Below are 142657 nucleotides of genomic sequence, written 5' to 3'. Positions count from 1 at the left end.
GTCTGCTTTGATGGTGTGTCACTGAGACGCCAAGCGGAATGCATTTCGGTGTTATTTGCACATATTTAATTAGAGTACCGTAATTCCCCAAATATAAGCCGCACCTGTGTGTAAGACGAACCCTTAATTTTGGGGTCAAATTATGGTATTTTCTGTTACCGTGTATAAGAGGCACCAACACTTTGGCTACAAAGTAAAAACTGTAGCAAAACAGAAAAAAAATGTATGTTTTTGTAAACTCTTCATATTTTCTTGTGTTCACATCCGTAAGTTATATATTTGTTGCTGGTTAAATTAAATGTCTTTCAGATTTCCCACATTGTGAGCGGTCAGTGAACACAGCGCCAGTGTAGCGTTGAATGCGCTTGAAGCAGCTGTTTATCCTTCTCCTCGCGACGCAGCTCGAGTTCATTTTACCATAAATACCCGACAATGCACAGTATCCGTGTTTACCCGAGTTTATGATTGTGTGCATATGCCTAAAGACCGCAAATAATAAACGAGTCATGGAATACCTTTCTGTGTTCTCTAACCAGAGCACTCTGCAGCATACTTTGCCACTCTCATTTGAAACAACTGGAGACGTCATAACTACAGCTATTGTTATCTGCAAAGCTAACTGACGTCCCCCTCTACCTTGTGTCACGGTAATTATTGTAAATAAGAATACGGCCGATACAAAATTGTACATCTGTATGTTAAAACTCGGCTTATGTGACTGACAGATCAATCTTCCTCGAATGGTGTTGAATAAAAAATAATACGTTACCGTTTATAGGACACACTCAGACGTTGTCCTTCATTTTGGGGGAAAAGAAGTGTATCTTATATTTTTGGAATTACCGTAATATGCATATATTGTGTGGAAAGGTTGCTCTCTATGCAAATAGGCCTCATTGAAAAACAACGCATCTACTATGGGTGCAAAAGTCAACACTACACATACAGTAGTTTAAGTGAAGAAAATAACACCTGTTGAAAGCTAATGTGCTAAATGCGTTCTTTGAAAAAAAAAAAAAAAAAGCGTATGACCAGTTAATGTCAGAAAGTGATGGCCAATTTTGATGAAAGTTCCCAAGCACATCTCTACACGTGGTCACATCGACCTCTGAAAATACCAAAATAATCACATTGATAATTAAGATTTTATGCACCTGAAGTAAATGAATGAATGAATGAATATAATGATGAATATATCAGCTTTCTTTTCCCAAAAGTGCTCACTTAACTGTATGTCAATCAACAAGGAACACTCTTATAAAATCCAAAAGTTGAGATTTGTTTGCATAAGCATTCAATGATAATCTGAATTTTGGAGCAATTGATAACAGCTTTCTGAGGGCACCATTCCCACTTCCTCAGTCTTGCATTCTGACAATTTCAGCTTTCAATATTAATAATAACAACAATGAGAATAATGCATTTTATATAAAGGTTCGTATCGTGGCACTCAAGAACACTGTATAATGTATCCATTTTTTTCCCAAAGCTGCCTACCTATCCCAGCTGACGTCGGGCAGTAGGTGGGCGACACCCTGAACTGGTCGACAGCCAATTGTAGGGCACAGGGAGACAAACAACCATACACACACCCAATCACACCTAGGAACTATTTAGTATGTCCACTTTTTCTTCCATGCACATTTTTGGAGTGGACATGGAAGCCGGAGTGTCCGGAGAGAGCCCACGCGGGCTCGGGGAGAACATGCAAACTCCACACAGGAAGGCTGGAGGCAGGTGGATCTGAACGCGAGTCCTTGAACTGTGAGGAGAACATGGTAACGACTACCCACCGAGCCACGACACTGTTCCATATACAGTATAAGTTAAACAAAACAACAATAAAAGAAAGTGTAAATAAATACATATATATACATACATAAAAAAAAAAACTTTAGATTGAGTAGGCAGTTTTAAACATGTGCGTTAAGTGAATCTCTTCCTAACTGCCACTGGGTTTCCTAACTCCCATTGTTTTTTTTTTCTTTGCGTTGTGTAACATTAAGGGGAGAACTGGTACACTTAAGTCGTCAAAGTGTGTGAGCGTGTTTGCGCTGCTACGTATGTGATTAGCGGAATAGGATGTTGTGACAAAGCAAATTGCCGGTGCAAATGAAGTGCTAATAAAGGTGCTGTTAGCATCCAAAGTATAGTGTATTCTTTGTGTATTCAGCCCTCAGCATATTGTATTGTACTGTTGTGAAAGTGTGAAAGCTGCTCATCTTCTGCTGCTGAGCTTTATTTAGCTTTGACTCTTACAGTAGCTGCTGGTAGCTGGACTTTGCCTTTAAAGCTCCTAAACCTTGCACACTTTAATATGAACACAATCAAACTGCACCCTTGCTTTGCTTTTCCATAATCCTTTTATGATTTTCGCTTCTCTCTGGGATAAACTCTACCAACTTCAAGGTTGTAAGCTCTTTTATGACAGTCATAAAAATAAACTAAGTCATGAAACGCATTTTTCATAGTTCCCTCTTTTGTATCCTTTGTGATTCATTCCAATTCAATTTTGGTTCTTCTCTTCCCTTCTGTGGGAATCTCAGCTTCATCCTCACATTTAAGGGATGCCCACACAATACTGTAAGGTTGTAGTGTTGAAACCAAAACAAAGAGATGCCGCTTCATCCTGCATTGCTGTGTATTGCTTATACTTGAGCTGGAGAAGAAAATCGCAGACAAAGTAGCAGCTTTATATATTGTGGGGTTATCTCTGGGTCTTTAACTTTGAGACGTTTCATTATATTATTTTCGGTCTTAAATTCACCATCACGTCCCAGCCAAGTTCTGAATGAATGGAGATAGTGCCAGTCCGAAAAGCAGCGGTCGGGCTTTTTCTTTTCCAACGGGTGTGGAAACAGCTATGCAATGAATTTAAAGTGTTAAATTCTCCTTGGGAAGTGGCTATAAATGTGTCAAAAGAAATTGGACCGATAATTCAATAGGCAACTAAAGTGCAAGCTATGAGTGTTTTAAGCATATTGACTGTAGGTAATATTTTATAAGATTAAAACTTGTTTGAAAAACTTAGTGCCAAAATGATAACATTCCACTCCGGCAGGGCCGGTGATAACTTTCATTGTAAAAACAAGTGCAAATTACAGCATACAACAAAGTCTTTCAATCACAGCCACTTCATCATCGATCGCTGTATTGTACTGATATTTATCAGCCACATAATTGATGAGTTGCCTTGACAACTTCATCACGTTATAGTTGAGAATTAAAAACCTCCAGTTGTTCAACCCTAATTTATTGTTTTACATGCTGGCCTTTTTTAGCCAGATCGAAATGATTTGAGGCAAGCCAATGAACTCACCTCCATGCACATAATCATGTAGTGTGCAGTCAGAAGGACCCACCAGATGGATCAGACTGGACTGGCTGAAGCCAACTGTGTGCTTTTCTGCAATACAAAAGAACAATTCATTAGAAATTAATGTATGCATCCTCACCACATATCAAATGCTACAGCTGCAAAACGTGCTTGAATGACCATATTAATTTAAGGAGTACTCAAAGGATATGTGTTATGGAAAACCTTAACTTCAAAAAAATATTTTTTTTAATATTCCTTCGATGCGAGTTCGTTACCTGGCTTTGGTGGGGGTGGCACAATTTCATCAACCATTTCTTTGGTTTTCAGCCTTGCCGCCTTCTGAGTCTCATAACGCTTTCGACCTGCCTCCTCTTGCGCTGCGTCAAACTACACAAACATTTGTAATGGAAAATTTGTTACGTGATGTTTTTCATTACTACATTGTCATCTAATGGAAAATGTTTCCACTTGCTCTTCACATGTGAAACTAGAACTCCTTTATCTTGCATGTGGTGTGTACAGTTTATCTTGTGTCATGATCACAAAGTGCTCAGGAGGGGGGTCTGACTGTGTTTTTGAGAATAATATGCAGTAGATGTGTGTGACCCTTTTTTGCCTCATGATCTATTTTTCCAGCAGCCAACCTCCAGCAATGTATTTTTTATAAGGCACGTAAAAAAAGTGTACGAAATGTACACTCCCCCCACCCCATTCATTGCATTGCAACTGTTCAGGGCAAACCTTAGTCTATGATGTCACTGTTCTATCTGCCCCTACCCCACTCCCTTCCCACAGCTCGTCACAACTAAAATCTCACAGCCTTAAGAGGCGTGTAGCGTTCTTGCCAAAATGCCCAAAGTGATGAAAAATAAAAAAAAATAAAAAAACGCCAAACACTGAGGCCGCAAAAAGTGGAGCGTGAAGTGGCGAGGGAACTCTGTATAGTGAGAGCAACATTAACATCTTAGCTTGGCCAAATCAAGTACGAGAACAGAGGCACCCACTCGTAGCATGACATCACCACGCAATTGACCCCCACATCTCACACACCTGTTCTCCCCTTATGAATGTACAGCTATAATTAATGAAGAAAATTGTATTCTTAGACCAAATAATTGAAAACCTTTGGGTAAAATGAATAGGATACTATATATCACCTGTTATCTAGGTGCATCTGCAATTAGCTTTGGGCCCCGTTGCTTGCATCCGTGTTTGTTTTTCAGCATGTCACGCGATGTTATGTGATTCACCAATACCGTCTTTGTGATCGACTGCTCGACCGCAATCGACGCGTTGAGCACCCTTGATTTACAGTATGCGTCGCATTTTGCTTTTTGGTATCTTGATGAGGGAGGGGATTTATTGTGTGTCAGGAGACTGTTTTGTGAAGTCAATCGTAATGAGGGCGATAGATGTCTCTGTGCACTGTGATAACCTGTGATAATCTTTCTGTTCTACACCACTTATTCCTGCTTTGGTTGCAGGTGAGCTGGAATCCATCCCAGCACATTTTGGGCAAGGGGCTGGATACACCCTGGATAGTTCTCTCTGAGTAGACAGATAAGACATCTTCCTAACGCTCTAGAAATCAGATACATTATTTCCTCGTTGCACGTAGGTAAACCAAAAATTCAAAAACCCATTTGTTCCATAGAAGGAACATAAGCCTGGCATACAAAAGCCCTACAATACTGGGTTGAGGCCCAATAACTAGGATTTCACAAAATGGCATTCAGGAAAGATGAGTAAAGTGGGCCTTTCAAACGCAGCAAGATTATTACTTGATTAGTTGGCCTCCCTCCGTGACAAAAGGGAGTCTGGTGAAATGCCAAACTTTGGTTGATTAAGGTTATGGCGGCTGAGGTTTCTTGCGTACCTTGATGGGCGGCACCTCCATGATCTTGTCGACATTCTGCAAAGAGCAGGGGACATACCAAAGTACAGCCCTATTGACCAGCTTTTTGGCACCTGCAGTCAAAGAAAAAGGTCAAAGTCTTCTACCCAAGGAAAATGTCACTGGGAATCGAGGCGGCTTTCTTCTCTTTATACAATTTGAAAGTGTGATAAATGTGGAGGGCAGCCCAAGCAATCAATGACTAGCAGTGATGGTAACCTGTTGAAAACTCTATAAAGTAGAAAGACGACTATTATACAGAGTCATAAACTCCTGTGTATGACATGGAGAAATCAATTCTAAACTAACAAAATAGGTTTAGCTTGGTGTGATTGGCTCAAGTAAGGTAACGTTTAAAAAAAAAACCTCACGTAACAGTTAGTGGCGTTATTTGATTAACCATTTCAACCCTAATAAACATCAGTGACCAATTTGTTCAAAACCTGATGAAACTACTGATGAAAGACAGTTTGAACAAGACCTATACAGCAGCGGTACCAGTTGATCCACGGACCGGTACCGTGGGCCGCAACCGAAATAATGTTTTAGAACTGATTTGGTTTAACAGTTCGTTCATTTGTGCTTTGTTTGGCGTGATGTTTGTTTTTCGGCGCCGCTTCTAGCCGCTGTTGATATTACATAGTAAAGGATGATGTGCTTTTGACGCGCGCCCGGTCCGCAATATAAATCCCAAGCGTTGACCAGTCCGTGGTGATAAAAAGGTTGGGGACCGCTACTATACAGCATAGTTACATGACGACTCACTCTGTTTATAAAAACTTCTCAAAGTATTTTGTTACACCCAGAATACATCTCTAGTGATCAGCCATCTTGGAATCGGTCATCATTCTTAACTAAAGGACATTACTTAATATTTGCAGTGGGGGCATTTTTTGCAGTCTTTTGTGTAACCACTTGTAGCAAAATGCCAAACAGGGACCTTGCCAAAGTTGAATTTAAAACTAACTCAAGCTCACGTTGACACCCATTTCAACATACAAGTTCCAATTTACGTAACATTTAGGATGAATGGAACGCTTCGCCTACCTAGCGGCACCCAAAGGCAGTAGATCATGAAACAAACCTTGAAAAATATCATAGCAATCAGGTGAAGAGGTTGTCATGGTAAGAGCTGTTCTGTCCTGCCAACATTTTGTCAGTGGTAATTCGCTAAGTGTGAAAACAGGAGGCTATTTTGAGGCGTTCGGGCACACAGACAAGAGGAGTGCATGGGGCTTACCCGTGCCATTTAACCGTATCTTATTCGGGAAGAAGATATTTGCATGGATCTGAGAAAAATATTTGTGAAATTGTGACTCTTCCTGCTAACATTTAAAACGACGAGAGTAACAGTACGCTTCTTCTTACATGTGACAGTACGTAACAACAAAAGGATAGGCTTAAAAAAGGACTCCTCTTGGGGAGTAACATTTGCATGTTACACCAGAGTTAGAACTGCGCTGACAGCCGAGTAGCGTTGCCATGCCAACCTTGCTTTTCTCCTCTTCCATTCATTGGCTCCCGCCCTTGTCAGCAATCAGGAAGTTGCCCACAGGAGAAAGAGTCACATTTACATATCCTTGACTCTACCAAGACTGTTAGAGTCCAGTCTATTATTAGCCAATGCTGGGCATTTTAAGCGAACTTGTGTTTAGGATGGAGGAGGGGAAGAGAAGGCAGTGAGGGTTGAAGTAGGTGGATTCCCAGATGACCCTTTAGCCAGAATCGAATCAGAGAGTTGCTTTTCCATGACCAATCCCTCTACATTGAATGACAACAATGTGTTTGCTGAAGCAGCATGATGCCCTCATTAAGGTTATAGTTTATTCACACTTAATACAGTTTGGCATCAGGGAATTAATCCAGAAAGACCTTTAAAAAGGCGTGGGTCTTGTAGTTAATCCAAAAAATGATTGATGGGGTTCATCCACACCCACCTCATTGAAGCATGCTGGGTTATAATCATGGTGGAACACAAAATGGGCTTCATCAATTTGTTCCCACTTGATGATAAGCACATAAATGTACTAAATGGTTTGGTATGTGGAGCAGGAGTTTGCCCGATTTGTTATTGTATTTGTTAGATTTATTTATTTAAATTAAAAATGACTAAACCAATCCACTCGAGGACAAATAACTTACAAATAACTACAGTCAGGCTGCTTAGAGGATTTAGGAGCAATGTAGTTAGCAAAAAAAAATTTTTGGTATGTTCCAAAAAATACAACTTCAAACCGGTGTCATTATAATTACACTAAATGTATCTAAATTTAGGTCATGGTACCAATGTGGTTAACATTGGCTAGTTTACAGTGCTAATGCTAGTGTCGTATTGATAGTTCTGGACAGCATGATTTTTTTTCTCTTTCTTTCACTCTCTCTGTCCCTCTCCAATTGAGGCCAAAACATTGGGAAGCTCTGATTTTAAAATTAAAAGAGTTTATTTTTAGAGAGTATAACGTTTTTAATAAATAGTGACCTTATTAATGACTGTCACCCTGTCAAAAACATTTGTGAAAAAGGTACAGCTTCTAAATGTGTTTGCTCTATGGCAATGCTCTTCCTCCAACATTGGATATCATCACATTGTGCAAGTGTTTCTTATTGTTGGACCAGTCAGTGTATTTTGAACATTTTTGTGGGCCATTGTAAATTCCAAAATGAATTAGTTTTTTTGTTTTTTGCCATTGGCCATCTGGGGGCACTACAGCAGAAATTTGGCCCCAAGCTTGCCTGCGCTGTGCATTAATCCAGGTAATTAGAGGATTGTAATTATTGCCCTTGTGCAGAGAACTCCCTCCAGTGCTGTTTTGCAAAATATAATCACCTTTAATCCAATTTAAAGGTATTTGTCACTATTTCAGACAGGTGGTGATGTTATTGTTGAACTTATACTTACTTATATGTGTTTTTCTACTCCATGGTGTTGCAATGCTAAAACCAGTAGCCACAGTACCCTTTCAACTGTTACCTTACCTTTCAACCTCCATCTTCATGCTGTTGCCCTTTCTCTCTCTCCAAAATCAACCCCTCCCCTCCTTTGTCCACTTCATGTCATCTTATTACTGTTAATCTTACAAGCCTTTCTATTCTACACCTGTCTCATGCGTGGATGTTTTCTTGCCCTCAACATAAAAAATAAAATAAAATAAAAACTAAATAACTGTTCCTATTTCTACCCCGTGCACAGTGTGTTCCAGACTGAGGGATCAAAAATGCAATTTTATCCATTGTACTGCGCCAAGGCTGAATTACTTTTAACTGAGGCACAATCCAGTCCAGCCTGATGGGAATAGATGATTTCAAGCCAGAAATTGTTGACATTATTACTTTGAACTGTAAGGCATTCACGTTTGGATACCTGAGATGTCATGTCATGCATGATATCATTAAAGCGCATAATGCATTTAGCAAATGCGCCTTTGTAGGCTCACATAGCTAATATTCAGTTGAATGACCCATCAGGATCACTGCAAGAACAGTCATGCTTATTTTAAGCCTCACCCACAATGCATTGCTCTCAGCTGGGTCCATGCATGCGTACGTGTGCGTGTATGCTGCACATGAGGGGGTACGATTTGTGTGTGTGTGTATATATATATATATATATATATATATATATATATATATATATATATATATATATATATATATATATATATATATATATATATATATATATATATATACACACACACACACACACACACACACACACACACACACAATGCAATACTTGCCTGAATGTGCATTTGATGCCAGCATTATTACTTCTAAGTGTGCACGTGCTGCTTGTTTGTTGAAATTTGTGAATGCCCTCCAAAAGCCTGACTGTGTGCATTGTGGAGACCATGTTTGTTGCATCTGTGCGTTAGTCATAATGTAAGACTTTGTGGTGCACCATTACTGTACATAGCCATATGCAAATGTGTGTGCATGTGTGCGTGTGCGCCTGCGCATCTGTGCAGAGTGCGCATGAGCACTGTGCACAGCGGGGACAATCATCACGGCTTGTGCCCACAGTAGGCAGGCTCCCCCTGGGGGGCCGTGACTGAGGCCTGCCTGATGAGATGCTGCCTGACTGACTATGGAACCTGGATGCCTGCCTCCTCCACCACATGAAATACACATCAGTGCATGCAACCATAAAGGCCTAACCCTAAAGTAATGCATATTAGAATGAATGTATACATAGAAACACCTAGCAGATTTACATAAAAACAAACTAGGTAATAACCCTTCATTCACCCAAATATATTCTATGAACAAACACCAAGACAAAAAAGTGAAAGGTCCTCCCTCAAGTGTCTTTGTTTAGTGTGGGTGCAACAAAGTGTGGGGGCGTGGCTTTGTCCATGTACATGTCATTTCCCTAATAATGTATCAGCCCTATGCTGAGCGTGTGTGTGTGTGTGTGTGTGTGTGTGTGTGTGTGTGTACGGGGGCGTTTGTGTGTGTGTGTGTGTGTGAGAGAGAAATGTTCAGGTACACTCACTTGGCATCCATGTGTGACTGGACCACAGTGTGTGGGACCTGATGCTAAGCCGACATGACAGAAGCAAATAATGTCTGCTCCCGTTATCTTCTCTTCCCCCTCGGCCCCGCAGGAAGCTTTTAAAGGGCCAAACACTGATAGAAGCGCACATGCATAGATATGCACATACAGTATGTACAGTATGTCATACATATAAGTACAGCACACTACGTCGAGATATGCTGAACTGCCTACATATTGAACACAAAAAAAAGATATCGACGCACAGAGAAAAAGTGACTTGAATTGACTACAGTTACTTAAAAACATTCAAACACTTCAATGTGCCCATTGATTTCTTGAAGGATGTCACCACTTTGCCTGTGAAGAGCCATCCCAGAATGCTTTCCTGAACCATGTTCAAAAGCAAAATAACACAAAAATATATTGTAATCATACTAAGCATTGCTTTATACTTTAGGCCTGTAAAATGAATATGTTGAATTAAGATAGAAACATATGCATTTCACGTCATGTAACCATGGAAACTCAACGCAAACACTGCCCTCCCAGCCATGAGGGGCAATCTGAATCAGAAGGTAATTCCGAGAAGCGATGCCCAGTGCAATTCATTAATGACACTTGCTCTCTAATTTATAACTGCAGCATACACATACTCCACCCCCCAGTCAATTAGCCCTGGGTGTGCACACTTGCTGCCTATTTAGACTGTTTTCATACCTACATTCTCTCAAGTATAGGTCCGTCTACACACTTTTCAGAAACTTGGAAGAGTCAACTGGGTGACCGGACGATTAAAATGACCACTCCATCAGGCTTAGTCCGTCCTTTTTAAGATGTTTCTCATCATTTGGTGGTCCGCCTGCAAACGGGCACCCTTCAATGAGGACCGACAGACGGTCCGTCAGTCCTTCCCAACTCTGACAAATACATTGTAACCATGCAATGTTTCAGGCTGCAATGGAAAAAAAAAGGCAAATTGCCTTTGAAAACATCAGAATTTCTTAAAGGGGAAGCTACTCCAAAAAGACGGTGGTCTGCAAGCAGACATGCAGAATACTCCAAATAATATTTGCAATTTCACTGCCATTGACAGCCATTGACATCAAAGATCCCTTTTTAGTGGGCTGGCAGTGAATGACTTAAAATCGAATATTTATGATCCACACTTATTTTGTCGAATAAAATATAGTACTACTACCACTTATGTGTTTTGGAGTTCAATAATTGGTGCTATGTGGTGCACAATTGTACTTTGACAAGCAGAAATGGATTCGACCCCATTCCCGTTTTTAGCAAGTATGCTATGCTGTTCTCCATTTGTCATTTCATATCTCCAATGAACGTCTGTGAACCTGCTCCCAATCCAGCAGCCACTGAACCATACAGTACAAGCCTGTTGCTAGGGCAACAGCTGTCTAGGGCATACTTTTTGTTTCTCTCACCTCTTTCATCCTTCCCTCCTATTCCCACTCACTCAATCTTTTCTTTCAGTCTGCAAGCCTTGTAACAATTTACTCATAGTCTTTTAACCCGTTGTACTCATCAATAAAAGTAAAAAAAAAAAAAAAAAAAAAGAGGTTGCACCTTCTAGACTGCAATGAAATCATCGGGAAAAATATAAATACATCGACGTATTGCTACATTGGAAAAAAGTGTTGTCTGTTTTTCTGTTTTTTGTGTGCATAATCTAGCCTCATTTTTACGTTGCGTGTGCTGCCCTCTACTGATCAAACAGCGAAAATGTTAAGGTACAATGATCAAGTACAGCATTGTAATTGACCTATTTCTCAGTAGTTTTAAATTACAACATTTCTTTTTCTTGATTTTAATCAAGAAAAAAATAAAATGTGTTGTTATGAATATTTGTAATATGATTCAATTAAAAAATAAAACATTACTCATGCTATTGGCAAAATTAATTTCCTTAAAAAACTTTTCAAAACGCCTCAAAAACTTTATTGTGTTTATCTGTGAGCACTCGTTCCAGGATAAAGTGCTGTCAAGCCCCCGATACCATTTAGCGGGCATATTAGTGACCTAGGGCAAAATGGTGAGCAGTACGTGAGCTCCCTTAACATGTATATTAAGTGCATTCACATTTATTCTTTTACATATTCTGTTTATTTTCAAACATTTAAACAAATTTAAGTGTATCATTATTCTCTTTTAAAGTGGCCTTTTGATTCAACTCTTTTTTTTTTATTATATATAGTAGTTTAAAACAGCACAAAGTGTTTTACCTGCGGTGAAATTAGTCACGTAATATTGATGAAAACTTGGTCCTACTACACAAATCTGATTAGATGTTGGGCATTGTAGTTGAGCTTGGAAAGATACGTATTTTTTGAGGTGGTACTTGATTGAAAGTTTGCTTTTGAAGGTGAAAATTGTATGAAATGCCCATCGGGCTAGAGGTCCAGTTATGTGGTTAGTGGCCAATTGTACAGTAAATAATTGTGTATGTAATATAATACATACTGTATGTAATATGCTATGTTTGAGGAAAATCTGAACCACAAATGTGAATTATTGCAACCACACAGCAGATTCTGTCATCAATTTGAGCGTGCGTACTGTGTGTACTGTATGTAGTTGTGTTTAAATTGTGCTTCTTATCAGTGAATGCCTGCATACGAGGATGGTTTTCATTCTTCATATTCTCACTAGGTGGGAGGCGGAGGGAGGAATGAGGCAAAAGGTTAACACTGGTGAGTGGCATCAAGTCAACAAAAATGATGACTTGCCCGGAAGACTGCATGTGCACGTGGGTGTCGGCAAGTTTACCTGTGAGGATGTTCTCGCCCATGACTTTGACTTGCACTTCCAGCGAGTGTTGCGAGGTGTACGTGATCTCGGCGGTGGCGTGGGCAACCTCCCCGATGAACAAGGGGGACAGGAACTCAGTCTTCTCTACGCGGACCAAAGCAGCCAGGCAGCGATCCTGGAAAACGCAGAGCAGTATAACATGATCATGTGTGATTTATCAATTGATCAACATGAAAAAGTAATTCATGGACAGTTAAGATTTAGCATCTGCTTCCATCAGATAAGCATGGCACCAACATGTCTGAAGATGTATTGTGTGATACTAATAGCGAATGGATGACACACTCCTGGTAGTGTGATAAGTGGTCATCCCATTTTGAAATTTGACATGCTTCACCCCATCTAGGTGAAATTTCAGCTCCCTAGTGCCTTTTTTCACTGATTTCATTTTATTGTGAAATTCCATTGATGTAACGATCAAAGGATTGGACAAAATACTGCACAAGGGTTGAAGACCTCTTTGTATTGCAGCTCCTTTTACAAACAATTACAATTACAATACAAACAATTATGTTGTTTTCCACCTGTCACAAAGACACAAACTACAGTAGTATCATGAGGATGTTTAATGCACAGCTTTTAAAATAAACCTACTAGATATCTAATACAGCTCTCAAACACTAAAACTATTCAAACATTTTGTGCGTTCAACATGTGCATTCAATACAAGCAGTTATGTACAATAATAGATGTCACGCAAAACATCAGAGTCAAGGCTGAAATGTAAGACATCATCAGAATGTTGCTTAAAGCAAGACAAGGATCCAGTGATGTGAATCACAACGGAATTAGTTCAATGGGTGAAAGGTAAACAACAGTCAGAGTAGTTAGTCATTTCAAATAAAATTGACCTCAGTGGGAAATGTGGTTTTTAACGTCTTCAACTCTCTCTCGACAGCTACCGTGTGTTTGCACTATGACTTCAGTCTATTTATTCCACTGTGGACAAACAGGATGTTCATGAAACAAAGAGTAGATGGGATAAGCAAGCATGACAGGCTGTGACTGAAATATTTAAATTGTCAAAAGTATTTGCAATATTTTGATGTGAATGTCTATATTTTTGCTATATGCTTGTAACTTCTCACCTCATTTTGTGTGTTACAGTGCCGGGTGCTAATAATGCATCCAGCTTCTTCGATCATCTTCAAGATGTTGCCACCGTGCACGTTACCGACGATGTTGGCATCATCTGGCCGCATGATCCTGCAGTAAAAGAAATGGAATTAGTACAGGCGGTGGACAGTATGAGAACCAATCAGCTAACTAAAGAAAAACAAGTGACCGTCGTTATTTTATGAAATAATGGTTTTCTTAATGTCAACAAGTTTTTAGAATTACATTTTGCGTTTGAGTCATTTAGAAATTCAAGCCACTACACAGATCATAAAAACAAAAATGACATATTGACACCATTAAGTGGCAAATGAGTCACATTTACCATCTGACGAGGACAAGGATCAGTCGTCCTTGTCTATGCAATATGAACGACAGAGGACAGAATGACTCAGAGTAAGTCGCAGCAACAAAGTTGACGCAACTATGCACCGGCGTCAAGCGACTTGTCGCAATTGTGACATTTCAAAGGCGAATCCCAGTTTGAAAAGACCCTTTAAAAAGTGGTCTCATAATATTATATATATATATATATATATATATATATATATATATATATATATATATATATATATATATATATATATATATATATTGTATAATATACAAAATATACTTTTATAAATGAAGTATTGTGTGAACTACCTGCAAAGCTCATATTTGAGATCAGACGTCTCCGCTTCATAGGGCACAAACTTTCTCGGGGGCCTGAAGCAGCGCATCTTCCAAAACTGTCCCTCTCTCTCTTCGTCCTTCTCCAAGACACACTGGATGCTTTCTGCATCCACTCTAACATTTCAGGCCCTTACGCTAACTATCTCGACTGGTCTGACTGGATCAAAACCCGCCCGCTGATGAGGCGATAAGACACTAAGTAGACAATAACATTCGCTGTCAGTGTCGTGTGCCGCAGCTGACAAGGGAATCTCAGGAATCTTTATTGCTTCTGCCAAGAAACTAATGTCGAAGTTGTATATGTGAGCGCTGTTACATAAAATTCGTTTTTTTTAGATTTATAACAGCAAGTCTGCATTATTCTGTGTAATGCTCTAAAACGCAAAAAAATGCCTCTATCTGTTTAATAGGAAAGCAGTAGTGTCAAGAAAGTATTTTGACGTGATAAATCTCAACTAAAGCTGAACAATTTTGATAAATTCTGTCATCTATTTTTGATTGCAATTGCAATCTAATACTTTTTTCAAGATCTTCAACAAATACTGTACAAGCAATACATTAATCCGTATTATGATACACAATAATAAATTGTATACATATTCCACAAGTATTAAGGAAAATGAACCATGGTTTAACAATAATAGTTTATTTACTTGACTTAGCTTTATAGTACTAAAAACGATAACTTGCAATCTCTTAAGCGTTCATTATGACTTCAATGACTTCAACTCTGCCTAAACATAAGTAAATCATCAATCAGATTACAAAAATGCCAACAAATTTGTGTTTTTGTTTTGTCATCTTCTTAAATTTAATTAGAATTATATGTGAATGCACTGAGCACTTGTTTAAGCTTACCTAGACACTAAGACACTCTTTGTTTCTTTCCAAAATGCAGTATGCAATGTGAAAATAACATTCTACATCATGTATCTTTATTTGTTGGGGGGTTCGGGTTTCTGTTTTAGTGGGGTTTTGTTCAGATCCTAAGTTCATGTTTCCGCTCCCCTCAGGTCTGTCCTCCTTGTAGTGTTCTTGTTAGTGACGGTTTCCACCGCAACGTTGTTTTTTTTTTTTTTTTTTTTTTTGTCCTTTTTTTGATTGATCTATTATTTTTTTTAACTTGACCTTGCTTTCAGTTTCCTGCAGTTGGGTCCACTAGCCTCCACGCCTTCACTCACCCTGCCCGGATGTAACAGAATCACTTTGTTAATAAAAAATAAATAAATGTGTGTGTGTGTGTGTGGGGGGGGGGCACCCAATATTTATGTTTGGTTTTGTTTTGGCTATTTTAAATTACCGTACTCTTTACCTAGAGGAAATTGGGCAATAAGTACGTCATATTGTGACCATAGACTGATCCTGACTTGTAAAAAGAGCCTTAACTTTGGCCATTACCTCAAAAAGGTGGATGTCGGTTCTATGTAAAGTTCAGTCTAGCCTGCACCTGCTGAACCAAAATAAGAAAATATCTTTCTTCAGCCAGTCTGAGTGCTAAAACATGCAATTCCACAGATGAGAACTGAAGGACCCTGTGTCCTAGCTGTAGATTCCACAATATTTACCGAATTTACTTGCACAACAGTACTCCTAGTAACCAGAATTAACTGGTACGGTTACGTCAATCAAACTGTTGTATGAGTTTCATTTGAGAACGTTTTGCGCCTCCTGTTGGCGAACAAGTACAGCGACTCGACATGCTGCTGGGACATGAAACCGATTAGTCAGGTTTCAGTTTTTGACTTTTAGCACAAGTCAATATGAACATTTTAAATTCAAATAAAGGCGTGAGTAAGACGATGCACGGCGTCATCCTCTTGTGCGTGTTTGAGGAGTGTGTGTGTTTTGTGTGTGTCACAGAAAATGCTTTATCATTTCTTAACGAATCTTGTTTGACGCGGTACACTACCACAGTTAAACATCTTGGCCGTAGTGTCCAAAGCACAACATAGTTGGAAACAGAAATGTAAAACAGATAAAGCAGATTACGCCGGCTCGTGACGTAAAGTCTCGCGACGGACAGTCACCGGCATTCGTGAGTTCCGTGTGTATGTTAATTTGTCACACGTCTACGAACGAAGAAAAGTAAACGCATGTCGTAATAAACACGACATAATTAAACATCCTACCTGCATAGCTGAAGAGATGATGCGGCATCTTGAGCTTTGGTCGCAGCAGACATGATGCTGGTGAGGATGTCCCCCTTCCTGAAAACGACAGTTGAGACCGCTCGCACAGTATCCGGGACTTTGGTCAACACCAAAGCGTGACTCAAGCGATTTTTTGAAGGGGTGTGGGATGGGGGCTCGCGGCTGTAAGGAATCACGATGTGCTGGCTCCAAACGCATATGTGGTATTTAGTTTGAAAATGTGACAGCAACAGCCATTTTGCTTTAACCGATCTTCCTTCTTTTGAACGAGGCAACACTGAGCCCTTGAACGCAATCCACCGTGCCAATGGCGACGGTCTCCTTTAGAGGGCAGTAGAAACCAAAACACAAACAATGAGCCCTTGAACGCAATCCACCGTGCCAATGGCGACGGTCTCCTTCAGAGGGCAGTAGAAACCAAAACACAAAGAGCAGTCACACACACGCCACACACCCGAGTCCTGGTTAAAAGTTGTCCGTTGGATCACTAATTTCAAAGACTATCTCTTGCAAGATATTACAATATTATACATCACATCATGCATGGAAGGAAAGACAAACATCATGCATGGAAGGAAAGACAAACGGCACAACATTAATACGACGTCGCAGTTTTATTTTTTTAATTTACATTACAAAAACACATTATTCACTGAAAATTGCAAAATATACACATCCCAAAAGAGATACTGGGTCGTGACATAACATGTCTACTACATAAATCTGCACAGATTCAGAACACTGAATTCATACAGTGCAAATTCACTAACAGTGACCCTTGGGGTCTTACAGGGCTGTTTCAATAGCCCTTAATCATTCAGTCACCAAGGAAGACCAAATATTGAACGTCAAACATACATGCGGAGTTTAAACAAAAATAGGCACCTAGATTTGTCAACTTATATAGGACAATCGACGCGTGCGCAAAAGGGAAAGTATACAATACTCGGCTAAATCGATTTATCGTTAAATCTTAAATGTTATATGTCATGCTAATTCAACATGTAATGTATATGTACATGTGTGTAAATAACATGCTTTCGTCGCTTCGGTCGGTGGGCAAATTAGAACCACTGGAAACGTCTACCAGGGTCTCCACATGAGGACGCTGTCGTGCTGTGGAGCTGGGCGATCTTGAATGGGGGCCATTGCGCCTTCCGAATTGTGGCTCAAACTGGATTTGAGATCAAGAAGCCTCTGTTGGATGTGCGGGAAAGACGCGGAATGTTGGCTGCAGCAGTTGAGGCACTGCCGGTTGACATTGGCCGCCATGGACCGCTGGATGAAGTCGCTCACTTGCCGGGTGGATTCGGGCTCCAGGCTGATTTTGGGTAGGAGCGCAGAGACGCGCTGGAGGCAAGCCTTATAGCCTTCTTGGTAACTGTCTGTGGAATCTGAAATCAAAATGGCGACAGTTTGAAAAGCCGAACATCACTCACATTTTCACGAGCTTTACTGTAGAATTATCACAACTCACTTTTATTTTGGACATAGGGGACGTCGCTGAGGAACCTCACAGTCATCTCCAGGATGTCCGCTTTCTCCAGTTTAGAGTAGCGAGTCTTCTGCAGATGGTAAAAGACCACACGTTAAAAAAAGTGAGATAAACACTTAATTTGATTCTCATAACATTTCACTCTATTCAAATGGAATTTTAAGAAACTTACATCTCTGCCAGTGAGAGGGAGAATCAACTCTTTCAAGTGGTTCAGGCTGTCGTTAATACGAGCGCGTCTTCTCTTTTCCACCAAAGGCTTCATAGTCTGAAAAGAACAAACCCAGTTGAGCATGGCGATATATTGAAAAAGAAAAGACAAAATCGAGCACATTTAAACGTGTAAGGGAACTCACCTTTCTTAGCTCAAGGGCTTCTTTTCTTTTGGCCACGGTGGGCCTTGGAGAAATAGATGCTAAGGCGTCACAAGTCAATTTTGGAGACATGCTCTTCGTCCTTTCGCTTCTCGAGATGTGTTCTCCACAGAAACCAGAGAAGAAGTGCTTCTAACCGTCACTGGCCGCGGTTTATATCCACGTCCACGGCGTCGGTACCGTGCGTCACGGCGACGCCCCCAAGCCAAAACCAAACGACGTGACTGGCCACGCATTTAAAGATGACAACAGAAAGAAAGCATCATTAATAAGATAGCCATCTGTCTTCTGCATAAATCCAAGCGTGACAAGTCCAGTGCGTGTCTGCATTATAAGATAAAACAATATAAATATATATACATAATCCACATCCAGACGCCCAACGTAAAACTTGTCTAGATGCGACAAAAACCAAGCCTCAGCGTTTGAAAATACGTAGCCTGTAACTATTTTAAAAGTTCCAGGCACAAAAATGTATTTTATTGTATTTCATGTATTTTGTTTTGTTTTTAAACAATTAACATTAATCCTGGTTGCGCGTAATGGCGCAAATAACACGTTCTTTTCTCGGGTAATTACGCGTAGACTTTCACTTTGTGAAACCAGGTCAATTAAATTCTGAAATATGTTGAGTTTACACAATTATTTGGATGACTTCAGTTTTAATATAAAAAAATTGGGTATAATATAGGCTTAAGCAGCACTGTTTCCATTAATTCTGTTTTCGTTTGATTTGGGTTAATTTGTTGAGTTTGGGGGTTTTCACTGTTTTTATTGGCGGACAAATTTGCACTTGCACATGACCTTTTTATGGAGACTTAATAAATAATAAATATAAAATAGAAAAATAAAATTGATTTAATAAATAAACAAGACGGCGTAATATAGCTGTCTTTTAGAGGTTTGTGTGCGTGGGTGGAAAAAAAGTCCACGGACAGCTCGTCTCCTTCTCCAATCCAATCCACGCTATACATCAAATAAACCCAAGCCACGCCACTTCCAAATAACATCTGCTCAATAACATGTTGACAATAGTTTTTCATATGAGCTTTATGCGGTTCTAGCCGGAGGGGGCGAGGTCTCAATACCTGTGGGCTTTTTCCATCGTCCTGCTGCCAAGTTGCCAACGCTATATACAGAGTGATGGGTGCTGGAACCAGGGTACGGGTGGGGCTCGGGGTGGGTTGGGTGGGGCGTGACAGGGACTCGATTCAAACACACACAAAAAAGACTGCACCTCAGAAAATAAGTTAAAAATCAATCTGCGGCACAAGTATTTGTTATATTCCATAGATAGACGGAAATATGCATATTTGTATTCAACAGAGAGACGGAAATATTCACATGTTTTGCTTTTCAAAACTTCCAAACTTGGTATCGAACAGTAACTGAAAATTTATGAACGACCATCAGATGCCGCTGCACTCAGGGGAACCACGCGTGCAGCACGCGCCACAGTGACCAGATGGCCCTCTGCCCTCCTCCTCTCCCTCCTCCTCCCGACTGCATCCCAGCTTCAACATCCCAGCCGCCATGCGTTTCGTTTCTTACGGATGTGCGCGCGCACGCACAAACGAGCATTGAATTCTGTCCATCTTTCCTTAACGCACATTACACATGATCCCCAAGCACTTTTGGCGTGGCTACCCCAGCTGCATGTTTTTAATAATGTGCTACTGAAAAGAATGGTTCCCATTCCCACATCCCCCACATGGAGGCTGTGTTGCATTTTTTTTTTTTTTTTTTTTTGTCTGTGGCTTGACTCGTAGCGTTTTTGGCGTCCAAACAATCGGTGGATGCCTGTTTCTGCATATTGAATGGCAAAGCACAAAAAGATGGCTTGAAAAAATATTTCATTATAAAAATGAAAGAAAGAAAGGAGGAGAATGCCGAGCATCCAGACTGCTGGATGAATTTGAGAGAATGTGAAAATAGGAATGGTCAAAGAGTCTTGTTTCTGTATATTTTGTTATTGGGAAGCATTGTGGGAGGAGATTGTTGTTGCTCTTTTGTTCATGTTAGTTCATATTTCTGTTTCCTTTGTTAGTGTGATTGTGTCCACCTGTCTGTGTCAACTTGCTTCCCTTGTGTTGGCCAATCTGCTCCCTGTTCCAATTTTGTCTCATCTAGGTGCTGCTTCTTGTCTTGTCATTTTTGAGAGTATTTAGTTTTCTGTGTCCATGCTGTTCTTGGTTGGTCATTGTCGAAGTTAGTGTCATGTTGCTGTCAGTTCCTTGTTGTCATTATGAGTTATGTTCCTGTGTTTTCCTGAGTTTATAGTCAAGTCTTTTTATATTAAATTTATTTCTGAGTTTTCTGTTTGTTACTTTGTAGGCCATTGTCAATCATCTTTTCTTTTTGTCTTTTCAAATTAAATTACCTCCCAGTTTTCCTGCATTTGGCTCCACATCCCTACACCTCTGTCCACCATGCCTCGTCATGACAAAAAGGGGCTTATACAATGTATTGTATTAACATTAGGGTTGCTAATATTTGTGAGTTGATGAGTTGATGGAAAAGAAATATGCTTTATCATACGATGCTTTTCCCCACTGAATAAATGCCCTTGAATTAAATGTTTTTTTTCTTCATTTAATTTTTGTCTTGAATTATTTGTGTATGTGTGTGTGTGTGTGTGTGTGTGTGTGTGTGTGTGTGTGTGTGTGGCGGGGGGACTTTATTAAGATAAACAAAACCAAATCTAAATCTGAGTAGGCTACTAAAAATGATTAAGGGCTTTGTGTATGTGTATTTGTTTGCTTTAAAAAAATCTTAAAATCAGTTCTTTCATTGATTCCACTGCAGTCTGAGAAGACAGCATCACCCGTATGCAAAAATGAAGACTTTGAGAGGCACACTTGCTGCACGCGCTCTTCACAGGTCCGCTGGGATGGGCAGATTAATGGAAACGAATGGACTGCAAGGGGGGGTTGGGTTCTCAAGGGGTAATGGGGACACATCTCCTCCCATTCTATGCTGTCGGTTAGAGTCCTCTTTTGTCTTTTCAAGTAAACTGGGCGTCTGTAACCCATCTGTGCAAGATGGCTAACAGGGAGCCTTTGTGTCTCAAGGTCCTAACACTTCACAGAAATTAAGAGTCGCATGCATGCTGCAGGTTCAGGGATGAATGAGGGGGAGCGAGGGAAACGAGTAAAACGCCACCTTAACTTTTCTTCCTCAGCATTGGTTTGAGTTGATGGGTATGTGTCCCCCTTGTTGTAGATAAAGCTGCAGCCTACCAATACAGAATGGGTGAAGACTGAGTAAAAACGAAAAAAAAAATTGTGACATGCCTGATCTAAATACAAAGAACAGCTTAATGTAAAGTATAACAATCAGAGGCTTGTTGTCTTCTTAATATTTTACATCTGACTAAAAATCAGGTGTTGTGTCTAAGGGCATCTGAATTAGTGCCTATTTTGAATGATACGGGTTGATTAAAAATAAAACAGTGTGTTGCAAGGGCAGAACAAAATTATAATATCATAAAGCACCTTCAAATAATTAGATCATTTAAAAATGGAAAACATTTCTTTTGGTTTAGTTATTGAAAAAAAATCTACAAGGATTGAAAAATAAGAATCATAATCACATTTGGTCAATGTTTGTGTTGCAATTCTATTGATCCATGAGGTCATTTTTTTCAGCACAAGTAATGGAGTGGTCACAAAACGTGTTTTTGCTATGCTACATTTTCATATGCCACTCCACCAAATATGTGTTCTTCACATCAGTAGGTGGCACCTGATCATTTTTTCTGGTCCTGCCTTCATTTTTGTCAGAAAAATAGTGCATCCATAAAGGGTCAGACCGACGGTAGGGTCTGTTGTACCTTACCAGAATGCCCACCAGAATGCCCACCTCTTCCGGAGAGCGACGAATACAAGGACAGACAAAAAAAAACCCACTTTCCATCAATGCTCCATTCTTTTTGATTACGTTTCTTGTCATTTGTTGTCAATGAGAGACAGACCGATGGACAGTACATCCATACTGGTAAACTACCCACCTCTGGTTTTTCATGTCATATGTCAAGTATGTTAAATCATTGTAGAACTGCTTTACATGGGTAGAATCTGTTTTATTTTGATGTTTTGCTTCACATAATAGTTTTATAGAAAGGGATGCGCATAACTGGTATGCAGGTACGCATGCGTGACAGAAATCACTATTGTGTAACGTCACATACTTCACGCAGTTGCATACCCTAGTTTTGCATGTCCCAATGATCCTAGGAGCTATGTCTGGGGCTCTATGCCCCTGGCAGGGTCACCCATGGCAAACAGGTCCAGGGTGAGGGACCAGACCTCTATGATGAATAAAATAAATGGAGTCAGTTTTCCCTTGCATGTACGCAAGTCACCGGCCCCCCTCTATGGAGTCAGGCCTGGAGGTGGGGCTCACTGGCAAGCGCCTGTTGGCCGAGCCTGAAACCATGGGGTTCGGCCGGGTTCAGCCAGAAGCGGTAATTTGGGTCCCGCTTCCCATGGGTTCACCACCTGTGGGAGAGGCCATAGGGTCGGATGGAGTGTGAGCTGGGCGCCGGCCCAAGGCGGGGACCTTGGCACTCCGAACCGCAGCTGCAGAAGCTAGCTCGTGGGATATAGAATGTTACCTCTCTGGCAGGGAAGGAGCCTGAGCTGGTGTGTGAGGCCGAGAAGTTCCGCCTAGATATAGCCAGACTCGCCCCCACACACACCTTGGGCTCTGGTACCAGTCCTCTCAAGAGGGGTTGGACTCTCTTCCATTCTGGAGTTGCCCATAGTGAGAGGCGCAGAGCAGATGTGGGCATACTCATTGCCCCACTGCTCGGTGCCTGTACGTTAGGGTTTACCCCAGTGGATGAGAGGGTAGCGCTCCCTCCACCTTCGGGTGGGGGGGACAGGTCCTGACTGTGGCTTGTGATTATGCTCCGAAAAGCAGTTCAAAGTAGCCACCCTTTTCGGAGTCCTTGGAGGGTGAGCTGGAGAGCCCTCCATCCAGGGACTCTTTCATTCTACTGGGGGACTTCAATGCTCACATGGGCAATGACAGTGAGACTGGAGGGGCGTGATGGGGATCTAAACCGGAGCAGTGCTTTGTTATTGAACTTCTGTGCTCATCATTGGTGATGTGGGTCATCATGTGCGATAGAATATGAACAAGCTTTTAGCTCTGTTTAGCTCTGACTTTAGCTCTACAAGCAAAATCATCTGCAGAACTGCACCTCAAAGTCATATTTACAATTATTTAATACTGTGATTTGTTGTCATTACCGGAGCAATACCTTCTAGGTCAGGGGTGTCAAACATATGGTCCGCGGACTGGTTCTGGCCCGCTAATGGGTTGAATCTGGCCCATTTTTCAATATAGGGAAAACTTGAAATGTTTTATGATTAACAGTAATGTTAATGTTTTGTGATTAACAGTGATGTTGTGCTTGTACTTTTTTAGACAGTATTAAAGAAGAATACATTTGAAGTTGTTGTTTTAAAGTTATAGATATATAAGTTATAGATATAGTTATAGATATATAACTTTATTTTATTGATCTGGCCCACTTGGTCATCGATATTCTCCCATGCGGCCCGCATGCTGAAACAAGTTTGACACCCCTGTCCTAGGTGTATCTTCGTCATTGTGATTTAATGTGAGCAAGGTAACTTCACGTTCAAGGAAGCTTACGCTGAGTAAGCTGTCTAACGTGGTTTTATCAAGTTATATTAGGTCAATATTGCATTGTAACAGGCACATTTAACTTTTTATTTTCCAACTTTCATGGAGCGTTTTATTTTGGTAGCCTACATAGGAGTGCCCCAACCCTGTACTTGTTAATAGTTAGCAAACTGGCAAGCGTTTTAAATTTAACAATACCAGCGAAAAAGACTTACGCACCTAGCAATACAAGAGCATGATTGATCCAGAAGGCTTTGCTGGTTCTATTGAAGTTACGTGACTTAGGGTATCTCAGGCTTAGCTTGAGACCTGAATTCTCTAGTCTTGGTAGTAGTAGTCTACTTTTCTGCACATTTTTAATGAATATATCTTTCCACAGCATTTTGTAGCCTCCTTTGCCTCCACCTAGAACACACTTGTATCACACTTGCAACTTGTTTCTACACTTGTGGGCATGAAAATGAACACATTGAATTGAATTGAAGTGAAGTGAATTGAACTGAATTGCACAATACTTACTGACATGCTTTGATATGTTCCTTTCCACTCTAAGACATGACAGATCTAACCTGACATGGAGCGGGGTTTTCGTGAGATGGTCATTTTTGGTCTCTCAAAAAATGGTTTTGCACTCATTTTCAGCTTGCTCAAATTTGAAGGTGTGTGTCACTTGCAGAGATGTAAGACACTCATAAACGTATACTAAAATGTATGCATCGCAATAAAGAATGATTATTAATACAGCCCTGTGAAATACAGTAGTATTTGCCTTGCGAAATAGCATTTGACGTCACATGTTGTTGTTGATTTTTTGCATATTTATCACTTGCAATGGATTTATCTCTCCAAACTCTCAATAAATCTCTCATGTACTAATCTGCCTCTTACTACATGCATAAATAATATTTTGCACTAGTATTTTGCTTCACATGATATTTGCACTATATTATTATCACCATTATTTCTGTTGTTGTTTTATTGTTTATTGTATTATTGTTTATTGTTCATGTTTTATCATTTATCTATTTATTTAATGCTCAAACACGGAGTGTAGTCAGCTACTCAGGGAGTGAAGGGAATAAGAATTTCATTGTGTGGTATAATAATACTATACATATGACAATAAAAACTCGTGAATCTTGAATCTTTTGAATTTATTCAAACCAATACCAACATCACATTGAGACAACCCAAGCATATATATTTAAATGACATGATCTGGATCAGGGGTGTCAAACATACTTCCCAAACTAATGGCGGGATGTTCTTTCAGGATCGTCTGGTGAACAGCAAAATTCATTTTTCCATCGATTACAGGAAGTTGTCCCGGTCCTGAGGACACAAAACAGCTCCAGACCATCACACTGCCACCCTCAGGCTTTACTGTTAGTATCATGTTCTTTTCATCAAATGCTGAGCCGTTTTTACACCAAGTGTAGCAGGGTGCACATCTTCCAAAAAGATCAGTTTTTGACTCATCAGTCCACACAATGTACTTCCAGAAGTCTTGATCATCATAATGATGCTTACTGGCAAAAGTTCATCAGGCCTTTGTGTTCTTTTGTGACACCAGTAGTTTTCACCAGGGAACCTTTCTATGGATGACAATTTTGCCCAGTGTCTTTCTTTTAGTAGAGTCATCTACTGACCTTAACTGGAGTCCTTTTTCAATTAGAGTTCTATAGGTTTGTGTTATTAACCTGTTGGTCAATAAAATCATCATTTAGAAACAGGATTTCATACGTATATCCTTAGTGTAATTATAAAATTGGTTTGATGAAAAGAAGTCTTTGTGTATGATAAATAAGCAAAAAACACAGAAATCAGGAAGGAGATAAATGCTTTTTGACAGCATTCTTTAATGGTGGATATTATTTAGGGTGCCCTATAAAGATATTGCACGATGTTGGCCATAAGCCTTACACACATTTAGCCTTTTCTCCATCTGGGTTAGATTATATTTAAAGATATTACAGTATTTGTCATAGTCGTGTCACTTTTCTGTGTCATATCCCAATGAAATTGTAACATCTGACTTTATGCATCCATTAAAGGTAAAAATGTATCGTTTTATGATACATCATTGCCAACTGACATGGTTCAGTGACATCATGTGGATACTATCTATATCTACAGATATACATGTTAACTCATTCATTGCCAGGGCCGTATTTTCACCTTTTTTAAGAGTCTGGACATTAAATCCCAGATACTTAAATATTAAATCGATACTTAATTACATTAAGGACATTAATTTCCAGGTACTTAAGTATTGAATTGATACTTAAATATCTGGGATTGAATGTCTGGACTCTTAAAAAATGTGAAAATACGTCCGTGGCATTGAATGAGTTAATGGCCGTTTGTCAGACGTATCTCCTTGGCCGTGGTCATAAATTGGCCACAAGAGGGTCAATACCAGCATCAGCCACCATTGCAATATCTTGAAAGAACCCGATACATATATCGTCCATCCCTACCACCAATGTTTTACTGTATATACACCACAATGCAGCGCAACAACATAGACAGTGTCAATTTTGAATTTTAGCATTTGCCATGGACCGCGATGCCATTTGCAACCCACAGATCATTTTTTCAGTGCTTTGAATTCACTCAATTTTATTTCGTGAGGTTTTCGAACATGATAAGATTATCTTTATACAGACATATTTTTAAAATTGATGTATAACCTGAAAAAAAAGTGTTCGTATTGAGATGCCTTTATTTGTGCATCCACTTTACGAAATGTAACTGAAAAAATCCAATGCAACATTTTTTTCAGCATAGTATTATGTTCTCTTATTGTGTAAAAAGGTTGTCATTTGTATGTATTTTGCCTCTTTATTTTTATTTTTTTTTTTTGGGGGGGGGGGGATTTTGGAGTTGATAGCATATTTAACTGCATACATCTAACATATACATCCAATTGTTCTGAACAGCTGTGATGCACACTCATACACTTAACCTAACAGTTATAATACTTTTAGCACAAAACTGTTAAAGTTCATGACAAGTTGTAAGATGCTGAAGTGTGCTTTGGGGGCTGTGCGCCCCCAGCCATCCAATGACTCCAGTGTTCTTCCCACCGTTTTGGCGGCAAGCAGTGAGACGCCTCATGCAGCAACAATAGAGCAGCTGCTCTCAGCTTCAATGGGTGAGGCTGACCTGTGGCTTTGTGCATTTGCCACCTTTTTTTCTGAACCACAAATCACACTCATCATCTACTTTTTATGAAATAATTAAACACAAATTCAGCAATACATTTTGTAGGTGGTTTGGATGTCCTTTATTAACTTTGTTTTCCAGTGATACATTATCCATCACATTTTTATCCCTCCATGCTTTCACAATATTTAACACACAGTGTTTACAGACTATTCTTTTGCACAGACCAAAATACTTTTAAGTCCAGCGTGCAAACCTCAAACTGAGTAACCCTTGGGGTTTTACAAAAGTGTTGTCCACAACCCGTGCCTTTGAAACCCCAAAGAGGATTGCAATACTAAAACGCAATTGACTAGAGTGCTTCTTTGGGATCTGTGCTCGATTCTACCCAAAATGAACCAATTGCTGGATTACAATAATTATAAAGCAACTCCCACAATTCCATTCATTGTAAAGCGGATCGCCACAAAATAAATAAGGCATTGTCAAGTGTCCCTTTAATCTACCAGGGCCTCCACATGTCTGCGCGTTCGGCAGGGGGGACTTGTTCCCCCGCGCGGGGTCCCGGGACCACCGGTTGAGAGTGGGACTGGCTGTCGGACCTTGTGGAACTCAAGCTGGATTTGAGGCTTAGCAGCCTCTGCTGGATGTGGGGGAATGCCCTGCAATTCTGCGCGCAGCAGTTGAGGCAGGACGGGGTGACCGTGACTGACATGGAGCGCCGCACAAAGTTGCTGAGCCGCTGACACGCGTCCTGGTTGAGGCTGCTTTGAGGGAGCAGAGCAGAGACCCGTTGGAGACACGCTTTGTAGCCTTCTCTGTAAATTTCGGCGGGATCTGAATCGCAAGAACGTTCGGCCATTAGACAACAAATCGCGCAAACTTCGCGCACATTGCTATTAATAGGGGCGTAACTATCCTCACCTTTGGCGGAAGATGTTGGAAGGTCCCTGAGAAAACGAACGGTCATTTCCAGAATGTCGGCTTTCTCCAGCTTTGAGTAGCGCGCGTTGTCTTTGCCAACAAGGGGCAGAATGAGACTCTTTAAATGGCTTAGACTGTCGTTGATACGAGCTCGCCTTCTCTTCTCCAACAGTGGTTTGAGAGTCTGGAAGAAGAAACTTGTTATTTAAATGCACTGTTTGCACAAAAAAAAAAAAAGAACAGCGTTTCCCCTCCCCTTACCTTTCTAAGCTCGTGTGCTTGTTTCCTCTGGGCCACTGTGGACCTGACAGTGAGTGGCTGAATGGCCTCGGAAGTGATGCCAGGACTCATTATTTGGGTGGACTAGTGCTTGTGAGAGCTGTTCAAATTCGGAGCTGAAGTACGATGCGGCGCTCTGCAGCCTTCCTTTTATGTGGCCTGGTGCGTCACGAGGGCGGGACTTAAGCCGCGGCATGCGCGGTTGGTTCCAAAAGAGGGGGCCGAGGCTTCAAGCCCTTTGGGAAATTAATTAATGACATGGGAGCCTCTCTGGACCATCTGTCCATTTCGGGTCGCTATTCAGTCACGCGCTGGTATGCAGAAACCGTTCGTAAAGTCGCTTCAGTATTGTACATTTAGGTTTATGTTCAAAATGGCAAGATGATGCTGTTGCACTTCAATTTATCACATTCTTAAGGTCTTGCAGACGACTGGACACGAAAAGTCATTTTGGGGCATACGATGGTCTCTTTAAACAAAATGCAATAGCTATGCTTCTGTGAAGGAAAGAAATTAGATTACAACTTAATACATAAGTGGATATGGTTCACGACTTGAAAATTCTCTCTCTCTCCGGTTATATATATATATATATATATATATATATATATATATATATATATATATATATATATATATATATATATATATATATATATATATATATATATATATATATATATATATATATATATATCATATATTTGAAATTTGGAGAATTTTCTTTCAATGTACAGGACTAATTTATTCCTAAAATAGATCAACCCAAGCCACGCCATGCTCTATTGAAACCCCCACAGCTTTTTGCCCATGACAACAACATATTTTCCCTAAATGGATGCTGTGATAATTCTGTGTGTTTGTGTTTGTGTGTGTGTGCGCGTGCGTGTCCGAGTGTGTCAGTTGGGGAGGCGGTTAGAGTGCACTAATACACAAGTGACGCCGACTTACTGTGACTCACAAACACATACATTCATCATTGTGTTTGGAAGCTGATTTGCATGGTCCTATGTGAGAAAGGGGAAGTGATATTTAGTTGGGAAAAAAAGGTAATTTCATCCATTAGCTCCAAAAACCATGGTCTGTTTTGTGGACATCAAGTAATTAAACAACACAGATGGAACGGCATGACTCATGTCTGGCTGTCTCCAATTCTGAAGCTATAGAGAGTTCCTTCCGAACCTTTTAAATATTTCTTAAAAAAACAAAAGTAAAATTGACTCAAACACTCCCTTGTTAGATTTTCTGACTGAAAGAAAACCTATTTGTTGAAAGTAAATATCACTCCTATATGCATTCTCCGATGTTTAACCAGTGGTGAAAAGTAACAATAAGGTAAATTCTCTCTTTTTAGTCTACTCGTGTAAGTCAGTACACCAGTGTGCTTCTTTTTTTATTATTTTACTCACTCACCATCCCATTTTTAACTCAAGTTGATCCACTTGAACGTCTACTGAAGTACAGAGCCTGATCTTTTGCATTGCCTCTGACATTGTTGTGTCATAATTTTAAGATAACCCGTGAATTCTAGCTGATTCGAGTGGCTCTGCATGCAGCAGCATTGAACGGCCCAGCAAAGTGCAGAGCAGCTGCCAGCGAAACTCACGCGCTCGGCACGCGCCAAAAGCACGCAACAGATGCCGCCACCACCCCTCCTCCCCAAATTGTTCTACCGCAAACCCCACCACCCCCACTTGTCATCAGCATCCTCCCGTTATCGGCTCTTGTCCGCGGGCCCTTCAGGGTATAGCAGAAAGAGGGTTGACGTATTGGATGACGCGGTTTTGCAAGATTTGACGCATCAAATGTTCGTCGTTTTCTTTCCCCAGCCCAATGTAAATGGCCAATGTAGCTATTTGATTATGTCAATTGCACGTTGTTTATTCTTCTTTTATTTTTAGTATACTTGTTATCCTTGTTCTAATTACTTATGTTTAAGGGTGCACTGGACCGAAACGCATACATCATGTAGCTCGCTATGCAGAACGTAAGTTGACGATATCAGCTATGTTGAAAATAAATAGGGCTTGAGAATTAAAAAAAAAAAAAAAAACGATACTGCAGGGGATGACAATGACAGCTCACTTCGTGCGTCAAAAACATTCATGCACGATTTGTTCTTTAATGTCAAGATATAACCACAAAGAAAAGCTAAAGGCAACAAACTTTGCTCTTCTTTATATGTGGTAACATGACCCGTTTATTTTATGCACCCCGAAAATCATACTCTGGAAATACATTCATCTCGGCTACAAGCTGTCCTGGCCATGAGCACGCGTCCTCTCCCATGGGGCCCCAAGTAACTGCCACGTCCTATCTGCATGGGAACCGGTCCATTTCGGTGAAGCAACCTATAATAAAAGGAAAAAAAAGAGAGAGAGAGAGAGCGAGAGCGAGAGAGGGGCTTCGGTTAGGGGCTTTTTTTGTCCTACTTTCAGAGCGGGTATCCATCTGTGCAAGCAGAGACCACAGTGATCTTTTGTTGCAATACACATTGAGAAGAAGTTGAATTATGAAGGGGCTTGTCTCGACACAATAAGGGACGAGGATGATGGAGAAAGAGAAACAGTTTATTCTGTTGACAAAACTATTATTTCAATGATGCCCCCTTGAAAAATCTCAAATGACTTTTGAAATGCTGTCTATAGAGAGGTTAAGCGGAATATTATAATAGATTAAAAATAAGAATTACACGATTAAAAATTAATCAACACAATGTATTTGTGCAACGTATTGATTTTGAGAATATGCGATTGCGTTTGTGTTATGAGTGGCATGAGACTGAGTTGCGACTCTTCAGACTGGGTCTGGAATCCTCACAATATGGAAATGAGGCGCGAAACTAAACAAAAAAATAGATGGAGTCTACACGGAGGCTTCCAAAGCCCACGCAAACCCTTTAAAAATTTTTCATGTTAAATTTAAATTGCGAGGAAAAAGGTAGGCATCCCAATCCAGAAATATATCAACAATGACGCAATTTTATTCCATTAGAGTTGATTCAACATAAATTTATAAGATTCATAATCTTCTTCAGTCATTTTGTTACGAGTGAAAAAGCACATTTTTAATGGCATTTTCTTTTTTATTTTATCAGCCACTTATAAACCAAGTACACTAACCACAAAAATAAAATGTAAAAATAAAATAAAATGTAACATTCAACACTCGCAAATAATAATAATAATTGACTATCACACAAGCATTCGTTTTCAATGTCTATACAACTGCAGATAATATATATCTATGTAAGAGTTAAGCCATCTGTGTCATGTTTGGTTGGGTTTAGTTGTTTTTTGGGTTGTGTGGGTTTTTGTTCATATTCTTACGTTAATGTTAGTTCCCCTTGCAGCTGTGTTCCTGTCTGTGTCTGTGTCTTTTCACCTACCTTCCTCATGTCATCCTATCAGCTTCCCTTGCCTTTATCCTCCCTCTAGCTGTTATGTGCTCCCTCGTTAGGTGTGAAGTTTATTTAGGTCCCCAGTTTGCATTGAGTTCATGCCGGGTAATTGCTTACTTCTTGGTGCTTGCTTCTTTGCCATGCTGCCACCTTCCCGCTCCCCGTGAGTTTACTTTAGTTCCTGGTTCTGTTTCTGATTTGTTCATTTTTCTGTTAGTAGTTGTTCCTGCCTTGTTTAAACCTTCATATTTGTTTTAGGTAGTTCCTTTCAGTTTTCCTGCGTTTTTGGGTCCCCTTCCTTCCTCGCCTCCGCTCGCCATGCCTCGTCACCATACACTTGACAATCCGAATTTTGTCAGAACACATGGTATTGGCTGCACGTCCGCCTCACAGTTCAGAGGTCCCGAGTTCAATTCCAGCTCCCTCTGGCCTTCCTGTGTGGATTTTGCATGTTCTCCCCATGCCTGCGTAGTTTCTCCAAAAACATGTATGGCAGGTTTATTGTACTCTAAAAATTGTCCTTAGGTTTAATTGAGAGCGTGAATGGTTGTTTGTCCCTGTGTGCCCTGGCAAGTTTATGGTGTCCCTGCCTATGTTTTCCTCTGACCAAGCAGCACTGTGAGGGAGTTGTGGAATGCCAATTAGAGCTTGCTTGCCTCACTCCCATAACTTTGCACTTAAATTTGACTGACTTTTCTGGTGACCAATACCATCCATCCATCCATCCATCCATCCATCCATCCATCCATCCATCCATCCATCCATCTACTGGTGCCTTATCCCAACTGTCTTCGGGCAGTATAGGCATCTTGTTCTTATAAAATAGTATAGTAAACATGTCCCTTTATTCACTAATACTGATTTAGTTAATCTGTAACCCAAGGGTCTTATCTTCACAATTCGAGATGTGCAAAAACTAGCAAACATTTGCAAGGTGCCACTCCAGCATTGTTTCAACTGTGGAAGGGAAGAAGCTATTGTGTCCTATCTCATCCGCACTACACTACTAGTACTAAAATGTCCTGCAGTTCTCATTGAAATGAACATGTAAAAGAAGTGTGCATTGCACATTACAAGTACTGTATGTGAAAATTGCTGTATTGGTTTCAACATCAACTGGTTCCACTGCCTTGAATCTGGCAAACATGACAGCATCTGTTCGTTGTTTGGGCAAATTTGCTGCTTCAAATTACATTATAATGTCAGTAAAATGACATAAAAACTGGCTTTGGCAAGTATGCTCCAAGCCTGGGTTTGCATTGCGTTATTTTAAGGCCCTTCACAATCTGCTCAGCATGCACAGAACGTCAACAACCCCCATCCCATCGTATGTGAAATCAATGAATGTCGCATCCTTGTTGGGATTCATTGAAGCTCACAAATGTTCGCCTCATTCACCTTTGCCAAACAATCCCCTGACGTTTGCTTGTGTTGTTCTTGTTATAAGGACATTTTCAAATGTTCTACACTTTCTTGCAACAAGAAATAAAACTAAAAGTGTTGTGAACATTTTGAAGAACTTTGGAACCTTTTTAACAACCCCTGGTGAACTGCTGTGAACACACATTTGCTACCTTTTCCAGCACCAACAAATGTTTGACCCTCAATGACATGCAGGGGCTTAGGTATGGACAAAAAAACAAAATGACTCGGACAAAATACGTAGGTTAATTAAAATGTCATCATTTAGATATCAGAAAACAGTAATAATAAAACACATTTTGAAATACAAATAAAATATGAGTTAAAAATCAAAATTCAAAAATGCTTCTCATTTAACAGCATACAGAAATTACTGTAATTTCTGAGTCCTTTGATGAAATTTGCGTTTTATTTTTCGTGTTGAAGTTTCAATTTACAGTTTTATGCGCAACAGCGTCTAGTAGTTCAATACAACTAATATCACTCCCATACATCTCATACAGCTGTAAGGATGCCAAGACCATGCACCTTATTTCTAAAACTTTGCACTATTTATACTGCTCCCTTTGCACACAATTTTAAATAGCTGTACCTAACCAATCATGCACACATGCACTTTATCTGAATCTCCATGCCACATGCACTTTATCTGACTCTATAGGCACTCTTGCACATTAATGTAGGTATCCTGCACAAAATATGTAGGGACGGTATCTGTACATAATCTACCCACTTACGGTTTATATCTGCGCTCCGTTAGTGTTTGTTGTTTCTGCCTCACTCTTTGTATAACCAGCATGATGCGCCTGGACTCAATCATGAGCTTTGTGGCAAAGACTGTGAATACATGTGAATTATTTGTATTTATTTATTTGATATATGTGCCCCCCCAAAATACTCTTCCTTCATGTTGACATTATGAGATGAGTTGCTTAAAATTTTGAAAATGAAAGTAAATACAATTTATCCTCTGAAAATGAATAATCATTTGATATAAATATATTGCAAAAAAAAAAAACATTTCAATGATGAATTAACTCCTAGAGCCCCGCAAAAATTCTTCGACGAACTACAACCATGGTTTAAATTAAAATCTCCCTGACAGTACCAAAGTTTATTCTTTATATTCTACGTTTATTTTGTAATGGCAGATGTTTTTTTCTCAAAATAAATAAGGAATGGAAGAAATAGGCTCTTTCTTCAACACATTCTTTAATAAACCATTCATCGAAATCGACTTTCTTAAAACGTTGTTGTCATTTGCTAATTCCTCCTATACGGTGCTGCCACACCGATGAGAACCTATCGAATTGTACCAAGGAGCTTCCCAAGCCTAAAACGACGCCATTTAACCTGAACATCTGCTCCACAACTTTGACAGGTTGACATCATGCTGCAAAACAATTGACTCTGAGGATACTACAAATTGAACCGAACATGAAACAGCTTAAATTTGTTAGAAACCTGTGAAATATTGTGCTTTAAGCTGGATGTTTATTATTGTTTTCTTTTGATAATAGGTATGTCATTGCAAATACACTATTTTGTTTTGTTTTTTCGTGATTTGGCAAAAGATGCACATGAAACTCATATAGTTAGCCTGTTCATAACAGATATCGCATTTGCTACAAATATAGCAAATTGCTCCCAAAAAAAACATATTGTAATTTGAAGTCATATTACGTGGAATACTGTTGTCTCTAATTCATCTTGGAAAATGTATCCTCTCTTGCGAATGGAAAGCCTTGACTAAGATGCCGCTGAATGGCTTCAATTTCATTATAATGACAATTTAAATGTAATTAAAGCAAGTGAGAGAAAGGCTTGTGGGGGGGAGGATAAAAAAAACTAAATAATGTCAGGAGGAAATTAATACAGCATGAGGTAAATTGCGTGACCGTCAAAGGCGTGTGTATGTCCACCAGACACAATATAGGACGCACCACGGGTAGCGTGGGTTGCGTGGTGGTCACAGAGGCACATTCACTGTATTTCACTGGCATTATTAGAATCGAGGGAGGGTCCAGACAGGATTTTGAATCTTTCAAAAGAAGGCTCGCCAAGCCAAAAGCCAAGCTGTGTGACGCAACTAAACATCTGGTAGTGCATGGCGCCACAAGTCGACCGGCTCAAGCAAGTCTTCAATTTGATTGTTATTCGTTACATCTTCGAGTGCATCGGTTGTAATTTGACATGTTTATTTTAATTTTATTTTACTTTATTTTGGAGCGGGTGGGTGAATATTGAATTCGCATCCTTTGTGCAGCACTATAAGAAGAGCACGAGTACAGCACGAGCCACACAAACAAAGGCAGCAGATGGTTTCTATAGTTACACAGGGGGACATTAAGTGCTGCACGGTGGGATATTAACGAATGCATGCCGAATAGGTATATTTACCCTATAAGAAAAAAAACTCATTCAAATTCATTAAAAAAAAAACAGTAAATCACTGGCCACAAAATTATATATATATATATATATATATATATATATATATATATATATATATATATATATATATATATATATATATATATATATATATATATATATATATATATATATATATATATATATGTATGTATGTATTCACCACAAAATTACATCATCCCCTAAAGAAAATCAGAAAATAACGTACATTTCAGTAGATTAGCAACATTTTATTACCATTACCAGACGTCACTGTTGTTCAATGTTATTTTATTAATGCTGCTGTAATATGCAGCTGTAGACCTGATTTACCCGTGTGCTGCAACATTTTGGCAACAAACAAGCAAAACACCAAAAACGGATCTGATTGTCCACCTTGCAAACAACAACACTTTTGTTAAATTAGTATTTGAAAATGGTGCTTATCATCCTTTTTAAAGCAGGTCTTTTAATTCAGATTTTATTCGTTCAAACAGGACAAAACGCCTGCAATAAAAACGTCATTTATGTGAAAACCAATTGCACATTTTCAAACAACTGTACAGTATATGATCGGACCTCGAGTCGTAATAATAAATAAATTAGCATCTATAAATTTTGAACGGTACATTGTTGCGTGAATTTGTAGAAAGCGACTCCCGGCTGTTTGAGTCGCGCGGTGATTGGGCGTGGCCTCAGTTGAAGTGGACGCCCACTGAGTGGACGAGTCGGGCGTGGATAAGCCACGAGATTCGTGTGCAAAAGGGCGCTCAATATGACTGCAGTCTTCAACTTGTGATGACGGCAAGGAGACGCTCTGCTGCGAAAACATGCAAGTGGTGAGTTCTTTTGAGTAGACATTTTCCAAATATAACATACATATATATGTCGCGTCCTGGGGAACAACATGAAGGCGAATATATGGTCCCTATATGTTTGTTGATTAGCTTTCCAATGATATTCAGTATTGGATACATTTTGAAAACGGGGTAATGATGAAAATAGTAATTCAGCAACCTGACGCTCGATTGCACATATGTGTCAAGATGTCTGTGCTTCGTGAGCCATATAATCCACTATTGGAAATGCAATGTATTTGAATGGATTGAAATAAACCTATTGAAATCATGATCAATGGACTTGCATGTAAACGCCACGTGCGTGCATGTGTCCTCATGTGGGGGAGTGTGCTGAATGTTAGCGCGTGAGTGTGAGAAAGTCTGACTGCGGCAATTCTCACTGCAGATCACGGTTGACCTGTTCGCTGGCGGGGGGTGACACGTCACGCCTGCATGGTGAGTTTAAGGAGTCCTTCAGGATTGTGACAACTCCCTGATGCATAAGATATTGAGTTTTCATATACTGTGGTTTGATTGATTATGCACAAACGACACAAAAAGATGTACGTGTTTCGGTGATATGATTAAAAATAAGAAAATACCCTACATTGTAATAAAGGCGCTCACAAATGGGTTGCCGTAGCTCTCATAGCATTTACTCTCCCACTCCCGGCACTTTTTATTTTCGACATATGCCTGTTAACGGAAGTGAATTCGTTCAAACAAAAAGTAGAATCCTGACTATATGTTGTGAACTTTTGTACTCGATTGATATTCTCTCCTCCCTCTGTCGTTGACATGATTTTGTTTTATATTGCTTGATTAATTGGAGCTACCTTAGTGCAGGAGAGGACTTCACTTTCCGATGATGCTTCGTGTGTTTGGGAGGGATACAATTAACTTTGCTATCTTGCTGGGACAAAATGGACACACCGCAATGCAATACATAGACCGTCTCTCGGTAGGATGTAAAAATAAAGAATAATAAAGAACGTTAAATAAATAAATATCGATCACCGAGAGACAAAACCACAGAGAGAGAGAGGGGGGGGGTGGGAGACGAAGTATTTAGAATTGGTCCTCCTTAAAAAGGTGCTCTAAAAGGTGCAACCCCTGCTCTAATATATCCCCTGCAGCCAGTGTAGGCTATAAAGATATCGTCAAACCAAGCTAGAGGCTCAGTAATAAAGTGAACAACGCGGATGTTGATATTTTTCAATAGAATAGATGTATGCTTTTGGGCTTCTTCCAAATTGGTTACATGCCTAAGAAAGGAATATTAACAGCAACCTCAATTTCAGCAAATATATAAATCATGAGCAAAACCTAAACGTTTACGTGCGTTGTGTAAAAAATATAATGGCAAGATGATTTAGACAAAGCGGATCGGATTGCTGATACAAGAATGAGACAAGTGAATAAAGTATGTTTTCATTGCGCGTCATTGTGTTCTTTCCTTGTTTGAAATAAAAAAAAATGTATGGTGTGGTCTCTTTTTTGGGGGACGGGGGGGGGGGGGGTGCAATGTAAGCTCATTTTGTATTTTCGAAACCAACTTCGGATCCACTCTTTTGTTATGATCATCGGTGCTTTGCATAACTCATGACATTAATTAAAGTGCAGTCTTTTGTGCGTCTGGCTTCATCGTGCACGGGCCCAGGTGGACGCACGTTCTCACGCAAGGGCAACAATGGAAGAGAGCGTGGCACGCGCCAACCAGCTGCATGCTACAGATGGACAAGATGATTAGAGAGCACACAGTACTGTCACAAAAAATTAGTTCATCTCTAATTGTTGCCATTCTCTCTTTGGTAAACTTAAGACTGTTTGGTATTATTATTATTTTTTTTTATTGATGAAGACATCCATAATTATAAAAGTGGATCTGAAACGGTCAATTTTGTAAGCTCCGCCGACTATATAGGCAGGGCGTCCGTTTCACAGTGCGAGGTGGTTCGATTACATTGTTGCTGCGCTAAGGAGAAGCTTATTGAACTCGAGCCCGGTTTGAATGTTCCCGCCCATGAACCCAGCAGCAGATGTGAGCACACAAAAGAAAATCGGGGGCGGAGGGCTGGGAGCATAATTAAGTGCAATTTGAATAACTGTCACGAGCCTGACGCGTGCAAGACATAGCCCATGCAGGCCGGGGAACAAAACCGTTGGCTTTCCCACGAGGCAAGTCAAAAGTGGGGGCAGTGAGGATTCAAACTTGATCACGACACATTTTGGGCCTCTCTGTCCAGGCCTCCGTCATACGACAAAATATTATAAAAATATTGTAATAGCGTAATGCACTTGCTGTTTTATATTGTTTTATATTGTTTATTGTTTATATTGTTTTGAATTAGGTGTTTGTTGACACACACACACACACACACACACACACACACACACATATATATATATATATATATATATATATATATATATATATATATATATATATATATATATATATATATATATATATATATATATATATATATATATATATATATATATATATATATATATATATATATAAAAGCAGAGTCAAAGTCAAAGTATTGTATGGGGCATACAGCCTATGGGTTACAACTTTAAAAGGGACTGACGAAAATTGGTGCACGCCAGAAAAGCTTGCTCACCAGACCACGATTGAATTAAAAATAAATACAATAAATATTTTAAATTAAAAATAAAAGTCACGGTATAGTAGGTTTTCCTGCAGTGTTCGATAAAAGGCTAATAAAACGAAAGAGAGACGGGTGCATACACAAAATCTGCACAAGTATTTATTTATTTTTTTGTACAGTCCACGTGTCAAACTTTGAATTTAATGTATGCTTGTAGAACTCCGTTCGTTCCTCGATGGCCGGTATCACGATCTTGATCATTGGAATCAGGCGTGTTGGAGCAGGAAACGTCGAAAACACAGGTTATCGGCAAGACATTACATAAACTAAATGCAACGCTAAAATAGGCTAATATTACAGGGTGTACTCATTATTTTATGCTGTTATGTACCTGTTTTAAATGAAAAACAATTGAGGAATACCTACTGAGCGTGTAGACTTTTTCCGGTGTCCAAACAGACAACGATTTGCATTATTTATGATTTGTGCTTGTGAATCCCACCAGGGAGTCCTTATTGTCCACTTTCTTGTACAATTAGTCAAGGTTCTCGGGGGAGTAATAACCCCCACCTCACATCCCCGATCTTACAAATCCCACTGGTGCAAGGTGTAAATGACAGTTGGGCCTGTATAACAGATGGTTCGGAGGGGCACGCGTCGAGCACGAGTCTGACAATATTAAGACCCCCACACACTAACTATTCACAGCATCTATTCACGCAACCCCCCCCCCCCCCCCCCCCACACACACACACACACACACACACACACACACACACACACACACACACACACATTCTTATATCACTACTAGCGCACGCCGATCCTACAGTCCGGCCCCGAAATCTTGCAAAATCTGATAGTATGAAGCACAGTTGGAATGAAACACCAAAGTTAAAGATGGATAAACTACTAAATTTCATAGATTTTAAGAGATCAATGTTTAAAAACTGTACACCTGTACAGGCCAACATTGTTTGTTGCCCGGCAGTAGAAACCCCGAATCAAGGAAACTGTTTAGTTTGCCCAATATTTTGTATTGGTTACAGTATTTTGAAAAAAGATATATAAACAACAATTGTAATAAATAGACATATACATATAGAAGCAATGCCCATATTGACGTTAACGCCGGTTCAAGAATAAAGCACAATTAACAATTATGCTCCCGGCGCTTTTCTGCCACCGTTTGGTGTCGCAAAGAATTACATCCATCCATCCAGCAAAAGCCAAATAGTGATAGTTATCCTTTTAAACATGTTCAAGGCCATCCCGAAATAAAAATGAATCTTCGACGTCTATAGCTGTCACTGGCATTGAATGAGTTCAGCTTTTGTTACGAGCGGTATCGTGTTTTTGCAGTTGCGTATTGCAGTGCAGACAAAATGATCATGTGAAAAATGCTCAATAGAGTCTGCATTTCTAATATTTCAGCGATATTGGGTGTCGCTTAGACAACATATATTTTGACGTTGTTTGTCAGGAAAATCTTTTGTTGTTAATGTTGATATTTATGATAATACGCAATAAGATGTGCAAAAAGAATGCACGCGTAATTTGCCAGAAAAAAACAGTTGACTGAAACCACAAGCCGCTAGGTGGCTATCTCATGTGCACATTGGACTTAAGTGAACTTGCTGTCACAGCTATACAGTATTATGTTACATAAATGGAGTGACGTTTCGCCCCCCCCGAAACAATTGTAGACTACATGGTTTGTGGCCCGAGCGCAGTAAAATGTGTGACCAAACGCCGCACGCACACCTTTCAGCACGACAATGTTCAACACTGGCCCTTTAACTCTTGAGCCGATTTTCAGAAAGCAACCACCTATAACAGGCTCAGCGATCCTCCTCCTGATGGATTATTTAACAGGCGCTCAGTCCCATGTCGCCATCTGCCAGAAGAGAAAAATACTCTCTGAGGCACATGATACGACTTAGTTGTTGGAAAACAAACTGGCTGAAGGAGTAAATGACATTCAAATAAGAAGGGTGCGCAACAGGTGTGCCTTTCAGGAAGACGCGCACCCGTGGGCAGGTCAGTTTTGAGTTTGACACGACTTATAATCATGGACTGATCGGCTGGGCACAGTGAGAAATTGAGTGCAAAATGAGACGAACGCTTCCCTGACGCCGAGGTTTTCGTCGCGTGAAGCAGTCGTACTCAAGTGAAACGGGATCGAGAGGGGACGTTGGTCGTCGTGCAGCTTGCAGCAGCAGCAGCAGCAGCAGCAGCAGCAGCAACAGCAGCAACAGCAGCAGCAGCCATGGTCATCGAAGGGGAGCGGACTCTGCTGGCCGCAAGACAAGGCGACGTGCAAACTCTCAAAGCTCAACTCGCGTCAAAGTCCCTCACCAGAGACGTGAAGGATGCACTTGGGGCCACTCCGGTCCACCACGCAGCCCGGGCGGGCAAACTGGCTTGCGTGCGCTTCCTGGTAGAGGAGGTCGGACTGCCCGGCCACTGCTTGGCCAACAACGGCGCGAGTCCGGCCCACGATGCCGCGGCCACTGGCAACCTGGCCTGCTTGCAGTGGCTCCTGACTCAGGGTGGATGTCGGCCACAGGTGAGTGGGCGACCAGCTAGTACTTGGGGTTCCTCTGTTGTCTTCGCATCAGCTGTGTATTACCAAGCCGAAATCAATTTAAAAACTTACTTTAGGTTGCAACTGAACCCTGTTAACTTTTCAGCCTCTTAGAGGAGAGTCACTAATATAAAGACAGACAAAGATGTACACACATGTACAGTAGTTTTCATTTTTAAGTTGCTTAATGTCTCATCAGAAAGACTAAAAAAAGGTGCACTCTTCAAAGACAAATTCAAGCACCATATTAGATGTACATCTTTGGCACAACACCTCAGAGCAGAACACCCTGCCCAAGCTGGAATTGAACCCAGGAGCTATATCCTGTGAGGCGGACATGAATATTAGTCTTCAGTCATTTAGTAATTTGATTTTCTAGTCAGGATACCTTTGTATGAAAAGTATCAGCTTCATCGCACCACTAACAGAAGCCATTGGGACAAATCATCAAATAGTACTTCCCCCACATTTAGTGATTGCATCCATTGCATTATTTGAATTGCTTGGAAAACATCTTTAGTCTGCGACTCTGTATGGGGAAATGACATTTTATCATTACGGGGTCATTAAAATCTCTGACCTTTCAGGTTATTTCAGGTTACCCTAATTATACAAAGGTCCTGACTGCAGTAATCACACTTATGGCTTGTTGAAATATTAAGAACATGCTGGCACTGCCGCCATGTTTTGTTCCAGGACAGAGACAGTTCTGGCGCCACCATTCTCCACCTGGCCTCCCGCTTCAGTCATCATGAGATCACAGACTGGCTGCTGAAGAGTGGGGAGGTGGACCCTGGGGCCGCCACTGACACAGGCGCCCTACCTGTTCACTACGCCGCTGCCAAGGGAGACCTGTGTTCGCTCCGACTGTTACTGGGGCACAGCCCAAAGTAAGAACAACAAGTTTTATCTCTGCAGGGGTTCATAAGCCTTCGTGTCCGTCTCTTCAAAACAGGGGCTGTTGATGTGACTTTGTTGGACAGTCTCTTATAAAATAGCCTATAAAATACGCAAGATTAATTTTCATTACAAATCACTCAATATAAAAAAAAAGACATAAAAGCCAAATGTAAAAATGAGCCATCTCGCCGTGCTACTTATCGTATACAAGATTGTGTGTTGAAAGTGCTGGTTTGTAGAAGTGGTCTAAGTATTTTCTCAGAATAATGAGAGTGGGTTTTATAGAATTTCAAAAACATCTCTTTAAATGTTCATCTAAAAAGCAAAGTATATTAATCTGTCTATTCTAACAGGGCTTTTGTATATCTAAAGATATAGCTAAAACGTTTGCGAGTGTCCATAAAGATAGCGGTAGTTTTGACCTCCTCAGGATGTGTTCAAGGTCACCATCGTTTTCCAAAATGACGCCTGAGGTTGCTAAAAGGTTATTTTACATCCAAAAATAACAAGATCACCAGATCGCTTTATGCGTGAAAGCTTTGTAAAAAGGATGTCAAGTGAAAATAAAAGTAAAATATGTTTTACGGGCCCCCACAAACCTAAATAAGGCATTTTTATTAAGATTGTGTGTCTGGAATAGGATTAGGAGAAAAATCTCCCCGTTTTTATCCATCTCAGGGGTTGGAGATTTTGCCACTGTTGGTCAATTGAAAACATCACAGTTGAGATAAAGAGACAATGTGTTAGATGTAGGCCGTTTTTCCATTACAGAGGTGCTGCATTTACCATTGTCAGTAGCTATAACAGACATGGCAGTCTCCGGAAAAGTGCCACCCGCCATGAAATATCGTTTAACAATAATAAGATCTACGATTATATTTAAAACATACTGTTGGTCGTTAAGAACACATTTATTTGTAGTTTTTAAATTTACAATCATTTCATGTATTCCTTTTTGAATGAAAAATGGTCCAAATCTTTCACATTGTCCCTTTAAGGCTCAGGAAATGACCAAACACAGCTCACCACACACAGCTGAGCAAATCTGATGTCATTTTCAGTCAACAGCAAAAACAGCCACCCCTTGAGATGGATTTTGCTGCTTTATAAACTACCCATGTATTTATTTCTCTTCTCGCATTTTGTCGTTTTAACAACCCCTGTAAAAAGAAAAACCTTCCAATAGTTAATATTTAGAGTCTCATCGGATATTCTTTGTGGACGGGTAGTTATGATCAAGCTCAAGGGCTGGGTACTTTTAGAATAAGTGCAACAAAAAGGCCAAAAGAAAAAGCAAAATCCAGCCAAAAAAGCAAACCATGCCCCAAGTTAAGGGGATTCTGACTAAACTTTGGCCGAGTATATATGCTAAGCGCTAACAAGTTATATTGCTCTCATTGGCTTCAGCTTTAAAGTTCTGAAAAAAAATCAGAGGCTTAATTTCCCCGAAGATATTCGACATTATTTCCTCATCATGGAATGGTATTTATTAGAAATATATATATATTGGTTAATCTATCTTGGCCAGCAACATAGTGACAGGCGGAAGATGTGAATTATATGACAGAAGGTACAGCCAATCTGTGTATTCACCTGTCACCATTCATACATGAGAATGACTCATGGCTTCCTGAGAGAAGATCACCTTTGTGTTCAGTTAAATAGGCCCAGATTTTACACTGGGTAAGTAAATTTAGACAAGGTTACATTTCATTTCATAAATTCATTTCATTCATACATTTTTGTTTGATGATTTGCAGGCAGAATTTTCTAATGTAAAATGGCTCAAGTGGACACTAACTTTAAGGCTCCATAGAAGAGAAATAGCTGCAATGGAGTCCCCACTAGTTATGTGTTAGATCTAATCAGCACCACTCAGTTGACCCATTCATTGGTTAAATGAAATGAACTTCAAAGTTGATACTCAGAAATAATGTGTTAAACACTTGAAGGGGAAAAACAAGGCAAAAGAGAAGAAGTCCTGCAAACGCAAAACCTCCTCAGATGCAAAAATGTCGCAGTACCTTCAAAGTACTGAGAGTTGAGTCTGTTGTACTTAGTAAACAAGTCAGAGCTGTTGCATAAACACCAGAGTGAATAAGCTTTGGGGCTCACGCTGGCAAAAGTACTTTCTAGTCTGGCGCTGGTCAGGTGCAAGCTGAACTTTGCTTTTTGGATTCCAATTTTGTAATCTAAATACTGTAAATCCAGTTTAGGATAAAACACCCTTTTAGAGGTTTCGAACTGAAAAAACAACTGCAACTTCCTTTTGCTACCCTTGTCAGTTATCCAAAATTATTTTCATATGTACTCTTGTCAAGACTAAGGCTTGCAGCTATCGAGTATTTTTGGTATTTGGATATCTTAGGGAAAATTTGAATTGAATATTGAATATTTGGATGAAAAAAATCAATAAGCATAGAAGACCAAATAAAACATTTCTATTTAGTTATAAATGACCACCTTTTACCATTTCTTGATGATCAACATTTTTTTTTCTTCAATGTAATCTGCACACACTCCTCAAGAATGATAACATTTTAGACAAATCTCAAAGCATCAATTTTGGTCTAACAGACCAATTTACTAGCTGTCAGAGCACATTCGAGTCTGCGTGGTTTGCTAAAATGTGATCAGTTGGAACGGCATCTGTGTCTGGCTGTCAGCATCAAAATGTCAAGTGATTTCTGTATCGTCTTTGGAGCAGTGCTAGCTAGCAGGTTATAACAGACACATCTATAATGGAGCCTAAACTATCGGCAAACACTTGAAACAGCTGGCATATGTCAATATGTTATTATGACACAGCTGAGAATAACTTTGAAATAAAAGCGCACGCAGCTCTTGTGTCCATACTGTATAGTTTCTGGTGTGTTTTATTGTCACGGAGAGCATTAATAACCGTTGCTGCGATTGGCTTGATATTCATTTTTTGACCTGTACACGAGTGAGTGCGTATCTGGGGCAAGGACAAACATGCCTAAAGCATTTTTCGAACCGATATACTTGAATTTCTCAGACTCGTTTTAGCCCTATTCTAGACATAAGGGTTGAGAGTGCAAGTGAGGTTTATTGACGTATTTGTGCAAATTCCGCTTGATACATACTGTCCTTAATCAGTCTACAGTCAGACCCGTTCATGGTTTGCAGAGATAACAGCAGACTCCATGATTGCCATGGACACTGCTAACACATTACTCAGGCTGCGTTGTCCATTCTAACAGACAAACTCTGCACACAGAGAGTTCCAAGCAGCAAAACAGCACAAATCATACAGCTAGCTTATCCCAATCAGCGACCAGTTTATTTGCAGTTCAGCAGGGGTTCGAGTGGCGACACAAACACACCCCTTTCAGCCAGCTTACGACAAAGCATCAGAGCCATCTGGTTTTGGCAAGAGTGGACATGGGGGGGATACAGAAATGGATCAAAAAGAGGGCTATTGATACATGATAAACTTTAGGTGTTCAGTATTTGTGCATGAACCTAAGCTAAGGTAATCTAATACGTGACATGCTGTCAAGATGTTGTAATCAGGAAGTCATGTTTCATGACACATTCGTGTCAAAACACCATAGACTATAGACTATATCCTCCTGAAAGCCAGCGTATTATTTCGTGTCCTCCGTTATGTCATTTTTGTCTCAGGGAGACCGCAAAGATAATAGCATCTAGAGCTAAAACAAGTTATTGAGTAAATCGATTCCCAAAACTTCTTGAGGGGATTTTACTTACTCCGTATACCCGCTTATTAGTGTCCACCTCAGAAAAAAGATGTCAACGTCTACAAGTTCCTTGGCATTTTTTTGTTTTTTTTATGTTGTTACCGGCCGCGTGTTGCGGTGTAACTTGATGTCTTTCTACTGCAGCTGTTGCTTCCGACCCCCAATAAAATTGAGACATAGTTCTTCTGAAATCATGTTGAATCCCCAATGCAGGCTGTTAACAAACGACATAATTATGCTGACGTGACAAATGACATTGACAAACGACACCTGTTGCCAGCGTTATAGCTGCATGTATGAGCTACTAGTTCCCAGCACTCTAGTGCTCAATACAGGCTGGCATGTTAGATGTAGATGACTGCACACTTTTTAACATGACACTTTTTAAGAAGATGACTTAAATGTGCTGTTTTGCCTGACAATGTCTTTTCTCAGATCAAACTTTACGGGGAGCAATTTGTCTAAAAATTACTGTGGGGAGCAATTTGTCTAAAAATTACTGTTTCTAGGGAGGAGTAGTGTGCCGCTAGACGCAGTTTAAATGGAAGAAGTATGAAAATAAGTTGGCCATTCTTAATTAAGAGCAAATGTATTATTTGGTCTTCTGTGTTTATAATCGTTTTTGACCAAGCAAAAAAAATATACTGTATATATATTTTTTATTTCCATCAGAATGCTCGACTTTCAATCAGATTTTTCGGCGGCAATTGGATAACTGCGGTCAAATTTGCATCCCACCCAAACACATGAAACATCATTTAAAAGGCCAGGTTCTTTAGTTAGCACACCAGGACTTGGTCTGGTACATATTGACCGAATCCAAATGCGCACCACAGTGGAAGGAAATTAATAGGCTGGGCTTAAGGAGAATATATTCTTCCTTTTAGCATTATTTATTACTCTTGGATTGTATATCGGTGATCATTAGAAATGTGAAGACGACACACTTTTTCCAACTGATTCCGATTTGTATGTCATGCATTGTCTTTTGCACTTGCAAAAAAAGGCAGCCCTTCCAATGTTTTCGAACGACACAGCTAGGTAGGTGCGCAACGGCTGAAAATTTAATGAGGCCCAAGGACAGATAGCTCCCTGATAGCCAGGGCCCCATTCGCTCTTGTCTCCCACCCCTCCTTGCTGTTTGTCACCATCTCCACAGCGACGCAAAGTAGCGCCAAGCCGCGATAAGCTAATGAGGAAAACAAATACGTCTGAATAGCCACAGCTCCACCGGCCACTGGCATTGTTTGCGGTGGAACGTTGCAACAGCGAGATAAGGATTCTTCTTTCAGTATTTATTGCAAACACCAATTTTATATCTGCGTTTTAAGAGGCAATCTGAGGGCTCCGTTTTGTTCTCGTTGAGGAATGGCGAGGATAACATGACCCCTGTGTTACATCATCGGTTTAGTACTTGGCATCGCAATGAGATGAAAAGAAATCGGTGTGCAGAGTGCATATTGTATGTTACACGTGGTGGGTCATTTTTTGAAGGCGGTAATATTTAGTTTTGTTAGAAGATATTCGGATGATAATTACAGCTTGCTTTGTGTTTTCAGCACAATACCAATAGCCACATGTCACATTACTCACTTTGACTTAAAAATAAAGTTAGGTTCATCTACAAATAAATAAATAAATAAAACACAAACTATTGCTTGGACTTGTGCAGGCTGCCAAAATAGTCATGTTGATTTATTTCAAGCGTTCATCTTTTTTCTTTTTTAATCATTGGCGATAAGGAAATAGGAACAATCTTTAGTAACTTAGTAATCGGCAGTCCACCCTACTCACTATTTTAATGATTGCCCCCGAGGGTAACCGCACTAAAGTTTCCTTGTAAAACTTTTTTAAAGTGTTGCTTTTACAGCTTCCTCAACACACCTCATCCCATTTTATATCCCAAGGATGACAACAGTTACAATGCAAGCGAGAAAACGAGATGGGATTCAGTCATATTAACCCCCTGTCATCGCATTGTGGAAAGCTTGCGTGTGTCTTTTAAATTTGGATGCAAATCCAAGTAGAAATGTTAACATTGTCGTTTGAGTTGTTCTCCATGACTCAGAGTATCAGGATCGGGCGTATTTAAAACCATATGCAATGCCACCAGTGCCCACCGCTCACGAAATAACGGGCCCTAAGAAGAAGCATTTAGACCAGCGGCCCCCTTCCCCCGGTCCGTGGATCAACCGGTACCGGGCCGCGTGGGCCGCACCCGAAATAATGTTTCGGAGATGATTTACTTGAATGGTACGCGTGCACCGAACGCGAACGAGGTGAAAAAGCGGAGCGTTTTGTATTGCAGTCAATGGAATTCGCGTGACTGCACGTCGGGCAACGCGATGGACTCGAATGGAGACTCGTCATGAGAAGCGAAATTTCGCCTTCCGCGTGAAGTTATTTCTTATTTACTTTTTCCGCGTTTCGAATCGCCACAGCCAATCAACTTCGGTAACATTCAACGGCTCACGCAGGGGGCAGGAATGATTCATGGCGGCCGCTGTGCGGTCACCCGGAGCGATCCAACACGGCCAGCTGAGCTTTCAATACGAAACAGAGCCAAGCAAGAGCCCTCACCTGGCTGGTCGAAAGGCGGAAGCGAGAACTTGGGACAATTGGTATGTGCAGCGTTTGCTTCACTTAACAGCTGTTGAACCGTAGTTACTGTGCTAAGCTAACGATAGCGCAGCATTGTCAGCACAATATTTAGCAGGATCCCGGGTACTCGATTGCGACATTGAAAGTTTTATTTTTTGGCAGGCGAGTATTGCCGCTAAGAATAAAGGTGCTGTCGGTGAAAATATTGGCTCTGTGACATCCCAGAAAAGTGAAAGTTCTCAGCAATGCTCTTCTTTCCGGATCTACCGTAAAGTGCACAGCAAGCTTGCTCCACTCCCCTCCCCTCTCCTCGCACGATTAAAAAATAAGTGGACAAAAACTACAACAGCGCCCCCCCCCCGCCGGTCCGCAATATAAATCACTATAAATCTGAGGCGTAGTGATAAGGATGATGTGGTTTTTAGAGCAGACAGCACCCCTCCCACCACCACCCCCGGTCCGCAGTCTAAATCTAAGCCGTCAACCAGGCCGTGGTGATCAAAAGGTTGGGGACCACTGATTTAGGCTACTCGACTATGTATCATGGACCAAGTTGAATTTCAAGTTGAATTTCTCATTCTTTTCATTTGAAGCCTGATAAGGAATTGACAACCCAAATACAGCTCTTGTTGGAGTTCTTTCATTTTCTTAGGTGAATGAGAAAAATTGGAAGAACTAGATTCCAGAGATTAGGTACTATTCTTCGATACCCAGTTGGACATTTGGTCTTACAGTTGCTGCAAGTATTTTGTACATAGCAATGGATCAAATTTTGGTACATATGCATATCTATGTTTGACACTCAAACGGTTACAAAGTCTATTTAAAATACATAAGTCAGCCCTTTTGCAGTCCCCGGGTAGAAGGGATGTGACAACATGTTTAATTGGTGGATTGTTCACCTTTCAACTCCCGTCAATAAAAGGCCTGTGAGTCTGCTGATAGCTGTACAAAAGTCTTGGGTAGTAAAATTTATCATGGATTCAGGCATATTTTACAAACGCTTCTTCGGGCGCACTTTAGTCTCTGAAATTGTTTAACTTTCATTTTGTAATATGCAATACAAGTCAAATGTCATTTCTCTGAAAAAAAGCTTTGGAAACAGCTTGAAAGACATCGTCCACTTTTTTAGCCATTTTCAGCAGTAAAAAGTTCAAATGTTGTCTCTCATTTATTCGAAAAGTAAATTATTTTTCAAGTACAATAATGCATTTAAAAACCTTTTTCTACCTGCTCTTAACTGAAAATAACATCACCTGTACTCAGTCACGGCTCATCTTGGTCATGTGACAATGATAAGCTGAGCTGTGATTGGTTGTTACCTGAAACTTCAGCACTTGTGGTCATTAATTGTGCATAAAAAATAATTGATCAAATAAATGATAAATGGACCTTTCTACCGCTGAAATGGTTAAAAAAAAAAAGGGGTGCCAAAATGAATGTTAAGTATTGATTGTACATTGTACAAAATTCTGTCATAAAATTATCTATAGACAAAATCTAAACTTTTTACTGCTTGGAAATGGCTAAGAGAATTATGTTTTTAATTTTTTATACCAAACAATATGCTGTTTTATTTAGGTAGGTAAAGCCTGTCATTCAGTAAAGATCCAATTCAGTAAATGGGGCGCAAATTTGGCTAACTTCCGATTATCTTCCTGGCTGGACTCATTATGCAAATCTCTGTCATAAAGATTTGGAATTTACAGATACGTGCTTATTTTAGTTGTTTTTCCCTCCTCTTCAGACTTTGTTTTGCAAGTAATTTCATAACACCTTTGTTACACCTCATGAATGATTAAATTCTCTGCCCACTTCCTGATGATAGAATTGCCCAATGCTTCATTTTATCATTTACAGATATTACCCCAGTGTTCCTTTGATAAAGCGAACTGGCAGCTTTATTTTAACATTTACCCATTCTAGGTCAGACAAGAACGCTTAAGAACGTTTGTGTGATGCCTATTGAGAGTTCATATGCTGCTTATCCACATGTAGCTTAGATGAAGGGTCTTTAGTCACTGGTGCATTGGCGTTAAGCTACATCCTATCAAGTGAAAGCTTGGCTGGGTCAGATTCGTCTGGACAGGATTGGAGCCGCGCCTTTTACTTTTTTTCCACCCTGTGTGTGGCTCGTCTCCACATACTCGGGCCACCTTCACCAGTGGTAACCCTTCAATAAGCACAAAGCCAGTCTGGCAAAGCCACTGCTGTGGTAATCCTCTTAGGAGACACATTGCTCATTTGTCAGTGTCCAGATAAAGCACAACTTTATAGGATTTAGTGGGAAGTGCCTGGTCACTCCTTGACCTTCCTTTGGAAGGATAGATACATGGGATTTTTCTTGGGATACCTGGCCAGGGGCTTCGGCCAAGAGAAGGGGTCAGGATTTGAAGTAGCACTGAGCGCTTGCCATAGAAAAAGGGTTATCCTGAAACTCTGACTATTGCTGAGTGCAGATGTAGGGAAAGGGTTGAACATGAACATTTGACTTAAGCAAGCATCTTTTGTTGTTTAAACACTCAGGTCATATGTTTCTTAGGTTTTGTTTTCAGAGGCTCTGTCTAAAGGTTTTGCATTGTCCTTTGAATACCAAACTCATCACCCGCATGGTAGGCCTTGAGATGATAGCGGTCAAAAGTCAAGTTTACTGGTATAGCTCTGAATCACCACAGTCTCAAAGGGCTTCGAAATCTCATGACAACGAGATCTCTGGGAAAAAGGAGACTTGATCTGTGAGATCAAAACAAACATGGCGGACAAAGTTGAAAAAAATGTTAGTCAGTGGTCAATAGGGGTGGGGGTCATTGACTCACGATTTGATTCCGATTTTGTGGTCTTCCATTTGATTCAGAATCGATTTTTGATTCAAAGCGATTTTTTTATTCAAAATGGTTCAATTAAAAATGATTTGTGCCTCGGAATCATCATACTACTTCAGTCTGCCTTGCAAGATAGAAAAACAAAGGGAAACATTTTATTTGACATTTATGAAGTTTTGATTTTGTATTAGCTTACTATTCTGTTTGAATATTTGTTCTTGGTTGATGCATCTAATTCACGTACCAGCACAATATTTAAAAGTGCATTTAGAATGGGGATAGTTGCCTGTTCGCTCAGTTGTTTGTGTCACGGAAGCAGTAGCTTCAGCAGGGAAGTCCAGACTTCCTTCTCCCCAGTCACTCCGTACAGCTCCTCCGGGGAGATCTTCTAGCGGTCCCAAACCATCCGAGAAACGTAGTCCCTTCGACGTGTCCTGGGTTGTCCCCGGGGACTCCTCCCAGTGGTACATCCCTGAAACATCTCCCTTGTGAGGCATCCAGGAGATATCCTTAACCAAATGCCCAAGCCACCTCAACTGACTCCCCTCACTGCGGAGGAACAGCAACTCAACTCAGTCCCTCACAGACTGAGCATCTCACGCTAATATTATGTTATATTATTAAATATTGCTTATTATCTTATACCATACTGCGCAAGCAAAGGGTTTTTTGTTTTCAGTCTCTATGAAATAATACAACAGTAAGACAGTTTGCAGAATAACTCTTTTCTATAAAACCTTATAAAACAGGAGTGCTCAATGCATCGATCACGGTCCATCAATTGATCGCCAAGGTACTATCGGTACATCACATGACACTGTGCAACATGCAAACACACACACACACACACACAGTCGCAAACAACGTTGCTAAAATATAATGGCAGATGCAAAAATGTAACAAGTTACAGTATATATAATATACTAATAATTTCACCCAAACCACTTCTGTTATTCAGATTAAGAATACATTTTTTTTTACTGATGTCTATGCATTTATTAAGTGAAAGCAGGTGTGTGTGCTGCAGTGGACGATTGCGTGGCGACATCATGCTACAGGGCAGCATAAATCGTGGTAGAATGATCGTTGTCCAGCCAAGAAGTTGGGCATTCGATCCACAACCATTTTGACCGTGTCAAAGTGTCCTTCAGCAGGATATTGAAGTGCCACATCATTAGTAGATAAACGGGTTGTTTCTGTAAAGCACTTTGAGTATCTGTAGAAAAGTGCTTTATAATTGAAAGAGTATTTAACATATAAATGTGCGTGCTTCTGCCTTGGACAGCCTCACTCCCGACGTGGCCGGGATAAGATGTTTACATTAAAAACAATTCAAGTCAGTTGTCATAGTTGTTTTATCAAGCAATGCTGTTTAATTCATTGTAAAGATTGCTTGCTTTGTTTTGAGCACTTGTTGTGGTCACCAGGGGACATTCTGCAGCCGTTGACCGTCGAAGGACTACGCTATTATTCCTAACGCCGATTAGCATACTCACTTACTTGCGGTGCTGAGATGTAGCTGCTGAAAAAGTAGCTTTTGGAGCAGAAACCTTTTGGCTCACTTGTTCTTCTTATAAAAGGATTCAAAAAGGTGCACATATAGGAGTTTATTTTAACAGTCTGTGTCATTTATGGTATCAGTGGACAGTGGCTTGTCAAAGATTCCAGAATCATAATTGGCAGACACATGTCTTGTTAATACAACACACCACCAATAATGTGCTGTATTATTATTTAATTTTGTTCACAGTTCAATCTTTTTAGGAATCTGATGTATATAATTGGAGACATGTTATATATCTCAAAAGTTTAGTTACCTTAGTACATTGACAACACTTTTGATAAACTGTATGGTCAAGTAGGTCAAATGGCTTTAAATAAACTGATAGGCCTGTTTTCATCTTCCCTTTGTTTTTAGTGCACTGGATGCACCTTTATATTCTGACGAGCACAGATCCTAATATAATCTTCTTCTTCTCTCCTTCCGCTATAGTTTTATCAACTCCCAAACTAAGAATGGTGCCACACCGCTCTACCTTGCTTGCCAGGAGGGCCATTTGGAGGTTATCCAATACCTGGTCAAGGACTGTGGAGCTGATCCACTCATCAGAGCCAATGATGGGATGACACCCCTGCATGCTGCTTCCCAAATGGGCCACAACACAGTTATCGTCTGGCTGGTATGCATGCAAGGAATGCTTTTCTTACTGTTTGAGATACTGTATTAATATAAAATTGATCAATTTAATCGACAGTTGTTGACGTTTCGAAATAAATCCACAAGTGTTTCTTCAGATGAGTTTCACAGAGATCAGTCTGATGGATAAGGATGGCGACGGGGCCACAGCCATGCACTTTGCAGCCAGTCGCGGTCACGCAAAAGTTCTCAGCTGGTTGCTCCTACACGGCGGCGAGATAGTCACTGACAACTGGGGAGGGACCCCCCTTCACGATGCTGCAGAGAACGGTGAACTTGAGGTGAATAGTTGTGCTACTTTTTCCTGTGAAGTTAAAATGTACTGTACCTGTGCTGCTGAGAAGAAAAAATATACATGGGGTGGATGAACAGTTTTAAGCATCAAAGAGCGCATGCTCTCTTAAGTATGCTTTGAGGGGTCTCGAACCGGTCTGTTTGAATTTTGATCATGAATACTAAGTGTTTGGACTATTTCAGAGGAACCTGTCAGTGAAAACTTTATTCATGATAGCTCCAAGTGCACTGATCTAATGTATGGCTTGTATCCCCTCTCAGTGCTGTCAGATTCTGGTGGTCAATGGGGTGGACCTGGGCATCAGGGACCAGGATGGCTTCACGGGGGCAGACCTGGCTGAATACAATGGACACTTTCAGTGTGCCAAGTATTTGCGCACTGTCGAGAACATGGTGAGCAATGGAATGAACCTGAGACCTTTCTCTCTATGTCTTCGGGATTAAAGTGTTTAAAGCTACTGAATATATAATTATAGTATGTTGTATGCCATACACCACAATGAATTAGACTTATTACAAATAGCACGCGATCTGTGTCTGTGCACAAATTGAACCAGTGGGAGCTGTGCTCATACAGGTCAAGACACTGACATACATTGACATACGCTACCTGTTAACGGTGTTTACCGGTGGCTTGGGCTCCGTTATACAGTAGTGGTGTCCAGCAGAGATTAGCTGTTAGCTTGGGATGGATGTAAATGCCTGCACACCTCGATGCTGACAGCCTGACACAGTTGCTTCCCACTTATCACATTGGACAAACCATGCTGACACAAATATGCTTTACCAGCTGGCTTCACAGACCAAAATTTATGGGGAGAGATTTGAAGGAGGAGGATAGTTGTGTGTTGCTAAGCACAGTTGAAATGTAAGTAAACAAACTGTTGACCATCAAAAATGTAAAACGGTTTGTCAGTCGTTCAAGTGAAAACATGTGATTTGGTTTCCTGTATTTAAAATTATTTTTCACCAGGCAAAAAAAATATGCATAATTTATTTTCATCCCAATACATTTGATTCGAATATCCTGTAGGATATCAAATTTCCAGTAGGATACCAAAAACACTCAATAAACTGCATTCCTAAGGAATTGCACTTCATTAAATTTCAAAGTGCATTTGTAGTTATCATATTTTCTTTTAGGCCATCAGCTTCCACAAGCTATGTTACAAATCATCACAAGTAATCCTGGTCTGGCACAATATGTCCCAATAGGGCCAAAATGGAGCATTACAAAACACGTGTCTGTACAGTGCAAGTATTAACAGTTGAACAATGAAACTCCCAAGAGGCCGGTCGAATAATAACTCTTCTGCAATCAACTGTGTGGGAAACATATTCAGCCTCTTGTACTCGCTGTCAGTAGGGACAAGTGAGCTGTGTGTGTGTGTGTGTGCGCGCGCGTGCGTGTGTGTGCGCGTGTGTGTGTGTGTGCGCGCGTGCGTGTGTGTGCGCACGTGTGTGAGGGCCCCAGAGGATCTACAGTATGATCAGCTGAGATCTTTCATTAGTGTGACACAATTAAATCCAAATTGAATTCCATTGTATCATTCAAAGCTTGTGGGTGTAATTACAAAAAGTATTTGAACAATGATACTTTTTGTGATTTTTACATTTCTAAATCAGTGAGGTGGCTTAGAAATAGAACAGTTAAGCTGTGTTTCAAAGGTTATAACGTTTCATTGAAATATGGCATTTTTAGTCATTATTCTGAGTGCATTGATTAAAAAAAAATGTGGACTACTGAATCATAAGAGACAGGTGGAGGAAATGATGAAAACCTTTGGGCCACAAGACCCATGAATGGAATTGTTCTGTCCATCATCAAACAATACTTTTTATGCCCTTCAACAGAGTGTGGAGCACCGAGTTTTGTCTCGGGACCCCTCGCTTGACCTCGAGTACAAGGAACCTGAAAACAAGCAGCAGGATTCTGGCCTTTCATCCCCAAACACCACCATGCCCCCTACTAGCCAAGCGGCCCACTTCGACATTAGTTCACCAGCCAGCTCCTTATCTAACTACGGCTCTTCCAACTCCAGCCAGTCCAGCACGGGGGAGAAGAGGTGCAGCTTATCGTTGTCTCGAGGCCCACAGCTGAACGCAGTCGCACACACAGGTCAACTTTTATACTAATACAAATTATAATCCTCTTATATTTCATCTTCAATTGGACTCAAAGGTTGCCTAAGGTGACTTGAACTTCATACAGAAGTATGCACTATCCGGCAATGATAGAATAATTTGACAGACAATATTAGTAGTCAGAAGATCTGATCTAAGTTGCGTTCTCTTGTTTATGAACCTGTATTTAAAATAGAGGCAAAATCTTGAGCAAATTTGCCTTGGTTTATTTAATTCAAAGGCGCGATACCCGTGCTGCCCTCTAGTGGTCAAACAGTAGACAGAGGCTTCCAGTAAGTCATGATGGGGTACGTTCAAAAGGGAATTATCTTGGTTTTATCACGTAATGCATCGTTCCCTGGTTCATGGAATAAAAGCATGAGTTGAAATAGAATATGTCAACAGTGTACATGGGAATAAAAGGGTCTGTTTCATTGTTTCAGGTGCATCAGACACAGCCATTTCTGGCATGCAAGCGTACATGGACATGCTAAATCCAGACATCGACCCAGATAGGCCCAAGAAGAGTCACGACTCTGTTTCGACGCTACCACCTCCACCCACATATCCACCCCCACCTCCCCCGCACTCTCCTCCGCTCCCCCCGCCACCCCCGGGCTATCCGGCACCAAAGCCCCCTCAGGAGGCCTCATCTGCTGAGTTTTTGAAAGTGAAGAGCAACTTGCGCCATGTGGAGGGTAACAACAAGAAGAAGGAGGTAAATGCAATGATGCAAATTGAAAACCAGAATACAGAGCAGTTGGACAGTTGTACATAAATATATATATATATATATATATATATATATATATATATATATATATATATATATATATATATATCATGCAGTGCAATAAATTCATTGCACAGGTGAACCTGAGGCTGCTCCCATTTGTTTGAGTTCAGGTCATGAAAAAATGGAATCAAAAACAGCATCTTTCTGTTTGACATACAAAGTAGCTAAATAAGTGCAAATGTCATTTAAGAATGTCTCTGTAGCTGACGAATCCCAAAGAAGACAACTCGAATGAGTGACTGGAACACATTTGCCACCATCTGCCATTTCCCCTTGTTCCACATCAGTGGGACGATTGCTGTTGTGTAACAGTGGTCACAAAGATGTAATTGTGTTAGCACGCTCACATGGCTAATGAAGACGCTCATTACCGAGGGAAGCCTCAGAGTTGGCACACTGTGCTGACTGTGATGGGTATGAACTCAATTACTGTAATTAATCTGGCCACCGATCACTCAAAATAGCGACCAGGTAAAATCAGCATCAACACCCTGAAATGGTTGACAAGAATTCAAGTCATATATTGCTCAGGGCTTTCAGTATTATTATGGGGGGGATCGACCCCCAAATTTTCCATCCATCCATCCATCCATCCATCCATCCATCCATCCATTCATTTTCTGTAGCAGCTGATCCTCTCTATGTTTGCTGGCTTGCTGATGCCAGCTGTCTATGGGTTGTAGGCAGTGGACACCCTGAACTGGTTGTCAGCCAATTGCAGGGCACACAGGGACGAACAACCATTCGCGTCCCCAATCACACCTAAGGACATTTTAGTGTGACCAATACACCTACAGTACCTTGCATGCTTTCATAATGTGGAAGGAAGCTGGAGTGCCAGAGAGAACCCACACAGGCATGGGGAGACATGCAAACTCCACAGAGGAAGGCCAGAGCAAGCTGGAATTGAACTTGGGACTCTGAACTGTGAGGCAGAGTTGCTAACCACCTTCCCTTCACCCATATGAATGGCGCATACTCATATAAGACAAGCATTAACCAGTCTATACAGTAAATGGTTTCGCCAACGATGTTTGGCACTAATGTCAGTTAGTGGTAGTGAAAGTGTCCGAACGCTTAAGACTGTCTCCAATAGGTGAGCTCAGTGAATGTGTGCATCAGTCATGTGGGAGGGTAGATTTTAATTAGTCTCACTCCTCCTCTTTTTACCCAGAAGACCAGACGGGCCGAGTCCCCATTAACAATTTAATCTAAGCCTCTCCTTGGGAGGCACATAACACGTGCGCACACACACACACATGCTCATAGTGTGAGCGTGCACAATAAACATCGTCATCCAAAAATATTTACTCTGGGTGCCATAGCAACAGGGAACACTTAACTCATCCAGGCGGTCGAATGAACTACCTCATTTGCGTCCACTAAGTGAAATGTTTGCGTGAATCGGGCAAACAAATGCCACGGTCGTCATTCTTTGGAGCTTTACCACAGCTGTCCACAGTTGATGGACTTTGAGATATGTGATTAGGAAGTTTTCCCTTATTTGCACTGCTCCGTACAAAGTACTGAGGCCTTTGAGATTAGCAGCACTACGGCGAGTGTAGCACCCGGGTCTTTGTGCTTTACATAACTGGGCAAGTGGGCCAATGCCTGTGGAGTGCAGGCCAGGGGTGACATCATCACAGCGCAAAGCTGGCCCATCAGGTTATTAATGAGGCCTTTGCGTAAAGTGAGAGGGGCAGGTAGAGTGACAGGTGTAGCGCTGAGCGGAGAGAAGAGGTGACGCTTTGGATCTGGTGACAGCAACTCTCCGTACTCCGCTGGGCTTCGTGGCCGAGGCTCTGTGGAGACCAAGGGAAAAGGCTAGGAGACGCTAAGCGTCAAGGTAAGGTGTTAAAAACTGGGAGGCTTTCCAAATCCTAAATTAATGACCGGGGCAATGTTGCGTAGTAGGTTTCGTTGTCTTTGATAGTGTTTTTAAGTTAAAGGTTTCAGATTTCAGATAGTGGCTAAAGAGTCCCTGAACGTGTTGCACCTTTTGTTTTGCTATGTTTAAACACTCCCTACTGGCTTGGCTTTACTGATTGTTGTGAGGTATAGATGTTGGTTCTTAAGGAATAAAAACGACCTACTTCTTCATTGTGTTTAACAGTATGAGGTTGAACAACACAAGTCAATGTGCTTTAGAACAGCAGTTCTAAAATGGGGGTACAAGACCTTTGGAAGTCCCCAAGGACACTGAAGGGGAACGTGAGATTTCAATTAAGTTACAGAAAACCTAATTGAATGCATTTTAATGCCAGGATGGCCATTTTTTTCTAATTAAGAACAAATGAATTTGAAATGAGAAAAAAACATATTTCTAAAATGTGTAATAGTCACTTTGCTTTGTAAAACAGTGTTTGCCTTTGTATTTTGTTCAAATTTGGTACAGATGTGCAAATGTCATTAGTGATTAAACCAGTGCTTCTCAAATAGTGGGGTGGGCCCCCCTGGGGGGCATGTGGCGATGCCAGGGGGGTGTGAATGTCCCCAGGGGAAAGGGTTTGTTTTTGTTATGTGAAGTTTGATTGGCATCTTTTTTTCAAGCACTTTGATGCACTTGGGGGTTTTTTTCTGCTTAGACAAACCTTTAACTTGTATAAATGCTGTGAAATTGTAGTTAACAGTTGTTGGTTTTTTTTATATTCCTTTTTCATTTTGTCAATGTTAAAAAGAATACAGTTCTAGGCATACAATTGTTATAGACAAAAATCTTTTTTATGGTTGGCGTGGCAAGTGGCGGGGGGCGGGTTCCCTTTCTTAGGGGGTGTTTTGCAAAATATAATTGAGACGCATTGGATTAAACAGATGATGTTATCAATCAAGTTTCTGGAGTTGCCAAATAAACTATGTGTAGCGGTAACACTACAAACACAGTAGTTCAAAAGTTTTATATATCAGACATGGATTAACATTCAAAGGTTGCAAACCACCACTGCCTCAGAGGGTAGTGACTGGACAAACTAACGCAATGCATATGATCGAGTACAATACTGCATGCGATAATAATAATAATGCAAAAGAAGGCTGTCGAGGTGTTTCGAAGTTTTTAGATGTGAACAATGTGTAATGGGGGTAAGTGGTGGAGTGGTGTGGTTCTTCAAAGGTTTTGCTGTTGCTGACCCATCTCTCTGCTAATCCTAATCAATCCATCTATCTTGTGTCCGTGCCGATCACATTACCACCCCACCTCTCCAACGACTGCCCAGTCAACAAAAGTTACTAGGCTCATCAGAGTTCTGAACGAGGCGCCTCAAAAGAAAAAGAGAGCGAGAGAGAGAGAGAGACAGAGAGGAGGGGGAGCTGTCCTCTTAGTTTAACACACAATGGATGTCTGAGAGTCTTTTCAAGTGAGCCCATTAAGCATATTTACAAATGCTGTGGTATGTCTTTACTGTTGATACGTCATGAAACCATTATTCTTCACCATTATTCTTGTCATTTGTTTAAGCCTTTGACTATAACTATACAGTTAACACGTTTTTTTCATTTTTCTCTTTTTTAAGTATGATCATTAAGAACATCCAAACAAATACGTATAGATGGAGAATCGGGTTTATGCTGTCTTTTGGAGAAGGGTGCAAATGATCTCTTTCTTTTTAGGAAAACAATTATAAAATTGGTTCCACGGCATCCCCAAATGTGTCCGGCACTTAACGTTTATCCAAAACCCAAAATAAGAATATTGTGGTTAAACATAAAATCTGAGATGTGTGTTTTCAGTGGACAACACCACGATGAAATTCTATAAATTAGGGGGCCAGTAATGGGATTGCCCTGACATGAAGCACCGTGTTACGTACGGTCTACGTTCCACTGCTAATTCATATAGATGATTTCATTGTGACTTTAATATCCGATCCTTAGATCTTAAGATCCGACTCCAAGAGGTAGTGTAGAGGGAAAGTCAAAGTTCTCTGTGGCACTGTGGTACGTGCCTCAGGCGACTCTTTCACTTCAGGTTGTACATAAACTCTTATGCTGCCGTGTGGTTCTTATCTGAAACACAAATGCCAACAGTGCATTGGAGCTGAATACAAGCCTTGTTCATTTATTAAAATAAAGCTGCTTTGTCCATTGGAGTGTGCTAATCTGGAGAGAAAATCCATAAAGCAATGCGTTGTCCCAACCCTTTCAGCAGAGCCAATATTGGGCAAAATATTGGAGGTTAAAAAAAATAAAAACTACTGCCCTTCCTTAAAATCCTTACAGTTAAACACAAACACACATTAGCAAAGGACATGTTCATGCAATAAACTAAATTCAACATTTGGGATTTACAGAATCTTTAAGAAATACAGACTTTGCTTCAATTCTTTCATTTCTCTCTGTAGCATCTTACAGTAGGAGAAAGTCACGACAAATTGCGGCGTGTAGACTCCAACAGAAAGTCGAGGAGCTTCAATAAGGAGCCGAGCACTGGGGACTACTACAAGACCCTGGGGAGCGACACCGTCGAGCTCCGTGGGAGCAAAGTCATGGCACCAAAGGAGGAGGTACCCGTCACAAGTCGCATAGTACATACTGTGGCTCACTTTTCTCTCCCCAGAATGTTTCTGTCTGCAATCGCATGCAGGGCGAGGTCAACAACCAAAAATTAATTCCATGTGAGAGCAGGTTGTGTCAAATCAGCTTGCTCTGATGTTTTGGCACTGTTCTGTGATTTTTTTTTGTTTTTATTTATTCATTTATTTTTTTATGATTTATGAAAGATTGGTAAAAGAGTCCGGAAAACAAATTGTCCTTTGACTTTCTTTTATTTGAAGCTTCAAAGACACACGTTTTAACAGAGCAGTCTGGCTGTCTGTAAGAGAGTGTGAAGGGACAAGTGAATAAGGAGATTCTTATCCAATCAAAGGAGTGAACTCCTACACGATATAAACCAGCCTTAAACACAAATAAACACCCCTCTGTTCAACGTGTTTCCGGTCCGCAGAGTAGAATTAGTTACAACAGGAAGGGAGGAGAGTATCCTAAAAAATAAAATGTCTGTGTTGAGCTCATTTATCTGTCAAGGTCATCTCATTCTAGCCACATAGAGACTTCTCATTAATGTTAAGTGAAAGAGTCTTTGTTAAAACAAAACCAGGTGGTCAGTGAACCAAAGGAAAAAAAAAAAGTACTAATACTTACTTTCCATCACACTGGTTACATAATCCTTCATCCTTTTGAGCTTTTTGTTTGCCACATGATGCAAACTGCCCCCTCATTCACGGTTGTGCCTCCACCTTGCTGTATAAACTGTCATACAAGCTACAATGGAACACACGTGGACAATCGGCCCATCAAGGGCTTAGCTCAAAGTCATCATGGCTTACTGTATTAAAAGGACAATAGAGCTGACTAATATTTGGGATTCAGTGTGGTAGCTTGCGTCATAAGTGGCAAGTTTATATAAATGTTCTGTGTGCTCATCCAAAAAAATACATACTTGGAAATTTGTATATACAGTACACACACACACAAACACACACACACACACACACACACATATATATATATATATATAGACACCGTAAGTATTCTCTAGTAAGGAATCCTATATTTGCATTGTCCAATCTTTCCTTATAACACAATTTGCTTATGTAGGAAACAACGATACATGTCCTGCGTGAACATGTTCAAGTATGTTAACAAAATACATTACACGTGTAACAAGATGAGCAATAAATACAAAAATATATTGTCCAAAACCTCTTGGTGACACAAAAACGACAGTATTTAGAACATGTACTGTGTATATGAACTGGAAAATGCAAAAAAATGGTCCAAAAGATTTACTGTTTGTATGGTTTATAAAAGAACGCCAATACAGTACTATACTTAACTTCATTGTTGTACGCTGTACTTTATTTTCAATGTTGAGTTTTGAACATCTTCGGAAAAGAATGAGTCTATTTTGAATTATTGTGTTGGCTTCATTTCAAATGTTTGCCTGCATTTCATACAGTTGTGTTGCTAATTGCAATTAATTGTCCCGTTGATCATAGCTGAGGTCAGGTTATTCTTGCGCGTCGAGCCACAAGTAATTTCCTCTGAGAAGGTAAATTTCCAGAATACTAAGCAAGAATGACTTTCTTGTTTTTCAAAGTCTCGTAGATTTGAGTCTTTCTAACGCCGACCGTCTCCCGCTACGCTCAGTCGGTTTACAACTCGGACAAGACTGGTAAGACTGGCTCCTGGTATGACATCGACCAATCAGTTGTAATCCACTCTTGCCTTCATTGGTCATTGTAGGTCGACACCAGGAAACAATCACGTGTCTTGTAGGACCGCCAGCGGCATGTCGGTTTACAGTAAACTATCGTTTGTTTGGCATGCAGGAAACCCTCACAGCACATCTTTCCGCAATATAGCTGTTTTCTTTTTGGAATGGGGAAAAAAAAAAACACAAAGCAAAGGTCGCGAAATATGAAGCGCGACGTGGTGAGGGAACACCGTATACTGCAAGCTGATACATACCTCCACACACAACAGAATAGAGTCTTCTTAACATAATCATCTGTCCCTGCAGATGTATTACTCCATTCTCATGGGAATCAGGAGTGGGGGTTCTCGGCTGATACGGAAGATAATCCCCACTGAGCCAATTACAGCCTCTGAGGGGCCCCTCCTAGTCTCTGAGGCTCCCTCACAGATGGATCGGCTAATCACTGGCACGTGCCGCCAGACCTCATATGGACACTAACCTCCCCCTAACTCCCTGGGGGGGCTTGAAGAGCAAAGGGGGAGACGATGATGAGCACACGTTTGAAGAATAAAAGGGGCGGGCTGAATGTCTGTCACGGTCGATTAACTGGCTTCCAGCAGGGTTCTTGCACGCTTTCAGAGTGTGTCGCACGCGTGGTGTGAGGGGGTGCGGTGGGCGTCGGGGTTCAAGCACGATCACTTACAGGAGCAGATGGCCTGTGCCCAACTGTTTAGCCTTGGTGTTTCCCCTGGAGAGTGCAGTATTAGCTCTATTATTGTGTCAGTATGAGTTGATTAAATACGGGAGAGGGAGGAGACCTCTAACAGGGACGCTTACATCTGTCACAATCAACAGTCTGTGCAAGAAATGGGTGTTCCCTCACTCCAGCAAGTGTTTAAACAGGCATGCCTATGCATTCCATCAGGGAAGATTTTTGATTTGATGATCGTTTCAAATAGCATTTTAAAATGATCTTTTTTTTTTGTGCCATAAATTACTGTTCATTTTTTCAGTGACTATAAAAAATATTTGAAGTAGGCACAGAGGTCTTTCAGTAATTTCAATAAAGATGTGAACAAATTGTCTTAATATACTCAATGATGCAGGCTGTACATGAAGTAAAAAAAAAGATATCATACAATAACAAAGATGGTATACCAGTGCTGTGACACAGTCATGTAGCTGTAAGGCTGGGAAATCTGGGAAATTGTCCCGTTTCATTAAATTTGTCCAAAAAATGTTCATGATTATTTAATAAGCATTTGTTGATCTATTCATGTCTGCAATATACAGGGACAAGAACAATTAAATGCTTTTCCACTGCATTGTCACTCAACATGGCTTTTTGCAGTATATAAGCTAGATGTTCATTTAAACAGGCCCAGATTTCACGCTAAATACATTTGTGAGTAAATTAATACTTACTTGAGTATTACCATTATTATTTTAGTTTGTGTCAAAATAACAGATTACTGTAATTGTGAATTGTGAAAGCAGAAGGGAAAATGATGATTTGTCAAGTAAAAGTTTATTCATAAAGCACATTTAAGAACAACCTCAAAGGGCTGACCTAAGTGCTACATGGTTACTAAAATACAAACAAATCAAGCACGACTACAATAATAAAACAGTAATAAAATCAATATAGAACAGAGTTAGAATAAAAGAGGAGGTAAAACAGACAGAGCCGAGATTACTTGCCTAGCGTGGAGTGAATGCCAGAGAGAAGAGAGAGTTTTAAAATGTTCAACAGACTGTGTAGCTCTAACCTGGAAAGGTTAGTTGTCAATCCAAAGGATGGTAATTTTAACCGAAAAAAGAAAACATCCCAACGGCACATTCGATAATGGTAGTGTGGTATGCATTCTTTTTAAGAACGAGTGTTTACCACAGAAGGAGCTCAAGTTTAGCCTGCCAAATAAATGCAAAGCACCCATCTGCTACTGAAGCCACAGCTATCAGTAGCATCAAAGAGTGTAATGTACCGTGCAAAGCTCTTTGCCAAAATAAACTTGAGAGCAACCCGGGTTTAGCAAGTCTGCAACAAACTAGACGACTGATGTTTCATTTTAATCATCGTTTCTAGATGTTTGACGATTGCAAAAGAAAACAGTACCATTCCTCCGATGGTTTTAACTGAAGGTTGCAGCCCGCACTTGGGACTAGTCTCAAATACAGCAGAAGGTAAATGGTTACAACCGCATCTGTTAAGGAAAAACACATTACTGTATCCATTCTTATGTTGTTGTCATATGTCAATCTTTTGATCTGCCACGATAACACAATGTATCTAAAAATATATATAGTTGAGGGTTTTAGGTGAAATTAAAAAGTGATTAATTAGATCAATTAATTACAGATCTTAATTAATCATTTTTCTAATCTCTTGACAATACTAGTTTTAGTATTCAAACTTCAATAAACGTGTTTGTGTGGCGGTTTGCCATGAGATTTCTGGATGTAAAATGGCTGTCTTGCTTCAATAAATCTTAGGAAACACTTATTTCTTTTTCTTCCAGCTATGGTCAATATTTTCATAAACCTGTCCAAGGCGTTTCCAGAAAAAGCTATTACTTCGGGCTCCTATTTGTAACCCCTAACTTCTAAATGCTCTGAAAAATATGATAATTGCATCAATAAGAATTTTGTCAGCCATAGCTTGAAATGTAGTCATTTGCGGATACACTCTTCTCTTGTATGCACAGACTGATCATGTGTGTTATATCAATAATAACGGGTTCACGATTGTATGCCCAGGGCTCTGTTTTATTGGCGGAGCCTGCCGATGACTCCACCCCAACATCTGAAAACGGCACCACAGGGGAAACCGTCCCGGTCCCGCCTCCACCACCACCGCCACCTCCTCCTCCACCACTTCCTCCTCCTCCGAGCAACCCGACGCCAACACCCCCAACACCTCCTCCTTTGCCACCAGACACACCGACAACCCAGAATGGCTCTGTGAACATGTCCTACAAACAGCGACGTGCATCCTCCTCATCAGGAAGTGAGTTTCCCTTCATCCCAAATGTTATCCTGCACTTGAAATAGCAAAGTAAGATAATAATAATAATAATAATAATAATAATAATAATGATAATAACAATACATTAATAAACATCAAGGAAGATGATCAAAAATTTGACTCCATTTTTCATATCAATTTTGTTAAATGCATTCATTCCATTGTGTCAAGCGTTAAATCTCCCAAAAGCAGAGATGATTTGAGCCCAACACTAAAATCCTGAATAATGTATCTCAAATTTGTGATGCAGGCCAGTTTACGCAGTGAACTGGTTTAGTGTTTAGCCTTTTCCATAAGTGCCTCACTATGTTGCATGCTGCTGACTGACTACTCCAACAGGTCCGAGTAAAGTTTACTTCCAAGATTTTTTTTTAATAAGCAAAAGTACTTAGCCTCATTTATTGGCCTGTACAAAACCCAACTAAAACGTACTGTTCTGTTTTATACCATATACCTCCTTTTATGGATTGAAACAATAAATTGGTCTACTTGGTTTCAAGCAGTATTATCAAACGCTCTTAATTCTATTCATGTGACCATGAAATGCACTCATTTCATGGTCACATGAATAGAATTATTGATTTTTGTGAACATTTTATGTTATTTGTGTTTGTTGTCATCCTTGCTTCGCTCCATGTTTGTCTGCTCATGTTTGTCTATTTTCACCTCTTTGCCTGCCATGGCCTTTCCTCACCGTTGCACTTTCAAGGCGGGGGCCTCTCTGCCCCACAGGCAGAGGGAGGGGCACTAAGACAAATGAAGAGTAAGTAGAAACCACGAAACGACGTGAATTTTCACCTGGTATATCCATTCCCTGATACGAGTAGTTGACTAGAAGTCATCTGATTCTACCCGCTTTAACTCCTGGTAGACACATAAATATAGTTTTACTTTCAACCCCTCAAAATTGTCAATGACATCAGCCCTATCCATACATTTGTATATTTACATATACTGATATATATATATATATATATATATATATATATATATATATATATATATATATATATATATATTCCAAGGCTGTTTGGTTTTAAAGAACTTTCAGTTTGTGGGAAAACAAAAAACGCTAACAGCTATTCGATGCTGCAAATTTCACAGATGGGAATATGCAGATTTAATGTTACACATTGAATGAAATAGAATGCTTCCCTGCAGCAAAATAAAAAAAACTTTTTGCAACATTTGGTTCTTGGATCGGAGACTTTTGTCAACTACAAGCCCTGCAATGCATAGCAAGAACTTTGCATTCTGGGAGTCCAGGCTGAGCCACTCAACAATGTCATTAAAAGGCTTGCAAATGTTATAAGTTGGCCACTAGCGCCCTCCGGTGGTTTTGGGGTCTCAACACGAAAATTTCTATTGCGCCCCGTTAGCGAGTTGCCGGTGCAAGGAATTATGCAAAAATCGGGGTAAATGCATGATAAAGTATCGGGATTTCAATTTGTCCAAAATTGACAGTGTTTCCAATTTCGAATGGCAGTAAACAAGCCCGACATAAGCTAAATTTGACACCTATAGATCGTACCTCTCGAGCTCCCGTTTGCAAGCATTTAGAAGGGACAGCAATTTGAGTTGTCATGTTTTGACAATCGATGCAATATTTTAGCCTCCGAGTGTTTTGTTTTTTGTATGCTTTTCCTTTATCACACATTAAAAACATCTAAAAGCCCAAGTTGGGTCAAAATTTCCCCCAGGGCTTAATCAAAAATACTTTAAGCAGATGTTCTGGTTAGCAGTTAAAAGTAAATATTTTTGGGATTAAATTATATTTCATGTACAATCAATATCTTTGAAATACACAGTCACTTGCTGTCACCTGAAAATGACGTCACATCGTCACATGTGCTTATGGTTTACATAACAACCAATCACAGCTCAGCTTGTGAATGTCTCATGACTAAATCCAGAAAACAGGAGAGCTGTGATTAGTCATTACCTTAGTCTTGAACACATGATGTCGTTTTCATTCCACAGAAGGTGACAAAAAGTGTTTTCAAAAGTATGTTTTAAATGAAGAATAGTTATCAACTTAAAATATTACATCTGAAAATGGCTATAGTATGTTTTTACAAATGGGAGAATGTCAAATTGTTTTTTAAAATGACAACTTATGCATGGGATCTAAAAAGAATTCATTCAGAAGACTGACCGTTGCATCTAAATCCGAGTTCTTATTTTTCAAACGTATCAAATGAAATGAAAAAAACATAGAGTTAGTAAGAATACTTTCACTCGTGGAGACAAAAAATAAATGAATAAAACATGCATACCACAAAACAAGGCACTAAAGAGCAACACGGGAAACGTACACAGTAGCCAACAGTTACTGTATTAGAAAGAATACATATTGTATACATGTTCGGAGTAGGAAGAAGTATGAACATCTTGAGTCCACCCCTTTAATCTTCCTTCCATGATCATTATAATTTAGCTATCAAATTTATAAATGTGACTTTGCTTCCTATCTGTAACTAGTGTTGCTGTGTTTTAGAGTGTCAAGTGTGCATTAGCGTACCTGAGCGGATTAGCTATCGGGAAGGTCAAACTGAGCGATGAAACAAAGTGAGTGGGACGCTGTCTCGAATGGCGAAAATTACGGAATGTGTATCAAGTGGGCCGTAGCGATTTTGACTAACAAGCTGTGAGTGTGTGCGTGCAAGTGTCTGTGTGTGTGTGATAATTCCTCGCCAGCTTGCAAATGGCTCGCTGTCACTTTCAGTTACTGGTGATTCCTTTAGATTTTCCGCCAACTGTGATGATGGGGCTTTAACAGGAAGCTGCTTTCTCCTCCCCGAGGGAGAGTGCAGCGGAGTGAGAGAGTGTGAGGAGGGATTGCCGGGCGGTAGCTGGCTTTTGTGGCCAGTTGGACCATTGTGGTGACCTCAACTGGGACCTGTTTTACTGGACAAATATTTTACTTTCATCCGGCAATTAGAGATGACCGAGGACATACAACTTATTTGAGGTTATTCGCTGACTAAGGTGAGATGTCCGTTGGCTGTAATTGGTTTAGGACTAATATTGCCATTGTGATGTTTAATTGGTGAACATTTTAAAGGATATCATCAACTTTTAGAATATATTAGCTGTATAGTCTTTTGTGAGCCTATTATGTTAGAATCATCTGCTTGAGTTGTATATGAATTTGTTTGCTGGTTTGCTAATGTTGATTCAGTAGCGATGTATCCGTAATGTTACTGTGCCTATAAAAAGGCGCAAATCTGAAATTTGCTGATATTTATTATAAAGTAAGCCATTTTTGTGTCCTAAAAAAGTAAAAGGTTCTTTTTATTAATCACAGCTGAAGTGTGTCTGAAGTTGTTGCATTGTTCTTTGTAAGCAGATTAGAAGCTGAGGATGCTGAATACGTACATTTTTTAACAATCCGCTCTTAAAAGTTCAGCAGTTCTATCTTAGAATCAGGTGATACGCCATGTAAAAATGAGGGGCCCTTCCTGTGTTGAGTTTAGTGACAACATGCTCTCTAAACACATTTTGGTTAAATTGAGCACTCAATTTGACCCAACTTTCTGGATTGTAAGGTAGGGTTGAATTGTCCCAAATATTGGATCTAAAGTCTAAACTGAACAGTAATCCACCTGTCTGCATATTCCATGCCAACAACGACACTTACTTGATTGGAGGAAATATATAACATGCCAACCAACACTTCCCTTGCCTTTCAGAGTATCTCTGTCAAACTGTTTTTTGTTAGTCCCTTCCACTGATTCCCCTTGATTTCCAACTGGTTTCACAATTCTCCACTATGGTTCCTGTTTTTAGGCACCAAGTCTTTCAACATGATGTCCCCCACTGGTGACAACTCAGAATTGCTGGCGGAAATCAAAGCTGGAAAAAGTCTGAAGCCGACACCTCACAGTAAAGGATACACCACTGTCTTTTCCAACTGTGGGCCAACTGGCAACAATGTAAGTCCACAGTAAATGAAATGGCTTTACATTTCTTATGTCCTGGAATTTGGAAATGACAAAGTATGCCATGGTTACCTCAACATAAATAGCACGTGGCTTAACTGAAATGAAAAAAGATACAGTATTTGAATGGCCAACTAAAGTTGAAGGCCTGTAAAACATCCAGTATTCAATCAAGCGTTGAGTTGCATCCCATCGATCCCATTGAAGTCCATTTCTGATTTTGCATTTCCCCAGGGAAACGCTGTTTCTCCACCAGACACTCGCCCTTGTAGCCCACCGAGCAGGACGTCAACCTCACTCGCGTCCAATACGTCCGTCATCTCCCCGCCCGCAACACCGAGCCCCACTCCGAGTCCACCGAGCTCGGGAACCTTCAGGAAAATGTCGGCCTCGGCGAGCTTCGAACAACTGCACTCCAATTCTCTAATCAATGGGAGAAATGCTGCTGGCACAGCAGGACCCCAGTCGGGGAGAAAGACAAGTCTCGCGGATGTGGAGGCGCTCGTGCCCACGCACGACGAGCAGGGAAAAGCCATCCCCGAATGGAAGAGACAGGTGATGGTGCGAAAGCTTCAGGTCAAAGTGCAAGAGGAGGAAGAGCACAAACGCAAGGTAGGCTCACCGCTTGCTCTTCTTGTTGCGTTTTAGCCATCCCATTTGTGATGTAAAAAGTTTGAAAGCAGAAAATGTACCTGCCTTGTTTTGATTTACGATCATCGGCACCTCAAATGGGACGTAGCTAAATTTTGAATTAGATTGCTGTGACCATGATTGTTGTGTTGATGCATGCTGAATCAAAATGCAATGTTTTCTCTCAGGATCTTGCCCTTCCTTTATACATAAATAAATCTAATCAGCATTTATTGTCATAAAAAATAATAGTTTTAATCACTTTTTCAATCAGTAGTTGCAGTATAATACAGACAGAATGCATGATTTACTTGAATGTTGAGGAAACGTCAGTGGTAAGAAAAGTGTTATTAAAGATCTGAGAAAAATGGCATTTTATTCTGTTTTATTTTAGTAGAATGGCATGTAGTAAGGTGGAGTGCTTCGCTACCAGTAAAGGGACTTTGTACAAGATTTAGCGACATCTAGTTGTGAATAAAAAGCTCATTAATGTAAAAAAAAAAAAAAAAAAAACCTCAAAGAATTTGAGTAATATCCTAAAAAAATGTAAATGTTTTTTTTTTTTTATCACAAACTACTTTTTAATATAACCGTAAGTCCAGTAATCATTAACTATATTACATAGGTCATGGCACACAGAACAGGAGGCTGACATGTTTCACCGCTATCTATCCGTAACAGATACCCAAAAAAGAATTTGGCGAACATATAGTTGCGGTAGTAGGCATGTGAAGTGTGGTCTCTCTGGAAAACCGTCGTGTATGTGCTTCAAAATCATTGCAATTCCTTAGGTCAATACTTGATGGCACTAAATTCGACACATTGTCTCTTGATACAGTTTGTCATTTTTTTTGTAATTTTGTAAATCAAAAAGCAGGTGCTAAGTGCTGCATTGATTCTGAATTCTCAACTGTGTAACGTCCCTCGCTTCGCTTCCGCTTGCCGGTCGTATTGTCATTTGTTAGCAAAGAAGGACGAGGCATAACAGTAACAATACAATAATAATAAGAAGAAGAATAATAATGAGATTTATTATTATTATTTTTTTAGGTTGATAGCATTGTGAGAGATGGACGTAGGAGGATTGGTGGCACAAACTGAAAGTTGCATGGGACATTCAATTGCAAAAGCTACAGATTTGTGTCTTAAACGTTTCCCTTGATCCCCTAATACTGTATTGTTAGAGGCTTACTAATTACAGTTATTGTACGTGACTGACATGATCCCAAAATATTAAAATCTATCCAGTATGTTTAGTGCATGAATCTGTCTTATGACCGCCGACTTGGAATGCTCCTGCTCTTTGGTATTTGTTCAGGGCAATACTGCATGTTTTGCATAGCTTTTGAGTTTTTAAGTTTTGAGTCTGGAGTGATGTGAAGACTTGGTACCACTACCCATCACGGCGACATAACACAAATGGATTTCACAGTGAGCTGCTGATGGATTTTGCAGTGTTTTGTGGTTTCCAAGTTGATACATGCAGATTCAGTGGTGTGATGTCAAGCCCATTCACACTACAGTGCAATCAATAGTACGGTATTCAACAAAACAAAATGACTGAAGATGAAATTGAATCATACAATCTTGTGTGGATAAGTATTTAAAAGAACTTTTTATTTATACCATTGTTTGCACAAAATTGCTGTTGTGAGCAACACTTCACACAGTGAGTCAGCTCCGTTGCACTACTAACCACCGAGCCAAGGTTTTTGAATATCGTGGTTGGGGGTGAATGTTGCACCAATTACGGGCTTCAGCAGAGATCGTTCTAATTAAACTTTACACGATCAAGATTTGGGGGGTTGGTCACAATCACCGATAGGCAGTTTTAAAAATAACCGATCACAAGATGGGGCATTATGTCTATTTAAATAACTTGTATAATTATTGCATAAACTTGTAATTTGTTTATACAGTATCAACACAAATAGGATGATGTGTATTGGCCAGGTGCAAATGTGACAGAGATGCACAAGTCAAAACGTCAATAACCTTATAGTAGAAGGCATTCAAAAACTGTCCAGACACAAAGTGAAAGTGTGTTCAGGTCCAACAAAAACCACTTGACACTGAAATAAGGGATGCAACAACTTTCGGTAATCAAGTTGTTCTATCGTAATTAATTTAATTTACAGCGCCAAGCAAATGCTGAAAATACGAAACAGGAAACTGCACAATGAATGGATTACATTTATCGCTCAGAAAATTGTTGGTGATCACTGATCAGACTGGTGTAAAATCTAATTCTAATGCATCTCCAAAGTATTTGCAGATGAATATTTTGTGATAGATAAAAAAGAAAATAGCCATAAGTGGATATATTTCTTTAAATAAATGGTGAATTGATGGTTAAAATAAAGAATGCAAAAAAGCTCAACTAACTGAAACAGGTGACATATGCAAACACCTTACATACCTTATGTATAAGTCATTCATCTATATTGGATAACAGTTACAAAAGCTGAATTCCACAAAAAGGGGCAACACGTCTTAAATGAAGCATGAAAAGAGGCAGTGCCATTGCACCACTAAATCCATGTAAATCCAGTGTGTCCTCAAGAATGTGCAACGAAGCATGTGTTTCAACAAGAAACTTAGTGCTGAAGAAACCATCCCTTGTCCATTTTTTTTTTTTTTTTTTTTTGTCTCTTGGTGTCCTCTGATTCAGTTTGCGGCGAGAGGCCACTACCATCCTCAGGACTGGCACTACTCTCACATCCACAATGCTATTTTGGGACCTTTTGGGGAACTGATGACAGAGGGTGATCTCAACCGCATTGAGAAGCAAATTGAGAACCTGCAGGTGATGCACAAGGTCTCTGAAGTAGAGAAAGAGCTGGAAGAACTGGAGCGGGAGCTGCATCAGCTTCTACCCGTTTCTGCAGCGCTCACTCAAGGACATTTTTCAGTCAATCCAAAGCAGGTGCACGGCCAAGCGGAAGATCTTCCAGCCTGGTGCAGCAAGATTTCCACCTTGCTCAAGAGCATGGCCATTCTCCTGGCCACACTGGGGGGCAAAGAGATTGACATTTTAGAACTAATAAGCCCTGGATCTTCTCAAAAAGGGACAAAGAATGTGGCAACAACTCAGCCAGATCCAGCAATGGGATGCGTTGGGCGCTCTCAGTCTTTCTCAACAAAGGAAAATGTGGAGAAGGAGTTGAAGCAGTTTGGGGTATCGGTAAAGAACCTCAAGGCGAATTATGAAATTCAGCCGCAATCTACAAATAGCAAAGAAACAAGAGTGTATAAACGCCAGAGCTCCCTCCCTGTTGTAAGCAAGTCAAAGAATAATCCAGAGACTGTTGGTCAGGATGACGCATGTTCCTCTGCTGCCTCACCTCTGTCCCAAACTAATGGTTCTCTGCCTTTAAAGGATGGTTCCGTCTTGAAATATGTCCAAGAGCCAGTTATTGGTGCTTCTTATGCTCCTCAAACCTTCGCAACCACGGAGATAATGGCTCCAACTCAGATCGATGAGTTTAACCGGGTTCTTTCTGCAGATCCCTTTTTCAAAAATCACCAATTAACTCGAAGTTTGGAGGTGCAGACAGATCTCAGCTATGTTCAGGAATGCATTGAAACGAGGAAAGAAAGGATCGTCTTCCTGTTTCTTGAACACTGGCGCAAGTACACCCTCTCTGAATCTGGCAGAAGAGGAAATACCTTGGATGTGAGCTGGGAGAACTTCACTCACGTTAAACCAGTTGGGGGGATTGCTGGGGAGAGTCAAAGTGAAGATGATAAGCTCCTCCTGTTCATGAAGTCCAAACAGGTGGTAGGGAAACTGATTGGCCATTGGAGGACCATCATGAGCCAGGTGCCCAGCCGTCAGATTCGCAGGCTAAGTCGAGCCCAGATGATCTACTGGCCCGAGCACTTCTTGCCGCATATCAACGGCTCACCTGTGAGCTACGAAAGCCTGACGCTTGATCTTTTCATGCTCGGATACTTCCAGCTGCTGGAAATGAACATGTCACGCCAGGAGCGCAAATTCCGCCACCTCTTGTGCTACGAGATGTTTGATCGTCTTGGTAGGCATCGGTGGGAGGTCATAAAGCAGTTTCACAAGGAGGTAATGGGGGAAATTGAGAGAGGAAGGAGAGACTGGGTGGATGGCTTTGAGGACATCAAGATGAAATACTTTGGGGACTCTGATGACGAGGGGGGTGTTATGACGGCCTCTCTGCGGTCCATGTCTCCTGAGGTGGCCTTCGTTCCGACCGAAGAGACGCTCCCGCCCCCACCTTGTCATCCTCCACCACCTCCGCCCCCAAATACACATCCCACTGCTACATGTGCTGCGCCGCCTTCTCAATTACATTTGCCCATTGTGTCACCTGCTGCGGGCGCACTGGCCACATATCAAAGCGTGGAACAGAGCACACCTCCGGAGATGGGTTTAAAGAGCGCTGAGAACGTGTCATTAAATGAGCCCAATACTCCACAAGATGAGATAAACACAGCGAGCACCAACGCAGCTAAGAAACTTGAAACACCTCAGAACACCGCAGAAATCCAAGAATCTCTTCCACTTGAAGATTTTACTCTTCAAACCATCGCAAAACCATTTGATACGACACTAACTAAAGAACAAGAGGATTCCATTAAACTGATTTATGAACTCAAGGAGTTTAGTAATGAGGAGATCATTAGATATATCGATCGAAGCTTCGCTTTCTGGAAGGAAAAGGAAGCGGAGCTTTTTGACATCTAACATGCCTTCACTGACTATACAGTGTATCGACTTTGAAGCAGACAGGAAAGGCATAACTAGCATGATAAGTCACATAAACGAGCACTTTCCAGCCATCTTAGAAAGAAAAGAAAGCGGTTGGGTTGCGTTTGCTTTTAGGCCGTGTCACTTTAGGACCATAACAGGCGCAAAGGACACCCTCTTAACTCAACTGGTTGAAAAGAAAGCCTACGGTGTCAAAAGTCAGGGAAATGTTGCAAGCCGTGGGGTTATATTCCATAAAGAGCAGACAAAACAGAAGAAAGTTTGACTTGCCATACATCTGCTTGCCTAGATGGTCTCCATAAGCATAGCAAAACCCAGCAGATATTGCTGAACCATATTTCAAACTGTAAATACCATTGTGATTCTTTTACTCACGAACACAGGACAAGAATATCATCTTAAAAGCAGTTTATATGGAAGAGGATTAGGGCCAATGAAAAAAATAGATTTTCGGGATTTTCACTTTCGTCTCAGAATCCTGATTTTATTCTTGGACTTCTTAGTGTAACGCCAGAATTTTTACTTTAAAGTGAGCTTTCTGGCTTTATCTTCAGAATGATCACTTTAAAGTGACGATTGTGTCACCTTTCTCAAATTTCTCACGAGTGGGAATTCTGCCTATAAAGTGAGAATTTTGAGAATAAAGTTGGAATTCTGTCTTTATCCTCAGAATTCTAGTTTGAGGAAAGTCAGTGTTCAGACTACTAAATCAGATTTTCTGATTTTAGTCAATAGTCTTCCTTTAAAAAGCAAAATCTGAGAATAATGTCAGAAAACTACATCCTGCCAACTTTTATTTCTTCACTCGCCCTTATTCTCCTCTGTGCTTTGCCATAAAGGAATACAACCAAACATGTATCATTTCAATTACTAATGCGGAGATAGCGCCTAAAGGCGATGTTTTTTCAAGCTAGATTTTATTTTACATGTTTGTTCTCAGAATCATTTTCTTGATATGGACTGTGCAACAACGCCTGCTTAATACAATTCATATTTTAATTAGCTTTAGAGTTGTATTTGAGAGCCTGTCACTGCACCATGAGGTTTAATCTGCCTTTTAAGGCAAATTTTGTATCGTTTGTGTGTTTGGAGATTTCCCTGATTAAAATGTGTGTTAGTATTTTGTCGTTTTCAATAAAGTTGTTTACATGTTTTGTGAATACGTAATCTCATAACGTCTTTGCTGAAGCAGAATGAGATAGTGTCGATCAACTTCCTCAAACAACGGCCTAGGTCTTTTTTGTATGTTTATTTTTTCAACACGAAAAAGCTGAACCAAATGATGAATTTGATCATTTATAACAACATGAAATATTTAGGCATTCTACGTTAGAATTCACCTAGAATTCTATGATAATACGGTATAATAAGATCTTTTTTTGTTTTTTTTTACTAAGGGGTCAATATTGTAAAAAGAAGGCCAACCGTTACAGAGACAAGATGTTATTGTGTAATCTTTGTTTCAAGGCACTGAAATGTGAACTGCTGCACTTTTGTCATTATACCTTTGAGCATTGAGATTACCTTCAAAATAACCCTCTTAGCATTTCCCGCTGTCGTGCTATCTTTGGCTTAGGAGCCATAAGGAGGTTACAACAGCTCTATATTAACCGCAGCTTCAAAAGTGGAATGCAATCAATATTAGTTGTACAACTTGGTTATTTTTGTGGCTGGAGGTTGGGCGGGCATGGGGGGGACACCATCCTTGACTTTTATTAGATTTTTAGGTACACCACAGGTTCTCCACCCCCAGCACCAGATAGCAGCCATCTTGACCAATTAATTACGTCCACCCCAGATTCTCGCTTCAATTCAGTTTGGGATTTCATATGATTGACTGAAGAAGAGTAAGTAGCCCTGTTCAACTGACAAAATGTTCCTCAAAACAGCTTAGCTTTGCCTTTTTTTTAAGGTGCTTTAATTCCCAAGGGAATCATGAAACTTTCATGACATAGATAATCTTACCTGGATTCCTTTGCCAAGACAAGTGAAACACTTGCATTGGAGGTAATGTATCCTCTCTGTTAAAAAAAAAAAGAGAGTATCGAAAATGGCTGCCCTCTTTGCCATTCCTCCTCACATTACAGTCTAAAAAGAGACAATAGGCTCCAGTTACTCGTCAGTGCTGTCAGAGAAAACGTCATGTGTTGACTTAGAGAAACATGAGAGGAATACTTGATAATGTGCACGATTTGCCGCATGTCTAACATATGCATGTCCTTGGGCACACAATGCTTTGAGCAGTCTTCTATAATGGCTTATTAGAATGACGGAATGTGGTTGAACACAGGTCAAACATCAGCTTATTCTTCTCAATGCAAAGGCTTACCGACAATAACATACAGTAATCCTCATCACAAACAATGAAGAAACAGCGACTTTTGCAGCAAACTGGTTTTCCAAGCATTGAAAAGTGGCATCCGGTGGGTTATTGACTGACTGGTTAAAAACAGCATAGATATGCTAACCCTTACATGGGAGTTTAAAAAAAAAAATCATCATTAAAGATATTTCAGAAAGACTCATTCAGTGAAGGCACTTTCATGATAGTGGTATTCGAGTACGCCTGGCTTGGACAGCCGCAATGTATGAACACAAGGAACTAGGAATGAAAATGTATGTTCATGTAGCAAGGAAATTTGAACATGTTCAAAAAAGCAAGGACATTTTGAACATGTTCCCAGATGTACCTTCCCGCACGGAAAACAATTACGACTATTTCAGAACAATTAAGACTGTTTCAGAATAACCTAAGAATGTCTTAAGCCCGTATCCCATCGATGGGCAAACTTTGGCGAGTGTCGGCAAGATTTTTGGTCTCGTCTGGCTTTGCTCAAGCTTGCAATTGTTCTTCAAGTCAATTCAATTTTATCTATAAAGCACATTTTAAAAGGCCATAATCAACCAAAGTGCTGTACAGTAAAAATAAAAGTGCAAAAATAGAAACCTGGAAGAAAAAAAAAACACATAAAACACACAAACCCACTAAGACACTTCAGGTATGTCAAGAAAAGGTGAGAAAAGGTACGTTTTTAAAAGGGATTTAAAAGCAACAAGGGACTGGGTGGACCTGATGGACAGTGGCAGACTATTCCAGAGGTTTTGCTTTGAAACAGTCATAACTGTTTTTTGTGCCTCAAGGAAATTCTTAACAAATTTTCCTTGCTTATTTTCTGCCTTCATCAAGACTCTCAAATGTTGGCCTTTCAGTGGACTTTAAGAACAATTGTGGCAGTGAGTGAAACCTGACGAGATCAAAAAGCCACTCCACGTTCGCTCCTCAGTGGGAGAGGAGTTTAGACGCAACACAATATATCCTCAAAAAAAAGCGGAGGAGAGCTGGATTCATACTGGATTAAGAAAAAAATTAAACAGGACGTATGCATAGTCACAGGATTCATATGTTTGATTAAACTTGGTGTTTAATCCTCTAGAAAGCCAGCGTTCCACTCATGTTACTCAAAACCACATTGAGAATCACTTTCTGTCCATCTACACGCTGGCACTGAAAAAGGTTCAGGACCTTATGAGTGAGATCATTCCTTTCGGTTGAAGAAAATATATCATTACCTGTAATTGTATATTAATTAATTTCTCTTGCCTAGAGTTACTCAAAGCTTTTCAAACACCCATTGCTTTATTTGCACGCCGTTAATTAGATTGACGGAAATGGCAACAGAGCTCAGTAGGATTTCTTCTACTTGTCCTGCCCCAAAAGATAACATTGATTGAATAGGACGAAGCAAAACAGAACATGCATGCAGGCGGATGGTACAGAAAAGTACTCAGACAATATTTGTCATTCTGATGATCTTGACAGGCAGATGAGGAGGCAGCACGGCTGGCATCGATGCCCGCCTGGAGGCGAGACATTATGAAGAAGAAAATGGATGAAGAGAGGTGAGTAACCAAGCTCTGTTGTGGACCATAAGTCAATGCTTGATAATTGCTAGCTCCATGTGGCGCTAGGTAGTTCGATACTTTGGTGAATATATTGTATCTGATGCTTTATAGCTCGAGGAACTAGACAGATGTGTAGATGTGGACTCTATGTAGGCTAGGCAATAAATAGCTTGAATTCATTTAATTTGTCACTTTAGAAAGCGACGGTTAGAAAATGACCTAAACCATGAAATTGAGATTTTGCACAAGTGGCAGAGTGTTAGATGGGTGGTTTACAATACATATTTACAATAAGTTACTAACTACTATGGCGTTTGGGCAAGTTATGCAAGTTAGTCATTTTTTCCACAAGCTGTGTATACAAAGCTTACAACAAAACATTTAAGTCTGTATACCTATTGTTATCTGAACATTTTGCAAAGGATTTAGTTTTGAATTAATAAAACTTCAAAATAAATGTTTGTTAAGTTAGGTTTATTACTTCAAATCAAATTGTAATAGTCCAGAATGACTTAAAAAAAAAAAGGGGGAAGAATACTGTATACTTTTTGGGTCATGTCGCCCAGCCCTAGTAGCTACTGTAGTTACATAAATATCACAGACAGAATTGACTCTAAAAATGTTTTGTTTCTGTGTACATTAAACAGATGACATGAATCAGAAACTTATGTCTGTGACCTGATTGATGGAAATGTGACCTCATGAATTCAAAATGTGTTTTTGTGCAATTTTATCCTTTTTGATATTTACGCCTTTTCCTTTTGTGTTTATGCCCTCCTGATGTGACAGGGAACAAAAGAGGTAAGAAAAAAAACTGTTTGCTAAACATGAAAACTTGATCATTCAAAATGGTGCCAATTGTTTTGTACATATGATGGCCTTCGAGAATGTCTGTGTCTATAAGCGCTTTGACCAACTGGTGTAAAATAAATCTACATTAGAGGTGCAAAAATTAATCGGCTAATCATTTTCTATGATCATCGATAAATCAGTTTGATCCTCTTTCTTACATTTATAATAAAATACTTAAAGTATCGTATTTTATGGAGCCCTCATTGATACTTTCATACTGATAGGGTATGAATGCCTAGTTTGTGATGTTATGGAGCAAACTAATGAAGAAATCATAGTTATTGTTTGTTTGTGAATGTTACTTTGAAATAATTTCCATTTTTTTTAAACAAAGGAAAGGAAATTTGACCATGCGCAGTATTTTTACTATTATTCATCGATTAATTGACAACATTTGGCAGATACATCGATTATTAAACTTATCATTGGTTGCAGCCCTACAGACAATCATATGTAAATAATGATATAATTAAAAATTGCATATAAAAGTTTATGGACAATCATACCTAAAACACTGAATGAAAGCAAGCTGTTTTGAAGGTTGCTTTTAACTTTTAAATTAAGACCTAAGCCACACGTGTGGGAGTAATGTACACAAAGTGTTGCATCTTTCATGATGCGATGCTAAGAATAGTGGAACAAACTTAAGTTCTCCTGAAAAATATTATATATTTTATAATATTTTTGAAATATGAGGATTCTGCCCGATGCCAATATTATGCAAAATTTGAGCATTGGATTCAGGCTTTCATGCACTACTAGAGGACGCCACATATCGGGCTTTGAGATTGACGACATACTGATGTGCTGCATGAACATGAATATTAGAGTACAGTAGTTGATAGGTACTTTGTCCTTTGGTCGTCTTAAAAAAATATTTTGAAGTAAGCAGTAAGTGTTTTTAAACCAACAACAATAGCTTCGTCCTCCTATATGCCATTTAGGAAAGCAGAGGAAGAGGCCAAACAGGCCAAGGAGGTCGAGGAGAAGACGGAGCTGGAACGACTCAGGATCTTGGGTTACGACGAGACCAAGCTGGCTCCTTGGCAACGGCAGATCATCCTGAAGAAGGGGGACATAGCCAAACAGTGACCTGATCTTCCGTCTTTCTCTCACCTTCTTCAACCCACCCACAACTCCCAAGGCCTTCACCGATTGTGTTTCTCATCTGATGTTTGTCTGTGCCCTCTGCGGGAGAAAGCACACCACATCTCCCGACCGTGTCCCATCCCGGTTTCTTATTGTCCGGGCGCAGAACCGATCAGGCCCGCCCGGCCTGTGGCTCTTTTTTTGGTCCTTGTTGAAAGTCACATGAAGACAAGCTTCATTGCGTTAGCATAGCTTCGGCATGCTCAGGTTGCCCTCCCATAAGAACCTTACTTTCAACTGCATGTGTCCTTAATTCAGACTTGTTTGTTTTACCGCAAATTCAATAATTTTCAGTTCGACTTTCTCATACAAACGGTGATGAGAAAAACTGCGAAGTGGTTGTTTAGGAGCATTGTTGCCATGAGAAGGGGTTAAGAGCTGTCTCTTCTGTAAAAACCGCAGACATGCTAATCATTGAATATGTCATGAAGTCATTTTTGTATAACTCTCAGAAGAAGCTCATTCTTTACTTTACAGCCATATTTGTCATTCCACCAAGAAATGAAATAAAATCTTTCTTCAAATTTTCAAAACAATCGCTTGACCTAAACTTACTGTCACATTTGGCTACTTGGATTGTAATTCATTTTTCTATTCGTGTCAAGGCTATGGTGGTTGTGAATGTTGCACAATTCTGATAAAGTACGTTATAATGTAAAAAAAAACATTATTTTGAGCCTTTGTCCCAGCTATCCAGTCGATGTCCAAAAACTATTCACAGATAATATCACTCAAAGACTGCAGAAATATTGAATAAAAACCTTGCTTACTTTTAGTGTTTGTCAACATGCACCAGGTAATGCACAAGTAGATAATAAACAATCCTTGCATAATTATCATCTTCTTCTTCTTCTTGTGAATGCAACTATTTTTTTTTTTCTGTAGCAACAAAATGTCATTAAGATATATACAGTTTGAAACTGATGAATATTTATAGTTTGAGGATGACAAAGTAAATCTGAGCACAGCATAAAGCTATCTTTAATACACCGGAGTACACACATATTCAGATATGTTTATACAATAACCAAATTTTATGATGGATAACATATTTGATAAACAATATATCAATGTTTACATGAGATAACCATTTAATGATGCTACAGTGTGCACCTCACCTCATCAGTTTTTGGAAACAGTTATTGACTTTCATCAGCTGCCATATGATGTTGAAATTTTAAATGACGTCATCGCCATTTGATTCTTTTCTATGCTTATAAATCCTGTACATAGTCACCCTGTCTGATCATGATCATGTCAGTGTTTGCATACTGGATCTCAGTCTTGATTGGAAAGAATGCTGGCAAATACATGCAAGCGTGTTTATGTTTTCAGGCTGTCGAAAATCAAATAAATCAAGTGCAAAAACGTGTCGGACTGCTTTTTTTTTTTTTTTTTTTACTCAAAGGGCAGAAGCAGTATGATTCGTTGTTTCTGAAGCAGAATTTAAAATACAGAATGAAATGTTACTGTAACATCTACAGGAAATTCCTAAGTTTATAACACAAAAAATTGAATATGCGCTCCAGTTCAATATTTTGTTTCATTATTAATAATATTCTCGAAACTTAAACCATCAAAATTATGTAGATAGAGTGAGTGAGTGAGTGAGTGAGTGAGTGAGTGAGTGAGTGAGTGAGTGAGTGAGTGAGTGAGTGAGTGAGTGAGTGAGTGAGTGAGTGAGTGAGTGAGTGAGTGAGTGAAGGTAATAACCCAGATGTTTGAGTGCGTTTATTACTGCGTTGCAATACAATGTAATGGCCACCAGAACGCGCTCACGACCTGTTAAAAGTTGCATGCCCAACCACTCAAATAAATAAACCTGAGGAACAGCAAAAGCTTTAGCGGATCAAGAATGACCAAATTATTCTTGCAAAACGATTAAATATATTGACCTTCAGGTACAGATTACGCGAATGAAAGTAGAGTAAATATCCAAATACTATTCTTATAAACGGGTGAATGAAATGTTTGGCGAAATAAGCTTTAAATCAAGCTTATTTCGCAAAACGTTTCTGTGATTGGCTAACGCTTACCTGTGCCCATGTCGTCACCAAGGAGCCACCAAAGCAGGAAGTGGAAGTTTAAGCACAAATATGTGACACGAATGCATCGACTCAGCAGCGCACACAATTGTGCTCTCTCTCGCTCTCTTTCTTTCTCGAGCTCTATCTCGAGTTGTCTTTTTTTTTTTTTTTTTTAACCGGGAGTTTTAGAAGTTCACCTTGCCAGGTAAGACAGCTGTGGCGTGCTGCAACCTCATTTGTTCGCGTCCTTGCGTGTCACCTAGCCGTAAACAACCATGGGAATGTGAGGGAGACATTTTTTTTTCTCCCACCCTAATCGTTTTGCGAATGACTTTAGAATGCGACCGTGGGGAAGAAAACGGTGGACAAACTCGTAGAAATCAGGATGTCGGAGAATTAAATCTGGAAAAACACGCAAGTTTCCATACGGCATGAAATGTCTGAGATGTTTTGCGTGGATATTAATGAGTAAATAACCAAATGTTAGTAAGCAAACTTTAAACGTTATGGTCACACTTTAAGACACAGGTGTCGAACTCCAGTCCACGAGGGCCAGTATCCTGCATGTTTTCGAACCTTCTCTCTCAAACACGCCCGATTCAAATGATTACGATCGTTTTCAAGCTCCTGCAGTTTACGAATAAGATAATCGTTTGAATCAGGTGTGTGGGGGAGAGAAAACAGGAAAGCAAGCAGGATACTGGCCCTCGAGGATTGGAGTTCGACACCTATGCTTTAAGCGTGTCAGCACCGCAAATAACTACAGTAAATTTGAAACGATTATGATGATAATAATAACGTACATGCCTCTCCTAAAATGTTCCCACTCTTTGATTTCTCTCATTCCTCCCTTGATGCCGATGATGCCTTTGCTGCTCTAAAATACGAGTGTTTTTTTTCGTACAGTGCCTGTATTATAATTGGAATAATATAGTCTTATAATTGGAATTGTGTAGTCATTTTGAGCCTCAGTAATGAATGTAAAAAAACAACATTTTTGTAAAATAAAAAATGAGACCAAGATTATAAAAAAAAATTGAAAGAATCGTTTTAAAACGGTTTCCAAAATGAATTTGTGCAAAATGCTAATGGTCCCTTGAAGCCAAGGCTAAACATTTTGCTCATGATTCTAAAACCTATGTTTAGTTGTGGATCCGTAGTTTCACATCTAATGTTAATTGTTAATATTTACCACGGTACAGTAATCTGAAAATACTGGGGAAAAGCGACTTAAAGGGGATTTTTTTTAACTGTACAATACATGTTATATGCACTTCCAATAATCAAAACTCAGTATTTTGACACCATTGTGTCTATGGAATATAAATTCCACAGCAAAATCCACCCCTTTCAATCCATGTTAAGAAGCGGCTATTTTTGCCTTTTTCTGTGAACTGAAAATGACCTCTCAGTTGCTCAGGGCTCAAGTAAAGACCAATCACAGCTCAATGTCACATGACCAAACTCAGAAAGCAGGTGAGCAGTGATTACTCATTACCTGATCTGTGATGCCATTTTCACTTGACAGAAAGCAGGCAAAATGACTACCCTCTGAATTGGACGACAACAGATGGATTTTGCTGCTTAATTGGTATTCCTTAAAAGCAATACTCTTCAAAAAGCCAAATTAGGACTACTGGAGGCACGTAGAACAGATTATGTTAAAGGAAATTCATGCGTTGACATGCCCTTTAATTTGCAAGCATTCTACTATCCATCCCATTGGTCAGGTCAAAGGTAGAATGAGTAGTTTTTAGTGGATTTACTGGAGGATTTCTGCTTGTGTGTGGAAGCGCGTACTGATTTGAGAGGCTTCAATGCTAGTTTAAGAACTTGCTGGCAGAGTGGTAAAAAATGTTCTCAGTGGGAAGATGTCGTCGTCCCACTGTGGTTCACCAGTGGTATATGAGGGCCATTCATTCTTGTGGTTATTATGTGGTCCCCTCTGTTTCTTTTCACTTGTTAACCCTAACATCTGTTTGTGGGAATGCTATTCCACAGAGCCATCCAATGTTGTAGAGGAGGTCGGCGACATAGGTCGGACGCCATGTCTGACACCCAGTTAGATGGCCTCGCTGGAGACAAGGTCCCTTTAATTTTGGAGAGCAACTTTTCCACAGAACTCCATATATCTGAACCCGGCGATGAATCCTACCAGTCACAAAGCTTCCTCGCTGTTCAGCCCGAGGCACAAACAAACCAACAAGATGAAGTTGACAGGCTGGTGGTGCCGCGGCAAGTGATTTTGAGCACCCAAAGTGCAGCGGCACTGAAGCTTGGCACCCAGCAGATGATTCCCAAGAATTTAGCCGTGGCCAGTCGTCCCAAAATCCGCCACCACACCACGGTGGTGACGTTTCCTGTGGGACTGGAGAATTCCAGTAACGGATCCCGTGTCCGACACTCAGCCCAGGGGCCTGATGTGAGCTGGGAGGACTACGACAGCGATGGAGACGGCTTCGCGTTGAGGAGGAACCGCAGGAACAAGTCCTACAGAGCAGCAGTGACCAGTTTGGACATTGAGGCCATGGCAAGGGGAAAAGGGGCGGGAAACGCACTCAAACCCGTGAAAGAAGGCAGAGCATCCAGTCCAGGTGCAGCTCGCAGCCCGGGGAGGAAGGTATCGGTTGCTCTGATCTAGCCCTTCTGGCTAAGTAGAAATAAAGAACATCTCACAACTTGTATTCTACCAAGCGCCAGCACTAGCTTTGTTGTTTCAACTTTAATTTGTAACAGATGGTCAGCAGAAAGACAAATCTGATTATGCAAAACGTTTTTGTTTGTTTGTTTGTTTGGTTGGTTGTTGTTTTGTTTTGTTTTTTACAAAACTGTGTCGTGAGCTTGCACAAAAGCAGCCAAGGAAGAGGACATTCACCTTTGGTGAGAATCTAGCTAGAGGTTCAAGCACTGTAGTTTTCTTGTACGGTTTGAGAAGCTAGCCTGACATGCATTTGGCTGCCAATCAGTCCAGGGTTTAACTCTTGCCCAAAGGTATCTGGGTTAGGCACCACTTCATTGCGACCCTATGGATGGATGGATGGATGGACGGACGGACGCACGAATGGATGGATGGAGGGAGGGATGGATGGATTCAATTTGAACCTTTTTGCAGTTTAAAGAAGTAAAACAACTTTATGTCGACTAAGCCCTGGGACAGGAGTGGCCAAACTTCTTTGTCCCAAGATCTACTTTTCAAGCAGCCGACCTCCCCCGATCTACCACGAAAAAATAAAAAGATCACAAAGTATTGTGTTATAAAGTAAACTAGAATCCTGAAACTACTGATCTTCCTCCTTCCATATCTACGGATGTGCAGCAATCCCAAAATGAATACATTCAAAATTAACCCTGAACACTCATTCATGATATTAAATATAAAAAAAACCATCTCATCGATCAACCAGTTGGACGTTTTTGCCAAGATTATGGTTAGTTTTAGTCAGTAGTTTGTTTCAGTCTAAACAACATGATCCACAAAGATGATATCAATCAGAATATTTTGTTAAGCCCAGAAAGTCTTTCAAAGAATGTTTTTGACTAGACTTTCACTCATGATGTTTTTCAGTCAAGCAACAAGCAAATTACAGTGCTTCTGCTATCGCGATAGGTACCCCAAAAAGAGGGAGCTAAGCAGTTTACAGTAGTTTGGAAGCGGGACTTTCCCATCAGTCATGCTCCCTGTTAGTCATGGAGGTGATGCCGAGTCTATGCAAATGAGGAAGTCCTCATTTGGCTTCTACAAGACTGTACTTAAAACAAGTAACTCGTGAGACAAGATGTTAAGTCAGATATCTGAATAAAGTTAAGTGGGGAAAAAAAGTGATATGTATAGTACAGTCCTCAGTGATGAATTGTTCTGTTGTTCTTTCAGCGAACCCTTGGGAGAAAGCGGAACCGTAACCAGCGTGGATCATTCAAAGATGGTATGGCTGAGTCACAAAAATCCCCAAACGTGACCAAAACACTACAAAGGATCAGATGATTGTAGATCGGGTAAAAGATAGAAATGTGTTGCATGAAGACTTACTGACGCTGCGGAATTAAATTGGGAATGGCAAGGTCTGACAGGTTTCAGCTCTCTTGGAAAAAAAAAATGGCCTGAACTGGGAATGCACCCTCCAAGCTGAATGTGGCATTGTGGCGTCCTGTTATTGAATTGTAATTTCCAGCAGCCTCAGCGACTCAGCCACTCGTCACCGCGTGTTGACGAGAAGAAAAAGCTGTGCTGATCATTTATTCAGTAAACCAAAATAACAGACCCCGTGTTTTATTTAAACGCAGCAGTCCACATAAATCTTACTTTTACTAAAGACTCAACAACCCAGAAATGATTAATTTGTGGGTTTGCACCCCAGCGACGCCGCGCCTCTACCAGGAGATCAGAGAGCGAGGTTTGCACTCCACCAACCAGGATGAGCTGCTGGACGACTTTGTGGTGGTGGAAGCTCCCGTGGAGGATCAGAGCATCGTGGTGAAGAGCTATAGGCCAGCGCAACTCACCTGGAGCCAGCTGCCGCAAGTAAGATTCACCACACGCTTGTGCTGATAATGATTGGGAAAGGGGGAACTGATATTACACGTTTGTCTTTGTTTGAGCGACACCTGACAATTGCAATAAAGATTTGTACTCCTGCTTGATGAAGGTAAAGGAAACCGGCATTCTGGACATGATCTCGCCTCAAGAGAGAAAGAGACAAGAGGTACGCGTTCCATCGCTCCGTTTATGTCCAGAAACACGCTCTTAAAAATTCCCCATGTGTGTAAGTGAAGAATTACAAGGATATCAATTTCAGCAGCAGAAAGTTCATATTTTGCCTATAACCTGATGAAATTGTTTTTTCCTTTTCCCAATCCCTTTGACAACATACTTTTCTACTTGCTGTCGACTGAAAATGCCGTCGCATGTACACATGGCTCAGAGAACAACCCAATCACGACTCACCGTGCAAACATCACGACGCAAAAAAAAAACGGTGAGCCGTGATTGGTCGTTTCCTGAGCACATGTGATGCCACTTTCTTTCGAAATCAAGTGGCGAAATATATTTTTAAAGGAATAAATTGTAGATGAAAAACAATTATTGAATTAATGATAGACAAAATATCAACTCTTACACTGCTGGAAATGACAACTTTAGTCAAGTATCACTTGAATTGCTCCTTTTTGTTTTGCTTTTGTTTCGTGTCAATAGCAAAGGTCCTCCCTGTTTGCACGCTTCTCCCGCAGTAAAGCCGCACCCAGACAGGCAATCTGCTGCGTGGGTGCTTCCCACTTTTATTCCTAAAGTAACCTCCCGGGTCTTTATTGTATCGCTTCTTCCTGATCCAAGTTTCCATGGCAACATGGGGCGGAAAATTTATATTTGATTTGGGCTTATTTAGCATCGAAAAACACTACTCATATTAGTGTGTTTTGCAATCTCACCTCACTGATTCGACTGTATGTTGCCCACTTCAGTTGAAATTCTCAATGGTCTTTTTTAATGTATTTGACAGGCCATCTTTGAAATAATCACATCGGAACACTCCTACCTGCACAGCCTGGGCATTCTGGTGCGACATTTTAAGGAAAGCGAGGCTTTGAGAAGGACCATGACGGCCACGGAGCACCATCACCTCTTCTCCAACATCTCGGTTATACACCAAGTCAGCCAACGGTGACCACTACGCATACTCATGCTTGTTCTCATACGCCATGTGGTTTTTTTTGGGTTTTTTTCCATGCATTTCTAAACATGTGCAGTGCAGTTTTAAAAATGACTGAAAATGTCAGGCTCCCCCCCATGCCGTAAGCATGGGTTGAGTATCTTGTAGGCCCCATAACATGTTAAAACCCGCTCGGCAAACAGGTTTTGCTGCCTCGCTCATCTGCGTGGTATTTTCGGGCTTTAAAACGACAATGCTCTGCACTAGAGGACGCGTGAAAGGTTGGGGGGCTTGAATGTCTTCGGCCATTTGTGTATAGGAGAGGAAGTGTGTCATACAAGAATAATCAACTGTTGTTTTCCAGACAGCGAGAGACTTCAACATTTTACAATTCAAAAATAAAAACTTGAAAGAGGTAAAAACTCTTAGGGATTTTTAAGTTTTTATATTTGAATTTTAAAATGTTTAATTCTCCCACTGTCTGATTAAAAAGGATCTGAATAAACGGCTGATCTTAAACTATAGACAGAATGAAGGTTGTTCAAGTAAGAACACATAATGATTCACGTTTGTAAAAATGAGGGTTCCTGACCCACATTGTATCATTTGAGCCTTTCTTTTGTTAAATGGGCTCTCTGTAAGGGTGTGGCTGAAGGCTATGCATTTACTGTTTATCATGCTCCTAAAGGAATGCACTTCCAATGTTTTGGTTAAGGTGGATTCTTTTTTTCCTCATTTGAACAGAACACATGTTGACTTTGATATTTCTTTCAAAGGAAACAGGCAGAGCGCAAGACTCTTGTTCGAACAATATTGAGGCAGCTACTGATTCCAATTTTTGGCAGAATAAAGTTCCCATAATAGATTAATTGGTCGATTACATAAAAATAATATTAAAAAAAAAAAAGAGTGCTGTTTTATGGGTACGGATCAATCGCTATAAGTATTTGCATGAACAAAATATTATTAACAATCAATCTATGTGAGAATCATCCATCCTTCTACCCCCCTTTTTTCTTTTTTCTTTTCTCTTGGTCCAGCTTTTTTGAGGATCTTGAGCGGCGTCACTATGACAACCCAGTGATCCGGGACATCAGCGACATTGTTCAGAACCATGCAGCCCACCGCTTTGATCCATACATCATCTACTGTTCCAATGAGACCTTTCAGCAGAGGACGTTGCAGAAACTCTTGTGAGTGGGAGATCAAATTCTGCTTCCTCTTGGTGAAAACCATGTTCAACATTGACTTAAAAGTGTCTTCCCAAACCATCTTGTAGAAACAGTAATGGTGCGTTTAAGGACACACTGAAGCAAATTGAAGGCAGCAGCGAATGCGGAGGCCTCCCGATGATCTCGTTTCTCATCCTCCCCATGCAACGGGTTACCAGACTGCCGCTGTTACTGGATGTTAGTCTGACTTTTACATTAATTATAAAACTTTATCTCCATAATCGTTGCAATCCATCGTTTTATAGGCCTGAGATGTCAAACTCTGCAACCATTCTGGAAATCCCACCATGTTGTTGCTTTACATTTGCTTTTACTTTGCTCATTAACCCAATATATAAATATTTATTGGTGGGTGATTTCTCCTCACAGACAATTTGCCAGAAGACCCCTGACAAGACCGCCGAGTACTTTGCAGCGGTCTGGGCACTGCATGCCATCAGCAAGGTAGAAAAGGCTTGCCGCGTGCTGAATAATTGCTCAATCTTTTCCCCATTCCACAGCTGGTGAGCAGCTGCAACGATGGCGCACGGCGGATGGAGCGGACAGAACAGATGTACACCATTCAGAAACAGATGGATTTCGGTAAAATCAAGGTGAGGCTTGTCTCATCTTAGGATCTTCAGTTGAAGTTCCGCGCGACCCCTTTTAACCCAACCCAGCAACAAGTGACCGTGTGAAGGTGTCGTTTCCTACAAAGGAGTAAATCATCCATATTCTTGGCCTCGCAGCCATTTCCGCTGGTGTCGTCATCGCGCTGGCTGAAGAAACGTGGCGAGCTGGCCGTGTGTGCTGAAGAGCTAAGCATCTGGAGAGCGTTCAGCAACAGGACTAACTACCTGTTTCTTTTTAATGACGTGCTCATTGTCACCAAGAAGAAGAGGTCAGTCGGTGTTTTAACTCAATGGCAACTCCAAAGATAAAAGCAAACCGCGCGGCCGGGTAAATGAAAGCGCGTTGGATCGGTTACATGTTGTCCGGAGCTCTCTGGGGCTAAACGCAATTTTTATACGCACCATGGAGACAATAATGAAAACCATGTGCTGGACAGTACAGCTTTTTAATTTGGTATTGACTAGTGTGGGGAAGGCATTTTTTTCTGGGGAGGACAGCTGGCACCCCGTTAAAAGCGCCTATCCTTCTAAATGCGACACTTCTTGAGTCCAGCGCTATTCAAAAGCTCAAAGATAAATCGGTGTAAATGCTGAATCTTCTCATGAGGTTCTTATGTGTAAATCTTGTTTTTGTATTTTTCATATTAAAAAGAAAAATCCCAACTTTTTCATTAATTTCCTGAAGATTGAGATGGCTCAGCTGCTCACTGTCAGGGAAAAAGAGGACATTGAGGAACATGGACGCAGTCCACACATACTTGACATTCTTCAGCTTTACATTCAGCTGGTCTGCCTGAAAGGGATTTCAGCTTTCTGTAATTGTCTTGGGGAGAAACCAAACCATGTCTACTCATACACAAGAGGTTTTTTTTTTTTTTTTTTTTTTTTTTTTTTTTTGGTGGTTGCAACCCAGGACAAACTCTAAGTGGAGTATCGTGAAGTAGCTGTTTTTGCACATGCATCCGTGTGTTTGTTCTTTCAGTGAGGAAAGCTTTGTGGTGGTGGACTACGCCACCCTTGATAACATAGAGGTGGAGGTCAACGCGGAAACGGACGGTCAGGCGTCGCCACCCGGCAAGAACAGCTCCAACCAATATCTCTGCTTCAAGTTGCTCATGAGCAAAAACAGTGAGGGCCGACCAGAACGCACCACCCTCATTGCCGAGTCCAGGTACACTCATCTGCATGGGGACACGACATTCAGGGGTTAATGCCATTGAAACATTGACTTCCATTCAAGGTAACAGCTGTGTTGTAAGTGTGGAAACACTGCCATCTAGTGGGCACAATTTTCAATTGGCTTATAGTCAACTATGTCATGTCCTCTCCATACAAAAACGTATGTGACCAGAATTTTATGATTTGTCATTGTTATTACTTTTTAAAAGACAACAATTCTCATCCAAGAGTATATATCTCGATGATGCATGTGGCCAACCAGTTTGTTTCTTGGGTGTGCCCCCCCCCCCAATCCAAGAAGTCTGAAAAAGTATTTACTATGTCACAGTAAATAGAAAAAAGAAGTCTAAAACTTAAAAATGCAGTTTTTGTTTACCTGCACTTTAATTGAACTCATTTTTTTTCTTCCTACGTCCCTACTGTACTTTCTGTACAAGTACAAGTTCTGTACTAGTCATAACAGACTTGTTTTATTTGTTTGTTTGTTTGTTTTTGCAGATCTGTGGTAAAGAGCAGGTCCATTTTCCACCTTTGCATTTGAGTTTTCTTCCTTTCATTGTCTTTTTTTTTTTTTTTTCTCCCCCAAGGGTGGACCGGGCCCGTTGGATCGTTGCTCTCACCGAACACAAGCAGACAGAGCTTTTCTCCTGCAAAGATGGTAGGAGTGACAAATGTTCAACATATACCATAAATTCTCCTCCCAAAATGTGATTATTTGAAGGCAAGGCCTGAATTTCTATATGCGATTTGTTTTCACAAAACCAGGCGTACGTCACGGAGATTAGTTTTGAGGCATTGACGAAAAAAAAAATGTCAACAGAGATGTCTATTTTGGGATTTCCTCAAAAATAACCACCTTACGGTCTTGGCTTTCATTTCCCAGCAGCCAAAAGGTTCAAATTGTCATTAAAATGAAAATAAGAGATTAGTAGAGTAGGCTCGCCGTTGGGCTCGCTAGCGTGTGCCTTTGTCAACTCTCTCCAATGTCATTTCACAAACTACTCAACTCAAAATTCATTATCAGTTTTGTGGTATCTTTACTTACTACCTCCAATCGAATGCTTTATTCACGCATTAAAGCAAATCGTCACGAGTGTTTGTTTATGTGAAAGCAGCTGCTCACCTAATGGGAAAGTTGCTTGGGGGTTTGGGCCAAAGAACCATTTTTGCCCACGAATGTGGCAAAATGTTAAATGCATCATTTTGTTATTTAAAACTTGCTGAAAATTTGGGATCCAAATATTTTCCTGTTTGCTGTAAACGTCTGAAAAATGAATGCGGCAAGATGTTAAACGCATAATACTCAAAATCAGGGATTTCAACTTGGCAACATTCAAATTTCTGTAACGTCATCAATTTTTGAACCAATTAAGTAGAATGTGAATAGATGGATCGCAATTTTTATTTTCAGACAAGACTGATTTTGTGAAAACGCTTCACATATATAGAAAGCTATATGCAAAGTGTGATTTTAAACTCTCCCTAAAGCAATCTAAAAACATCTGAATTTCTTCTTAAATACTTACTACTTTATGCTATTAAGTTAAACTGTAATTAAACGCGATCCTTTGACATACCACTAGAGGGGAGTAGCACACTTTGAATCACCGCGCTAATCCATTTACCCCAAATCAAGTGGATTAAGCAAGCGTGACGAAAGCAATGCATGCTGGGATTGCACTTTAGGGCTGCCCCAGTGCGAGGCCACCAAAGCCTACATGCCCAAGGAGCCCGACGAGCTGGGATTGCAGCAGGCCGAGCTTGTCATTGTCGAGAGGAAGGAAGAGGGTGAGGAGCCCCCCACCTCCTTTAGGACCCCGGTCGGGTTCGACCTCACTAAACGGCTGTGCTCCCACCAGGCTGGTGCTACGGCGAGCGGATGCGGGACGGTGAAAGAGGCTGGTTTCCGGCCAGCTGCGCCAAAGAGATCACAGACCCCACAGCCATGGAGGACAACATGCAGCGAATGAAGCGCCTCCGCAAAGAGACCAACGTTTGAGAACAAAATAGGCACACAGAACCGTAGAGGGCAGAGGCCATACAAACCTCGTTTGAGCGTGCCTTATTGAAGCTCAAGCTTTGACACTTGAGGGGACGTAGGAAGTACAGCTCAAGTTTATATTCATGAAGACGTACGGTGCATTTACATCCCTTCAATTTGTCCATTTTGTTGTAAGCCATATTCTGAAATGGGATTTTACACTCCCCCATTAAAAATTCTAGATGTAAAACCCAGAGATTCTGCCGAAATTGACATCGGAGAAAATGACATTTCAACAAAACTTGGTTTGATTTTTGAATATGGCTGTAGAATGATGCCTTGGGAACTTTTAAAACCATGCATGCAATTCCAAACAATTCTCATTTAAAAGAATGGAAATTCTGTATTTTTTTCCAGCCCCCTCCCTAAACAAAAAAAAACTTTTTGCATAACGCTCTTTTGTTGTAATAGAGTAACAGCATGATTAAAACACGTCAAGAGTTTTGTCATGATTGTGTGTGGTAGTAATTGCGCACGACTTGGCTAGCAAGGGGCGACATTAATCGTGCAAACAAAGTAGTTATTCAATGGCTGCATTATGATGCTTTGTTCATGTGTTAGTTTACAAACGATGAGTCGATGAAAAGTCAGTTCAACTGTTGATGCTTATCATTGACACCGTAATGGGGTTTTCCATTACCATTAGACCAGCGGGGACGTTTAAAAAAAATAAAAATAAAAGAAGAAACCACTTCGCTGTCCCTGGTTTTTGGACTTTTATTTGAGCTTGCATTTTGTTCAAATGTTTGAATAGATAAAAAGTTTTTTAAAAATGTCAAACTGACCAGATATCAAATTTCACTCTTTTTTTTTTCTTTTTCTTGAAAAACATTTGGTGTAAAAACTTAGGACATTTTAGAAAAACGTGCCGTTTCCCCAAAATCTGTTGTAGCTGTCACATAATAAAAAGGAGGAAAAAAAACAAGTCTGCATAGAACCTGCAGGCAAAAGGTGGTAATCTGTTCAAATGCATGGCGCAAGCTTGTGACGGTCATCAAGTCAAATCTTTATTGCTCTGATCTTGTTGGATGTCTCTTGTTGACAAAAAACTGCAAAGGAAAGACGCAAAAGTCGCAATTTATTGCAACAGCTAATAAGCATGACGTCAACACCTTCCGAGGTTCGGGCCGCTCACCCGGACGATGGTAAAAGATGGTCGGTGCCGGTGGGGAGGTTGCTCCCTACTCAGCCCCACCCGGCTGAGCCTCGGGAGCGGCCGGTTTCTCGACGGGGACGTCACCTCCCGCCTTGGCCTCCTTGGTGTCCTGGCCGGGCTTGCCGCCGGTGGGTGGGCGCGGTCGGCGGCGGTAGTTGACGTTGCGGCGGTAGCGGCGCTGGCGGGGCTGCTGGTTGGGACCCCCTTCTCCGCCCTGATTCTCCTTGTCCTCCTCGCCGTCTCGCACCGGTCTGGGACGGGGTGGACCCCTGCCGTAGATGGTTGGATAGCAAAATGTGTTGGGCTGGGATGCAAACTGCAAGATTTGGGACGCGCGGCAGCTATTTGAGGCGAGTGCTCTACAAAATCACTTCTCGATAACATAGTCCCGCTGCCAGAAACGTTCATCTCCAAATATCAGCGGACCTGGACATTTTTCAGAGCGCTTTAGTAGTTTTGAATCAGTGCTCTACTAGTTGCGCAAATATATGCCAGAGGCCACTACTGTATGAGAGGAAATTCAGTCACTGTTTGTGTGTTAGCTACATCAGAGAAGAAATTCTGCTTCATGAACCAAAAGTCTAGTCTTTATTTTGATTTGATTGCAACACTACATCGGTGAGGCTCATTCGCATACCTTGGCCTGAAGCCTCTGTAGTAGTTCTGCCTGGCTGGTTTGTTTCCCTGGTCTGGACCCCCCTGGTTCTCATCGCCCTCGTTGGCCTGAAAGCAAATACAAAAGAAGATTCATTGGTCGCAGGATGACACTAAAGCCGTGCGATCGACTTGAAGGCATATAGACAGTATTTTTTGACGTCACGTGAGGATGTGATCTCCCATGTCAGCAGACTATCATTAGCACATCAGTGATGCTCCTCCATTCTGTTTCTTAGAGTGGAATCAATTGGATTAAGAACAGGGGTTTTACCCACAAGGCCACTGTTGGCCAGCCCTCTAGTCCAGGGGTGTCAATCTCAATTCTTATCGAGGGCCACGTTGCAGTTAGTTTCTGTCAGAGGGCCGGGATGACTGTGATATAATACATTTAGGGTGTATTTGTCACACTTCCAACTAGTTTTGCAATCAGAGAGAGGGTGAGGGCAAAAAGCGCTTGCTTTTCCCCCCAAACAATTTCAAATTGACTTACAAATGTGATATTTTGACCGGAAACTTGTATTGGAATTGGCAATTTGCAGGCCGCGTGAGATGATGTGGCGGGCCGGATCTGGCCCCCTGGCCTTGAGTTTGACATCGGTGCTCTAGTCACATCTTCCGCCTGTACTTGAATCGAAACGGTCACTTTTTTCTTTTCACGTACTGGAGTCAATTTGGACTGGAGGCAAAACACAGACCTGCGCCCCGTTTCCACATTATGGTGTACTTTTGGCTTTTATTGGTTTGTATGTGCATTTATGACTCGTGTGTGTGAAATGACATCAAAGACAAAGCGCCTCAGGTTGTTTTGAGAGCACCTTAGTGAGTTCCCTGAGACGGTTCGCTACATGTAGCAAGTAGCGCGAGCATGTTGATTAACCACTTATTTTAATCCATCTTAACTCCTGGATTCCACATACTGTGTTACGTCACAACAGAAGCCAATCAACAGAAGGGAAGCCTTTGCTTTTTTTTGTCTTGATGGCAGTGGCGCAGAGAAGTAGAAGCAGCCGCTTTTGGCTTATCCAATCAATCAGCAAAACAGAAGGCAATCTTATCCTCGCGGAGGGCTTTTTCTTTTCAAATCTGGATGTAGGTCACATTCTCTTTCCTGTTTGGTGCTCTCCGAGTTGTGGAAATGACCACGGCGGATGATGACAGACCAGATTTTTGGTAAAGCACGGCGCAACGGTGAAGTGGCAACGCAGCGCGTCTACACAGCATTTGGAACCGCTTTCATTCATTAACATGACTGCGACGTCAGCAGAGTGGAGAGACAGTGCAAAATGTGGAATCCAGGGGCAGGGAGGCCATTTGGGAAAAGCTCAAAATTAGACCACTTAATGAATTTATCATTTACTCGAAACGTAAGAGTTTAGTCCGAGCAGTCGCATTTCGCGATACGGGTGTAATAAAATGCATTTTTACAGCTTTACGTGACAACTGGGATTCAATGAAATTGTTAGGCCAGACTTCGTAAAATATTTTGGATTTGTCCAAACCATTTCATATGTTCCGGTCAGTCACTCAGTTCCTTTGGACATTAACATTCACGGTCCACCAGTAAAGGCAATTCCAGACAAGTTTCTTTTCACATCCTCGTTTGCCCTATTGCCACACACGCCAACGGCGCTTGCGTCTATCACTGTGAAGCAGTCAGTTATCACCCCCCCGCGTTATGCGGTGGCGCATAAGGGCCGAAGGGTCTACGTACAAAATACGGCGGGTAGCGTCGTCTGCCGGGGTAGGCAGGCCTACGCGGATGTTGCTGCGAATCTCCCTCGGGGGCGCTCTCTCCGCCGTCCCGGCCTACTTTGCCCTCGCGGCCTCCGGCGCCCGGCTCGCCCTCTCCGTCACTCTGGTAGTTGTCTGGATACTCGCCACCACGGGGGGGACCCCTCCTTCGGGTGTAGCGTCTGTAACGGTTCCTGTCGGCGGCGTACTTGCTCCCCTGGACGGCGATACCCCCTGGGCCAGTCACGTTGGCCGCCTCCGCCCCCTGTTGATCACGGAAGGACGCTATTAGGAACTGGGTACACAATTCCGCGGTAACACAGACGACATCAGCAACGCGCTTGCCTTCTCTCCCTCGACTACATCAAACTCCACAGTTTCTCCATCACCGACACTGCGAAGGTATTTTCTCGGGTTGTTCTTCTTGATGGCTGTCTGAAATTACAAATGAATAGTAAAGAGACGAAATGCAGAAAGCAGTGACATTTCAGCTCATGTCAATATTTTTGGAATTAAAATGATAATATATACCACTGTACTATATTTTGAGGCTTCTTAATGAGCTTAAGGTCCACTTGGAGCCAGTCACACAATATCACCCAAGTATAGCAAACCCCTTTCAACCCGCTTTTTTGTGTCTATGGGTCATTTCAGCGCACAGTGTCAATTGACGCTGGCCTTTCCCAGGGCATTAGCAGTGTGTAGCTAGTGTGCTGTCTAAAGTTTTTCAACAATCTTATGTGGGATGGGCACACATCAGGGACAAGTAAAACCATAAAATAAATCATGCTTTTCTGAGGTTGTTCCCCCAAAATAATCTGAGCATTCAATTATGTAACTGTTATATGTTTGTGTATTTTCCACTAACACTTTAAATGATGTGCCTACATTGCTCTGTGCTTGGACTTCATTCAGTTTCATCATTTCAAAATTAAAATTTTCATGCAAATCATTCCATTTGATTTTAAACCAGCCTAGACTGCACTGGCCTTAAGCTGTGTAAAGGAAAAAGTAACATACGTGATTGTCACAATACACCGAGTGCCTTAAACTTACCTGGTGTACAAAAACGTCCTCTTTAGTGTCGTTCCTGTGCAAAGAAGATCACATCTAGTGAGACATTGCAGACTGAACCATTGTGTGGACAGACTGCAGCTAAAGTCACAAAGGTGAGGATTAATTAAGTGGCACAAGAACAGCAGGCAAATTGTCCCATCAGCGCCTGGGCGGGCAAATTAAAGCTATAATAGGATTGCGCTCGTCCCTTCAAACACACTTGAAGGGCCTCTTAGGAGTAACAGGTGGGGAGTAGGGCAAGACGGGGGTTCACTTACCTATTGATGAAACCATATCCGTTCCTGACGTTGAACCATTTCACTGTACCCAGGACTTTTGTGGCTGCCGAGACAACATTGGACCATTATAAACTTGAAAGATAACGGACATGCCTCTATACTTCCTAATGTTCAAGTAGGCTATTTGTGTTGTTTTGTTTTGTTTTTCCCCCCAAAATGTTTGCCATTTTCTGTTGTCATGATCATTACTTTTACTTTCCGGTTGGAGTACCTCTAACTGACACATGGTCTAAATCGGCCCACTGATCCATCAAATTAAACCAGGCACAACTTGCTGACTAGTCTCATAAAAAACGTATTTCCTAACTGGAACTTTTAAAACGTTAAAAGGTTTGTAGCATTCTCTTGTCCGACCAGCAACACGATGAAATGTTACCACATGGCCAATGCATGTATGCCGTGGCTTGTGCAGAATATAAACGATGAGGTAAACACTCTAAATTGGTTGCTGCAAAACAGTGTGCATCTCAAAAAATGGACACATGGAAGAGTCGGTTCCAAAGTCTTAGTTTTGGATAAGTATGAAAAAAGTGTAATTTAAATTGTATTTTTACACGTAAATCACACCCAGTGAAGCCTTTTACTGAAGGGGAGTAGCATTGGCATCAAATTACTTCACCAAGGTTGCCTGGAAGTTATATTTAACTGCCAACTGCTACACTCTTTTTAGAACTAAGGGGTACCCCTGTGCCAGCTGTTCTGGACAAACGGTATCAAGACACAATCCGGACCAGCATGGGTTCCCTTTAGCATTACGCATCAAGCTCTAACAAGCTTTACTACAATGCCAAGTTTACTACAATTTTCATTTCCTATAATCATTACATTTTGATTGTCGGTCGAACTCACCGCCCCATGAGCTCGTATTTGTAGTTCGTAAATCTCAGCCTGGTGATTTGATGCAAAAATAAGTCACGGGCAAGTCACGCCCAAGTTAAAAAAAAAAAAAAAGATGAGATTTAAGGGGTTATGATGAGCAAATTAATGTTCAGCTACCACCAATAATTTGTAAATAAATCCTGTGCGAAAGCTGACATGATGAAACAGTATGTGTAGCACGCTCAAATTCAATCCGATTGTTTTTCCTTATCGTGAACTACAACGGTCCAAACATTCAGCTTGTGAGTTGCACATGATCAAACCCAGACATCAGATGAGCTTTGATTGGTTGTTACCTGAACCTTGAGCACATGTGATGTCATTTTCAAATTGACTAGAGGTAGGGAAAATGTGTTTTAGATTTAGTGTTTTAGATTAGATGTGTTTAAGATTAATTGTAGCTCAAATAATGTAGTATTCAAATTCTAGATGAAATATTACATTTTAAATGTTGAAAAAAAAGGCTAATTCGGTTTAGTATCACGTTAACCTGCTCACTGGCATACTTCTAAAACAAAAAAGTACCAAGATCAGTGAAATGTAAGTATATTATGAGGTGTTCGTTTGAAAATTATATATTTATTTTGTCAAGTTTGTTTTCAGTCTCTTAATGAAGTTCTCTGAAACGCATTTCGAACATATAAGCAGCATGCGTAATGTTTGAAATAACCGTTCTTAATGGCTCTGGTATATAACGTTAGAAAAGTGGGTCATGACATGAAAAAAGCGGGTTCCAATTTGACAGCTGAGAAACCGAAAAGTGAAGTCGCGAGGGAGTTAGTTTGAAGTTTATGTAAAGTAACTCAAACAAACTTCAAGCGGTAAAGATTCTTTCAGTATATAATCTAGTGGCCCAGTTCGAGCCACGGCGCGCTTTGCACGTGGTGGTGTCGCGCCGTGACATGTTAGCGTAGCTGGCTCGTTAGCGTGGCTAATTAGCACAGCTAACTAGCCAAATGCTTCGCAACCATGTGGTTGAAACGAGGCCAACTAGCGCCAACCCGGAGCACTCACGAGTGTCACGAAAGCACCGTAAGAAGAACCAGATGCCAACTACGCGACGCCCGTGAACCTAACTGCACAAGGCAAATATGGGGTTGGCCGACATTTTAGGTGTACCCTTCAATCGGGGAAATATCCGAGCTAAGCTAACGTTAGATTTGCTAGCACAATTGCCGTTCGGCAGAAGACGAAGGCCGCGAGTTACAGCGGAATTAAGACTTAAAAATTGACATCGTGCCGCCTTCTGTGCCCAACTGAGTGCCCGTCAATCGTGTCGTGTTCTGGTTTTAGATGGGCGCCGGAGCTGTTTTATTGGCAAAAACAGCCGACACGGGTACCGGAGTCTTTACTGGAAACAAAGAGACGGCTAACTCAGTTAGCATTAGCTCGTCTGCGGAGACGACGGTCAAACGGTGGTTACAGTGAGGCGAATTGCAGACGTGACTGAGGTATTACAATCGGAAGCCGTGTCTGACAGACAGTAAGAAAAAGAGCGATGGGAGGTGTTACGACCGGCCGGTAGCGTGGCACGGGTGGACGGCCGTTAGAAGGCCAACTAAGCCGGAGTTACGCGGCTGCTTGTTCGAAAAATGAACACCTCCTTAAAAAATGGCAACGGTGTGAGTTTAAACCCCGCAACGTGACAAGGCACGTTTAAAAATCACAACACGATTTGACTTCAGTGGCTGATTATTTATTTATTCGTTATTAGCATATTAGTGCCATGAGTGATATCGGCCGCGCGAATTCACAATATCTACCTCGTACGGGATTTGTCAAAGTTGTACTGTGCCGTTGGACCATTTGGTGCATGATGAGACACCTTGGCCAATTGGGCAAATGAGCTCATTTCCTATCGTAATCTTACCGATGACCTTCTTATCCCCCGCGGAAGCTGCGACTACCGGGCTGGATGGACTCTCCACGTCGACAGCAGGCTGCTGCGGTTGTTGTTGTTGTATCTCTGCCTCGCTGCTCATGGTCACTACTGGTTGGTAATGGCTTCTGCCGGCGGCGGCTCTCTGTTGTCTTTCCCGGTGCAAGATGGTAACCTGGGCCGGCGGTGGTGGGGGGCTGCTGCCTTCGGGCTCTCTGCTTTCTTCTTCCCGCTCCCGTTGACGATCGAACTGGGCAGCCGTAAACTGTGCTGGGGAAAGTTCCTCGACCGGGCACCGCCCAGCCAGCGAATTGATTGGCTGGGATCTGTGTCGCAAGTGAGCGCGTGCTGCGATTGGCTGTGACAATTGTCAAAGAAGACGAGAGAGGCATTTGCTAAGCGGTAATTGGCTGGCAAAGAAAGTACCTGTCACTCCAAAAGCGCCCCGAAGTGACGTCCAAAGACAGACGTATAGCTTGACACTTTTGGAACACGTTGACGTGAGATATTATGTCTAATGTTAACATGTTTGGGGAAGAAGTCAAAATTATACATTCGAAATACAAGCATTAAAATATCCGTTTTATTTTTGATTTAAAAGCAGTTTGCCAAATGTTTTTACTGTCATAATGGACGATTTTAGGCGAAGTTATTATGTGTGTCAAATATTTTAATAATTATACTGAGGTTCAATTTGATCTTTTTCTACCCACCTACTAGAAATTAACGCTGGGTATTGGATTCAAAAGTGTTGCTATATATTGGATAGTGTTTGGTTAAAACAATCTATGGCATATACTGTATATTAAAATGACTGAAAAAACAGAAACAAATTCAATTTGTTCTTTTTCAGAAGCCACACATTGAAATATCCGAGCACAAAATAAACATTCTTTAAAAAAAAAAGTACTTTTTTTGACTGTGTTTATTAATACTGTATGTCCCCAGCAGTTGGAAATACAGTACTCTTTCAGATTGCACTCATGTGGTAGAAATACACAGGTAACACTGCCACAAGTTCCAGCGCAGGATACTAGTGACAGTGCTTTCAACTGTAAATAAAACTGATCTGTGGTGTCACTCTCTTTGGTGAAAAAATACGACAAAAACCAAGGAGAAATCTATTGTAATTTATCGAATACAGTTAAACTTCAAGATGCAGTTGCTTTTGCAGTTTTTTTTTCCGTAAATTTATATATAAAAAAAATACTCAGCATATAAAAGAATACAAAATCAAAATAAAACAACCTAAAATTTCAAAATTCCCACTTGATATAAACGCAACGGCTATGGGTGCTCGGATATTATTGCACTTCTCGGGGACACATACAAGAGCTTACTGCGGACAACTTGAACAGGAGTGTTTTCTTTTCTGTTTGTCCTCCTCAGCAACTTCCTCTCCTGCAGCCTTGCGCCTCCTTCACACTCTCTCTCTCTCTTAACCAATCGCTCTCTCCCCAGTCACACTATACACGCAACACTATTGTAACATTTAATGTGGTGTTTTGGAATGATTTATGTGTAAAACATGATTCATAATATGACAAAAACCACTCCGGAGCAGAGCGGATTGATGTAAAAAATGAAATTTTATGAAAATACGGCGTTTCAAAACTGATAGGCCAATATAAACTGATATATATTGAAAAATTAATGTCGTATTGCAATGTATCGATATTATCGCCCAGCCCTACGTGAAAAGGTATGTGTGGCCGTTACTAAATGAAATGGAGTTGACCTAAATGCAAATGAAGCCAAGAAAGCCTTTTATTCCACTGTGCATGATGTAAATGTCATACTTTTTAAATTATTTATAGATTTCCTTCCACTGGGGCAAGATCAACAGTATGGGAATTAGTCCTTATCTACTGTATAGTAAAGCATCTGCATTAGATACCTCAAGCCCGCCTATACGAAACACTGGTTAAATGCGGGAGTCAACTCAGATGAATCCAAAACTGGACATCCCAGACCGGGTGTCAGACAAATCCACTGCAGTCCCCCCTTCCTCCAATCCATTGTGATGTTAATGCTCCACTGGCGCTGTTTATGAGCATTGGCTGATGTGTGAAGAGCTCCTTGTTCACTATCTCCCACACAAAAATGGGCTTTCGCATTGACCTCAGAAAGCCTCTCCACCATCTCTCCTTCTTCCTCTCTCACTCACACACACACACATACGCCACAAAAAAACAGGAGGGAAAAAAAAAAGTCCTTCCTCCAGCCTCCATAAGAACAGTCCCCATATAAAAGGATTCTTTTGTGCCAGTGGAACGAGGTCCGAGGCTGAACAGCAAGAGTGTGGATGGGGGAGGGGGGTTGAGCTTGGATTTGTATGGATGGCTGGATTCTTCGCTCATTCTGCTTGGTTTCAAGTGTTTGAAACACCATTACCGGATCATTGCTCATCAATTCACTTCAACAACAAATTGTCACCCAAGTCCATTTCGTTCCCACATTATCCCTGTTTTGAGATTCTTAATTTGGGTTGGTGGGGAAGTGTGGGGGTGGGACTGGCTGGCAACGGGGTTAGTAAAACACAGGGAACGCAATGTTCCCGCAGTATAAACATTACATTACTCCCTAGTCTTGCCATTAAAAAGGAATGAAACCTTGAGAATTTCTGACCACAAATTTAGGGTATAACATTTAGAACTGCAATAGTTGAAATGTCTCTTTAACTCCTGGTGTATTATGACATAAAACATATTCCTATTTCATAAATATATATACATTTTAGTATAAATAAAAATAAATCTTATTAGTTTCTTATGTTATAATTGCATTTTTACCATTTTCAATTTTTGTACATAAAGAAGGTAAAGTCAGCCCAAGTTGGGTGATATTAAGGGCAGGCTAGTGAAAAATCTCCACACAGCCAGGAGTTACAGACAGCTCATTTAAATATCTGCGTCAGAATTTGATGACTTTTTGTTACTGTTTTGATTTAATCACAATAGGAAGAAAAACTTGGAAATGTTAAAAGTTTCAGGCAGAGAAAAATAGGTTCCTGTAGCTATTAGAAATGCCAAACCACAGGAAGCCATATAGTACCACTGAGGTTAATAGCACCATCAATATATGGGTAGTCTACCAATATGAAGAAAAAGTTATTTGAAACAGCTCGTTTGCATTTAGGCTGCACAACATATTTATAATATAAGATAAACATATATTATTGCATAAATACTGGGTGTTCCAAAATGGCTGACCCCATTTTAAATGCCCATATCTCGGAAACTACTTGATGGAGCGTAATAAAACTAAATAACCTTTATGTTGAAGGTCATAAGTTTTTTTGGTTAAATTTACAAAGAAAAGTACAAATATTTGTTGGTTCTATGACAGATTTTCATAGATGTTCAATATGAGCGACGCCTGTGACTTTGCACATGTCGATGGCCGTCCTGGCGATTTAGCTATGCGTAAGCAGCCCTTTTTTTAAATGGTGCCAAGTCCTAATTTCTTAACCTGAAAAGATTGGACTGCCAAACGTTCACGCAAAAACATGAAACGTTTCCACACGAGCTAAGAAAATGTGAGGTCATTCCAACGAAAATTGTCAAAATTACTGGCCTACGAAACGGGGTCAAAGATTTTGGGACACCATGTATATTAAAACTACTAAAGGACATCTGGTAGGACAAGTCGCATTAACAAAAATCATTATTTTTAACCTCAGTTTATGGCGTCTATACTAACAAATGCAGTACTGTAAATTAGGAATTATATTCACAGACACATGGACATGTCAAAGTGTGTTTTTTTTTTTTTTTTTCTAGAAAACCAATTTATTCCCTATTCATAATACAAAGTTGGGATGAATCCTCTTTGAGTTACACATGTAATACGGATTTAGATACTAAACTGATTACATCATGAAAGGTTTGACATTCATTTAAACGTAACCATTTTTCTTCACATCTCTCCACACTGCGCGATAACAACCGGGAGCTTAGGCTTGTTGTTGGGTCCAGTGGGTATGTTCTGTTGGGGTTGGGATAAACAATATTTTTTAATGACAATAAGAAGAAAACGAGTGTCACAATGTTCATTCTATAAAGATGACTGATGCCAAGTCAACGTATGTAAAATTAAAACTACCTCAATCTTTCTCAAGATCAGCAATCCATCCACAACTTTACCTGAAACAAGCACAAAAAAGAATGTCACACTCATGTATTCATTCATACAGAAAAATATGATCTAAAACTTCTAATTTTGTGGATTCACACTCACCAAAAACAACATGTTTTCCATCTAGCCAATCACATTTAGCGCAGGTTATGAAAAACTGGCAACCATTTGTCCCTGGCCCACTGTTTGCCTAGGAAGAAAGAATAATTACAGCAGAATCTGGACTGGAAAACACAACCAATAACGAAATTTCACGAAGCAGGAATACCCCCCACTCCACTCCTAGCAGATATTATACATGCAGAAATATGTGTGAAATGTGGTTGATAAAACCTTTCCTACCAATCTTTCCCATGCCCAGTGATCTCCTAACCATAGTACGGTATGGTATGCATCTCAGAGCGTGGTGAGCAACAACTAATTTTCGCAGCAGTCCAGAGCACGCTCCCCCATGCCTCCATCCATTTCCCAGCAAAGCAAGTTTCTTAAAGGGCCAGGCATCTGGCTCAGCGGCCCAGGCGAGTTTTTTTTTTTTTTTTTTACCATTGTGACTATGTTGGAAGTGTCACTGAACCCCAAGTTGGCCCTGATACTGTGTCATCAGTAGGTAAATGAATAGCGTAAAGCGCTTTGAGTACCTTAGCTCAAAAAGTGTAAGTCAATTTACTGTGCATATACAAAAAGATTATGAATACAAAGAAAAATGTGTAGAGGCTCCCGCAGCAGACTGTCAATAAAATGAAACCCTAATTGGAACAAGTTATAAGAAGATATGTTGAACCCAGAAATCAGTCTCAGAGCAAGGGCAAAAGTGGAACAAGCACTTGCTGACCTTTGATATTTATTCATCCTTATATGTGTTTTGTAAACAGTTTTTAATCACATAATCACATGAAAAAAGGGGGAGAAGTATAATATATATATATATATATATATATATATATATATATATATATATATATATATATATATATATATATATATATATATATATAGTAAGAAATTATTTCTGCTTCACAAATGTGTCACAGTTCCAAATACATTTTATGTCTGTTTAAAAGCTAAAAGGTGGCAAAAAGTAAAATAAATAAATAAAAGTTCAAGGGTGTCTGTTAGGCTAGATCATAGGTCTGCAACCTGAGGCTCCGGAGGCGCATGTGGCTCTTTCATCCTCATGTAGCTGCTCTCCGTGGTTTGGGCAAATAAATAATGCTTGGTTTTGATCTACCACGTGGCCTGCGTAACAAGCCACGCATTTGAATTGCAGTCAATGACTTTTGTGTGATAGTGCGACATCTAAAGGTCATGTTTGGTGCGACGGGACATGAAACGTGATGGAGACAGCCAATCAGTTTCGGGAAAGTAAAAACCGTCAACAGAAATAGAGCGCCGCCTTCCAAATTGAAAGACTTGTTTTCAGAGTAAGATATGAGTGAACATTGAAAACTAAAGCGCTTGAAGAATTCTTAACAGAAACTAAAAGTCATCTTAATGCCACTGCGTGTGAGCAAGCATGGACTCAAACATCTTGAAACCAAAAAGGTAACAAGATTTGTCAACCCAAACACAGCTAAGAGCTAAGCGACGAACAGAGAACATAAACAGAATAAAAGCAGATATTTGAAAATAAGATAACGCAGGTAAGTAAACAATACAAACTGGAGTGCTTGAAGAATTCTTAACAGAATAAATCTCATCTAATATATGCGAAATTTACATACCATGGACAGAAGACCAGGCATAGAATGCTTCACTCGAAAGTTTTCATCTGCAAATGGGCCTCTGTAGATGCTGCAGATACCAGTACCATCACCCTTTAAGAAACAGTGGATGCAATTAAACTCACAAAAATCATTTAAAATATTAAAAAAAAAAAAAAAATAGTATCCCAACAAGAGGACTGTTTCATGTTTAAAACCTGGCCATTTACTTTTTTTTTTTTTTTAAGCATTATTACCACTGTCTCAATCATTTTATAACAACTTTTCAGTATTGTTTATGGGAGAAATATATTTTCAAGTCAATGTTCAAAGGGTCTGTATCATGAGATTTTAAACTTTCTAACCATCGATGCATGGAAAATTCAATTCCTTATGATATATATTCCTTTTTTTGGGTGGCTGGACGTTAAACGGCTTGTTGACAGAAACTCTGCTTCTTCCAGTGTGCCACGCTGTCTTTATGACGTCATTCTAAAGCTGACCGCCATGACAAAACAACAACAAATAAATGCTACGGTTGTAGCAATCAGTTAAGGGAATCAGATGTGGAGTGAATTACGAGGTCAATAACAGGCATTTTACCGACATTCAAATTTACTGGAATTGCTACCAACCCTAGCAGATCATCATAACTTGTGAGAGGCATGATGACAATAGCAGGACCTCGCACCGTCTCTACATCGCCCCCAAATACTACCCGTGCAAGAGTAAAACGGCCATCTTATCAGAGGAGACGTTCACAATTTTACTTTTGTTTTCATTCTGGGGATGTGGATGAGGGATTTTGTACCCCTGGCTATGTGAACAGCAGCATTCCATTTGTTACTTACAAAGCTTTAATGTAGGAAATGCCCAAGGGGTAAAAACTTGTGTTTGGACGCAGACAGATGGATAATCAACCTTGTAGTCACGCAGAATTGTTGTGTGAGTTGTGGTTTCCCAGGGACTGATTTGGCAAACTGGGAGAGATGGAGTTTCAGCGATGGAAAATAATATTTTGAGGGTGTTAAGGATGAAAATTTAACATAGTACTGTAACACGATGAAAAGGTCCAAAAAGTTGAATTTCAATGATTAAGGCATTGTTGCCACCTAAGCAGTAATCTAACCAGAAATAACCTTTTAAATTATAAAAATGGCTTCTAAATTCTCCTTGCATTTGTCATACCTCCTCTTGGCATATACTCACATTCACAAAGTCCCCTCCTTGGATCATAAAGTCTTTGATTACTCTGTAATTGGACAACATAACAGGTATGTTATAAGAGACAATGAAGACCGTACAGTATGAAATATTATCCATACCTGTGGAATGTACAGCCTTTGAAACCAATAGGTACGCCATCTTTCCTGCGAGACACAAGTTTTGTTTTGATTTTATAGATAATGCATCAAAATGAGCCCTCTTTCACACTATGTGAAAAAACACTGAAATATACAGAAAATCTGCCTTACCGGAATTCTCCAGTGCAGAACTGGCTGCAAGAAATAATAAAATAAATCAAATTTAAACAGACTTGTCCATTCATAAATGGGCTGCACAGTATTTAGTGGTGGGATGGATGGATGGATGGATGGATGGATGGATGGATGGATGGATGGATGGATGGATGGAGCAATGATAGATACATAGACGGGCGGACGGACGGACGGACGGACGGACGGACGGACGGACGGACAGACAGACAGACAGACAGACAGACAGACAGACAGAGAGATGGATAGATAGAGGTGGTTTAAACCAAGTGTTATACTTGATTTAAACCAACTCTCCACTAGCAGTACATAAAGTCTCAACAGTTATCGCAATCTGTGTATCCCTAGTACAGTATGTCAAATGGTAGTTTTTAAACACACATATTTCCACTTATTGTCATACAGGGTTAGGGTAGCACTTATTGTCATTCACAGACAAAAGAAACATGTGGCACTGTAATGTACAAATTAGAATTTAGTCAAACTGATGGCTGGAAAAATTCATCTCCAGAAAAGGCATAATAACAACATGCTCAAGTTACATAAGATCACAATATACCGGAAATTCTCTGCCGTCTTTGGGACAACATCAGCAAAAAGTTCAACTTTCATCCGTCCCACATCCTGAAACATAGTGGAGAATAAGCTGTGTAAACACCTGATTCTAAATACGTCTTCAATTGAATTGACACTGCTTCTGCCTACCAATATTTGTATGTTAAAGGGGAAGTCAAAAACATTCTTTACAATATTTTCTATGCACTCACAATAGTCTAATCACAGCATTCTGATCAGAATTGCATTCATTAAGTAGCAAAAAGTTTTCAGAGTTGGGTCACATGACATTCACAAGTTGAGCTGCGATAGGTCATTCCTTGAGCTCTGAACAACTGTGAGCCAGGTGGCTCCTGAGTTAGACAAGAAAGGAAAGAAAAAAAAAATGTAGATTTTGCTGCCTAGTCCAAATTCTACCAGTAATATTTATTAAAACACAATGATTAGACTAGGGGGGCTGCATAGAACATACTGTATGATTGTATTTTTTTTTGTATGACTTCCTTTATAGTCCATAAAGATTTCATTCCAATGTACTTTAGCATGATGACATTACAGCAGTCATCACTGTATAGATAAAATAGACATTGAGTCATACAGTATTTACATTGGTAAACAAAATAATGTGTAAGACAATGTACATTCTGTTGGAATTTTTCGTTAAAACGGATATTAGATATGTTTAGGTCTGTGCAGGCAAAGGTTTCACAGAGATAACTTAAGCAATCTTGATTTCAACCATATGAATATGTACTTAATTTGAACATTTCTGGCTCAAAATACTTAGAAACAGAAAACATAAAATGTACAGTATATTGACCTTACCGTGATAGTTTCATATGTATTTTCTTCTTACGTATTAACTAAAGTCGAATATTTGCTTACCGCTTTCCACCTTGACGAAAGCAAATTTATTGGCTACGGTTTGGAGGCCATATTGATATATTTTGTATATTAATTCGGTAACGACGGTCTGTCGCCGCCGTAACTTACATTAATTTGAAAAAAAAATACGAATAAACATAGGCAATTTTAGTATTTGAACTTTTTGTTTTATGGACACAATGAAAGATGAATTGAGAAACGGATTGTGTGTCAATTCAACGCGTGCATTCTGTGTGCTCCAGAGTGGCTCATGACAAGCGTTAAGAAAGTCTTTCTCCATCTTACCTGACCTCCAATTGTTATGTCAAAGAAAACAATAGGATTGTTGGGGTTCGTCGGTTGAACGGACATTAGTCCACTCCTTTGTCGTTGTAGGAGGAAAATAAAAATGCTGAACACTGGTACGGAGGTAAATTTGAACAACCGGAAACTAGTACGGTAACCCGGAAGTCATACATTACGGCAAAGCACTCGAAACAAACCCGGGTAAACGCGTATGTTAATCTTTGAATTATGATAATTGTTATATTTATTTAAAACCACAAGTAGTCTTTAAAAAACGTACTTTCAAACATTGTACTAAACGGTAACACAATATCATTTTTTGGATACATCAATTGAAATACCAAATCAATATACAATGGTCTAAATCTCAAGTACTATCAGTATTATAACCAATCCATTATCCATGGCCGCTTATCCACACTCGGGTCGTTGTGAAGACCGATATCCGATATAAAGCTCCGTGATGCTGGGCTATCTCAGCTGTCATCTGACAGTAGGCAGGTTACATTCTGACGGAGGTAATCACGGCAGTTGTATTTTGTCATTCATGTCTTTGGTATTTTGTTATTGATGTACTGTATTGCATAAACAGTATTCTTGTGACTTGTGATCGTTAACTGGCGTTGCACATCTATATTTTTGTACATGCTTTTGTGTTCTGGTACAGTACAGCCATCCAGTTTCTTTAGCCGCCTATCCTCCTGAGGGTCGCTGGCTTGCAGGTGCCTGTCCCAGCCATCTTCATGCAGTAGGCGGGAGACATCCTGGACTGGTTGCTAGCCAATCACTGTTCAAACAACTGCTCAAACTCACAAACACATCAAGGGCAATTTGGATTGTCCAATACACCTACCATGCATGTTTTTTGGGGTTGTGGAGGAAATTGGCGTACATGGAGAAAGCAGGCAGAACATGTAAACTCCACACAGGAAGGTCAGAGCTGGATTTTGGAACCACTGACCTGTGCGGCGGACATGCTAACCGCTCACCATGTCGCCTTGTTATAACCCACCACTTTTTTCTTGTTATTTTTACCGTATCAGTGATCATTTTACTTTCTGAAAAGTGTCGTGTCCCTGGGACTTGCAACACTAAAAAACTATGGGTCCCAATAGAAATGTTGGGAGTCCCAAAAATGGTGCAGTAAAAAGGACAAAATTTAAGGTTCTAACTGTATTTACAAGATGTGAGCAAAAAAAAAAAACAACAGCAGATGTCACAGTAAAACGTTTTAAAATAATAGAATGAAGCTTGTCCAACATTAACTTCTGGATCTTTTTTCATGAAAAGATTCAAAGACATTCAGATTTATCTTAAGGGTTTTATTTATATAATAAAACACATTTACAAACAAACAAAACTCATGATTGGGACCACAAAATAAACTATGACTTCAAAATGAGTCAAAGCTGCACTAAAGCACTGTGATTGAAAATGAGCATGTTGACAAGCTAGTAGGTCAGCCAGAAATTAAAACTAGCTAAAGCAAAAAGAAAACACATTCTATGTGAAGTAGTAGGGCTTCTTGACATTGACGCCATATTCTGAAAGAGCGGGGGCCAGGTCCTCCATTGTTAGAGTGTATTTCTTATCCTATATAAATCGAGACAAAACATTAGAACATCAAATTATCGTGAGAAAAACAATGGCATATGCACATTTGTTGAGTTTTAATTTGCATGGAAGGACATTGGGAAATGTGAGAAACTGACCTTGGTCTTGCTCCTTGAGCTTCCTGATGCGGTCCCTTTCATTTTACAATACTGCAGCGCATCATTGGCGATGTCCGAAATGAACTTTTGCGACGCAAGGGAGATCAAACGGATTCTAAAAAAAAAAAAAAAAAAGTTTAAAAGATTTCACAGTGCTTCCAACTTCATTTATAATTGGCCCACACCAAATGTTTAACTGCCAAGACCAAAAATTCATACATTCTTGGATCAGATGCTTCAAAGCCAGCCCGGTTCAGGTAGTAGCCAGTCACTGCATCAGGAATCTGACAAAACACATAACAAAAAGGTCAAACTTGAGATAGACAGCCCCGACAGCAAGTCAAAGTTGCAAATATTCCCTGAATAGGATGACACAGGGCAACCACTGCGCTAGGGCTGCACGATTATGGCCAAAATAATAATTACGATTATTTTGGTCAATACTTAAATCATGATTATTCATCACGATTATTCATCATGTATGGTCAAACGTGTTTATTTCTTGCACTTTTTTTTAAGAGGCGGTATATAAACAAGGTCTCAAGGCTTGATACCTAAAAATAATAATAAACTAAAATAAAGTAAATAATTTAAACAACTTAACCCAAGACATGGCAAAAACTTGGCACACAGGGCAACACAGCCAATATTAAAATGAAGCCTACTTATAACTAAGCACATACGACAATAACAGGCCCGTAAGAACACCTGCAACAGTCTTAATGTTGGTTTGCAAGGAAAAAAAAACAAAACCAAAAAAAAACTAAGTAGCAGAATCACTTGAAGTGACTATGGACATAGCAGTTAAAATGTCATTTTTGGTCATTTCAAACCAAATTTATTCCAATTTTTTCCAATCAGATTTTACAAAATGGGTCTCATTTAACTGCTAGCAAATATATATTAGGAATCAAGTGAGAAACTCAAAGCCATTTCACTTTGGTGCTGACGGGTGGCTGCTAAAAGTACCAGATTCACTCAAAGTGAGTATGGACTGAGCAGTAAAAATGCCATATTTGGTCATTTCAAACAGAATTTTTTCCAATTTTTTGCCAATCTGACTTTTCAAAATGGGTATCAATTGACAGCTAGCACGGTATATTAGGGAGTGAGAAAAGCAGAGGCTTTAGAGATGAATCATGAAGGTGTTTGTACCGGCGAACTTCCATATTTGATCTACTTCTAGAATTGTAAAGAAAAGTACTCTACGGGGACAAGATTGCAGCTGAGCATGGCAGCACCGCGCGGCAGTGTGTGGAATCTACTGCGGTGTTTCTGCAGTTTGTTTCACCACCTAGCAGCAGGGCAATTAGCTATTGCTTCTCCATTAGCATGTTTGTTAGCCATAAATTGCACTAAATTCACGTGCTCTTTTCATACTTGTCAACAAAAGACCACTGAATATGTTCAACCCTGTATCAAATGCACCGGTTTTGTCTGCTAGTTGAGGACATGAGCGGTAAATCTTGCACCACAATTAAGTGTGAGGACATGAGCTGTAAATCTTGCTACACAATTTAGTGTGTTTTAAGCCATCTCGGAGCTACAAAAAAAAAAAAAAGTTCAGCTCAGCCTTGGTTGTTGTCATGGGTGAAAGTTAGGGAGGGTAAACAAATGCGTGCAGTGAATCCCGCCATTAGTGATTTTTGTCACGCATGTGTACCTGCGTATCACTTATGTGCATGCCTGATAATATGCATGCCATGTCGGTGACTACATGTAGTCATAAATATTTATACTTTTTTTAATGAAGCAAGTACATAAAAAGATAACCTAAATGCCTGGAGCTATTGTTTCTTCTTCTTCATTGTTAGAAAAAAATCCACACAGAAATTCACAGCGCAGTATGTATAAAGAATACTAGACGCATTGAAATTGATTTAATTGCTGCTCCAGAAATATCAGAAGCTCAAAGATTATTTGATTTGCTTTTCTAATGGTACTCTCTTGAACAGTAACAGTAAATGGCCATTCGATTTTATATTGAGCCATAGCTCACCCACATGGACAAGTGCTCAAAGAAAAAAATAAAATAAAGAAAAAAACTACAATGATTAATCTACAACTAATTGATTATGAAATAAATCAATAACCATTTTGAATATTGCTTAATCGATTTGAGAAATAGTATGGTAGTATGTTCCACATTCCTTTTTTTCCTAGACAACATGGTCCGAGTACTCAACTCCTGAGTAGTCACCAATACCATCTATGAATACCACCAGCACTTTTGACACCCCCCCTCCACAAAAAGTCATTTTTTTTCAAAACACCTTCCCATTCCAACATTTCATTTGAAAGTTCTATAAATTGCAATTTTCTATTGTTCTAATTTGTAATTTCTAGTTGGTAATTGTAAAATTGCTTCAAAAGAGCGGCTGATACAAGAATCCGCTGCCATCATGAGTACAGACTAAAATAAGGCCAGGTATTGGCCTGATACCAACACTTAGTACAGTATAAGTACTCAATCATCCCTGATCGAAACAAAACATCTGCAAACATTTGCTTTTACCTTGAGAAAAAAGTACATATTTACTGGGTTTTATTTAGTTTGTGATATGACCTGGTAACTGAATCTAAGTTAACTTATGTTTTCGAACTGTCAATATTAAATAAATGTCACGTTCTAATCAGGAGATGCAGCCCTAGATTGATATCTAAACATGACATTTTGTTTGAAACCTGCATAAAACTGAGATCAATCAGCTTTACTCAGTGGATTGTGATTGACTTTAGAGAATGAAAAATGAGGAAATTAGTTTACCTGAGAATAGACATCTGCAGTTTTTATAAATTACATGTAGTATTTAACTTGTACATGCTTGCGGTGAAATATGAGGTTCGGACCACGAGAAAGACTTGCCGTGGGAGTGTACTCTTCCAATTGCATGACAAAGTCAGCCAGTGGGGTTGTGGAGACAGTGGGCTTTATGTCTCCGTTAGTGATGCCCCCAGGAACGTAAACTCCGTTAGGCACAGCCGAGTCTGCCGATGATGTCACCATATGGGCTGGGTTTGAAGCTGCAAGACATGTGACTGAGTTATACGAAGCAGAACTGCAAATACTTCATATTCTAATCCACCACATTAGGACAGTAAATCTGAACGAGCACTAAGCAGGCAAAATGTCAGAAACGCCGCAAAAAGAAACATTCGGTACATGAGTTTCAGAAATGCATTACTATTGCTTGCGACCGCGGGGATGCTGCCGACGTTGCTCGTGGCATTTTCATTTGGGATACAGTTGCTTGAAGTTGAAGACGTCGTGGCATTAGCTGATGCTCCCGTGGTGACAGACTGATTAGCGCTGTCAACATTCATGGTGATGCTATTCCAGTTCTCGCAGTTTCGGCAAAACAACTTGGCTGCTAGCTAACGTTCAAAATGTGTCCAGTGTCTCCTGACTAGCAGAAAAAACCCAAAACAAAAACAAAACAAAACAAAAAAGGCCCAAAGCCTACAAGTCTCGGTCTAAGAGTTCTTAAACAGACATCTGTGCTTAATAATTTGTCGCTTACAACGCTTTAGGAGCTCACAAATCGAAACAAAATACGGAGTAGGACTCGCAAGCTAGCATCACCGTATGTTTGCAGGCTAGCTAACACCAACACTTGAGCGTGCTCACAAACGGCATCACGTGACCTTCGCTTTGCAAAATTAGCCGGAAATACACGAGTGCTGTTATTTTCTTTTTATTAAATCGGAAGTTTAATGTAATCGTTGATTCAATATACGTGTAGGAAGTAAGATCAGGCGTGTGAGAGAAGCTGTCTTCAAATTTTAGAGGGACACGATTGGGTCAATTTTGAAGTTTGTGACATGTATGCCACATATTATTGTACACTAGATGGCACTTTGCACTTAAACGTTGCTTGCAATCCCCCGGAAATTGAAAGAAGAAGAAGTAAACCTTTGCTTTGTAGAAACCGGCTGTGCGGAAAGTTGTCGTGTTAAAATGGGTGCACTTGTCCGGGTTGTCGTGGTTGGAGCAGGCTCTAGAGGGGAGATTTACTCTCGCTATTCTGTCATCCATCCGGACCGTATGAAGGTACGCCACGGGAAAAAAAAGAACGTTTTTATAACTGAAAGTGGCTCCGTGGGTAATTAATGTGAAAGGGCTACCAGTTTATACACACTTCTGAAATAACAAAATGTCACCAAGTTACAGATGACATTTATTTCACAATTGATAATTAATGATACTATCATATCATTTAAAAATATTTCTCAAAACATAAATGTCAAAAGAGATTTTTTTTTTTAATCTGCAGTGAATCTCCGTGTGTTTACATTATCAAAAGACTGCTTTTGCGACATTGCTAGGAAAGTCTCGTCACTGGTGAGCCATTTTTTATAAGTGCGCATGTTGCTTCGGATTTGGTTACCCTAAAGAGACGAACAAGAAAACAAAGGGTGCTGGAGCCTGAAATAAGCTAAAGCGCAGCAATGAAAAGTAACTACTTTATTGCAGGTTGTTGGAGTAGCGGATCCCAGGAAATTTGCACGCACTAAGTTCCATAAACTATTCAACGTTGCAGATGAGAACCTGTATGAAGGTGAGCATGCAAAACCTTGACATCGTGACAGTGACTTGCCTTGTTCAATTTTAAATGCTGCCTTTCCCAGACTGGCGCATTTTAGCTGAAAAAGAGAGGTGTGCAGACGCCGTTTTAATTTGCACTCCAGACACCCTTCATAAGGTCAATAATACTAACAATATACATACTGTATGTGTTGGTGTGTCTTTCATATATCCTTGTATTCTGTATAATTCTTGCATGTTTATGTGTCCCAGGAGCCTGCAGTAGCTTTTGCAAAGAAGGGCTACCATGTTCTTCTGGAGAAACCAATGGCGGTGAGTGACAAATTTCCAAAGGGGGGAAAAAAAAAATAGCTGTACAACAAAGGGATGCTGGCTATTCCCTCAAACTGTTCATTTTTGTAGCGCATGACAAAACCCCATTTAGGTATGCTTTCTTTAAATTTGAATAATCTTCCAATGACACTGTATTTTAAATCTCATAATAAGCAAAACGTTCTTCTTTATAAAACTCTCCAAATGAATTAAAATGTCATCTATCACAGTAATCACTTAGGGCTTACTGCAACAAGTAATCGTTTATTAATTGGTCCAAAATTATGATCCACTGTACAAAAACAATGCAATATTTAATCTATCTAAGCATTCATGATGTATAGTGACATAGAGAGCAATTAAATGCTCTTCTCTATTTGGTTGCTAAATGTTGTCATTGAGAGCTTTCTGTTCAAGTAAATAGGCCAAGATTTCACACAAACTAGATTTAAATATAAATAATAATAATTAAAACAACAATAAAATAAAAAAGTAAACTATGTGACTTGGTTCAAGTTTGAGAAGTGCTAGTTTAGCAGACTCAGCAATATAAATACTCATTTTCTTGGCCACTGTGACCCTTGGCTGGGGAGTGAACAGGAATGGTGACTGACTGTTACACATTAAAGAAATGGCTCACCTTAACTGTTAAACCAATTTTATTGATGGAGAAAACAATACACAAACACAGTTGAAACAAAGGTTGGCACATAAATACAAATCCAACATAAAACAACACAATTGAGCATGACAATTTCACATGCACCACTAACAAAGGTAAAGACAAAAATAGAACTAAAATTGGAATTGTGTTGAACGCAAGGAGTATAAATATTTTTTAATATGGGTTTTGAGTTCTGGACCAGTGACAAAAAAAGACCAATCGTCTTTGAGCTCCCACTTAGAACTCGATATGTCAAAGACACCGGGGAAGAGCATCGGGATGGAGCAGAGGTAAGGCGGGATAAGATTATTTGAGTGTCTTGAGATGAAAAGAATTGCATGGGCTACCTCATCCTGTACATGTTCCAGTTAAGAGGTGAGCAGCGAGGTCATGAACCGTTGAATATGTTTGACAGAGGAGTAGCTGACTCTAAAGTAAAGTGCATTGAAGCCAAAATGGGAGGAAGTTATGGATTATTTACCAAGCTCCGCTGTGTAAGACAAGGCTGAAAAGCTGGACTGAACAAGTGGAAAAATGTTCCTCACCATGTTAAAATCACTATCCAATTTGAAGCCTAATCCTTCTTTTTGTTAAAGCTTTAAGAAGTTCAAGGCCGTAATTTTCTAATAGCAAAATAATTTTTCAGTGGCAACTAAATCTACAGAAGGCAAAAATAACTCTTAAAATCGTCCAGACACATTAATTTATCAATTGAGTGACTTCTCTGTATGACATAAAATGTGCATTAGCAAGATAAACAGTGCAATCTGTTAGATCCTCTGATCCTCATTTCATCCTGTTGCATCCTGCTGTATTTTTTTGTGACTTCAGACGACAGCTGAAGACTGCATGGAGATTGTGGGTGCTTGCTCTCAGAGTGGGGTGATGCTATGTGTGGGTCATGTTCTACGATACGATCCCTCCATCCGCAAGATAAAGGTGATTTGATTTTTGCAATATCCCTCTCATTTGAACATTTGAGCTTTGGAATCCGATCGTATCAAATCAATCACTGAAACAGCCTTTCGAGAAAGCCAAAAAACGTCCAGTGAGGTGATGAACTCATCATCTCCTGTGTCTTAAGTGTCTATAGTTGTTTTTTAGTTGTTTTTTTATTTAAATGTTGCTTTTTCAACATTGAGTTCCCTTGTGTATTAAATGTGCTTTACAGTCATGGCCGAAAATATATTGGTAGCCTTGCACATAAAGATCCTACTCCAAATGGTTGTAAAATAAGTTGAAATTTGCAAAAGTATTTGGTGTCTCATTCTCTATGATTGTTTTTCGATCACAGTTTAATATTTCATTGTAAATAATGGATTACATAAAAATGGCCCGGACTATATCTTTGATACCCTTTTTGATGAATTTCAAGCAGGTCATTCATCTTGAACTCGCCTGTGATTAGTTTACAAGTGACAGCAAACTAGTAATCAGTCATCTAACCAGTTTAAATAGAGCACACCCTCCATTGTGCTGTTGCGTGTCACCGCTTGACTCATACTGAGCATGGACAAAAAGAAAGAAGCAGAGTTGTCTTTGGAGGTCAGTGAGAAGATCGTGGCAATGCATAGACAGTCTCAAGACTACAAGTCCATCTCCAAAGAGCTCGGTGTTCCTGTGTCCACTGTGCAAAATGTTATCATGGTACGCTCGCTAACCTCCAGGGAAGAAGCCGCAAGAGAAGTATGGACAACGTAGACAACTGCAAAACAGACACCTGAACAAGCCAAAATCCTTCTGAGAAAATGTCCTGTGGACCGATGAGACCAAATTGGAGCTTTTTGGTGATTTGCACAGACTCTCTGTTTACAGCAAAAAAATGAAGCCTTCCAGCAAAAAGAAAAAACCCACTATCCCTACAGTCAAACATGGAGGAGGTTCACTAATGCTTTGGGGTTGTTTTGCAGCCTCTGGTACTGGCTGCCTTGAATGTGTGCGTGGCGTTACGAAATCTGGCGATCACCAAGATATTTTGGAAAGAAATGTGTCGTGAAGCTGGGCCTTCGTCGAACATCATGGGTGTTCCAGCTGGACAATGGGCCAAAGCACACATCAAGAAGCACCCAGGAATGGTTCAAAAGAAACTGCGGCCATCAATGAGTCCAGATCTCGATCCCATTGAACACATTGTGGAGGGATCTGAAAATGACAGTTGGAATAAGGCACCCTTTTCATCGGGGTCAACTGGAGCAGAAGAGTGGGCCAAACTGCCCGTAGAGAGGTGTAGGCATCTCATTTAAACCTATGCTGTAGGAAGCATTTAACGCCAGTCGTTTTGGCCAAATGCTGTGCTACCAAATATTAAAATTGGGTATCTAATTGTGTAACAATCTTTTTAACTTACCTGTATTACATGAGTAAAAAGGAAAAAAAAAAATCACTTCTTTAATATGGTTGATATGTTCCATAAGTAGCCTTTATGTCTTTTTAAAAATGCCCCTGAAATGTTGTTTTTCCAGGAACTGCTAGACGGCGGGGTCATTGGTGATGTCATCCACATTCAGCACTTTGAGCCAGTAAGCAGGAATAGAAAGATTTCCCTAAGATACTTGTGATTATGTATGTTTGTACACTCACAATGCAGTACTTTTTACAGGTTGGATTTTATCATTTTGCCCATTCCTTCGTTCGTGGAAACTGGAGGAATGAAGCAGAGAGCTCTTTCTCTCTTCTGGCCAAATCATGCCATGATATTGACCTGATCCATCATTGGGCCGGAACGCGCAGGTAAAACAGACACAAAACAGTTGGCCAGCCATCATAGTCACCAGGCTCCGTACTTTGCCACTGTTCAAAATCGCCCTGTCAGATTATCTGACAACCTTTCGTTCCTACTGTATACACTATAGACTACCCAATCCCGTCCAACATGAATGCTAAGTAAGCTACCGTAGACGCGGCTTGTACAATCCACCACTTAGGACTTTTCCTCCATGCGCCATGGCAGACTACAAATGGTCAGACCGATCCTTTCTCCCCACCATGGCCTCTAGATTCCCACCAATCCGTGATTTGTAGTAGTTGACTACACGTCATAGAGGTGCCCCCCCCCAAAAAAAAATGCATGTGCTGCTTGTTCTTACAGGTGTTTGAAAGTAACATCCTTTGGTTTTGTCAGCCACTTCACTCTAGAACACAAGGTATTCTTGTACCTATGGTGCAGTTTAATGAAAAGAATGTGAAGCTGTTCATTTTTGCACGTGTGACATCAGCCAACAGGGGCTGGTGATCGCTGCCTGGACTGTTCGGTAGAGGATACGTGTCCTTACTCGGCAGGTAAAATCTACCTGGACAGAGTGAAAAAGGTAATAATTACGCCACATGCTGTATTGTACATTTTGATTGCTTGACAGTGCTTTATCTTCGTATTTTCCTCCCAAGGGCAACACTGGGTGGCCAATGTCCGTCATATGCCCCAACTCAGATCCAGACATCGAGTCGGTAACCGAGGCGCTGAGGACTGGACCGTACGGCCGATGTGTCTACGAGTGCGACAACGACGTCTGCAGTAACCAGGTTTAAAAGCCCTGAATATGAGGTCCTGATATCTACTCAATGAAAATAAGAGTAGGGCTTTGAGATACAAGCTCCAACGCAGTTTTTCAAGAGCTGTCAGATTCTATTTTTGCTTTGACTTGACAGCAAGAATTTTAAGATATGAGCCTTGTATGATGCCATTGGACTCAACGGAATAGCTAGTAAAAAAAAAAAAACCTCTTTAAAAAATGAGGTTGCAGGCTGTTTAAATTGTATCCCAGTTGAAGTTTTCAGTCAAACGTAAAGCAAAATTACATATTTGCTTTAAGGCCAAACTTAATGCTAACAGAATGAGAAGCTCGTGAATAGCATCAGTGTTGTGCGGTTACACAATTGCTTTGACACAACCAGCAAACCAGTACACGTAGACAGATAACTTAATGCTACATTCACACAAAAGGGGAGATGAGCCTTTGCCTGACATTTTTCCACGTTGGGTTCGATCATGGGATGCTTCATTTGCACATGCCCATGCCAAGATAGCAATTAGGAGGGGGTTCGCTTTCTTCTGACAAAAATATGAATAGTTGCTCAATAATGCTGTACAGTATTGCTATCTTGGTTCACAATTCAAATGTAAACTTACCATATAACGCCAACTTCCTCCCTCAAGCCTGCTTCTTCTTGACTTGGTCTCGGTATTGGCTGAGACTATATGTTAAGTATCTGTGCAGGTGCCAAAAGAAATGCAATGTCTAATTAAACTGAAACAAGAAACCGTGGCAATGTTTAGCTATCGTCTATTTAAATATGCCGTTCTTGTATTGTTCAAAACAAATTCCATTGAACTGCAATTTTTATCAAAAACATTAAGGTTGAAACAGATTAATGAGCTGAGCAAAGTAATGAGATACGAGTATTTAAAGTATGGCTGAACAGCAAAATCTGCAACAAGTACTGAAGTATACAATTGGATGAGTGTAATCAAAAGTTTCAAGGTCAAATTAATTCACCTGTCAACTATACTGTGTTTTAGGTTCATCTAAAAGCTAACTTTTTGTGAGCGTTGCCTATTTGGCTAAAATAGTGCCCTGATGGCTCTTTTTTCTTTTGTTACTTATCCAGGTCGTTAACATGGAGTTTGAAGGTGGTCTGACCGCAGCCTTTTCTATGGTGGCTTTCACTGAAGATATCTGCGAACGAAAAACAACTATATATGGCAGCAAGGTACAAAGAACTTCAATTACCATCCGCACAATCTCCTGTGCTGCATATCGCTTAAAATTAGAGCTGGGAAACAAATTAAAAAAAAAAGTTTTATTACATGCTTTGTAATCACATTTCAAATGGTTATATTACATGCTTTGTAACGAATGAATCTCAACGGATCACATTTCAATCAAATCACATTGCTTATTTTAAAGAGCAAAGATTTTTAATTGAAATGCATTTTAGTGGGCAGCAGAATGCACACGATGTTTGTAACTCAAGAAAAATGCATTTGATTTCTCAATTTTGGCAGCCGTTAGATAAGCTCCGACATCTTGTGACGGGTATTGACGTACTCATTTTTCTAAAGTAATACATCTCAAATGGATCTTTGATGCTTCCAGCCATCATTGCCAGTGAACGAGTTAATCAAAACGCCATTAAATCTCACCCCTGCAGAATTAAGATCCAATTGCAATCAAAATGACACCTTTATTTTTCAGGGAGAGTTGACATTCAAAAACAAAGAGATCCGCGTGTTCGACTTTCTGACTCAGAAAGCCACCAAATATGTGGCCGACGCGCAGTGCCCCGAGAACTTTGGCCTGTCTGGACACTCTGAAGGAGATTACTACTTGATAGACACTTTCATTTCCGCTGTAACTGTGAGTCCTCCAGACATTTTTCTTTTGTCACAGAACCTACCGTCATGCTTCAAGAATTCATGTACAAACTAACATTTTTTTTTTTTTTTTTGTATTGGTGCAGAATAATGACCCATCGCTCATCGCTTCAGGTCCTGAGGAAACACTGAAGAGCCACCTGCTAGTGTTTGAGGCAGAACAATCACGAAAGGAAAGCAGGGTGGTCCACTTAGACCATTCTGGTTGATCTCAAAATATGTCATATGGGAAGTATGGTGATGATGTACTTGAGAAATGACTCAGGAATCATGTTTGTGGTGGGGTAATCCTTTTTGGTTCATAATGTCATTTTATTCTAGTTTAATTTGCTCGGGAGGCCACCTGGCTGCGGCATGTAGTCTCATAGTAACCCAATTAAGGCAAAACTTGAGATAAAACTGTCAGATTATACTGTATATACGGCAAATACACGTGATGGCTTTTTATGTCGTCTTTTTTTTCAGTGTTCTTGAGAATCTAAGTCTGGCGACACAATGAAGCGTGTCATCTTCAATCAAAGATTTCTCATTGCAGTCTCGTGAAATCCATAACGAGTCCTCTCAGTGCTGTCGGGCACTGGGCAGATTTTTTTTTTTTTAAGTCACTTGTTTGATCAATTTAATTAACCCATTTTTTCCCCTCACACTACCTGATATGCCACCATTGTCTACATGCCATTCAGGATGGCTTTTGCTCAACCAACTAAAACTGATTATTGAGTGTGGACAAGTGCTTTTTTCTTCCCCCAACCTTGACTTCCACTCTGCTCGAAGTTTTACGTCTCAAAACACAATTGTGTTAACTTCAGACTGACAGTTTCATTTCAAAGTCCAGAGTCTTTTTCAGTCCGCGCTTGTGGTTTTGTGCTTTGACGGGCCATCGCTGGAAGAGCTATCCAGGAGTAGTGGTTCATTTGGGGCCTGGTGTGAAACACTGCAGAGGATCCATATCGAAAGTGAACGTGTGCCAAAGCTGCAGTAGTCCACATGGAAATATCCGCACGTCAGGACCAGCCTCACAATATGCCAACATCCGAGAAGGAATGACTGATCTAGAGCAGCTCGTTGTTGGTTGCTTGTTTTGTGCACAATATAGACCCCTGGTCCTTGTGTCTTCTTTCTTTCAGAGTCTGAAGACATAACCTTGATTTTAGTGATATTTGTAGGTGAATGCAATCATAGATTGCAATCTGCGATCTTTCCTGCCACTTGTCACCTCTGCGTACTCACCCATTTATGTGCTGCTTTGGGACGTCAGCCTCTCATTTGCTCCCTTGCTTGTGGAACGACTGCCTTTCCGGCCTTTGTCCTCACTGCTAAATAACATAATGTACTCTAAATTCAATTTTTTTCCATGAAACACATGCCTTTGACTCAGTTAAATAAAAAAATGAATTCGGGCACCAAAAATGACTGAAAAATGCAGGAAAGGACTTGTATGAATAACAGCTTCCACTATTTGATTTATAGCCTCGTTCCAAATTAAACTTTCCATAATTAAAACAATGTACGGCTTTTGCTCAATATTTTGTCCCAAGATGCATCTTGGACAGCCTTAACAGCCTCAAGTCTTTATGAATGTATTTTGACGAGATGTCTGATCATTTTCGTGCTAGTTTTTAGTCATTACTATGCGAAGCTGGGCAATATCAACTCTTTGAGCACCATTTACGTCGACCGTACCGAAGAGTGCCATCATCGTCAACTGACTTCTACATAGAAAAGGAGTTTTAGTTTGAATATTAAGCTATGGGAAAAAAACAAACAAAAAAAAAACTGGCCAGTCAGAACACTCGAAAATGGATGACAAGTTCTCTCTTTTTTTAAATGGCTATTGTCAAAATTGTTAAGATTTTCTCAAAAAGCCAATCAATTTCAACATGTAAAGGTCAGAGTGTCTGGTGATGTGTAGTGTGAAGACTCCAGGCTCCTTTCTTATTAAAGTCTAAATGTCAAACTGATTCAGCCTCCTGTTTCTGAGAACTAGTTGTTTTCCTCCCTTGAAGAGTCATAGGTTTTTAAAAACAGCAATCATGAAGAGTCATAGGTTTTTAAAAATAGCAATCAATTGGCTTAATTGGCAACACTGACTCATGTAACATTACTCCTCTCTGCTTGTAGCTATGTGCGAGTAAAAATAGTGCAAGTCTGTAGGGATGCGGTATTACAGAAGCTTCCAAGAATAAAATCATCTCGACAAACTCGAAATGATAAATCTTTCAACTGCATGCCATTTATGTTAAATCTCCTTTCAAAGGAATATATTTGCATATAATGAGATTTTAGTGAATTATTTTCGGTTGGTGGTTTGAATTCCAGCGTTAGAGGCATATTTTAACTGTGTGCTTTTGGGATCTTCCACTATAATTCTTTCTCGTGGATTACTGTTCATATCCTTATGTTGTAAGGAAGCGGTCCTTGAGTATCATGTCTGGTAGTGATTTAATGAAGTAATGAAGAAGACCTACTCAGGTGGCGGGGTTGAAGCTGTGCCGGACAGGTTGACTGCTGGGGTGTTCGCTTTCCCTCGAAGTTGATCCGCGATGGAACCAAAGCCCTCATTAGCCATTTCCTGACGGTGAGACGGCACAGTAATATTCAATAATGGGCTTTGCGTCTACAAATTTAAAGTTACAATAAGTGTACATTAGGGCTGCACAATTAATCGAATTTTAATCTCGATCACGATATTGCCTTTCACGATTAATTAAGCTGATCCTCTGCGATATTAATATTTAACAAGTCAAGCACTTTTTCTTTTAATTACAAGTCAAATCAAGTACTTTGTCATCCTACCACGTGGGGGAAATGTTCCTCACATGTTTGCATGACAAAAGCTTTTCTCACCCTAATATATCATTTACCTGCGTGAAACAGCATTGAATTTCTCACCTAATTCCTAAAATATACAGTACTAGCTGTCAATTGAGACCCATTTTGAAAAATCCGATTGGCAAAAACTTGGAATAAATTCTTTTCGAAATGACTGACATTTTGACTGCCAATTGCTTAAAATTTGCTTAAAAGTAAATAATGTGCTTAGTTCTAAGTAGGCCTGTCTTGTCAAGTCTTGTGAATTTGATTTAATTAGGTATTCATTTTAATTATTATTTGTAAGTATCAAGCCTTGAAGCCTTGTTCATATGCTTGTTTTTTAAAAAAAAGGGCACGTGTGACCAAACATAATGAATAATCGAGATTAATGATCGTGATTTCAATATTAACCAAAATAATCGGAATTATTCTTTTGGCCATTGTCGTGCAGCCCTAATGAACACGTTAACACGTCTAATAACAAATGGAAATGCACATACACACTGTGTTAAGCTCTCCTGGAAGAGAATGACAGCCTGCAGATTTAGTAAACCGCTGACTTTTTCCTCCACCACCTTCAAGCACTCTGTCAGGTGCTCATCCAGGTCCCTGTCAGAAGTGCTCAACGTGCTGGACATGTCAGTACTTTCATAGCTGATGTCAACTAATCTTTCGACACCTGAAAAAAAACATGGGTGCAATTAAATGATGGATTATGTGCTATAAAATGTCCAAAGAAGCCGGTGGCAAAGGAGAAACATTTTTGCATTATTTGTCAATACTTATCAATATCTAATTTTCCATTCTCTATACAACTCGGGTCACATGTGGACTGTGCTTATTATCATTTATTGGAACCTTGAGAGACGAGTGCTTTGTTTTTTGTTTTTTACAATGTGAGATGTCACGTTTTTTTTTATATGCATCGGAAATATTCTACACGCACGTGCACTTTAGACCCCCACCGTTTGACAGCAGCAGCAAACTTTGAGACACCTACCAGCATCAATTCATGTTGGTTTCCTTGCAGTTGAAGGTTAAGACACTATCAATAACTGGTACTAAATGCACGGTTAAGATGATTTTCCAGCCCCCAACAGAAAAATAAGGGATGGCTACATGTTAGGTACAGTCATGCATGACATAATGTCTGTCTTTGTAGCCAAATTTAGCATGAAATCAGAGCTTGATCGCTCCGCTGTACCTTTTTTGAGACTATCTACGATGTTTTGCAGGAGGTCAATTCTCTTTTCAAAGCCGCTCAGCTGCTCCTCAATAGTCTCTTGCTTGGTGGTAATGGCCGCCTGAAGAGCTTGGCGATCTTGTGCCTGCTGCTTCTTCTCCGCAACAAAGCGCTCGCTCTCTTTGTAAAGCTTTGGGAAAGAACAACGGAAGTGCCGCACCAAGTCAAGTGAAATAAACTTTTCCATTGGCCCAGCCTTGAATATAAGTGGCACTGACCTGAGTGATATGCTGCTTAATGTCCTCTATGTGCCAGTGCTGATAGTTGACAAAACTTAGTAAAGAATAGTTCTCCTCCTCCACTGATGGAAAGAAAACCACATGAAACGTATGAGGAAACCCGCAACTTCGACTTCTCGCATATTGTTGGATTTTGGCCTACTTCCTAAGAAGTTTTGCACTAATATGTCCAGGTCATCCTCCCCTGTCTCCATCAGGATTTTTCTGATGGTATCTTCCAGATGGACTAACTTCTGTAGCTGCTCCAGCAGATCCTCTGTGGGCATTTTTGAAAGTATTTACCCTCAGACCTAATATACATGCTTACGACTGACAATTTTTAACTAGAAATATTGTATTCATGCTTGTTTTGTTCAACAAACTAGTAAACTAGTGCAGGTCTGTCAGTCCATCCATCCATGAATGCATGCTTGTATTCACCTTTTTCACAGTCAGAGCCCTCATCGCCGGCATTTTTTATGTTCACCATTGCCTCAAGGTTGCACTGCGTTGCAATTTCATGCTCCAAGTTGGTTGTTGTTTGAGTGTACTGAGCATCAAACTGAGCCTTTTGTTCCTTCAACTTCCTATGTTTCACCTGGATTGTAACGCTAGGTGTCACCAAATCACAGTTAGTGAACAGTTCCCCGCTTTTATGTCAAACAATATTTTTCCATCCATTCACAGGGTTGTAAATGAGCTGTAGCTTATCTCAATAGATTTTGGGTGAGAGCTGATATACACCTTGAAGTGATCGCCAGTCAATCAGTATAGTGTAGACCCGAGTTGTTGGCAAAGCTGTAGCTGGCCACTGAATGTTGCGCTGACGTTAGATTTTATTGATGTGACCGTGAGTAACTACTGTATATGTCGCAGAACGTTAACAGCTTGGGTTCAAAATAACATGGCTTGGTTGAGCTCTCCATCTGAATAGTTCCCATTTTAGTTCGGTTGGTCTAATGAGTCAGTTCAAGTTGTCAAGGTTCCGAATGGGAGAAAAGCACTGGGAGAACAAAAACACTTTCTCCAGGTATGCTTGCCTCCCACACTTTATGAACCATACACGCGGTAAATTGAAGACTTACAAGTGTCTAAATTGTTAGTGTGCTTGTCAATAAGTCAACTGCAGTTGACTGCTGACTAGTCCATGGTGTACCGCAGCTCTTAACTCAACCTTATGTCCATAAACTAAATTCTGATGTCCATAAACTAAATTTTGACCAATTTATGCCTGCCAACCTAAATAATGGTTAAAGTGGTCTAGTGGTCAAAGGACAAAACAAAATGTCATGAGATTTAAAGCGGTATTCACCTGGCGTTGTTGGCTTTTGTACACATAGCACTCAGGTCAGAAATTTCCTTGCGAATGGCTTGCAACTCCTGGAAAAGATAAAACAGACAGCATCAAAGATTTGCTTTTCAAAAGCAATTTCTATATTTTTGCTGTTACAAGTAAGAGAAATTGAGGTACAACTCTTAAATGTTTTGCTGAAACATCTATATAGCAGCATTCATAATACTGACCTTTTTCAATTGAAGCTGAATTTGGAGGAATTCCGTCTTTTCCATTTCCAGAGTATCTATTTCCTTCTTTAGCTGCCCATTCCTAATCATAAGCTCATTGAAGCATATGTGACCCTTTAAAAAGAAATGTGACTGGTTTCAGCTTTGAATGCTGTGCTGTAGTCATGGCAAACATCGCTATCAGTATCCAGCTGATGCCTGGCCTTATTTCAAGTAATCGGTTCTCGCGACAGTAGCCAATACTAGTATTGGTCGCTTTCTTGGAGAGGTTTCACGATCACAAACTAGAAATTATAAACGAGAAGAATAGAAAATTGCCAATAAATGTCATGAAATTTTAAAGAGAAAGCTAACAAACAGTGGCTCGGTCAAGCCAAATTGGCTATTGGAATTAATTTGCAAGGTAAATCAACACATCCGTTAACACGTCACGATGGATGGATGGATTAATTTTTACAGCATTATTAGGGATGCCTTGATCCCAATCACGTGATTGGAAATCGGGTCTGGTCACATCATTTCCGGGAGCTGGAAATCGTGAACAATTTTTTGTTTGTTTGTTCATTAGTAAAGGACCAAAAATCAATAAAATAACACAAAGGTACACAGATATTGTCAAAAAAAAATCATTGCACAGTTTATGGTGTTGAGACGTACAAACACTAGAAGTAAACACAGCCAGTTAGGGAACGCTTTGGTAAATGCACGAACGTGACGCGGGAGCTAACTTGAGTGATCAATATTTTCAATGTGTAAATATTCAGTGTGCACAATGAGCATTTCACATGAAGGTAAGGATAGAGCTGCTGTCATTATTTCCGTGTTACAACTCTACAAGCTCTTAAAAAGGTTTATTGGTGTCGGTACTTATTATCGATATGGGTGACAACTCAAAAGTTGAGTTCTCGTACCTGTATCGGTCTGATAAATAGTGGTGTCAAACATTCCTATAGTGCTCATTAATGGATGCTATTGATGAAGAACTAACCTTGTACAGTTTGTCCTCTTTCAACACGATATCTTTTAAAGAATTGTCATCAGATTTTGTATTATAGGCTGCGCTCCCTCCCCTCTGCGCTACCAGCTTTTTCTCCCATTCTAAAATCTGGAACGAAAGCCAAAGGTGAGGCGTTTGCATGAGAGTCAAAGCATTAAAGGATTTGTTTTAGCACAATATTTCTCACCTCCTTTTTATAAGACGCAAGTTTGGTTTTGTTTGATAGTAGCTCCACCTCTATTCTCTCCTCGCTGGTCAAAAGGTTCTCAAGATCTTGAGCAGCATTGAATTCTTGCTTTTGGTTTGAACTACTCTGAGCGATGGTTAGGATGTGTACCATTTCATCATGTTCAGTCTGGAGCTTCTGGATCTCTCTGCTGCTCAGAGAAATAAAAAGGCAAATACACTAGCACTTTAAGCCAACAGGACACAGACAATGTTTTAGTGGTTGATTAAAAGAAGACGTAACCCACTTGCCTGTCTTTCAGGAGGCGGTTTTGAATTTTCTCATCGAATGCCTGTTTGTCTTTTACAGCTTGGCGATATTGCAGCTTTAATTTTTGCAGGTCATTTTCAGCTGCGTTTAAAAACAACAACGTAATTTAATCAAAAACAATAATTACTTTAATTGATTTTGCGTGAGACAGAAGGCAAAACTATGAGTTGGGGACAATCCACAACGATGTACCTGATAGTTATGCATTTTTCAGGCCCAAAGCATGTGTGCAATGTGTAAAAAGTCAAGGAACAAGCTGTTGGCAAGCCAATTTTCGGAGTGAGTAGGACTAGGCAAACACTCAGAGGTTTGTTATGGATCTGGCATAATCCCATGATGTGTGATGACTTACGGTTTTCCTCCTGCGATCGACCTCGCGTAGCCGGTTTCATCTTTCATGAGAATGAGCACGCCTCCAGTCTGAAAAATAACACAGCTAGATAAAGTAATTTTCAAAATTATTGTACTTTTTTCAATGACTACCGCTTATACACTTATGTTCTACGCTGTATAAAAGTTGGCGCACATTTCAATGAGGCAAAGCTAAATTATGTTGACATTACATGGTAAGAATATACAAAAATGTCTTATTAACACGAATAATACGTTTTAGCTATGTAAAAAAAGCATTTTGTATTCAGAATAAATATCTTTTTCAAATGTGACTGTAAAAGATGGCTAGATCAATGACGGTTGTTGCCGACTTTGAGGAAGAGTAAGTCTGAACAAAACAAGCCGGACACATGTTAACAAAAGTTCAAATTCTTATCCATGGATATTTTTTCATATGCAAGGACGACATCCATTCCTTAATTAACCAAACATGAATGCTTTTGGAATGCGTGAGTCAGCTAAAAACAACAACAAAACATACATAGAAACAGATGTGCAAGGCAAAATTCACACAGGAGCCTGAATTTGAAATCCAACCTCAGAATAGTAAGGACTGGTCTTAAAAAAAGATTTCAAACCCAAAATACAAGCTGAGTTTTCTCATTTACCAAGGGCCACTCGATCGACTTGAACGTCCTCAAAGTCCTGGGAACAAGATGGCACTGACAAAAGAGCTGCAAAGGATGCTAGAAGTGTCCTTACAGTAGTCCATGAGGATTTAGTCGAGAACGCTAGGAAAAGGTTGATGCACTTAGTATACTACACAATAGACACTTCGCTCTAATTTTCCACATATTGCTGCATATTTAGACTATATCATCCTGAGACCCACTTTATTTATTTGTGTCCACTTTAGTACCCCAGCCAAACACATCAGACATCACAAAAAAATGCCAGGATGTCCTGTAATGAGCACACCAGGACTTAGTGTGATAGCTCGAATGAACCAAAAGATATGAAAAACAACTGTCCACTACAGTGCACACAAATAAATAGGCTGGGTCTCGGAAGGATCTGTATTACTTACCCTTAACTAACATTATAATCTGCTGTCTGTCTGTCTGTCTGTCTGTCTATCTGTCTATCTATCTGTCTATCTATCTATCTATCTATCTATCTATCTATCTATCTAACTCATTGACATTTAGTTAATAGGCTAAATTCGATTTAAGTTTAAATAAATAAAGGGGGGAAAGTTGGGTTAGACCTGATTATGCTGCTTTGTCTACCCCTGCAGGTTAGCTCAGGTTGCTAGCTCACGTAGCATCACGTCCAACAGTCCACTGAGCGTACGTCCTCCTCGTCATTGTAGTGATGTCAAACTAATATGAAGGTGGGGGTAGGCTTCGGGGGGAAAAAAATGAAAACATTTCCAGTTACTAGTTATCATTTGACTCGCGAAGGCAAGTTATGTTCTTGTTAGCTCACGTTGTACGTCGACGGTGAGTGAATGTTGATCACTTTCGCTGTCGTCGTGCCGGCTGTCGGTGGACTCTCCTGTCGTGACGTCATGTATCAGCTGTGTCCTCACTTCCGTGATTGTTACACAGCGTGAGGCGCTGTGATACAGAGCACGGGGTAGATGACGTAATCGTGCACTTTCTTGAACTTACTGCGCGGTAATAAAAGAGTGGCTTTCTCTTTCGTCCTTTTCCACCCATCTATCTATCTATCTATCTATCTATCTATCTATCTATCTATCTATCTATCTATCTATCTATCTATCTATCTATCTATCTATCTATCTATCTGTCTATCTGTCTGTCTGTCTGTCTGTCTGTCTGTCTGTCTGTCTGTCTGTCGTGTATTTCTTTGGTCTTTCTTATTTACTGTATTATCTCCACTCTTTTTTTACAAGGCACTTTAAAACACGCAACCGGAACAATATGTCACAATAAAAATAATTACAATATTTCATACAGTACTAAAATATAAATTGTAAGTAAGTACATAGAACTAACTACTGGACAAAAATCATATATGAGAAGAAAATTCATATTAGGAGTGAAATGCAAAATGAATCTGTCATTGAATAAATACACCTTAATCACAGTGAGAGCACAATTCCTGCACGTAGGATGATGGTAAGTGTTGGGAGGTGTCCTTTTCAACTGCCCTCAGATGATCATGTAAACATTATCACACTAGTCATACAACGTGTCAAGCCTGACTAATAATTGCCCCATCGGCACTCAGGCGGATCATGGTCTTCTTGATGCAGTCATTGGCTCACCATTTTTGCAAACATTTTGTTGAATAGTGGTGAAAGTTGAGGAAATATTGCGGAATGTTCATTTATTGGCAGCAAATTAACAAATTAGAATTGCATGCATTAAAAATAAAAACTTGTCACTAGCAGTGCTATAAGTACCTGTGAGATGTTTGTACTTCATGGATATTTTAGGGCAGTTGGAATCTTCTTAGAATAAAATGGTAAAACTTTGTTCCGTGGCCCGCACGGTGTCAGACTGGTGAGCATGTCTGCCTCATGTGGAGGTTATGAGTTCAATTCTGGTTTCCTGTGTGGAGTTTGCATGCTCTCCCCGTGCCTTTGTTTCTTTTCTCCCGGGTACTCCGGTTTCCTCCCACATTCCACAAATATGCAGGTAGGTATATTGGACTCTCTAAATTGTCCTTAAGTGTGTTTGTGAGTGTGAGTGGTTGCTTGTCTTTGTGTGCCCTGCGATTGGCTGTCAATCCATCCAGGGTGTACCCCACCTACTGGCCAAACACAGCTGGGATAGGCTCCGGCATGCCGTCTACTCTCGTAAGCATATGTTGTTCAGATAATGGATGGATGGACGGATCTTTTTTTATGTTATACTTTTTTACCTACATTTATGTCATAAATTTTTCTCTAACTCGTTTTGTCGTATTTGACTTTGGGGAATAAGGACATTCTATTTCTTTTCTAAGGTTAAATTCACATCTTTGATGAAACGATTGAAATAGCCATTTGAATTAGATATATTAAACTGCATAAATCCATGAAGACAGCCTAAAGATAAGATAATTTTGAGAACAGGCTCCACGAGTCTGCAGTGACAGGAAAGGTGTGTGGCACAATGATGTCATGATTTGAATCACTGCAAACTTTGAACCGTGCCTGTGTGGGATTACACTACTGTCCTTCTATCAAGTCTGATACAAGAACAGTATGTAAACCTTACCATAAATGCACATTAAGATGGAGTTAAAGGTCAAACTGGAGTTCTCTTATCCTTAACGGAGTCATTCAGTCCTCAATACAAAACACACATACACACACTCATAGTGCCTGATTTGCTCTAGGAGCTTGCGCCGTGAGTCACAAGCTGTTTTTTGGATGAGTCATCCGTCAGAGAGCCCCGCCCCTCCCCGCAACCCTCCCTCGCACGCGGGGGCACACGCTGCCCACGCTTTTACGTGGGCTTTAACCACACCATGGCATCACTTCCTCTCTCTTAAATCAGTTATGACACATCTTCAAACAGCCCATAGCTATGGCCTTTATCGTGTAGTTAATCAATTCATCACAGGGTTGTACCGAGGTTTCCAAAAAAATCTTTTGAATTGTACCTCCTAATCTGTTTCCATTTTTTTTTCCAGAGACAAGCTGTGGCGTGTGATGAATTTTGTGGGGAATTAATAGTCCATTAATAGTTCTTGCTCATGGTGAGTCAACAGGAAATGATTGAAGGCAAAGGAAGAAACTGGAGAAGAGGTTGGACGAATGAGAAGGAGAAAAATACAAAGAAAAGGAACTAGTTTACTTTGTCATGTCCCAGGATTGTGGGCTATGCAGCAGAGTGACACACACGCACACAAATTCTTATGTCGCTAATAAAATATACTGCAGTCAGAAATGACATGGTCATTAATCTTTTGAATGGACCAGTGGTCCAGGGGTTCACAAGCCATAAATTGAGGGTCTGCAAAATAAATAGCAATGAATTGCGGAATGTCATCATTTTGAAAAACCAAAACGTTTGTCTCTCCATGTGATACATAGGACTGGTATATTACTAGAGAAAACATACTAAACCAATTACTTCTGCCTATCTTAGCTTTGGGCTTCTCAATGCCCTGAAATGATTGTGACTTTTCACATAAATCTGACACCCTGTGTAAATTACAAGAAACACAGGAATGAAGTCATATTTTCAAGAACAATTAGTGTACTATTTTTACTCTCCCTTTACGAAAATAATGTCATTGTTTCCAGGATAAAAGGGAAGTAGGTAAGGTACTTTTACAAGGTATTGACATGAACAAAGTTTTAAAAAGTATTTTTCAAGTTCGCTTGTTAAACTTTTACCTAATAATATTATACATTTATCGTGGAACAAATTTGAAAATGTTTTATATGTTTATTTCATATGATATCCAGAAGAAAAAAATGTTTGTTCTTGTAAAGATTGCAACTTTTTTTTCTTGACGATTAAGTTTTACTGCTTAAACATGTTTGTTAAAGTAACATTACGAATATTATGTAAGCTTTACACGGTAGTTACGTTTAACTGGCATCAGTATGATAAGGGATGTTTGGGAAAATTGGACCCAAAAAGTTTGAGAACCCTTCAACTGATACATGACATGCCCAAGTTAAATAATACACTGAACCCGACGTCCCGGATGTTGAATACTTTGATCTTAGTACAAGTTGCGCAAATAAAACACGAGCAAATATTGACTGATGCCTGTCACATGTCAAACTGAAAAGTATCGCATGGATGAAAATTGTGAGTTTTAGAAATAAAAAGGCTGCATTCCTTTTGGTACAATTAAAGAACGGATAATGTTGTAGTTTCCCTTCTGCACCAGTTGTTTCGTTTACGTCCTATATTCTACATGTTCTTTACTCTAAATGCTCTTTTTTGTGCATGTGAACATGCACTTGCTCCGAGTAGTTTCATTTATGTCTGACTATTGTGGATTTTTCTTGCTCAAAAGGAACAGTAGATGCCGTTGTTTTTACAAAAAATGAAATCTGGAGGCGTCTTGGTTATATTCTCAAACTGTATAAAAATATTTTGACAATACACTGTACATTAACCCCTACCACAAGCTTCAAACACATTTTAGCTTCTTTTAACCCCTCCTTCCAATGTATTTAAATCTGAATATAATTGCAAGAGTGAAATGTATAGAAAATATGAGGCAGGACTTGTGTGTGGGTGTTTGGGCGTGAGCTGTGGCCAACAGCAGCTCTTGCAGGAGTGTGCTGCTTTTGTCTTTGTTTTTACTGTTCTGTTGCATTCAAAAAAACATCGGAAGGTTTATCAGACTGTGGCTGTCCTTTTCCACATGCAATGAAATTGTATTGTAGAGAATTGTTGTCACATGTATAGCATGAAACCACACGTAAAAATACCGAAAACCCCTTAAAAATCCCAGCCTCCTACCCATAGTCAGCTGGGTTTGTGAATAAATAGTACGTAAAACAGGTGGCAGAATCATGAATGGTTCATAGTGGTGAACGACTGTACTTCATCATACCAAAAGTTAGTGATGCTCTTGAAAATGAACTCCAGCCCCCCACCCCCCAACCCAAAAAGAGGCACCCATCAATCCTCGGCCAGTCTTCCTCCTCTTCCTACTTCTGGTGGCGTTTGATTATTTGATAACTGAACTGTATCCTCTCACGTTATGAGGTTAAGGATCGTGTTGCGAGGCCCACTCAGACATCCGAGGAGCTCCATTCCTTCCAGCTTTCTCCTGGTCGCCTAAGTCAATCAAAAAGTATATATCATACTTAGATATTAAACAATTGGTATGTTTTTACAAGTAAGTTTTTAGTGGGCAGATAAGTTGATACATGAACGAATGAAAAATGAAAAAGGGGGACAAGTTTAAATCAAATCATTTTTTCAAGTTAGGCTGGCGAAAGTGGCGATTGTCAGCACACAGATTTGAGAGTTTCTCAAGCGTTGGATGTTGCCGCGCCTAGTTTCACCATTTTGTAGCCTGGCAAATCAAATGACTCAACCCACTAAATACTTCTTTTCCGTCTTCTCCGTATTCACCAGTAACCCATACATTTTTGTAATAAATCCGTAACAGACAAAACTTTAAAAAAGAAAACATTTTGAGTTTATTACATGAACTTAAACACGATGAGAGGAAAGCGCAGGAATTCAAGCATAGTGGGCAGGCTATGAAAACACCAGTTTGACTGTAATTACTATTACATGTTTGTACACAGCTGGTTCTTCTATAAGAGAATTCCCTATGACACTGTGTCAGCAAATCAGCCCGGCACAGATGTATTTACCATGGACCACGTATGTTAACACAAACATTTGCTTCATCCACCTTCAGACGGAGGACAGATATGGTGACATCTCTGAAGTTAAACAACCTATTCCCATTTTTCATCTGGCAGCACTAATAAGCTCTATCATCAATTAGTCCCGTGGTTGTCAATCTTTTATCAGTGATGCACCCCTTGTGATTTTATTTTTCAGGCAAGACAAAACAGAGTGCTGTGCCATCCATGTCTGATTTGTAGTGGCATCTCTAGCCATAAATTGTGTAACGTCATCTGTTTTATGTTGTCTTTCTGCTGGAAATCTGACTTCCCAAGGCTCAGGTTGCGCACATCACATGACCAAATCCAGAAAGCAAGTGAGCCGAGATGCTGTCATATCAAGTGAACAGCAAGTGGAAAATATGTATGTAACCCGCGGGGGTCGATGTACATGTCCCTGGTAGAAAACTCTAGCTCCCATTTGCAAGCATTTGGACATGAATGCATGGTGCCATTTTGAATCTCTACCTGTTTTGACAATCTATAGTATAATTTAGCCTCCTAGCGCTTTTCCTTGAATGCTTTGTCTTTGAAGTATCAAGAGCAAAGGCCCAAAATAGGTCAAATTGACACCTGCAGGTATCATTTGTATGTAGATGAAAAATAATTCAGCCAGTTATCAAAATGAACTTTTTACTGATGAAAAGTGCTAAATAGGTTTTGTAAATTCCCTCTAAATTTAGATAACAGCTCCCATGGTAATAACACACACTACTTCCTGAGGATAGTTCCTTTTGTCAAAATTCGCTGTTAAAATGCTGGTTATCCATCTACCACAACATACAGTAGTAAATTTATCTTATGTCATTTCATAATTTTTCATGCCATAGTTCCCTGATACCAGCAAATACACTAACGTACCATAAATACTCAGCAACTCAAAACCTCACGTTATATATATAGTTCATGAAAACAAGTCCTTGTTTGGCATAGTTTAGAACAGCGAGTTCCTCCTTCACAGCAATGCCTCCTATCTCAGAAAGCACACGAAAGGAGGCCACACATGTGGGAGTTGGGTTTCTGACTGAACGGACAGCTGTGAGGGACGCAGGGGCGCTCAGAGCAGGAAATGACTTGACCTCCCCCAGTGGGAGATCGGCCCGCCCTGACAACAACCCCCACAGCTCTGAGCATCCCGGGTCGGCACTGGCGCCCACTGAGCCCGCACAGCAAATGCGCTTGCCCATGTAGCGATAATGTCTAATCCGGCAACACCTCAACGGCTTGAAAATCCAGATGCCCCGTTAGCCTTTCAAGATAAACCCTCATTTGCAGGACACTGTGATGAATTTTGCATCGAACCCAGAAATGCCTTTGGATGAATATATTCAATGCTGTTTGAACAGTCGTTCATTTGTGTTCCAGACTTTCAGGTTTTGCTCGGCTTAATCTGTGCACATTCTCACGAAGGCTGCATGTTCAAATCATATTGCGCATTCGCTGTAGGAGTAGCCATGTCAAGCAAAAGAGGAGAGAACCACCTGGGGTCACCTAAGCCGTATGTATAAAAGGATTTTGGCAACTAATGGTGAAACGGGTCCTTGGGTAATGGCAGTATTTTAAAAAATGTTTGTGTGATGCATACCTCGATGCCAAGGAAGCCGCAATAACATAACGTAACAGGCACCAACATGCTACGTGGGCTGACCTCAAAATAAACAGACATAATAATACAGTACACGGGGGTCAATGCCTTCGGTAGTAGGCTTTTATTTTGAAGATTTCCTTGCAGCGGTGGTTGCATAGAACAGCTTAACTCATCCGAGCGACATCACATTAAATAGCTGCCAACATCAACACACCACCATTAAAAAAAAAAAAAAAAAAAAGAAATACTAAGATGCGATGAAACCATTCGTCAGTTCTACTGTCATTTATGTGATACAAAACAAGTCTCCACTGGCTGGGGGAAGGGGGAACGACACATGCAGTATGGTGCATTCAAATGCAGTCGGACATTTCAAACTCAGACAGAAAAAGTAATCAATGCATTACCTAGTAATAACTGAAATATTAAGAATAATTTTTATAATGTTACATCATTCAGACATGTCCGGAGAAGAGATATATAGGTAGAAGGACGCCGACATTTGAATTGCCAGGCAGGAAGTCTCGAGGACACGAAGGTACAGTAGTTGGAATGAGAGAGGAGGATGCAGAAGACAAGCTTGAACAGAGGCAATTGATTTGCTGTGGCGAAAGGGGAGAGAGAAGAAGAAAAGCCGTTGCTTCAGGTCCCTGGGGTCAACCTTGCAAATAAAAGGTCGGAGTCGCCATGCCAAGCAGAAAGGTGCTCCTCAAACTTACTTGGATCTTAGGTTGGATAAAAAGCATATCACATTATTTCTGTCGGTTGGATAGTTAATAGCATGTGAGAATATGAGAATGTTTTCTGTTTGGCGTAAAATCACTGCTGTATGATTGGCTGGGGTGTACTTCTAATGGTGAGATGAGTCAAAAGGATGTGGAGCCAACATCATGTTTCTCAAGGTGTATAAGTACAGTATGTTTCAAACAAGTAAATTGGAATACTGCACTGTAAAGGGACCAGGAAAATGGATGATTGCAGCAATGCTTTTGTTGTACTACATATTCATTTGATGAGTTTACACACACCCAGGATACATGTGAGTATAAACCAAACCACGCCTTGATATATTTTATATGATGTTTTTTATGGCTGCAAGCTCAGCGGAAAAGATGAACAAAATAGACGAGAGCAACTGAGTTAGGTGAGTCATCTGGTAGTTTTCTTTTTCTTTTTGTTTTATTGATTTAGTCGATCTGTAGTTCAGTGGCACCATGTTCAGCTCTCCTGGGAAGGTTCCACATTAGAATCTGTGTCTGCTCTCTGCTGGGAATTTTCTGTGAAAGCTTTGCATGCGTTGTGTCTGGCTTACTCCCACAGACCAAAAACGGGGACGTTAGTTTCACTGCCGATCTTGTGAGAGAAATAAACAAATGTATAAATAAATAAATATACTGTATAAAAGTAATATGCTGGATGTATATGTATAGTTTATGTAATTCAGACTGAACCAAAAACAGCTTGAAACAATGTACAATAAATGCGATGGAAATGGTACATAACTTGATTTGACCTTCTCTAAACTTTGCACATGTTCAACTGTAAAAAGTAGCTGATAGGCTAAATTCATAACAGGTGTTTGAGTCATTAAATAACCAATATATTTTCAAGCACGTCCCCTGCCTTTCTGCGATTCCTCCAGTCACTCTGTATCTCTGTTGAAAACTTGGTCGATTCAAAGAGCAAATACCTGTTGTGGATTTTGCCGTGCAAGTGACATTACTTTTACTCAGACTCTGAGTTTAATTCTGATTTATTAGGAATATTTGTCTTATGATGCCTTTTATTGGGCGGGAAGGTGTATTAAATATATTAACACAGCAGTGACACAAATGACTAAAAGGGTTTCAGTTATGACTCATTTGTAATACTTTTGCTTTGCAAATGATTTTCAACCAACCCCATTACATGGATTTACATTTACTACCCTATGTGTCCATTGGAGACGTACATTGGTGGTAGCAATCCAGTGAGCCATTGCGTCTGCTAGCTCGGCCTTGATAACTAGCTTGATGAGTAAAGTAGACAAATTCGGGGAAGAGGTGTGTTGACGTTTGTCAAAGCAAACATAGCTGGACTGAAAAACAAGGAGTGTTTGTTTTATGGAGGAGGAGGATCGATTCCTGTGTGTCATAGAAGTTTATCCGTCAGTCACGTATGCATATATATATATATATATATATATATATATATATATATATATATATATATATAAAAGAATATCTGGACACCTAAAATACTTATATAAACATAGCCTCTTACTTTAGGCCAGTACAATGAACAAATGCGTTGAGCAAGATTGTGTACAGTCTGCGTTTCAGTTAGTAAAATCATGACTCGGAAACACAGCGAAAACATTGAAATCCCATCCATACCGGCTATTTTCATAGAGGACAAAATGTTGCTGTGTGCAATACAACAAGGACACGCTGTCGCGTAATAACAGTTGATCAACTGTTGTTTTTCTTTTTATCAGACAGGACACTCTGAAGAAGGCGAAAGATAATGCCGAAACATGTCAGGTAAAACTTCTTATAAATGTTGAGATTTTAAAGTTTTTATTTTTGAGTTGTATTTTTTTTTAAGTCTCTCACTGTTTGATAAAAAGGAAAACAACAGTTGATTTAAAACTATAGACAGAATGAAAGTTGTTCAAGTGATAATAATTGCTGAAAACGATAGCATTCCGAACAGTTATTCTTGGGTGTTTCTTCCATTCATTCTACTGCGTAATATGCTCAGAATGTAAGTCTATTCATGTATTAGTGGTTCATCATTACTGCCCTTATTGCTCTATTTTTTTGCTTTGATTGTATTGCCTACCTTATCATTTGCTCGGTTATGGAATGTAGTCAGCTCGGGGAAGTGAACAGAATAATAATTTTATTGTGTGGTATTACTATGCATATGACAATAAAACTTTTGAATCATGAAACTTGTATGTATGCTTGCTACCTATTTAGACCGTGTTTACATTTCTATGCTCCCAAGTATTTGGCAGATTAAAGTTTCACAGAAATTTGGAAGATTTTACCAGGCGAGGTGACAAATCCTTATCAACATCAGCAAGTGACACAAGTAGTGATGATCTATTGAAATCTACTGTTCCATTGGTCTTAGCTCGTTTTTTCAAATGTTTTTGAATTTGGTGATCTGGACAGTTCATCAGTACTGACGAACTGTACACCTCAGTGATGTGCCACGAGAAATTTATCAGTGTCAAAAGATATGGAAAGGTGCTCTTGTACTTTTGCCCGGCGTATAATGTATCCTTCGGTCTAGCCATGCCAGGAAGTTACTGGCAGAACACTGGCAGAACAAATTTACCTGTGTATCAAATGTATGCCTTTCATACAACAGAATCAAATCATTAATACTGTTTCATCAATCACTCTGCCTTGGGCAAATGACATAGGAATGTTTACTTGTGCTGCAATGGGAAATTTTGCAAACCGGATATATGCGTGACGTAAGAGTGAAACGTTTCTAAATC

At 40.2% G+C, this 142657-nt stretch overlaps 10 protein-coding genes across 18 annotated transcripts in view; 3 read left to right on the top strand and 7 right to left on the bottom strand.

The window, feature by feature from the left end:
* The window catches only part of acot7 (acyl-CoA thioesterase 7), a 40209-nt gene extending 23417 nt beyond the window's left edge, over positions 1–16792 (bottom strand). For 2 of the 3 annotated variants that reach the window (XM_088402887.1, XM_088402896.1), the window contains exons 1-6: positions 14299–14466; positions 13626–13743; positions 12496–12652; positions 5196–5287; positions 3595–3706; positions 3320–3406 (exon numbers count right to left, since the gene is read on the bottom strand). In XM_088402887.1, the coding sequence (XP_088259013.1) occupies positions 3320–3406; positions 3595–3706; positions 5196–5287; positions 12496–12652; positions 13626–13743; positions 14299–14375 (643 nt within the window). In that variant the 5' untranslated portion in view covers positions 14376–14466. Of the gene's footprint in view, positions 1–3319; positions 3407–3594; positions 3707–5195; positions 5288–12495; positions 12653–13625; positions 13744–14298; positions 14467–16457 lie in introns of those variants that run through there. The other variant, XM_088402904.1, reaches the window with a different exon arrangement.
* A 408-nt stretch (positions 16793–17200) lies between these two features.
* LOC148427542 (transcription factor HES-2-like) lies at positions 17201–18451 on the bottom strand. Its single transcript, XM_088408306.1, has 4 exons — positions 18330–18451; positions 18146–18241; positions 17956–18043; positions 17201–17872 (listed from the first exon to the last, which is right to left on the bottom strand). Exons 1-4 carry the CDS (start codon positions 18417–18419, stop codon positions 17562–17564), a joined length of 585 nt encoding a protein of 194 aa, XP_088264432.1. The 5' UTR covers positions 18420–18451; the 3' UTR covers positions 17201–17561.
* Positions 18452–27335: 8884 nt separating this feature from the next.
* Positions 27336–28505, bottom strand: hes2.1 (hes family bHLH transcription factor 2, tandem duplicate 1). Its single transcript, XM_088408270.1, has 3 exons — positions 28356–28505; positions 28095–28278; positions 27336–28007 (listed from the first exon to the last, which is right to left on the bottom strand). The coding sequence occupies exons 1-3, from the start codon at positions 28443–28445 to the stop codon at positions 27673–27675; spliced, it is 609 nt and encodes a 202-aa protein (XP_088264396.1). The 5' UTR covers positions 28446–28505; the 3' UTR covers positions 27336–27672.
* Positions 28506–40948: 12443 nt separating this feature from the next.
* espn (espin) lies at positions 40949–82917 on the top strand. 3 transcript variants are annotated; one of them, XM_088407801.1, is made up of 15 exons: positions 40949–41633; positions 42348–42541; positions 53693–53879; positions 53995–54177; positions 54452–54583; positions 56045–56309; positions 56758–57032; positions 61448–61609; positions 66061–66310; positions 67038–67091; positions 70118–70263; positions 70504–70881; positions 79464–79543; positions 80336–80347; positions 81343–82917. In XM_088407801.1, the coding sequence occupies exons 1-15, from the start codon at positions 41334–41336 to the stop codon at positions 81488–81490; spliced, it is 2766 nt and encodes a 921-aa protein (XP_088263927.1). In that variant the 5' UTR covers positions 40949–41333; the 3' UTR covers positions 81491–82917. The 3 variants fall into 3 exon arrangements, with proteins under 3 accessions (XP_088263927.1, XP_088263926.1, XP_088263928.1); XM_088407800.1 differs by having other exon boundaries at positions 40951–41633; positions 80327–80347; XM_088407802.1 differs by lacking the exon at positions 67038–67091 and having other exon boundaries at positions 40952–41633; positions 80327–80347.
* A 718-nt stretch (positions 82918–83635) lies between these two features.
* On the top strand, positions 83636–94725 carry arhgef16 (Rho guanine nucleotide exchange factor 16). The gene is made up of 15 exons (XM_088404793.1): positions 83636–83779; positions 85576–86194; positions 87446–87497; positions 87930–88093; positions 88218–88274; positions 89070–89230; positions 90260–90412; positions 90499–90628; positions 90821–90895; positions 90952–91044; positions 91180–91331; positions 92045–92233; positions 92829–92899; positions 93928–94029; positions 94101–94725. The coding sequence occupies exons 2-15, from the start codon at positions 85622–85624 to the stop codon at positions 94238–94240; spliced, it is 2112 nt and encodes a 703-aa protein (XP_088260919.1). The 5' UTR covers positions 83636–83779; positions 85576–85621; the 3' UTR covers positions 94241–94725.
* Positions 94726–94983: 258 nt separating this feature from the next.
* ybx1 (Y box binding protein 1) lies at positions 94984–102201 on the bottom strand. Its single transcript, XM_088404806.1, has 8 exons — positions 101931–102201; positions 99161–99224; positions 98883–98916; positions 98172–98261; positions 97807–98091; positions 96076–96161; positions 95418–95707; positions 94984–95331 (listed from the first exon to the last, which is right to left on the bottom strand). The coding sequence occupies exons 1-7, from the start codon at positions 102040–102042 to the stop codon at positions 95464–95466; spliced, it is 915 nt and encodes a 304-aa protein (XP_088260932.1). The 5' UTR covers positions 102043–102201; the 3' UTR covers positions 94984–95331; positions 95418–95463.
* A 990-nt stretch (positions 102202–103191) lies between these two features.
* Positions 103192–111165, bottom strand: ppih (peptidylprolyl isomerase H (cyclophilin H)). Its single transcript, XM_088408955.1, has 9 exons — positions 110998–111165; positions 109832–109896; positions 109252–109275; positions 109102–109146; positions 108986–109028; positions 107798–107890; positions 106179–106266; positions 106044–106084; positions 103192–105926 (listed from the first exon to the last, which is right to left on the bottom strand). The coding sequence occupies exons 1-9, from the start codon at positions 111061–111063 to the stop codon at positions 105858–105860; spliced, it is 534 nt and encodes a 177-aa protein (XP_088265081.1). The 5' UTR covers positions 111064–111165; the 3' UTR covers positions 103192–105857.
* A 1139-nt stretch (positions 111166–112304) lies between these two features.
* taf10 (TAF10 RNA polymerase II, TATA box binding protein (TBP)-associated factor) lies at positions 112305–116355 on the bottom strand. Its single transcript, XM_088435827.1, has 5 exons — positions 115895–116355; positions 115576–115733; positions 112929–112993; positions 112710–112824; positions 112305–112590 (listed from the first exon to the last, which is right to left on the bottom strand). The coding sequence occupies exons 1-5, from the start codon at positions 116031–116033 to the stop codon at positions 112501–112503; spliced, it is 567 nt and encodes a 188-aa protein (XP_088291953.1). The 5' UTR covers positions 116034–116355; the 3' UTR covers positions 112305–112500.
* Positions 116356–116621: 266 nt separating this feature from the next.
* LOC148427535 (uncharacterized) lies at positions 116622–125563 on the top strand. Of its 2 annotated transcripts, XM_088407896.1 has the most exons (13): positions 116622–116760; positions 117184–117268; positions 117339–117412; positions 117508–117567; positions 119063–119170; positions 120694–120750; positions 120831–120961; positions 121320–121374; positions 121447–121539; positions 121616–121750; positions 122837–122938; positions 123424–123585; positions 123689–125563. In XM_088407896.1, the coding sequence occupies exons 1-13, from the start codon at positions 116668–116670 to the stop codon at positions 123809–123811; spliced, it is 1278 nt and encodes a 425-aa protein (XP_088264022.1). In that variant the 5' UTR covers positions 116622–116667; the 3' UTR covers positions 123812–125563. The 2 variants fall into 2 exon arrangements, with proteins under 2 accessions (XP_088264022.1, XP_088264023.1); XM_088407897.1 differs by lacking the exon at positions 117339–117412 and having other exon boundaries at positions 116731–116760.
* LOC148427534 (coiled-coil domain-containing protein 63-like) lies at positions 122789–132808 on the bottom strand. 4 transcript variants are annotated; one of them, XM_088407894.1, is made up of 17 exons: positions 132716–132808; positions 132495–132631; positions 131896–132018; positions 131247–131314; positions 130876–130975; positions 130586–130775; positions 130390–130506; positions 129402–129515; positions 129190–129257; positions 128319–128488; positions 128041–128154; positions 127878–127960; positions 127621–127789; positions 126917–127095; positions 126071–126174; positions 124833–124918; positions 122789–124732 (listed from the first exon to the last, which is right to left on the bottom strand). In XM_088407894.1, the coding sequence occupies exons 4-16, from the start codon at positions 131284–131286 to the stop codon at positions 124837–124839; spliced, it is 1530 nt and encodes a 509-aa protein (XP_088264020.1). In that variant the 5' UTR covers positions 131287–131314; positions 131896–132018; positions 132495–132631; positions 132716–132808; the 3' UTR covers positions 122789–124732; positions 124833–124836. The 4 variants fall into 4 exon arrangements, with proteins under 4 accessions (XP_088264020.1, XP_088264017.1, XP_088264021.1 ...); XM_088407891.1 differs by lacking the exon at positions 131896–132018; XM_088407895.1 differs by lacking the exon at positions 131896–132018 and having other exon boundaries at positions 124833–124915.
* Between the last annotated feature and the right edge of the window lie 9849 nt (positions 132809–142657).

This window comes from Hippichthys cyanospilos, chromosome 2, assembly GCF_059441005.1.
Source record: "Hippichthys cyanospilos isolate Australia breed blue-spotted pipefish chromosome 2, RoL_Hcya_1.0, whole genome shotgun sequence".
Classification (NCBI taxonomy): domain Eukaryota; kingdom Metazoa; phylum Chordata; class Actinopteri; order Syngnathiformes; family Syngnathidae; genus Hippichthys; species Hippichthys cyanospilos.
Note: the sequence above shows the minus strand (reverse complement) of the source record. Positions and strands in the feature narration are given on the sequence as shown.

Coding starts and splice junctions, on each gene's coding strand:
- LOC148427542 (XM_088408306.1), bottom strand. CDS start 18,419: ATGTCTCCAAAATTGACTTGTGACGCCTTAGCATCTATTTCTCCAAGG. Junction 18,242..18,329: donor AAGCCCTTGAGCTAAGAAAG/GTGAGTTCCCTT, acceptor TGTTCTTTTCAG/ACTATGAAGCCTTTGGTGGA. Junction 18,044..18,145: donor TCCCTCTCACTGGCAGAGAT/GTAAGTTTCTTA, acceptor TACCATCTGCAG/AAGACTCGCTACTCTAAACT.
- hes2.1 (XM_088408270.1), bottom strand. CDS start 28,445: ATGAGTCCTGGCATCACTTCCGAGGCCATTCAGCCACTCACTGTCAGG. Junction 28,279..28,355: donor AAGCACACGAGCTTAGAAAG/GTAAGGGGAGGG, acceptor TTCTTCTTCCAG/ACTCTCAAACCACTGTTGGA. Junction 28,008..28,094: donor TCCAACATCTTCCGCCAAAG/GTGAGGATAGTT, acceptor CTTGCGATTCAG/ATCCCGCCGAAATTTACAGA.
- espn (XM_088407800.1), top strand. CDS start 41,334: ATGGTCATCGAAGGGGAGCGGACTCTGCTGGCCGCAAGACAAGGCGAC. Junction 42,542..53,692: donor TTACTGGGGCACAGCCCAAA/GTAAGAACAACA, acceptor CTTCCGCTATAG/TTTTATCAACTCCCAAACTA. Junction 70,882..79,463: donor AGGAAGAGCACAAACGCAAG/GTAGGCTCACCG, acceptor TGATCTTGACAG/GCAGATGAGGAGGCAGCACG.
- arhgef16 (XM_088404793.1), top strand. CDS start 85,622: ATGTCTGACACCCAGTTAGATGGCCTCGCTGGAGACAAGGTCCCTTTA. Junction 92,234..92,828: donor ACCCTCATTGCCGAGTCCAG/GTACACTCATCT, acceptor TTCTCCCCCAAG/GGTGGACCGGGCCCGTTGGA. Junction 94,030..94,100: donor TGTCGAGAGGAAGGAAGAGG/GTGAGGAGCCCC, acceptor TGCTCCCACCAG/GCTGGTGCTACGGCGAGCGG.
- ybx1 (XM_088404806.1), bottom strand. CDS start 102,042: ATGAGCAGCGAGGCAGAGATACAACAACAACAACCGCAGCAGCCTGCT. Junction 98,092..98,171: donor ATGTAGTCGAGGGAGAGAAG/GCAAGCGCGTTG, acceptor CGTGATCAACAG/GGGGCGGAGGCGGCCAACGT. Junction 96,162..97,806: donor GACGCTACCCGCCGTATTTT/GTACGTAGACCC, acceptor ATTTGCTTTCAG/GCCAACGAGGGCGATGAGAA.
- ppih (XM_088408955.1), bottom strand. CDS start 111,063: ATGTCCGTTCAACCGACGAACCCCAACAATCCTATTGTTTTCTTTGAC. Junction 107,891..108,985: donor AAGGAGGGGACTTTGTGAAT/GTGAGTATATGC, acceptor TGTTTCTTAAAG/GGTGATGGTACTGGTATCTG. Junction 106,085..106,178: donor TGGAAAACATGTTGTTTTTG/GTGAGTGTGAAT, acceptor TGCTTGTTTCAG/GTAAAGTTGTGGATGGATTG.
- taf10 (XM_088435827.1), bottom strand. CDS start 116,033: ATGAATGTTGACAGCGCTAATCAGTCTGTCACCACGGGAGCATCAGCT. Junction 115,734..115,894: donor CCCCGCGGTCGCAAGCAATA/GTAATGCATTTC, acceptor CATGTCTTGCAG/CTTCAAACCCAGCCCATATG. Junction 112,825..112,928: donor GAAGCATCTGATCCAAGAAT/GTATGAATTTTT, acceptor TTTTTTTTTTAG/AATCCGTTTGATCTCCCTTG.
- LOC148427535 (XM_088407896.1), top strand. CDS start 116,668: ATGGGTGCACTTGTCCGGGTTGTCGTGGTTGGAGCAGGCTCTAGAGGG. Junction 121,375..121,446: donor ACTTCACTCTAGAACACAAG/GTATTCTTGTAC, acceptor GTGTGACATCAG/CCAACAGGGGCTGGTGATCG. Junction 121,751..122,836: donor ACGACGTCTGCAGTAACCAG/GTTTAAAAGCCC, acceptor TTACTTATCCAG/GTCGTTAACATGGAGTTTGA.
- LOC148427534 (XM_088407894.1), bottom strand. CDS start 131,286: ATGAAACCGGCTACGCGAGGTCGATCGCAGGAGGAAAACC. Junction 130,507..130,585: donor TTGCGTCTTATAAAAAGGAG/GTGAGAAATATT, acceptor CTTTCGTTCCAG/ATTTTAGAATGGGAGAAAAA. Junction 127,790..127,877: donor TTAAGCAGCATATCACTCAG/GTCAGTGCCACT, acceptor TCTTTCCCAAAG/CTTTACAAAGAGAGCGAGCG.